The sequence below is a fragment of the Cnephaeus nilssonii genome, assembly GCF_951640355.1.
Source record: "Cnephaeus nilssonii genome assembly, chromosome: 5".
Classification (NCBI taxonomy): Eukaryota; Metazoa; Chordata; class Mammalia; order Chiroptera; family Vespertilionidae; genus Cnephaeus; species Cnephaeus nilssonii.
The window spans coordinates 105924128-106046023 of NC_137076.1; the positions used below are offsets into that span (position 1 = coordinate 105924128).

At 49.0% G+C, this 121896-nt stretch overlaps 2 protein-coding genes across 2 annotated transcripts; one reads left to right on the top strand and one right to left on the bottom strand.

Moving 5' to 3' along the window:
* Positions 1 to 31807: 31807 nt before the first annotated feature.
* Positions 31808 to 107085, top strand: BAIAP2L1 (BAR/IMD domain containing adaptor protein 2 like 1). The gene is made up of 14 exons (XM_079770779.1): positions 31808 to 32126; positions 57405 to 57480; positions 64880 to 64966; positions 82590 to 82651; positions 82759 to 82830; positions 84626 to 84763; positions 85395 to 85547; positions 88344 to 88511; positions 90032 to 90158; positions 91725 to 91926; positions 92538 to 92615; positions 93563 to 93749; positions 105951 to 105988; positions 106733 to 107085. Exons 1-14 carry the CDS (start codon positions 32076 to 32078, stop codon positions 106806 to 106808), a joined length of 1515 nt encoding a protein of 504 aa, XP_079626905.1. The 5' UTR covers positions 31808 to 32075; the 3' UTR covers positions 106809 to 107085.
* A 1513-nt stretch (positions 107086 to 108598) lies between these two features.
* On the bottom strand, positions 108599 to 115572 carry BRI3 (brain protein I3). Its single transcript, XM_079770781.1, has 3 exons — positions 115253 to 115572; positions 114593 to 114695; positions 108599 to 109006 (listed from the first exon to the last, which is right to left on the bottom strand). Exons 1-3 carry the CDS (start codon positions 115392 to 115394, stop codon positions 108874 to 108876), a joined length of 378 nt encoding a protein of 125 aa, XP_079626907.1. The 5' UTR covers positions 115395 to 115572; the 3' UTR covers positions 108599 to 108873.
* Positions 115573 to 121896: the final 6324 nt, after the last annotated feature.

The window sequence follows — 121896 nt, forward strand, 5'->3', positions numbered from 1 at the left end:
GAGCTAAAAACCACGATGCCAACTGAGTGATCTGCCCTGTGAGATGCAGCCACTGGGCGTGCAGGTCGGCAGGCCAGGACCCTCTGTCCTTCCGATGGGCCACATGACCATTGGCTGCTCACTTTGGGTGGACAAACCTTATGTGTGTGTGTGTGTGTGTGTGTGTGTGTGTGTGTGTGTGTGTGTGTTTATTGATTTCAGAATGAGAAGAAGGGAGAGGGATAGAAACGTCAATGATGAGAGAGAATCATTGATTGGCTGCCTCCTACACGCCCCCTACTGGGGATCGAGCCCGCAACCCAGGCGTGTGCTCTCCTGGTTCATGGGTCAATGCTCAACCACTGAGCAACACCAGCCGGGCTTTTTTTTTTTTCATGCGGACAGACATTCTTGCAGGCCAACTACACTTCCTTGTTCAGCCCGTAGGCCTCCTGGAAAAGGACTGGGATGCCCCAATTCGCCCAGAATCAAAACAAACCGAGTGGGGTAAAGTGGGGCAGGGGCTCTGGCCCTGGGGGACCCCAGGCTCCCTCTCCCATACCAGTGATCAGCCCTGGCAAGACAACCTCCATGTCTTAGCCAAGACGCCGCCAGCCTGGCCCCAGCTGGATGGCTCTGCCCACAACTGCCACCATGTCCTGGCTTGCCAGCTCCCTCCTGTCTGTGGGATCTATCTCTGAACAGGGTATGATGCAACTGGCCAGATTTCATCCACTCAGATTGCAAACCCCCATCAAGCTGCCTCCAGGCAACTGCCCCAAATCCCGGAGCACAGGAGTGCTGGGTCTTTCCAAATCCAGCCTCTCCCTCCCTCACAGGCCCTGGGTCCCACCAGAGGCAAATCGCAGGCCAGGCGGAGGTGGGACTTCTCTGGGCAGCCTCAATCCCTGAGGCAGATTTTTGGTAAAGCTAAGGAAGCCCCAACATCAGGACCCCTCCTTTGCTTGGGCTCCTGCGAGATCTGGGAGATGCTGGGAGCCAGAGAGCATCTCAGGAGGGGAGAGAAGCCAGGCTGGGCTCGGCAAACGTGTCTGGTAGACTGCCTGGAGGGGGAGGAAGAAAGGGACCTGAATTCCCAGGGCTCCATGCTGTGTGGTGATTTCCTTTCTCATTCTAAACACTCACTCACTTTCACACCTAAGTTTATATTGTCTTTGTGGATTCTTTTTCCCAAAGGGAATCCCTCAAATTGTCTGAGCTTACAAACCCCCTTGGTAGATCCCATCCTGCTAGTTTCCCTGGAACCTCACTCCTCCAGTAGGCGCTGGGGGTGGGGAGTGCCCCTCTAAGACGGGCGGCTCCGTGCCTTCCCGGCTCACAGGCTCTGTGGGGGCACTGCCCAGGAGGTGAGTTGACAGGAGCCAGAGAAAGAAGCTGGAAAGCCTGGCCAGCGTGGCTCAGTGGTTGAGCGTTGACCTATGAACCAGGAGGTCACGGTTCAATTCCCAGTCAGGGCACATGCCTGGGTTGTGGGCTCCATCCCCAGTGTGGGGTGTGCAGGAGGCAGCTGATCAATGATTTTTTTCTCATCATTGATGTTTCTATCTCCCTCACCCTCTCCCTTCCTCTCTGAAATCAAGAAGAACAACAACAAGAAGAACAACAAGAAGAAGAACAACAACAACAACAGGCTGGAAGTTTCCAGCACATGAACCTTCAGTGTAGTGGCCAGTGGCTCTAACCTCTGCCCCACAATGAAGAGCACCCCCTGTCCCCTCGGCCCGCCCACGGGGACCACCACTGACGGGAATATCCACTGGGCTGGTGCAGCCAAGTGTTTCCTTCATTTCATTGGAGGGAGAGGCTTTCCTTTTTAAATAACACATGTCTTCATGTTCCTTTCCAGGGACATTTTTAAGCTTAAAAACTTTGAAAATTGCATTAAAAGTTGAATCACGAATTTCTGTGCCTCCCCCGCAAAATCAAAATGTATTTTTGCAAACGACAGAAACATCGGACGTCTTCCCTTCCGTCGTCCGGCTGTCTGACTGGCACGTTTTTTAGGGACCGGCGGTTGCGGGGCTTCGTTTCCGTCTCCCCACGTTTTAACGAGCTTTGTGCGAGCCTCCGGCTCTGGGAGCTGCCATACGGCCCCCCATCTCTCATTAGTCCGTGTCTGTGGTCTCCTCACCTGCGAAGATCCGCCCCCCACCCCAGCTTTGTTTCCTATCTGTCCGCTTCCTCCCCAGCACACCCCCGTGTCCGCCGGGCTCCATATGGGACTGTTCTGCGTGCCAAATCCTGCAATCAGGATAGTCAGTCACGTGCGGACCACGTGCACAGGAGGGGCGGTAGCCAGAGACCCGTGGCCACGTGAACTGAGGCAGGGCTCTGGGCAGGCCAGCTTCCCCCACGAGCCCACATCCATCTCCCCACTCCAGGGTCGGCTTCCTCCCGCTCCCCGCCCCCACTCCCTGCTGGAGTCCCTGACCCTCTGCCTCCCACACTCACACGCCTACCCTCTCTCTATCTCAGCCAGGGCGGCCACCTCTGCGAGCAGCAGCCACAGGAACTGATGCATGATTCATCGGAGGCTCTGGGCCCGGGAGTGAGCGCTCAGGGAGCGGGGTCATGAGGCCCACAGAAGCACTTTGGTTCAGAGAACATCCTTTCACTGAGGCACATCTGCGCCGTCTGGGACGTGCATTAAAGAGAATCAGATGTGCTGCCGCTTCCAAAATAGCTTTTGAATGTGCAAAGTGCCGGGGGCGGGGGGCGGGGGGCAAAGGGAGTGGCCAGGGCTGACGAGGCTCTGGGCTGCTCAGCTCCACTCCGGCTTTGTCTTTGAAGCACACAGCGCCATGTGCCCCGTAGCGGCCCTCCTGGACTTGGAGAGCAGAGAGGCCAGCCTGGGCAAGGGCGGGGCCGGCACCACCACCGCTGAGCCTCCACGCCCACTGTCACCAGGAGAGCTCTTTCCGTTGCACAAACAGAAAAGGCTACCATCCTGGCCTAATGAGGAGACACACACACACACACACACACACATACATGCATGCGCCCAAATTCTGGCAGAGCCTCCAAAGGGCCCGACCACCTGGCCAGTCCCAGCCCCACCACCTATCACGTAGGGGCCCTGGGCAAGTTGTCAAAAGCCTGGGATGGGGAAAAGTACACCCTCCTGGCTCTAAAACCCCCAGATGGTATCCCACCAATTTCTCATCTGCTTGTCTCTGCACACACCACACGCTACAGAGGGACCACGCCTCCTGGGGACCAGACCTACGGAGCTGATCGCCAAGGAACATCCGGTCCAGAAGGCGTGCGAAGACTGGGACTGGGGCCCATGGCACGTGCATTAATTAGGACTCCCAGTGGCAAGTGGCTGAAATCCCAACACAACTGGGCCTTTCAACAAGAGGGGACTTCCACCCAGCTGGTGTGGCTCAATGGTTGAGCGTCAACCTATGAACCAGGAAGTCGAAGTTCAATTCCCACGCAGGGCACATGTTGGGGTTGCAGGCTCGATCCCTAGTAGGGGGCATGCAGGAGACAACTGAGACAACAGATCGATGATTCTGTCTCATTATTGATGTTTCTATCTCTCTCACCCTCTCCCTTCCTCTCTGAAATCAATAAAAGTGTGTGTGTGTGTGTGTGTGTGTGTGTGTGTGTGTGTGTGTGTGTACTAGAGGCCTGGTGCACAAAATTCATGCACAAGTAAGGTCCCTAGGTCTGGCCGGAGATCAGGGCCAATCGGGGCCTCCTGACTGCCGGCCCGGGCCTTCCTTCATTCCGCACTGCCCCCTGGTGGTCAGTGCATGTCATAGCAAGTGATGGGTCTCCCAGTCGAACTCCCACAGGGACAATTTGCATATTAGGCTTTTATAATAGGTTCTATATAATAAAAGGCTAATATGCAAATTGACTGAATGACGGAACAACTGGTTGCTATGATGCGCATTGACCACCAGGGGCAGATGCTCAACACAGGAACTGGCCCCTGGTGATCAGTCTGCACCTTTCACAGGGGGAGCGCCGCTCAGCCAGAAGCCGGACTCGTGATTGGCGAGTGCAGCGATGGTGGTGGGTGGTGATTTCCTCTCCTGTCTCCATGGCAGCACTAAGGAGCAGCAAGCTGAGTGGTAAGGAGCAGTGAGCAGGCAGGTGGTAAGGAGCGAGGGATCCCGAATTGCGAGAGGGATGTCTGACTGATGGCTTAGGCCCGCTCCTCGCAGACTAAGCCATCGGTCAGACATCCCCCGAGAGCTCCCAGACTGTGAGAGGGTGCAGGCCAGGCTAAGGGACGCCCCCGCCCCAGTGCATGAGTTTCATGCACCAGGCCTCTAGTATATATAGAGAGAGAGAACTTCTAGCACCTATGGGTGAGAAGGGGCTTCAGGCATAGCTGCATCCAGGCGTAGAAACAATGTTGTCAGCACTCTGCTGCTGTGGCCCATGGCTGTGCTTTCTTCTCTGTTGGCTTTGTTCTCAGGCAGGCCCGGTCCACATGGTGCCTTCACGGCCCTGCCAATCCAGTGGGAGATGGTCACTCTGGTCCCAGGACTCGGCTCAAGTCTCCGGCCAGTCACTGTGACCAGGAGGCTGGATTGCACCATGAGCTTGGGGCTGAGTGGTGTCAGTGCTACCCAACCCTCAAGAAACGGGAGAGAGCCCTACGGAAACTCGGGCATCGGAAGGATGAGGACAGGAAGCTGGAGGAGAAAACCCAGGCATCCACTGTGGCATGGAGACAGGGCCCCTCACGGTTCTGTGCTGTTTGGACAGATTGAGGTGCTCGTGTACTGGGCAGAGTCTTAGCTGTGCAAGATGGACAGGTTCCGGAGGTGGATGGTGGTGATGGAGGCACAACCAATGTGCATATACTTAACACTACTGAACTGTACACGTAAAATGTTTAAGGTGGTGCCCTGGCCGGTGCTGCTCAGTGGTTAGAGCTTTGGCATGCACACTGAAGGGTTTCGGGTTTGATTCTCGGTCAAGGGCATGTAGCTGGGTTGCAAGTTCAATCCCAGGTCCCAATCAGGAGCATGAAGGAGGCAGTCAATCGATGTATCTCACATCGATGTCTCTCTCTCTCTCTCTCTTTCTCTCTCTCTCTCTCTCTCTCTCTCTCTTCCCTTCCTTCCCTCCCTTCCACTCTCTAAAAATCAATGGAAAAAATATCCCCGGGTGAGGATGAACAACAGCAAAAATGTGTAAGGTGGTAAATTGTATGTGTATTTTATAATACATTCTTTTAAACCTGGGGGCAGGATGAAGGGAGCAGTCAGGGTCTGTCCCCACCTCTTTCTGGGTGGCGTCACCAACACGGCTCCGTCTCCTTCATGGCTCTGGTGCCCATCCCACTGTGCCTCCCTCCACGGTCACAGCCCCTACAGGATCCAAGGCCTTTGCCATGACTCCGCCTCCCCCCAAACGGCTGCAGATCCTGGGCTCCAGGAAAACCACTTCCTCCCTGGGTCTGGCCAATCCCAAGGGCTGCAGCTCATCACTGAGCCGCTTCACTTGACACTTGGGCTTCTCCACCCTCTAATCACCTGGGTAACCAACAAATCCACTGTCTTTCATACCCAGGTGGTGTCTCTTTTCCTAATGCACGCTGTCTGTTATTCGCCCTAATGAATGGCTCTCCCGTGGGCAAGGGCCTCCCAGCAGCGACCCCAGCGATCCCTGGCTGGCTGGGGCGCCTGGGGGGCCAAGCAGAAGTCTGCACCTTTCACTGCCTCCAGAGCAATCTGCTCAACCCTGAACCAAACCACACGCGGCCTGGAGGCTCGGCTTCCCCGGCAGGTGGGCACACCAGGCACACACCCCACAGGTGCAGAGGAGAAATCAAAGAGAATGCACGAGCGCCCTCCCCTCCGGCTGGTTCTTTAAGTAGCCACAGCATTGCATTATTCACACCTGCCTGCAGGAGGCGCTCTCCTCCTCCTCCGGACTGGGCTTCTCCTCCTTCTGTGCCCTGGGCGGGCCTTGGGGACTCCCTGGGAAGTTGTCCCAGAACCTCTGGGATCCTACTTTTCCTCAGATGGGGCCCTGGTTCAATATCTGCCATCCTGAGCACATCTCCCCCTGCGTCCAGGTTACCCACACCCTCCCTGGGGACAGCCTTCTGCAGAGCCAGGAGAGAGAAAGGAAAACATGCTCCCTTCCCCGGGGGGGTGGGGGGGGGAGGGGCATGGCCCCCCGAATCCTGAAGCTTCTTACTGATAGACGCCAGCCTGCCTCCTGGACACAGACAGAGCGTGGAGAGGCCACCTGCACGCTGGACCAAACTCAGGGACACAGAGAGCAAAGGAGAGAGGGGAGCCCCCCAGGGACCCCAGCGCCGCCCCCCTGTATAAAGAACTCTGCCCTGACCTGGGCCCCAGTGGCTCTCCACGTTTTCTCCCATCCCCCAGGAAGTGAGCTGAGCCACCAAAGACCGGGCCTCCCACCTCAGGGGTGAGAAGAAGACCCTTCCCAAGCGGTGAGGGTTCATTTCGGGTGGTCTTGTGCCCGGCTGTGAGTGCCAGAGGACGCATGGCTTCTGGGTTTGTCTGTGAGGGTACTGCCAGGCGGGATCAGCATTCGAATCCGTAGACTCGGTAACGTGGACGGCCCTCTCCCAGGTGGGCAGCTTCCTCCAAGCCATCGAGGCCTGAATCGAGCAACAGGTGGAGGGAGGAGGGATTCTCCCCTTGTTCCTTGCCTCGCTGCTTCTGCTGGAATATCTCCCCTCGTTTCACCTTCTGCATCTCCAGCCTTGCGGGGCCTCCGCGTGCCGATGGCCCACCGTGCCACTCCTCAGCCTCCCACCATCATTACATGAGCCGATTCCTCACAGGAAGTCCGTGTGACTTAGTGTGTTCTCCGGAGAGCCCTGACGAACGGACAAGCCTACGCTGGGCTTAGGGAGACATCGGTCCTGTCCTCTCGGACACCCTACCGCCGGTGGTTACGGCAGTCGGTGCTTGCACGGTGGTCTCAAAATCAAGGGGAGAACAGATCATCTCATTTAATGTGGAGAGCGGCTACCGTGTTTGGACAGGTTATGGTCCCAACCCGTGGTCCCACGTGGCTGAGTGATATAAGCTGCGGGAGGTGCAGCAAGGAAACAAAGCTTGGTCAGGTGCATGTAAGTGAGTTGATTCGAAACTCACGAGAATGTTGTAAACACCTTGACCACGCCCTTACTTTGCCTCCTTGGAATCCTATATAATATCCTATATAATAAAAGGCTAATATGCAAATCGATTGAACAGTGGAACAAACAGTCCTTATGACACGTACTGATGACTAGGGGGCAGTGCACTCCCACAGGGGGAGTGCTGCTCAGCCAGAATCTCTGAGCTGGGCTCACGGCTGGCGAGCGCAGCAGCGGTGGTGGGAGCCTCTCCTGCCTCCACTGCAGCACTAAGGATGTCCGACTGCTGGCTTAGGCCCGCTACCCGTCAGTTGGACATCCTCTGAGGGCTCCCGGACTGTGAGAGGGCGCAGGCCAGACTGAGGGACCCCCCTGAGTACACAAATTTTGTGCACCAGGCCTCTAGTCTGGCTGTAAAATAAAGACTCGGCTTGCAGGCCCATCAGAGAGGGCAGCGTCCCACCCAGCCCCAGCTTTCTTCTCTGGTCTGTCTTGTCTTAATCCTTTACCACCCCCTCTCAGGCTCACCGAACCTGGCTGTGCTGGCGCGGCACAATTTAATATGAGCCTGACGACGCCCTCGGATGATCCTGAAGTGGGGGCTAGTCCCGTCCACTGTTACAGAGGAAAGATTTGCAGATCAATGCAGCCGCGACCTGCCTGAAGCCACACAGCCCAAGGGGATGGGGCCCACCTCCCACCTGGATCTTCGGGTGCTGAGAGCTGGGCGTTCCCAGGACACCACGCTGAGACCGCACGTGTCCAACCCTGACCCAGAAACGCCACGAGATCCTCAATTATTCAAATAACGCCGCAGCCGAATGTATTCTACTCCATGCACCACAATGGACGTTCTAGGGAATATTTTTCCGTATGAATGTGAGAGTTGGAACCCAAGGGGCCTCTGATGAGCACTCAGTTAATAAGCACTAGACACCCCCTCCCGGCCCCCAGCGGCCCCTCTGGCTTTGCAGAGTAATTAGATTGCATTCCTGTCTCCAAACAGCCCTGCTTCCTGCATCTCTAAGCAGGCCAGGCGCCCGCTGCTGGGAAGCAAGAGGCGAGCCGACGCGTCTGCCTGGCTTGAGCATAAACTGAGTCCTCAGACGGCCCTCGGTCATCCCCCTCCACAGCTTATACCCCCTCCCCAACAGCAGACACGGTCCCGGGCACCCTCTCCCGCCAGGCGCCTCTCCGCTCAAGTTTCCAATATACTTTTGACAACACATTTTTTTTTGCCTTTGAAAGGGGTCGACACATAGCTCCTGCCCGGGGAGCCCTGGTGGACAGGCAGTATAGCAAGTTCAAATCCAATCTCCACAGCTCGGTGGGTAACCTTGGGCATGTGATTGGACTTGCCGAGCTGTTTCTCTGCCCACAGATTGGGGGCAAAGGGGACTCCCTTACTCAAGCCCACCCAGCACGGGGCTGGGATGAGAGAAGAAACACCATTGGTTGCTGAGCATAACAGTGCGGCTGCGAGGATCGCTGGACACCTGAGTGAGAGGGAGGCTTTGAGGATTCTCCCGGGCCACCGCAGAGAGGAGAGGAGATGAGAGAGGAGTAGCTTGTCTCTGCCGGCTTGGTCTGAGCTGGGGATGGAACAACGGCCACCGACCACATGGCCCGGGGAGGGCTGGCTGAGCAGAGGGTGACCCACAGCTTCTAGGGCTGTCGGGGGCACTGCAAACGGACACCCCGGGGGGTGGGGAGGTATGGGATCTGTCCGAGGGAGACTTCTTGAGGAAGAGCTTTCTGAGCAGAAACCAGACCCCTTCAGGTGGGATCAGTGGCAGAGCCACAAATACGACAAACCAATAATATCCATTCAGCCCTGACTCAGTGGATAGAGTGTCGGCCTGCGGACTGAAGGGTCCCAGGTTCGATTCCAGTCAGGGGCATGTACCTTGGTTGCGGGCACATCCCCAGTAGGAGTTGTGCAGGAGGCAGCTGATCGATGTTTCTCTCTCATCGATGTTTCTAACTCTCTATCCCTCTTCCTTCCTCTCTGTAAAATCAATAAAAAATTTTAAAAATTAAAAATAAAAATATCCATTCAACTTCAAATTTTGCATGACTGTGTCCAATCCCCACCCCCCCCCCCCCCCCCAAGAAATGTCACACTTTGGCACAAATGAGACTTTAAGGGAGAGGAATTTAATGTTAAGTAGCATGTCCAACATGGAGAGGGATGTGAAAATGTGCCTTCCTCCCTGGAGCCAGTGGCCCCCCGAGATACGGGAAAGGAAGCCCCCTCCCCCAAACAGGAGTCCCTCTCATGACAGTGAGCCCCAAAATCAGCTCATCAGACAAGGACTTCGGACATCGGATGGTCTCTTGAAGGTAGGTCAACGCGAAGGAGGCCTGCAGCTTCCATTTGGGTAGCATTGCCCGGCGGCGTTCAGGGGGTGCCCAATGGATGATGGATGATGGATGATGGGGAGGTGAGTGGGTCACTGAGTGGTCCCCTCCCACGCCAGCACTCATTACAGCCTTCCCAGGATGGTCCAGGCGCAGGAGAGCTGTTGGAGGAAAAGGCAGGAAATCTGCAAACCCTCCTGTTGGCCTCACACTAATAATTCATGCTCGTCTGCCTCTAATAAAATATGGAAGCGATTTTACAGGAACATTTTGTGCTTTAGCGATTCATTTAACTGTTTCCTCCAGGGGCAGGTCCTATATTCCCATCCAGATGTTCGGGAAGTTCCGTGAATAAATCTGCAAATATCAAGATGAGCCGCTCCCCCGCTCCGGCCCCCGGGAGCCGGCCTCGCTAATAAAGCGTGGAAGCGGGGACCCACACAAGTCGTTCTGGCCTCCTGGCCTCCTGCTGAAGTGACCCTGGAACTGCTAGAGGAGCCGAGTGCCCAAGGACTTTCCTCGGTCAAGTTCAACCCGTCCCTTGGCAGGGCCTTGAGAGAGGAGCGGTCCCCCCGCCGCCCAGCCCCACCTGGAGAGCACGGGGAAGGACACGCAGGAGCCACAGCTGCTGCCGCTGTCCCTCGGACGCCGGCACAGCCCCTTCCCCGGGCTGGGACCGCCTGTGCCAGCAGCCCCCAGGCGCCGTGCACATTCAGGAGCCGAGGAGCACGGGCGGGTCACGCCTTCCCGGAGCTGCCTATCATCCCACTCGCATCTCCATTTTGTGGGTCACCACGTTTTTTAATTAAAATTTTAATTTTGAGATCATTGTAGATTCACATGCAGTTATAAGCCGTTTTATGGAGCGGTCCCATAGACCCTCTGCTCACTTCTCCCCCTCCCTCACTGGTCGTGTCTTACAAAACTGTTGTACAATATCGAGTCTCCATTTTTTAAAAAATGTGACATCCTTGCCCGGCTGGTGTGGCTCAGGGGTTGAGCGTTGACCTATGAACCAGGAGGTCACAGTTCCATTCCCGGTCAGGGCACATGCCCAGGTTGTGGGCTCCATCCCTGATCCCCAGTAGGGGGCATGCAGGAGGCAGCCAATCATGATTCTCTCTCATCATTACTGTTTCTGTCTCTCTGCGCCTCTCCCTTCCTCTCTGAAATCAATAAAAATATTTTTTAAAAGAAACATCCCATGTCTATTTGCTAACATGCAATAGGAAGTACATGTTCACCAAACTGAGACCCTTGACCCCCCCCCCCCGCTCCCACTCTAAAACCTGCCCGACTCGACCACCCCGTGTTTCCCATTTTGATACACGCCCCCCACATACAGGTACACAAATTTTTGCACCAGGGGCTCCGTACATTCCCTCTCCATGGGGCCTGCAAATCCCAAATTCGGGACTTCTCTTTCACTTCCTTGAATTCTGCCAAATCCAAACTAGCAACCAGTCCTACACATCCTGGTCCACCCACTCTCCCGCTCTACCAGTGACCCTGGCATTGGCCACCGCCAGGCTCTTCAGAACTGGCTATGGGATTTGCAGGCCCCATGGAGAGGGAACGTACGGAGCCCCTTGTGCAAAAATTACTAAGAATTTCATGCCCTGACCGGTGTGGCTCAGTGGATAGAGCGTCGGCCTGCGGACTGAAAGGTCCCAGGTTTGATTCCGGTCAAGGGCATGTACCTGGGTTGCGGACACATCCCCAGTAGGAGGTGTGCAGAAGGCAGCTGATGGATGTTTCTCTCTCATCAATGTTTCTAACTCTCTATCCCTCTCCCTTTCTCTCTGTAAAAAATCAATAAAATATATTTTTTAAAAAGAATTTCACTATGGCGGCAGCACAGCGCACAACCTGGTGCAGGGTCCTTCCGAGTACAGTGGTGGCCTGCACACCGAAGCCCGCCTGCCCTTCAGCCAGAGACCACCAGGAGCACAGCTGACGACGATCAACCCGGAGAGAGAGACCACACCCAACGGGGAAACCGGTGCAGGCCTGGGCTTCTGCTGCATGATCTGGGGAGGGCTCGGGGAAGCACGGCTCTGCTCCGGGTTGGATGCCATCAGGAATCCGGGGAAATGCTATGATGGGGCATCCAACAGTTCTTCTCTAGAAGATGGAAAGGGCGGAGCTAGAGCTGTGATTGGATTTTTTAAAAAGAGGAGTCCCGTCAGCCAGGATGGAGGATGTTTGGCTCATGTTGTGGTTTGGACGACGTCCAGGTTTTGTCTGTGTGCAGACGTGATTTCAGAGGGGTCGCGTGGCCGTCTTGATCCATTGTGGTCGTGGAGTGGCCTTGTCCGAGGTTGGTGAGCCGTGAAATTGTTTGTGTCCACTAATCTGTTTGGCTCAGAGGATAGAGAATCGGCCTGCGACTCAAAGGTCCCAGGTTCGATTCCGGTCAAGGGCATGTACCTTGGTTGCGGGCACATCCCCAGTAGGAGGTGTGCAGGAGGCAGCTAATCGATGTTTCTCTCTCATCGATGTTTCTAACTCTCTATCCCTCTCCCTTCCTCTCTGTAAAAAAAGCAATAAAATATATATTTTTTTAAAGAAATTGTTTGTGTCCAACAGGAGAATGCCTTTTCTCTCCTCACCCATCATCCCCAGCCCAGCTGCTGGCAGCAGCGCGCCTACCTCGCCTCCCCACCTGAGGCCTGTTCTCCGTAGAGTCCCCAGCGGGGCCCTGCTCTGTGGACTCCGCCTGGGCCCGGAGCCGCCCTGGGCCCGGCCACCTGGTCCTCCTGGGCCCGGCCCTGCCTCCGGCCGCAGCTCCTGCGCAGCGGGTCCTCCTCTGCGCACCGGCGCCTCCCGGCAGGTTTGATACCGTGTTAGCATTTTGTGGCATCGGCAAACAATCCCAGAAAGCAGACTCGAAGTGGGCGGAGAGAGAAATACATTTTTTAAGAAGGAAAGGGAGGGCCCCTGGAGCCGGGTGAGCCCTGGGCCCCGGGTCGGGGCGAGGCCGCGGGCCCCTGGAGCTGGGTGAGCCCTGGGCCCCGGGTCGGGGCGAGGCCGCGGGCCCCTGGAGCCGGGTGAGCCCTGGGCCCCGGGTCGGGGCGAGGCCGCGGGCCCCTGGAGCCGGGTGAGCCCTGGGCCCCGGGTCCGGGCGAGGCCGCGGGCCCCTGGAGCCGGGTGAGCCCTGGGCCCCGGGTCGGGGCGAGGCCGCGGGCCCCTGGAGCCGGGTGAGCCCTGGGCCCCGGGTCGGGGCGAGGCCGCGGGCCCCTGGAGCCGGGTGAGCCCTGGGCCCCGGGTCCGGGCGAGGCCGCGGGCCCCTGGAGCCGGGTGAGCCCTGGGCCCCGGGTCCGGGCGAGGCCGCGGGCCCCTGGAGCCGGGTGAGCCCTGGGCCCCGGGTCCGGGCGAGGCCGCGGGCCCCTGGAGCCGGGTGAGCCCTGGGCCCCGGGTCCGGGCGAGGCCGCGGGCCCCTGGAGCCGGGTGAGCCCTGGGCCCCGGGTCCGGGCGAGGCCGCGGGCCCCTGGAGCCGGGTGAGCCCTGGGCCCCGGGTCCGGGCGAGGCCGCGGGCCCCTGGAGCCGGGTGAGCCCTGGGCCCCGGGTCCGGGCGAGGCCGCGGGCCCCTGGAGCCGGGTGAGCCCTGGGCCCCGGGTCCGGGCGAGGCCGCGGGCCCCTGGAGCCGGGTGAGCCCTGGGCCCCGGGTCCGGGCGAGGCCGCGGGCCCCTGGATCCGGGTGAGCCTGGCCCCGGGTCCGGGCGAGGCCGCGGGCCCCTGGATCCGGGTGAAGCAGTGCCCCTGGGTCCAGCCGAGACCAAACCAGAGGGAGTCGGACCTGCATTACCACCATTTGTCCACCATCCAGAGCTGAGGGGTCAGTGCCGACATGTACTCATAGGGAACCGGTGGACATTGATATTGGGTCTCAAAAGAACTGTTGGTCCAGAAAGAAACTCACTACAGACTGATTCATTTGCCTGTCAGCATAACTATTTTTGCTCGTCGCACATTCAATTCTTATAAGTATATCTATAGTGACACATGATTTCGCTCATCTAGGGGAAATGATGAACAACATAGACTGATGAACAAGAACAGAACCAGAAACAAGGAGGCATCGATCGGACTATCGGGCCTCAGAGGGAGGATAGGGGAGGGTGGGGGGAGGGGGGAGAGATCAACCAAAGGTCTTGTGTGCATGCATATGAGCCTAACCAATGCTTAAGTTCAACAGAGGGTTGGGGCATCCAAGGGGAGGGGTGTGGGATGGGAATGGGGGGATGAGGACAAATATGTGACACCTTAATCAATAAAGAAATTAAAAAAAAAAAAAAAAAAAAAAAAAAAAAAAGAAGGAAAGGGAGCGCTAAGAGTGAAGAATAATCCGAAGTGAGAATGTGAGTGACGCCCGGGAAGACATGGGAGGTGAGCGAGGCCGGAAATGTGCCGGAAAGGAAATCTGAGAAAGGAAAAGGAAGCTCTCACACCGAGCAGCCCAGCCCCGCCAGGCCCAGACACTGCCCCGCCCCCACGGCCTCACAGTCCCCTCGCCTGGAGGTCCGAGCCGGCGGTGATTCATCTGCCCTGGTGATTTTTTATTTCCAGGTTAAAAAAAAAATAGAATAACTCTTTGGTGCCTCTGGCAACCTCCATCCTCTCAGCCCTGGGTAAACAGAGGTTACGGCCACTCTGGGTTTCTTTTAAAAAAAGTCTCACCCCCACCCCCACCCCCACCATGCTCATCCCTAGTCAGGTGGCAACTAGAAAAATTCCTTTTTACGGAAAACTGAGTGGCATTTCGGTCTCCAAGCTTCCTGTTGACAAGAATACAGGGGTACACGTGAGAGTGACAAGCTCTAGTGAGCAAGAGGGGTGGGACCCAGAGCTGGCGGGGGGGGGGGGGGGGGCGGCAGCAGGCCTCAGAGAGAAGGCCGGATTCTCCCCTGGGGATGGGGATGGAGAGAGAGAGCTCACGCTGCCGGCTTCTCGTTTCTGGATGGAGGTAGCGATTCGGGCTTCCGAGGAGCAGATGGAGGCCCGCGGGGGCTGGAGGAGGGGGAGCACGAAGTCGTTGTCGCAGAAAGTGGGAGAGCTAGCCTACGGAAAGTGGGGGGCCCACTCCTCTGACGTCCCCGATGGTGAATTTAAAGCGAAGGGAGCCCGACTGATGGTGCGATTCCCCCCCCCCCCCCCCCGGGATGCTGGGCGGCCTGCGTGTGGGAAGAGAACAGCCAGTGTGTGTCATCCGTGCTGGGGTGTGCTCAGCGGGGGGCGCTGGTAGGAGAGGGGCGAGGGAGTTGGCTAAATAAGGAACCATGAGTAAGGAAGGGAGTAAGTGAGGAGATGATGGGCGCTCTGGGGAGGCCAGCGAGCGGGTGGGGGTGGTGTGGAGTGGGGTGGGGGTTGCTTGGATCTCTTTTCTAGAACATGGCAGGGCCCCGGGTGTGACCACGGGAAGGGTGGCTGGGTGGGAGTGTTGGGAAGATCACTGGAGGTGAGGACGTCAAGGTAGCGAGAGACCAGGGGGCGGGATGGCCACCCACATGGGTCATTGAAATGCACCCTCTCGCAATCCGGGACCCCTCGGGGGATGTCTGCGGGATCGGGCCTAAACTGGCAGTCGGACATCCCTCTCGCAATCCGGGACTGCTGGCTCCTAACCACTGGTCTGCCTGCCTGCCTGATCGCCCCTAACCACTCACCTGCCTGCCTGATCGCCCCACCCAGAGGGACAACAGGTGAGTGGCTGGCTTTTGAGTGAGAAAGCAAGGGAACTGTCTTAGCAGCAGCATGGAGGATACTGCCTCAGCTCAGATTCTGCAGGTTGGGGGGGGTGGGGGCGGTTTTAAGAGAAGAAAGGTCCCCACGGGAGAGCTCACGAGAGAGGCGATGAGCCAGGTAAGAGGGAGCAGAACCTTCCCAGAAGAGGCCACGCCTGGAGGGGGCTTGCTGGCCACAGATCTAGTGGGGCCATCAGTCCAGGCTGAGAAGGTGAGAAGGTGAGAAGGATGCGGGGGTGGGGAGGTGGGTTGTCAGATTACAGAGAAAAGAGGGTCCATGACTTGGAGGTTTGATCCTTTGGGGGTGGTGGAATTAAGAAGGCAAGCAAGGCATGATGGGAATAGTCCTGTATGGCCCCCAGAGGAAAACACCGTTTCAAGCTGTGGGGGTTGAACAGTGGGAGTTTCAGGCCAACTGCTAGGGTGACAGCTCCCCCTGGTGGCTGAGGCAAGTGGAAGTTCTGCAGCGGCCAGCCCCAAACTTGCACCAGGTGCCTGTCACTAAGGGGCGGCGCGGCCCTAGCAACAAACGCCATGACAACGAAGCCCAGGAGCCCAAAGCCCAGGTCTTTCCCATTATCGTTACCTGTGGGAAGATTCCAGCCCAATAAATTCATCGTCAGGAATAAAAACCAGCACTGGCCCCGATGCGTCATTTCTCCCCAGCATCTCTGTCCACGAGTGGCTTAACACCTGTTACCCTTGAGAAAGAAATGTATCTCCCTCCACGTGGTAGAATTTCTCATTCGGAAAAGACCCCGGTGTAATAAATATGGGCACACGGTACCAGCATCCGAATTTCCCTCCAACATTTCATTTTCAAAACTTCCAACCTCATTAAAAATGTGAAAGAATTTTATAGTCCATTCCCATTTACCCACCACCTGGATTCCCCAATTAACATTTGATTATACTCATCTGATCACATGTCTACCCAACTCTCCCTCCCTCTAACCCATCCAACAAGCCATGTTGTTGTTTGTTTGTTTGATGCATTTCAAAATGAGTTGTGACATCAGCGCCTCTCACCCCTAACCACTTCAGCACAGAGATTATTAACTAGAGTCCACTGTCTGGTTATAGTCTTTCTTTTCTTTTGAGGTCAGGATGCATACAATGAAAGGTACACACATCTCAAAGGTGCCATTCAATCGCTTTTGGCAAGTGCACACACCGGTGTACCCCATATTCCCATTAAGACAACAGCACCGTGGTCACCCCAGAAAGTTTCTTCCTGCCCCTTCCCGGTCGATCCACCCCCTCCTGTTCCCCAAGCAACCACTCTTCTGATTGTTCCCATCAGAGACGAGGGCTTGCCCGTTCTAGAACTTAAATTACCTGGAACTAAAAGTGTGGACTCTTGGATGCAGCAGCATCTGACCGCGGGAAGCTGCCCAGGTGGTTCTGATGGGCCGGCAGGGCTGGGAACCGCCTGGGCTGGCCTTCCTCCAGTGACAGACGAGGAAACTGAGGCTCGGAGCAAATTGGCCTTACACCATAGCTCACTGGCTACAGAATTGACTTGAAGAACCAAGACTGACAGACCAACGAGGCAGGAGCTGGAAGTGAATGGCAAAGGGAGGGCCCAGGAGGCCGGCTGGGGGCTGGGACACGCGGCGTCCATGGGTTCCAGGAAAGGCTGTGCCTCCGAGCCGCGCAGAGCCGCGTGGCCGGGAAGAAAGTCACATTCTTTTTCCTGCAACCTCGCAGTCATTGCCCCAAACGTCAGAACCACTGTGCTTGTTTCGCATTTGTACTTTGTGACTCATTTTGCACATTATCCTCAGTATCTTGTGACAGCTTCGTTCTTTAAAACGTGTGCATTTACATATCTGCTGCAATGTGAACGCGGGGTTTTGATACCGTTTTGGGAGTAGAATTCTGTGTCCTTGAGAGACACATTTTCAATAGCATAATGAAAGTCAGTGGGAAGAGAAGACTCTGCATATAGAAAATTACTTTAGAGACAAATGTTCAATATCTTTTTTACTTTAAAAAAATGGGTTGTTATTAAAAAGCAACTTTATTCAATTATGCTTATTTCCTTCTTTATTTTATACTCTTTCTCATTCCATATAGGTTTTAAATGACTCTAGAAAGAACATATGTGAGGAAGTAAAAATTAAAAACCAAAAACTGGGTATTCGAAGTAGGACATCAAGGTGAAGGAAAGTAAACACACAAATGCGCAGGCTGGACAGACCCAAGTGGTTAATGTATTTCAGCTGAGCTTTAAGTGTGGCTCTGAGCTCCCGGGCAGCGGAAGGGAAAAGAGGCCCAATCTTTTAGGGATGTTCATTTTGGGAAAGCAGAGCTGTTCCCAGGACTTCGTAAGAGATGAGATTTCTTACGACAGAGGGAGCGTTGTGTGACGTAAGGGACCATGTCCTTGACATTCCCCAAGCAGAGAGGACAGAATCACTTCCCTGAGCTGCATCGTTTTCCATGCCACTCACCCGAAGTCCAGTGTGCAAAGCTGCCCTTGAGTCTCTCTTCATAACCAACCGCTTTAAGACATTTAACTGTTGGCACCACCCTTCCATCAATGACTCCCAGATTTATATTCTCCCAACTCCAGACTAATACGTCCAATGCCTCACACACATCTCCTCTTGGGCTCTAACCCATTTTGTTTTTAATGGCTCTTTTCCTTTTTATTTTTAAATCCTCACCTGAAGATATGTGTTGTTGTTTTTATTGATTTTTAGAGAGAGAGGAAGGGAGAGGGAGAGGGAAAGGAAGCGGGGCGGGGAGGGAGGGAGAGAGAGAATTGGGCTGCCTGCGGGGATCAAATGAACAGGTGCTGTCCAGGCTGGCAAGTGACTCTCCAAAGCTGGAATCTCCAAGGGGAGGTGTGCCACATCCACCTGTGCAGCCAGTGCGCCATCTAGTGGCCACAGAGGTCAGCCTGGGGGGCCGGCACACGCCTTCAAGGCATTCCAAGTCTATGCAAACCAGGAAGCAAGACAGGACTTTCTGTCTTCCCTACAAGGCAGGGTGGAGCTCCAGGGCCCAGCTGCCTGGGGGGTTGTCTCCTCTCTCCAGCTATACCTCTCTGATCCTCAGACAGCAGCTGGGAACAAGACTGGACAAGTGAGGTGAGAGAGGCAGCTGACTCGGCACAACACTGAAGGGAGCTCCAAATGACTAAGCCATCGAGAGCGCTTAAGCCCGGCTGGTGTGGCCCAGTGGTTGAGCGTTGACCTATGAGCCAGGGGGTCACAGGTCTATTCCCGTCAGGGCACAAGCCCAGGTGTGGGCTCAATCCCCAGTAGAGTGTGTGCAGGAAGTAGCTGATCAATAATTCTCTCTCATTATTTTTTTAAATATATTTTATTGATTTTTTACAGAGAGGAAGGGACAGGGATAGAGAGCCAGAAACATCGATGAGAGAGAAACATCAACCAGCTGCCTCCTGCACACCCCACACCGGGTATGTGCCCGCAACCAAGGTACATGCCCTTGACCGGAATCAAACCTGGGACCCTTCAGTCCGCAGACCGACGCTCTATCCACTGAGCCAAACCGGTTTCGGCAATTCTCTCTCATTATTGATGTTTCTATCTCTCTCTCTTCCTCTCCCATCCTCTCTGAAATCAATTAAAAAAAAATTTTTTTTTAAAGATACCTTAAGATGCCTGACCGGTGTGGCTCAGTGGTTGAGCATCAACCTATGAACCAGGAGGTCAAAGTTCAATTCCCTGGGTTGTAGGCTCCATCCCCAGTAGGGGCGAGTACAGGAGGCAGATGATCAGAAGGATTCTCTCTCATCATTGATGTTTCTATCTCTCCCCTCCCTTCCGCTCTGAAATCAATAAAAATATTAACAAAAAAGGCAACATTTTGGAAAAAATCAAAAGTAGTGCAAAAAAAAAATAATGGTAAACAAAGATTCAGATCTTTCCATCTGCCTCGGGCCAGGGTAGGGCTCACAGGGCAGGTGACAGATCCTATGCCTCATCCCCTGCCCCCCACCCCGCCCTAGAGGATCCCTGGAGGGACCACACCCGCCAGGGGGCCCCTCGGGGCACAGCCCGGGGTCCTGAGCATACCACACAGAACCAAGGAGTGCATGACCCTGAAGAAACTCCAGCCCTGCAGGGACTTGCTTCCGGGGGAGGAGATTGGTGTGAGTTCTCTGAGTGATGAGGACGGGGACCCAGGGGCTGACCCTGCGTCCTTCCCCTTCCCCCAGGGCCCACCATCTTTTTGCTGAGACATATGTGGACCGGAGCAGAGAGTTGGGGCCTCTCTGGCTGGCCTTTGACAAACAGGGACCTGGGGGAGACAGCACCCAGCCTCAGGTAGCAAACCAGCCCACAGGGACAGCTGCCCCCGGGCATCCTTTCCCTGCGGCCGCCAAGGACCCGCCATCCCCCTCCTCAATGACTGGAGCAAAGTCCCTGAGACTCTCCGGCCCCGTCACAGGCGCCCGTCATCGTCCAGAGTTAACACCCACAGGCCTGGCGTCCTTTTCCCTCCTGGCAGAGGCTGGAGGGGCGGGGAGGGGTGTTTATCTCCCAGGCAAACAGAGCGGCCTCCATACCCGTGACTGGTCATGTTTCCTGGCCGTGGGGCTAGCTGGTCTGTGTGACTCAAGCTGCTGGTCAAGGTGAGTCACGCCTTGACCCACCCAAATGGGGGAGAACCTGCTCCCGGGAGGGACCCCGTCGCTGGAGGGCGAAGCTGGGGTGGAACCCTGGCAGCAGCCTCCTTCGATGCCACGTGTGGAAATCTCACGGCCTCTCACTACCATTTCTCAAGTGAGAAAACGGCAGCACCATCGGGCCCAGAGATCAGGCAGAGAGCAGAGAAGGCAGCGCCAGGTTGGAAAAAATCTAGCCGGTAACGGAGATCTCTTAAGTGTGGGCCCAAGTCCCAGCAGCATGTCCCTGGCTTCCTGCAAAGCCGGCTTCTCCCACTGGTGGCCTGGAACCCTTGGTGGCCCAGGAACGTGGCTTTCGGCCTGTCACTTGGCAATCTGTGACCACTCCCCTCTCTACCATCACAACTGCTAAAGGTCAGGGACTCAGATCGGGTGGGTCACCAGAAAAAGAATGAATCAGGACTCATTCTTATAGAGAACAAGCTCATGGTTTGCCAGAAGGGAGTGGGTGGTGGGGGTGGTGGGAGAGGGTGGGGGGGAGATTAGAGGAATGAGAAATAAATAAATACCTTAGTGGGAAAAGAATGGCTGCAGAAATGGCTAGATCCAGGTGAGTGAGGAAAAAAATAAAACCCACAAAAAAACAAGAAGTGTTAACTCTGCAAAATGTAGTGATGATGGTGGTGATCATAATAACTTGAAATGCATCTACACGGTAGTGGCACAACCTGTGAGGCGTGTGGAAATCCCACGTGACTTTACCGACCAGGCTGGAGCCTGAAGGTGGGGGTGAAGGAGCGGGCCAACCAATCTCGGCGTGAGCTGCAATCTCTGTTGACAGTGGAATGATCTGGCGATCAAAGGCAGACACGAAAGGGGAGAGGGGGGAGCAGGCTGCGGCCTCAGAACGGGGACCCATGGTCTCCCCTCAGCCTCCACGAAGGCAGCCCAGCCACCCAGGCCTCCTCCTGCCAGCAGCCCCAGGGGCAGGGTGACCGGCAGCCTGTGCAGCTGCTCCTCACTCCTTGTATTCCAAGGGGGAGCCTGGCTGGGTAGCGGCATCTCTAGACACCGTGCCACAAGGGAGAGCAGGCCCCTCGCTGTCCTCAGGGTCATCTGGAGTCTGGTCCACCCCCATTCCTATTGATCAGGACAGGGAGGCCCAGGGACAGGACGTGACTGGCTCCAAGTCACCCAGGCGGGGAGGGGTGTTTATCTCCCAGGGATCGTCATCACTGAGATAGAAACTAAATTCACAAGACCTTCGTCCTTCCCGCCATGTCAGGGTCCCTGTCCTCATGCCCTCTCTCATTTCAGTGGCAGAGGAGACTCCTGTCAGCAAGTCACAAAGGGGACAGACCCAGAGTGTGGGGCTACTCTGATATCAATGCCAGGCTTATGATGGCCTAGAAACATTCCAAGCTCCAAGTACTTTTAAATATATACTAGAGGCCCGGTGCACTAAATTCGTCCTTGGAGTGGGGAGGGTCCCTCAGCCCAGCCTGCACCCTCTCACAATCCGGGACCCCACAGGGGATGTCTTCGGGATCAGGCCTAAACCGGCAGTCAGACATCCCTCTCACAATCCAGGACCACTGGCTCCTAACCGCTGGCCTGACTGCCTGCCTGATCACCCCTAAACATTCTGTCTCCCTGCCTGATCACCCTTAACTGCTCACCTGCCTGCCTGATCACCCCTAACCACCTCTGCTTTGGCCCCCCGCTGCTGCGGCTTCGTCTGGAATGACGTCCGAAAGGTCGTTCAGCTGTCTTGTCTAATTAGCATATTACGCTTTTATTATTATAGATATACTAGAGGCCTGGCTCTCTGAAACTGGCTCTCTGTCATCCCCTGAGGGGTCCTAGATTGCAAGAGGGTGCAGGCCAGGCCGAGGGACCCGCCAGTGCAAGATCAGGGCCGGGGAGGGACCACAGGAGGGCTCCATGGCGTGTCTGGCCCATCTTGCCCAGTCCCGATTGGCTGGACCCCAGCAGCCAGCTAACCTACCAGTTGGAGCGTCTGCCCCCTGGTGGTAAGTGCGCATCACAGCGACTGGTCAAATGGTCGAATGAATGGTCAGACACTTAGCATATTAGGCTTTTATTATATAGAATATTTTTATTGATTTCAGAGAGGGAGGGAGAGATAGAAACATCAACGATAAGAGAGAATCATTGGGGGGAAAAAGAGAGAGAGAGAAGAGAGAGAGAGAGAGAGAGAGAGAGAGAGAGAGAGAGAGAGAGAGAGAGAGAATCATTGATTGGCTGACTCCTGCATGCCCCACACTGGAGATTGAGCCCACAACCCAGGCATGGGCCCTGACTAGGAATCGAACCATGACTTCCTGGTCCAAACATGTCAGACTTGCGGCTGGCAGGCCAAGAGTTTGACATGTTTGTCCTGGTCCATAGGTTGATACTCAACCACTGAGCCATGCCGGCTGGGCCCCAAATACTGCTTTCTCCCAGATGCTGATTCTACTCAGGAAGAATCCATGAGCCTGCACTCAAGTGTCTACTCAATAACCCGGCATCTAGCTCAATCAGAACGAGAGGAAATGCAGACACACAAATACCTTGTCTGTTGGTATCAAAGATCCAAACGTCTCACCAGCTAAGGAGCTCTGAATGACTGCGTGGTAAACTCTCCTCTCCTCTCGTGCTTAGAAGAAAACCACTGCACTGGGAGAAATTCTCCAGGAATTATGAACTCAATTACAGCCCCGAGATGGATCAGCATTTTAGCTAATAATAATGCAGAATGCTTTCCCATTCGGCGCCTCTGGGGATACGGTCGTTGTTGCTGCTGTTGTTTTGTGGGAACAATAACTGACTCAAAAGCAAAGTGGGTGATTAGTCTTTACAAGTTGAAAAACGATTCAGAAATCTTTTTCTTGGAAAAGTGGGTGTAAAATTATATTCTTTGATGAAAGTAAAAGTACTTTTACAAAGTAGCCCAAGGACATAAACTCACAGGTAATAGGGGATTTCCCCCAGAGAGTCCCAATTTTCATAATATTCCCCCCTTTGTCTCTATAATCCTACCCTTATTTGGCAGTCCATGGGTCTTTTTATTTTATCTCCAAAGTATGGCCACTCCCCAAATAAAGAAATGTAAACGTATTAAAATTTCAAAAAGCCCTTTCTCACTGTTTGGATTTTTCATTTGGAGATTCATTACATTTTTGTGTGTGGACTTCAAATTCCTCCCAATTTTAATAACCAAAGATGTCGCTTGGGAAGGCTTTCAGCTGCAAAGAACACAAAACCCAGCCCAGCCAGTGTGGCTCAGTGGTTGAGCATCGACCTATGAACCAGGAGGTCATGGTTCAATTCCCTGTCAGGGCACATGCCTGGGTTGTGGGCTCAGTCCCCTGTATGGGGTATGCAGAGAGCAACCAATCAATCATTCTCTTTTATCATTGATGTCTCTCTCCCTTCTTCTCTGAAATCCTATCTAATAAAGAGGGACTATGTTAATTGACTGTCACAACCTCACAAAGATGGTGGCACCCACAGCCAATAAGGAGGGAATATGCTAATTGACTGCCACACCCCCAAATATGGCAGCATCCACAGCCACAAGATGGCGGCACCCAGTCCCCTCAGCCCCGCCAGGGTGGCAGGCGTGCGGCATGGTCGGGCCTGCCCCCAGGTGGATCCGGCCACTCTGCGCGTCTGCCTCTGGAGTCCCCAGTCTCCTCAGCCCCCCAGCCACCCCAGGCCAACCCACGGTGCAGGTAACCAGGGCTGGCCAAGGCTTGTGCTGCCAGCAGTGGCAGCAGCAGAAGTGTGATGGGGGCGTTGCCTTCCCCTGATCGCCGGGTCACCTCCCTCCCCTGAGGGCTCCCAGACTGTGAGAGGGGGCAGGCTGGGCTGAGGGACCGCCCCTCCAGTGCATGAATTTTCATGTACCGGGCCTCTAGTTCTATCTAATAAAAGAATAATATGCAAATTGACCATCGCTCCAACACACAAGATGGCTGCCCCCATGTGGTCAAAGATGGCTGCCCCCATGTGGACACAAGATGGCCACCACAAGATGGCCAGCAGGGGAGGGCAGTTGGGAGGGACCAGGCCTGCAAGGGAGGGCAGTTGTGGGCGATCAGGCCAGGAGGGGAGAGAAGTTGGGGGGGATCAGGCCTGCAGGGGAGGGCAGTTAGGGGTGACCATGCCTGCAGGGGAGGGCAGTTAGGGGTGACCAGGCCTTCAGGGGAGGGCAGTTAGGGGCAATCAGACTGGCAGAGGAGCAGTTAGGCATCAGTCAGGCTGGCAGGGGAGTGGTTAGGGGGTTGGTTAGAGGGTGATCAGGCTGGCAGGCAGAAGTGGTTAGGGGCAATCAGGAAGGCAGGCAGGCGAGCAGTTGGGAGCCAGCAGTCTTGGATAGGATCGGGCCTAAACGGGCAGTCGGACATCCCTCAAGGTTTCCCAGATTGGAGAGCGTGCAGGCTGGGCTGAGGGACACACCCCTCCCTTCCATGCACGAATTTCGTGCACTGGGCCTCTAGTATTTAATAAAAATATATATGTTTTTAAAAGAACACAAAATTCAATGCTCTCGGTACTGTCCATTCTCTCCCTCTCCACTTGCTAACCTCAAAGTGTTGATTCCAGCCTCATTCGCTGCTTCGAGCTTGCAAGACGGTGGCTACTTCTTGCACAGACATCACATCTGCTTTCTAAGAAGTGATCAGGGGGCTGCCTGAACCCCAGCTGTTTCACCCTTTACCCCCTCAGCAGATCTTTGTTTACTTGCCCTCTTTGGCCAGAACTGCGTCTGTTCCGCCACTCCTCTGCAAGGGAACCCAGCAAAATCAAGATGTGTGCCCTCCCGCCCCTCTACAAGGAACGGGCATGGAGTATCCTATTCTGCTGGTCGCCTTCCCGAGGCCACAGCAACTACAGAATTTAAATGTCTCTCAACACAACAAAGAATGCACGAACCCGTGCTGTTCCTTGGTGAGGGCACGCTGTGGAAGACTTTTAAGGTGGTGAAGCACTTTCCACCAGGAATTTGTCATTCCTGCTGCGGGGCCCCGAGTACCGCCTGACTTCATAGCTAAATGCACGCTAAAACTTTTCCATATCTGCTGATCGCATACTAATGGCCATTATAACCGGCTTAAGTGGCGAGGGCTGCCTTCCGTACTCAGCAGAGTTTCCATTGATTCCTAAGCCTTCTCGTGCTTCTTGGTCAATGTCAATATATTGGGGACATTTTTAAAGAAACAAATTACCGCTCAAGGTTTTTGGCTTAATTATTTATCATGGCATGCATTTGCCTAATGAAAATGTTCGTTTTATGCTGAATTTCAAGATTCCCCGGGGCTAATACTTCCCCTTTTAGCGAAACGGTCGCATTCTCTCCTCGTGCATTGCTCCCATAGGCCCGTGGAAATTCCGAGCCAGTCAGAGCGGAGGCCCCCGTTACAGACACAGGGAAAGGTCACAGAAGGTCTGAGCTGTTCTGGAAAGAAATGCACTGGAAATGCCAGAGGCCAACGCTGAAGGGCCCACGTGGTGAGGTGGCACCTGGCAGGTGCATGGACGCAAACACGGGTGTGTGATAAGGTGGGCGGTGGGGCAGGGTCAGACAAAAAACACCGTTGGGAGACAGGCCGTGGCTCTCCCTGAAAGAGAAAGTGTTGAAAGTCAAATCCTAATGGGAAAAAATTCCATTCTATTCCATCCCTGAGCACCCCCTGCTGTTGACTTTGGGGAACTGCTTAACAATCCAGTTCACCTTTACTGCGGTGACAGCGGCAATAGGGAAGAACATGAGAATTGTTTATCTGGCTCGATAGATTTCTGTAAAAGCACTTCAGGCACCTTTTCCCAAGTCTTACCTGCCCAACGGGAGGTAAAAGTGTTCCAGAACTTACTGCAGGTAAATCAAGGAAAAGTACTGGGTATACCGTGCAAGGATTTCAGTCCTGTGCAGAGGGAATTTGCAGAGGTGATCGATGTTTGGAATTTGCTAAATACAGAAAACAAATCTGCTTAGGGAGAGAAAGTCTGGAACTTTCTCTGCTGATGTTTTCCCAGGGAGAAATCAAGACAAGGCCAGTGAACATTAGCCAGACCCACATCCACAAATCGGCCCGGGAAGCCGTATCTCTGAGGGGTTTTCAGGACAGCGGCCCAGCGCCTCTCCCTTTCTGCCTTTGGAAAAGGAAAGAATGTTCAGGTTATCTCGGCCTCTGGCAAACCGCCTCCCTTCCCAGAGGCCAACAGCACCCAGAGATAAGAGAGAGCATTCGGAATCAGTGCTGGGAATAGACGTCAAAAGAAATTATTTTTCAGACAATTTTAGAGCTGAAAGTAATTGGAAGATCAACCACCCTCCTTCAGAGGTGAGAAAACTGAGACCAGGACGTGAAAAATACCTTGTCCGGTCCTACATACCGAGCCAGGCTGGCAGGAACGTGATCCTGGCCTCCCAGCCCGGCCCTTATCGCCCCGGGGGCAGTCTCCCAGGCAAGTTACAAAGGCCCTTTCCGGCGTCTGGTAGACGGAAGACCCAGAATTCCTCCAGTTACAAATGGTTAACGTTATGGATGAGAGGTGACAAAACTATCCTAACGCATAGCTGAGCTGGCAAGAAAAAAGGAAACATCTCCTGTCTCAAAAGGAAACCAAGCCCTGGAACAGACGCGGTGGCGGCCTCGGCCTTGCGGGTGTGGATGGGAGGACTGGAGCTGGACATGGGCCCAAAGGGTCAGGCATCTCAAAGGTTGCGTGTTTCACCCGTGTGAGGACGTGAGCCCTGTGCGAGATGGGGGGCAGACACGAAGACCCATTCGTGCAGGGGGGGGGGGGGTCCTCAGACGCCTGCGAGCCAGTAAGAGGGGCGTGAGGGGGCAGACAGAGGAGTCTGACTTAATTGAGACCTTTAGTAGAAGAAGAAAATACCCTAAGAGAAATGAACCCCTCCAGCCTGTGTCCTGGGGCTCGATCTGAATTTTACACTCTTCCGTGGAATGCCTACCAGGAACAAATGCAAAACTTTTCTGGAGGAATACTTTACAACCCAGGCCCACAGGGTTCTTACAGACAAAATAGACCGCCACTAAAGAGGACTTCATCATGAAAAATAAAAATAATGAAAGGCTGTGATCCACCGTCGTAGAGAATCAGCAGGCACAACCGGGCCTGAATGACACCATAAACAACCAAACAAAATGAAACAAACGGAAACCACACAGAGATATCTGGTAGAGACCATAAACAAATAGTGTAAATAATTAAAGAGATAAAGGAATAGAAACCATAAGGAAGTAACATTCTCCAAAAGAACCCTCTAACAAGAGTGGATTAGCAATTTTAACACGTTCCGTAAAGCAGAGTTCAAACTTAGATGGGCTTCACTGGTGAATTCTACCAAACATTTTAAAGAAAAATAAATGCCAATTCTCCATAAACTCTTTCCAAAAATAGAGGATGAGGGGACACTTCCCAACCCCTTCCATAGGGCCAGTATCACCCTAATATCAAAACCAAAGACATCACAAGAGAACAATGAAGTAATATCCCTTATGAATATAGACACAAGTGTCATCAACAAAATATTAGCAAGCTGAATCCAGAGATAATATAAAGGCTTATACACCGTGACTAAGTGGAATTTAATCCAGAAATGCAAGGTTGATTCAACATACAAAAATCAATCATTGTAATACACCAAATCAACAGACTAAAGGACAAAAACCACAAGATCATCTCAATAGACACAGAAAAAGCATTTGGCAAAATCCAACACCCTTTGAATAAATTAAGAATTGAAGGGAATTTCCTCAGTCTGATAACTATTAGAACTAATAAACAAGTTTAGCAAGGTGGCAGGTTATAAGATCAATATACACAAATCAGTTCTATTTCTATACACTCATAATGAACCATCTGAAGATGAAAATAAGAAAACAATTCCATTTATAATAGCATGGAAAAAAAACCCACTTAGGAATAAATTGAACAAAAGAAGTATAAAACTTATACTCTAAAAACTACAAAACATGGCTTTAAAAATGTAAGGAGACCTAAAAATAATGGAAGGACATTTATACTCATGGATCAGAAGACTTCTGACGAGGATTTTTATTGAATCTGGGTGGTTACGGAAGGCCTCACCGAGGTTGCACTAGGCTGAAATCCAAATTATGGGAAAATGCTTTGGGGGCAAGGGGAGAATGTTCTAGACAGAGGCAACCGTTAAGTGGAAAACTATGCAGCAGAAATGAACTGGGCATGCTTGAAAAGTTCATGCTTCCTGGGTTGGAAGAAAGTTACAGGAAAGTAAATGAGTTTTCAATTCACATTTGCTATTTCAGAATAAAAACACGTACCATTGACTGATAATTTAGCTATGTATAGAAACCATACCTCTTTCACACCCTTTCTCTTGGTATTTTATATGGGAATTGGCCCAAAACTGCTGTTATCAGCAGGGACCTCGTTTGTCACAGAACAGTAGCTTTCACATGGACATCCCAGAGCACCCATCAAGGCAGCGAGCCCCTCACAGGCCCCACAGTTAGTTCAGAAAAAGACATCAACCTCAAAGGCAGAGCCTGTTTGGAGCATGGCTTTCAAAATGTCATCGACGTCATCACAGGCAATCGCATCTTACAACTTTTGTTAACATAAAGAGGATTTTCAATTATTTAAACTCAAGCAGGAGCTCAAAGAGGAAAACAACCTTGGTGGCCTGCCCCTTGTGGGCTATGGTACTATCGCCAGGGAGGCCAGGCCACCTCTTCTTCAGTCCTCTGCTCTGGGCAGTTGGAGAGTGGCTACTTGGCTTTCTCCACGCGAAGAGAACTGTTTTTTGTTGGCATGTCTGTGTCTTTGTTTTTCCCCCTAGTCCGGCCTGGCCTAAAAGAGTACTGTGATGTCACCACATCGATCTGGACTCTAGATGAGAACCATTAAAGCCAGCGGCTGCTGCTCAGCTTCTCTTGAGTCACTCATTCCTTTCTCTTGGTTCACTTCCATTCACTCGGAGCATCATGGAGTCTCGGGACAACTAAGACTGTGGATCTTCAAGTTTACGTGAAACTCACAAACATACTCGAAGCATCTACTACAAACAGCCTTTTGAGACCACACCCCACCCTTTGACACCGACAGCACTTAGGATTGTACCTCTGTTACAGCTTTCATGATCCTGCTCCTGAAATTCTACTGCCTGCACCCGTGTTAAAGGCCTGGGACACATATACTTATGTGAATAGGGGGTTAAGTTTCTTATGTGAGAACTAGAGGCCCGATGCACGAAATTCATGCAAGGGGCTCTGCCCTCGCAGCCCCGGCTTCATCCGGAAGGTCGTCCAGGCGGTCATTCTGCTGTCCAGTCTAATTAGCATATTAGCTCTTTATTATATAGGAGGATAGGGTGTTAACTTTTTCTAAAAGTTTCCTTTTCAAGGCCTGTATGAAGCAATTGAGGAGGTGACTCAGCTGTGAATCCAGCAAGCAGAACCAATAAGCATGGTCAGGACCCACCAGGAGTCAAAACATCATCTCATCAACCTCATCTCATCGCCTGATGACTAATTACAATAGCTGAGATCTGGGAGCCCCCAGGCCTGCACGTAGCTGCATTCCTCACCCCCGCCCCTTCCCCTTTATAACCCTGAGTCTTGCTGGGAGGCAGGATTTCATGCTTGTAAGTGCCCTTGGTTGGCTAGCCTTCTCAATAAATGCCTACTATAATTCAACCCTGCCTTCGTTATTGGACACAGCGACAGGCAGGCCGAGCCCAACGGGGGGGGGGGGGGGGGGGGGGGGGGTTCCTGGTAACAATATGCCAAGCTCTGAGCTGGGGGTTAAATGGCACTGCTCTTAATGTCTGTACCAACCAAAGAAGTGACCATTCTCAAAGACTTCTAAAAGGAGCAGAATGGTCCTACCTGGGAAATTATTTCTATACAGGAGAGTTACAATAGCCAAATAATCTGATTGAAGATTTGCATATGATTATGAACCTGGTCCTTCGGTCATATTCCAACTTTGGCAATCAAATTGGGCCATCGGAGCTACTTGCTGGTTCTAGGGTGGGTTGTTAACCTGTGTCTTCCAGCTCTAAATCACACTGCTGAACTGCAGGGTGTGAAAGGTTAAGCCTCTGCTCTCTTTCCAGCTCCTTGGTTGACTGCCTTGCGGCTGAGGTGAAATGACCCCATTCATCCGAGGGCACAGAGGGACGTGCTAAAAGGTGATCTTCAAAGTCCAGGCAGTGATTTTCAGATTTAAATAAAAACCAACAGACATTCTGGAGAAGCCTAATATGTAACAGTGGCGGTGATAAGGCCCCGAGTACATTTCAATATAAGGAAGCCCAATTGGCCAATCCTATGCGCCCCATGCTAGAAACTTGTTAAAAAGAGAGGCAGCTGCTTCCACTGCCTGAGACTTAGAACCGATGTGTGACTCCCCCCAACAAGTAAGAACACATAACCTTTTGGTTGCTAAGCATGCCATGTTTTATGGCTTGCAAATCCGATAACATTGTCCCAGAGTCCAAGTGCTGGTTTCTGTTCTAAGTCCAGCAGCATCTCACACACCTGGAGTTCCCCACTTGGGCCACAAAGTGCTTTCTTTGTGCGCATTTCCCAGTGAACTTTATCACAGGAGCCTCATATCCTAACAGCTCGTAAAAGATGCAATTGTGCCCAGACAGAAGTTTGTTGGGTTCTTAAAAAATATATTTTTATTGATTTCAGAGAGGAAGGGAAAGGGAGAGAGAGAGAGAGAGAGAGAGAAACATCAATGAGAGAGAATCGGCTGCCTCCTGCACAACCTCCACTGGGGATTGAGCCCGCAACCCAGGCATGTGCCCCGACGGGGAATCAAACCGTGACCCCCAGGTTCATAGGTCAACACTCAACCGCTGAGCCACCGTGGCCCAGCCAGTCAGAAGTTTTTAAAAATCAAAATATAACCTCCCGCCAAGCTTGTTGGGTGAATGTCTCAGCTGCTGAGTGGTGGTCCCAGGTGGGAGGAGCCTGTTCTGGGTCCTCAGAGTCTAGGCTGGTGCTGGTGCTAGTTGTGGGGTCAGAACAGGAAGCGCAGGAGCCACTGCACCTGCTCAGACTCTGAGTGCTGAAAGGAAGCGTCGCCTCCACACCTCAGCTCAGCATGGATTTCTAGATCTAGTAACGGTCTTGTGAATAGCATGGTGAAATTGCATTGAGTTAAAGGCCATTCTTAATGTAAAGTTTAAGCACGTACTGCCATTCCTGTCACCAGATCTTGGCATTTATTAATTTTTTATATACGTGGAGCTTCCCAAAGTGCAAGTGGGAAGCTTTCTTCATCTATGAGAGCCTGTGGGGGGTGGGGGGAGGGGGAGGCGGTATTCCTCAGATCTTTGGGGTCAGCGAGCGGGGTGCGCGGGAAGGAGTCAAGCAGGGAAATCAAATGCAACTGGGGACGTGGGCCCCCCTTCCGGCGGTCTACAAAAGGCAGGGCTGGGCGTGGGGAGACAGTGGGTCTTGGGGCTTAAGAGACCAGCTCCGTGTAGGACACGAGACGGCTCTAGGAGGCCTGACCACGTTCGATGCAGGTCCTGCCCAAGCAGAACAGAAACCTGAGCTGTCGACGCCCTGCGGGGTCTCTGAGTCATCAGGAGTTCCCCGCCGGAAGCTAAGGGTACAGGTTGGCTGTCCCCGCGGGTGCAACACAGGTGGGGACACCCCGCCCACTTGGCCCAACTCACCTCCTCCCCGCCCACTCCTGCCGCCAAGCCCCGCCCACCGGCCACGCTCCCTCTGGCCGCCCCGCCCACCCAGGCAGCTGGGCCCCGCCCACCAGATCCCCTGTGCACCGCCCACAAAGCTCGGCCCGCCCACCCCGGACGCCAAGCCCCGCCCACCTGCCACGCTCCCTCTGGCCGCCCCGCCCACCCAGGCCGCTGCGCCCCGCCCACAGGCTCGGCCCGCCCACCCCACCGCCTCAGGTAGGACAGCCTCGCCCCGCCCCTCGGCCCCGCCCCCGCCGCCTCAGGTGGGGCCGCCCGGCCGGGCCCGCTCGTCCAGCTGGCGTCGGGCCGCGTCTCCTCAGCTCCTCACGGTCTTCCCGCGGCGGAGGCGGCGGCGCTGCAAGTTTTGACACTTGGGCGCCTGGAGACGCGCGCGGGCTCTCGCGGGCCCCCGGCTGTGGCGGCGGCCGACTCTCGAGGGCCCCTCAGCCGCGCCCCCGAGCTCCCACCGCCCAGGGTCGGGCGGCCACGAGGCCCGGCCGCGCCCGCCCGCACGCCCGCCCGGCGGCTGCAGCCATGTCGAAGGGGCCGGAGGAGGTGAACCGGCTCACCGAGAGCACCTACCGGGTACGCGGGCCCGGGAAGGGGGCCGAGGGGCGGGGAGCCGGGGCCCGCCGTGGCTCGGGGTTCGAGGCTGAGGGGACGGGAGGCCGGGCCGGGCGGAGGTCGGGCTTCTTCACCTTGGGGTGAGGAGGGGACTCCCCGCGGGAACCGCCTCCCCTCCCCCGCCCCTCGCTCCGGGCGCTGGGAACGCCCGAGGAGCTCCTAGTTTGCACCCCGGCGTATTTTGGGGGGAGTTGGAGGAGGGGGGCAGGTCGGTGCCGTTTCGGGGGCCACGTCCTGCTCCCAGCGGCTCCTCGGAGGGAGGCCCGGAGCGGCGCCAGGTGCCGTGGCCGCTCCAGGTGAGCGGGGGGGGGGGGGGGGGGGGGAGGGGCGAGCAGGGGGGAGGGGGGCCCCGCTCCCTCCGACCCTCCGCTCCCCCAGCCTCTCGCCCCGCCGGGCTCCGACCCGCCGGCTGTGTCATGGGTCCCCGGCGTCCGGAACCGCCGGGGTTGCCGTGAAACGGACCGGACCTTCAGGAATGCTCTGAGGGTCATTCTCTTCGCTGGCGTTTGTTTGTGGTGCGAGGACTTTTCCAGAAACACACAGCCGGGGGATTAGCGGCCAGCTGGGTAGGTCTGAGCACTTGTAGGTGAATTCCAGGGGAAATAAGAGACGTGTTTAATCATCTGTTCTTAATAGGGTACAAAACAACTTCTGTTTTAAGTCGGCTGAGGCTCGTGGGACGCCCTGAGACTTTTTAGTTTTCCACATCCATTTGTAGTTCATTGTTAGGGCCCACAGTATGGTCATTTTTATCGACTTTTTTTTTTTTTTTTGACCCTAAAAGTTGGCTTCTAGATTTGCAAGGTCTGCGTGAATTCCTGAACCAAGAGTTGAGGGGCTGTTGGTTGGATAAGCATTTTAAAAGAGCGTGAAATATATATTCTTAATCGATCTTTGGACGTTCAAACACACTGTGTTTCCTTCATCTGAATGCAAACACGTGAATTGTCATTTGTAGATAGACACAGCATTGGGGGGCTCCCTCAGTCACTGTGACCAAAACCTGTTCCTTATTCATGTGTTTCCTTAATAGAGGGCATTTCGAAATTCCAGAAATGGGAATGTTAAAGATTAACATGTGTATATGGGGGTTAATATTTAAATATTCCTGGAGATGGTGGGTCAGGAAGTGTGGGGTCTTTTCAAAGGAAACAGTCTTCCTCTTAGACTTGGGGAGGAGTAGCTACTCTGACGACTGTCAGCGAAGGGGAAACTGGATGCGATTGAGGAACGCAGACGTTGCAAATTAGAGGCCGAGTCTAAGTTCCCACGGGGCCGCCAGAGCTTTGAAAAGGGAGCACATGCACTCCCCTCCCCCTGCCTCGGGGAGTCAGGCGCACGGATCTTCCCGGTCCGAGTGGAGATGACTGGAGACGGGCACCCAGGAGCCGGGAAGGAACTTCGCTTTGCTTCTTCCTCCCCTGACTCCTGACTTTCACTTTTAGCGCTGACTCCGTTGGAGGGGCTGTGTCCTCCAGTGAATTTCAGCGGCCTGGCACGCCAGCCACTTCGGCCTTACCCGGGGAGCTGGAGCAGGAGGGGGGACGTGTGGATTTCACAGTTTTGATTATACGTATTTGCAGATGGAAGGCGGGGTAGATCATTTTCATATTTTGAAAGAGTATAACACTGAAGATCAGAGGCCAGTACATGCCTCCTTGCTTTTCATTCCCAGGTTGTTTTCACACATACCAAAAGCTCACCCATGTCTGTTGATTTCTTTTCATCACCATCTCCTCGTTCATGTCTGAGGATCGTGGGTTTTTTACGTTGAGATGGTGGAATACGAATTCACAGCTCTAGACAACAGGTTTATGTGTCATCTTTGAAGTGAACGCTGCTGGCTCACGCTGTGGCTGTGATGGAAATGCACAGTAAAATCTTACATTCCCGGGTCTCATTGAAAGCCCGAAATCCTTTCACCTGCTCTTGGGTTCTTGCTCCAGGTGCCGCCTCCCTACTACCATCACTGAAAACAACTTAAGCCTAATATGGTAAAAAAATCTACTGGCAGTGTTGATGAGTCTAGCTAGTTCTTTTAAAAAAGAGACTTCCTTTTATGTTACCTAGCAATCTACAGTGTTTTACTAATAGAACCAACCATAACCTAAGCAGGTGCGTTTACAAAAGCGACCTGCAAATGAGATTTTAGGACTTGCTTGTATGGGTTTTAGGTGTTTCCTTTAACACTCAAATTTCTCCAACTTGGAAATAGAGGAATAAACTCTTTAGAGAAAATGGGGATTATAAAGTATGCCGTGTCAAATATCTTTAAATATTTACACATTGCAGGAGTTTTCTAAATATACACTTAGACAAATGGTTGCTGGAGATCCATGCTAAATCCCAGAAGGTTGTGTGTTTTACCACTTCACAAACAAATGGCATGATAATAAGCCCCAAGATGTCAAGTAATGCTGCTGTTGCTAATTAAGAATTAAACCAAAGGTCCCTCCCCTTCCCCACACTTCAGTCTATAGTATGCCCATAATTTGTAGTTTGCTAGTGACTTTGCATGGTTTTCTGATGAGTATATGCTTGAGTGGTACGAGGAAGAAGTAAAGTTTAAAAAAAGCAACCCTTAATTGAGAGTAACCACAGCCTTCCTAGAAGTTAGAACAGTTAAAGTCAGGAAGATGAGGAGGGATGGGTGTGACATCATTAGGGATTAATCTTGCTAAAGCAGCAGTGAAGGGGGAAATGACACTTAAAGAAAGAAAGGGGAGGAAAGGGGACACAGAAGTCTTTTTTTTTTTTTTTAAATATCACCTTCTCAGAGAGGCCTGCTCAAACAACTCTTTAAAATTGCAGAAAACAACATCCATCTTGAACCCTACCTAACTGCCTTTCCCCCATAGCTCTTACTGCCTTAGGGCCTATTTATTTACTGTATTTGTCTGTCTTCCCATGCCAATGTGAGCTCCCGAAGGAAAGGAGCTTTGTTTTGTTGTACATGGTGCAACAGATCCTGGCACATAGTAGGTGTGCATGTGTGTTGAATAAATGGACATTCAGTAAGCACCTATCTTATGCTAGGCTCCCACCCTGCCTTGACACTTTTTATAGAGTGCTTGTTTCATTCTAAATATATATCAGCCCTCAGGGTGGCTATAGATTTTATTTGTTTACCATTAAGAAACTGAGTCCCATGCCCTGGTTGGAGTGTCATCCAGTGCACCAAAAGGTGGTGGGTTCAATTCCCCGTCAGGGCCCATACCCAGGTTTCAGGTTTGATCCCCATCATTGTGCTTGCGGGAGGCAACTGATCACTATTTCTCACATCGATGTTTCTCTCCCTCCCTCCCTTCCTCCTTTCCTCCCTCTTTCCCTTCCTCTAAAACTAACTAAAAAAAAATTTTAATATAAGAAGCTGAGTCCCAAAGCTTATGCGTGACCAGTGTCCACATGCCAGCCTCCACCCCTCCCATTTTTGTATAATAATTTAGTTTTAGTGACTAACAAATGCACAAAACAAATATCTTCTATAATTTGGTGATCTAACATTTTCTGTCATTCTGGTAATTCATTGTCATCGGCATGTTTTTTGTATGTATGCTGTTGTTTTTTATGAGAAAAAGAGGTACTTTTGTTTCACTGAGTAAAGCAAGCAATCTAGGCATGTATACTAGATTTTGTTTGTTTGTTTGATGGATTTATTTTCTCCACTTGGATTTAATGGGGCAGGGGGGTGGGGGTGTAAGTGCAAGTCCCTGCCTGGGTGGTGTCCAGTGCAGACTGTAGACTGTGCTGTACAGGTGTAGCTTTTGAATCTCTAAATTGCCTTTTATGTTTCTTGCTGTAGCTTTACACCGTGCTTGATATCTTCATCTGTTCCCATCGCACTTTCTTCAGGTATGCTGAAGATAAAAATGGGGCTCGCCGAAGCCCAGACAGCTTGCTCTTGGCTCCATGGTGACTGAAAGAAGGGGGATAGCAATGACTCGTGTGCCAGATAGTGGCAGAAGGGCTGCCAGGTATCGATATCAAACTGAACAGCCCAGTATTGTAGCTTTTTGTTTGGGGAAAATGGAAATAAAAGCCAAACAATAGATGTCTTTTTCAGTCATAACATTTTTTCTTGATTGGAAGGAGGTTTTAGAACTAGGATAACACGAGTGCTCTGCAGACAGGGCAGCGACCTTTATTGTGAAGCTGGGAGACTGGGACCACTTGGACAGGTGACACCATTCACAAGTTTCAGGTTGCTTTTGAGTTTGTGACATTATGCCAGTATTGGGCATTAATTTTTGCCTTGCATTTCCGCTGTAACGAGCCACAGGCAGACTTGCAAGGGAATCCTGATGTGCATGGAATTGCAACAAATTGGATTTTTGTCCGTCCTCCCCGCCCCCACCTTCCACACAGCTGTTTCTTCTGCAGTTCCAAAGTAAAAATGGTTCTAAAAACAGTGCAAACATTAATTTAACTTCTGTTGTCATTTGCAAATATGTTTTTAATTTATTTCTAAAACTTTTTTATTGAGCTATAATATACACACGGAGCCCTGGGTGGGTGTGGCTCAGTCTGTAGGAGTGTTGTCCCCTGTACCTAAAGGACCCAGGTTTGAGTCCCGGCCCTGGTTGGGTTGCGTGTAGGAGGTAACCAATTAATATGTCTCTCTCACATTGATGTTTCTCCCTCCCTCCCTCCCTCCCTCCCTCCCTCCCTCCCTCCCTCCCTCCCTTCCTTCCTTCCTTCCTTCCTTCCTTCCTTCCTTCCTTCCTTCCTTCCCCATTCTCTAAAAATCAATGAACATGTCCTCGGGTGAGGATTTTAAAACACACATACACACACATACACAAAATGGTGTGCTTAGGTGTGAATAGTCACTAAATTGTCACAAACTGAACACAGCTGTATAACCAGCACCCAGATCAAGAAGCAGACCATGACCAGCCCCTCGAAGTCCTTCACATACCCTCTTCCAGTTGCTACACCCCCTCCAAGATAACTCTCTTAACTTCTCACAGCACTAAAATTAGTTCTGCCTATTTTGTCTGCCTTCTTTCACCCTACGTGTTTGTCGGATTCACCCATATTGTTGGAATAATTGTAGTTAGCTCATTCTTTTTGCTGTATAGTAGTCCACTGTGTGAATAGATCACACTTCTCGAGAGGCCTTTGGATAGTTTTCACAATACTCCAGGCTACTATGAATAGTGCTGCTGTGGACATTCTAGCACATGTCTGATGGGTATAGGTGTTCTTTCTCTTAGGTATATACTTAGGGTTGGATTTGCTGGGTTATAAGGTATTTGAATATTTAGTTTTGGTGGAAACTGCCAGGCAGTTTTCCAAAGCAATTGCATCCATTTACATTCCCACCAGCAGTGTATCCGAATTCCTGTTGTTTTACCTCCTCACCAAAGGTTGGTGTTTTCCTTCCTTTTTATTTTGGCCTCTCTGATGGGTGGAAGCAAGTAAACATTTTTAATTAAACGCAAAACAAACAAAACTGTTTGCCCCAGGCTTACTGGTTGGACATCTGCAACCTTGGCAGGAGCCTGATCTCCATAGGGATTACTTAATGTCCGGAGACAGAGCCAGGACCTGGGAACATGGGCCTGAGAGAGGCCTTATACTGGTAGTTGTATTCAGTAGAATAAAACGTACATTTAACTTTCTTAGATTCTAAAACTGTCATAACTGAACACATCAAAAGGTTTGTGTAAGAGATGTTGGGGGCATAGGTGTAAACAAACTGGAATGCTGGGAGCATGTGGAGTTATGATTAATTGAATTTTTAAAAATAGATTTTTATTGATTTTAGAGAGGAAGGGAGAGGGAGAGAGAGATAGAAACATCAGTGATGAGAGAGAATCATTGATCAGCTGCCTCCTGCATGCCCCCTACTGGGGATTGAGCCCACAACCAAGGCATGTGCCCTTGACTGGAATCGAACCCGGGACCCTTCAGTCCATAGGCCGATGCTCTATCCACCGAGCCAAACTGGCTAGGTCTGGTTAATTGTATTGTATTGTTAATTGAATATTAATGAAAGTACCTTTCACTTTTTTTATATAACTTTTCTTGCAAATGTATGGTTTTTTAAAAGAATTTCAGTGAGTTGCAGTTGAATCAAGAGGTTTTAAGGCTAGTACTTTCGGAAGGAAATGTTATTTGTGTGTGTGTGTGTGTTTTGTCACCCAAGGATATTTTTTTCCCATTGATTTTTTTTTTTTAAGAGAGAGTGGAAGGGAGGGAGGGGGAAGAAAGAGAGCGAAACATCAATGTGAGAGAGACACATTGATTGGTTACCTCCCACATGCACCCAGACCAGGGATAGGGATCGAACCTGCAACCTAGGTACATGCCCTTGACAGGAAATCGAACCTGAGACTCTTCAGTTCATGAGCTGACACTCTAACCACTGAACAACACCAGCCAGGGCGGAAATGTTACTTTTAATTGGCTCTTTTCCCCACTTAGGTTGTACATGCTTGAGAACAAGTCTGCCAAATTATACTTCTTAGCATTTCCAACAGTCATTAATATTTTTATGTATGTGTTTCGGTTTTATTTTTATTTTTTGTTTTTTAAATTACTTTATTGATTAAGGTATCACATATTTGTCATCAGCCCCCCCCCCATTCCCATCCCAAACCCCCCCACACGCATGCCCCCATCCCCCTGTTGTCCGTGATCACTGGTTAGGCTCATATGCAAGCACACAAGTCCTTTGGTTGATCTATCTCCCTTGTCCCCACCCTCCCCTACCTTCCCTCTGAGGTCTGACAGTCTGATCAATGCTGTTCTTGTTCTTCAGTCTATGTTGTTCATCTTTTCTCCTAGATGGGTGAGCTCATGTGATACTAGGAATACACTTGTAGGAACCGAAAATGAGACAAGCAATAATGGTTATGCTGAGAGGCAAATGAATCAGTCTATAGTGAGTTTCTTTCTGGGCCAACAGTTCTTTTGAGTCCCGATTTCTATGTCCAACAGTTGTTTATGTGTTCATAACAGCAATGATATTTCAGTTCTGGATGGTGGACAAATGGTGGTAATGAGGGTCCGGCCCTCTCTGGTTTTGTGTTTCGGTTTTAATCTCAGTTTTTTTAAACTATATTTTTCTCTGCAACCAGAAAATTCCTTTAAAAAATTTTTTTTTTAATTTATTGATTTGCAAGAGAGAGAAACATCAATTTGTTGTTCCACTTATTTATGCGTTCATTGGTTGCTTCTTGTGCCCTGATCGGGGCTCAAACCTGCAACCTTGGCATATCAGGTCACAAACCAAGTAAACTACCTGGCCAGAGCTGCTGTCAGAAAATTTCCAAAATTTCTATGAATATTTATACTGTAAGTGGAAACCCACAACCCAGAGATAACAGTATGAACTTGTCCCTCTTCCCAATATTTTCAGTACCTCTTTCCATGTCAGTCAGTATTCTGTGCCTCATTTTGGTGACCACAGAACTCCATTCTTCATCATAATTTATTGATCTAGTCTTCTGTTGTTTGACATAAGATCGTTGCCAGTGCTTTCTATTAAGGCACTGCAGTGAGCATCATTGCAGGTAAAGCTTTGCACAGATCGGTGGTGTTTTCCTTAAGCTAAATTCCCAGCAGGGGATGTGAGTCAGGGTAGGTGTGTTTTAAAGCATATTTGCTACACGTTACAAAAATCCCTACATAAAACATGTCCCAAATTATGCTGTAATCTGATTGAGTGCAAATGAACCTTTTCTAAACCAATGGACTTGATCTTTTCAAACCACTTCCTTTCCTGTAACCCATAGAGGACTTTATTTTTAAACAGTAATAAAACATGCATATTACAATATATATAGTGGCTTGTGGACATTGGCCAGGAGAACACCCTCTCGGTGTTCATGTCTACCACTATTGGATATCATTTCCTCCATAAACTTTGTAACTTGTAGATGTGTGCAGAGTAATTACAGCTCTGACCTTTCAGGCCTGTATACTTTCGTTATTTTCTTCAACCTTGGTTCTATACTTCTATTTATGTTTTCCCAGACCTTGAGTATCTTTCTAGTTTATCATTTTTTTAGGGACTGTGTTCTGATTGTAACAGCTGCCTCAAACCTTTGTGGATAAAGCTGAGACTGGTGTAAAATGAGATAAAGTGTTGCTGGTTTCTCTCTTATTCAAAACTAAATGAAAAATATTCCAGAATGTGTTTCCCAACCCAGGGAACAAAATAAATGAGCACCCCACGAGACCTAACCAAGGGTTCACTGGTGCCTTCTGTTCTAGAGCTACCTGTGCTTTAGAGAGAACAGCAGGCAGGTGAAGATGCCCCAGGTTTGCCTCTTATATTTCTATATTTATATGGTACTTTGGAGGTTTAAAAGTCCCTAAACAGTAGCAATTCCTTCACTAAAAATATCAAAACATCGTGGAGGTTTACTCTTGGGTAGGGTTGAAGGAGACTTTACTTCTCACTTACAGTCTACCTTTTGGAATGTTTACATTTTCTTTTGTGAGTGGATGACTTTTATAATGTTTATGTTTTTTTAAAAAGCAGAAATTGATATAGATATAGATATATTCCATTTTAGTGAGTAAAAAGTTTTAAACACTAAACTAAAAGGCGCCCTTTTCTTTCTCTGTTTGGCAAATTAACATTTCAAAGATAAACCAGGTTTAAAATCTTAACCATTTTCCCTTAATTACTACTTGTGGGGAGTACATTTACTCACCTGAGACTGAATGGAGCAGAAAAAGAATTCTAAGCTGAGAACATCCAAATTCCAGTTCTTACAGTTATCTTTTAAAGTCTTGTTCCTGACGTTACAAGCAGCTGCATCCTTGAAAGGTGCAAAAGTAGTAATAACAGCCTGTCAAAAGTAAGAAGGGGTAAAAGTTCAGGTGATTAGAACACGTGGCCTAGAATAAACATGAGAAAGATTGGGTTTGGGGGTCAGAGCAGATTTCAGATGATGAGTTGACTGCCAGGCACTGTAAGCGCTGCTCTTTGGCCTTCCCCTGTTCTGGGTTATGAGAAGGGAGGCCCCTGCTTGTAGGGGGAGGGGAGAGGAGTACAGGAGACAACCTTGGTCTCCTTCATGTGCCTATCAGGTGCAGATACCCGAGACCTAAGCTAACAGACAAGTTCATTTCTGGCCACAAAAACTCAAGTTGCAAGAGAAAATCAGGAAAATCACAATGATAATTCCTTATTTACATGCTGTGATTTTTTTAAAAATAAAACTTTAATGGGATTAATAGACTCAGTGGCATATTTTATCACAACATGGGCTTCATTGTACACTTAGAGCAGCTTAGGTGCTAGACACCAGCTATGTCTGACAGTACTGAGTATTTCAAGGTGTGAAAACCACATTAAACGTTGTTCCTGATACTCAGTCCAGTTGTGCCATTTGAGAAGACAACTTCTTCAGCTAACCAATCTGTCCTTTGTGTTAGCCCAGATTTTTTTTTTTTTATGTGCTTGGTAATGTCATATTCTTCCTCCATGTGACCCTGTGCTTCAGTTTTCTCACCTGTAAGTAAGATGATAACAGTACCCACTTCATGTGGTGGTTGTGAAGATTGAACATGATAAAACATGAAAGCACTTAGAACAGTGTGCTAGCCTTCAGCGTTGTGGCCTATGTTTGCAACACTGTAACCACCACAAGAGCATTGATTTTCATCTGTTTACTGCTTATCCCTGGTATCTTATCCCCAGGGTGACTGACACAGAGGTGGAGCTGAGTAGATATTAAAGAACAGTGTTGAACAGTTATTGGCACACATTTTTCTCTCTTGTCAGTGAGTTCTCCACTCCTTGGGTGTGTGGGTGTGTGTGTGTGTGTGTGTGTGTGTGTGTGTGTGTGTGTGTGTATTTATTTATTTATTATTTTTATATATACATATTTTATTGATTTTTTTACAGAGAGGAAGGGAGAGGGATAGAGAGTGAGAAACATCGATGAGAGAGAAACATCGACCAGCTGCCTCCTGCACACCTCCTACTGGGGGTGTGCCCGCAACCAAGGTACATGCCCTTGACTGGAATTGAACCTGGGACCTTTCAGTCCACAGGCCGACGCTCTATCCACTGAGCCAAACCGGTTAGGGCATGTGTGTGTGTGTGTGTGTGTGTGTGTGTATTTAATCTTCATTGTGCTGTTGCATAGTAAAGAACTCAGAAATACTTGTTGAGTAAATACTGAAGAGCTATGTGTATCACACAGTTGTAACTAAAATCCCCACCTACTCCATTGCTGGTGAGACTAGGATAGCACTCACAATAATAGCTTCCATGTTTTGGGCACCTGTTATGTATGTGCCTAGCTTACCACCTACACGCATTCTTTCTGCATCTGTTCTCTTTTGTGTCACAGCTGAGCCAAGTGCTGGGGTCACCACTGGGACCCACGCTGGAAGAAAGACAGTCTGTCCTTATCTACCGTTTATAGCTTATGACGGGACAACAATGCCAGATTTTAGTGTCTCCAGCCTTTCCCATCCACTGTGGCCTGCCCAGCATCATCCTTCCCCACCCTCTCTCCCAGAGTTCTTTGGACTTTATTTCATCTTGTAATGGAAGTATAGGAAGAAAGAAGGGAAATTATAATATATGTGCGGGTTAAGTTCATGAGAAGTGTCTTAGGCAATTTGTAAGAAGTCTTTGGAAAGTTGGATGTATGAGAGAAGTAGATGAGAGGCAACAACAGAAAAGAATGTTGGAAATTTTGATTCCCCTGACTGGTATTTGAGACATATAAGTAATGAAATTGAACTATTTTTAAATTATTATTGCAGTTTTTAACAGACTGTAAGGGCTGTGATTTTAATATAAAGCAGAATGACCCATCTCCTGGGATCTGGTTGAGGGAAGTGTTCTAGAATTTCTGGATTACTCCAGATACTATTATTTAAAAGAACTAGTGAACTAAAAAAGAAGAAAAAAGAATGTCACTTGCTATATGAAATCAGCAATTTACTTTGATCTAGAAAGTTCCTCTTACCTCATAAGTACTTTGGGGCGTTCTAAACAAACGGTGGAGCACATGAGACGTTCTGTCCCGTAAATTCATTGCTCTATTCCGGGGCACACCTTTTAAAAGCAGCTGGGCAGGCAGGAACACTCAGCCAGACAGTCTGGTGTGCTCCATAGCCTTCAGCGTGTGTACCCTTCGACAGCTATTTAAAACCCAGGAACTAAACAGTTACTGTGTCCTTAGCATAAGACATTTGTCTGTGATAAAGTTATATATTTCTAAATTATATTCAAGTAACAGTAAAGGTGTTTGCATGTCTTATTTTCGCTACGTCTATCCGGATCGCCTTGGGCTTTTTTCATGCCTGTGTCCCTATTAGACTGCGTTTTTCAAGGGCTGGAACCCTTTCCTCATTTATCTTTGTGTTCTCTCCCTCCCGCATAGGGCTGGGCTTGGGCTCGCTGTAGGTATGCAGTAAAGATTGAACAAGTGTATGTTGTTTCAAAGGCCCAAATGTGAGAAGGGTTTTACGGACTTAGTGGAGTGAAACGTAAGTGCACATAATATCTAGTACTTGCTGTAATCTCATCCATTCATCTCTCCCCTTCCCCCCGCCCCCCTCGCTCCCTCTCACACACACAAAACACGCACACCACACAGGAAAATACCAGAAAAGAGGCACATTTTCAGATTGTGATTGAAAGTTTATAGCAGTCGTCCTGGTCTGTAGCTAGCTATAGGAAGTTCTGTGCTCCCACTCTTTCAAATAAGAACATCTGCCTCTACACACCAAGCAAAAATGGATACTTGTATGATCATAGTTGGAATTTCAAGAAGTGGTTTTTACTTCAATCTTACTTCTCCCTCTTTCTGAAGTTCAAAGTCCAAAAATTGCTTGAATTCTGAGACGGGGTCCCCAAATCCCCTGGCCAGTGAAAGCCAGTGTGGCCTGGACGTTGGTATAGTATCTGATAGCCTCCTAATTGCCAAGGCTAGGAGCACCTGCTTTCAGCCCCAAAAGCTTTCTTGGCACTTCCAAGATATAACTACATGGCGTTAGAGAACATGCTGGACCCTGGCCCCAGTGTGACTGTCTGTATTTAAACTACGAGGAAAAGTGGTTTCAAATGGTCCCACCCTCAGACAACTATAAAACTTTTGTCTAGAATGAAACATTCTAGTGTTAAACTAGGTTCAGACCATTATTTTTTCTTCAGGTTACTTTATCAGATGGTCATGAATTCAGATTGCCCATAATTTGGTTCTCCCTCCACATTTAAAAAAAAAAAAGGAAAACCTATATTCTTACACTAATTTACTGGGTGGGACAGCTCTGGGACTTAATTTTTCTAGATTCACTTGATAATTCCATCCAAAAGGTTTGAACCATCATAAGACACACCCTTACTTTTCCCACCAGTATGCTGGTACCTTTTTATTTTGCTTCATTATGCTTTTGCTTCAGAATAGTTCTTGCTCCCTCAATGAGTAGGGAATAGGGAAAGCGGAGTTTGTCGCAGAAATCTTTTTCTTTAAACAATGAAATAAAAGGTCATGGAGCTGTGCTTTTAGTAACATATCTTAACAGGTAGCAACACATGCCTTTCCAGACAATCACACTGGTTCTCATCACTTGGTTCTTAAGGAACGCAGGATCCAGCAGGTGCTTTCAGAATTCTCTGAGAATATTCTAGGAGAGGAGAAGCCCGAAGAGGTGGCCCTGTGCTTGCTGACCACTAGCCCAGTGGCTTCTCAGGCTCGAGTCACATGCGAGGGATGGAGCTCAGGGCTTCCTCTCCAGCATGCTCTCTGCACTCTGAAGGACCACTTTGGCAGAAGTCATTTTTTATAAACCCAAGCCTGGGTTATGGATAAAGAAAGGAAAGGAAGAATGAAGGCAGAACAGTGTTTAAGCCGCAGTGGAAGTTTCACGGAGCATTATCTCTGGGGCTGAAGATTTCCTATGAAACTGCCTTAGAAGGACACAGTAATTACCCAATTTTTTATTTATTGCCTGGAGACACATTTGCCAGGCTCTTTCCCCAATCACAGCTGGAAAGACAACTGCTAATCCAGCAGAGATTTGTCTCAAAATAGCTGGGTTATCTTTTTCTACTAATGGGTCCAATTGATTTTCACAGAAGGAGGGGACGTTGCTGCAAACAGCTACGTGGACATAAATGCTTTGCAGGCCAGTAGCACTTTTCAGGCAGGTCCTGGACCAGTCAGTGTTCACAAAGGACATTGGGTGACCTGCATCTCAATGTGTCTGGCTCTTCTGGGGGCAGTCTAGTTAGAGGCAACCCAGGAATGAGCACACAGAATGCTCTGTGGCATTCCATAGCAGTAAGGATGTACAGCAGGGGTGGGGAACCTTCTTTCTGCCAAGGGCCATTTGGATATTTATAATGTCTTTTGGGGGCCATACAAAATTATCAGCTTAAAAATTAGTCTTCTATATTTGGTCAAACATTTCATTAACTCACCCCTAATGCCTTGGTAGGGCCAAACCAAATGACTTCAGGGGCCTTATACGGCCCATGGGCCGGACATTCCCCAACCCTGATGTAGAGCCTTAATCCTCAGCAGCCTGGAACATTCAACAGAGTCAAGGCTCTTTGTTATTGCTGTGTGTGTTTTTTTTCCTTTTTAAAATAAAAGTAATAGCTATATTGAGATGTAATTTATAAACTGTAAAATTCATTGGTTTTAAATGTACAAGTCAGTCATTTTGAGTAAATTTGCAGAATTGTATAACCATCACCACCATCCAGTTTTATAACATTTCCTTCATCCCAAAATGGTCCTTTGTGCCTATTAGCTGCCATTTCTCATTCTCACCCCCAGGCAATCAATAATACATTTTTGGTCTCTATAGATTTGGCTTTTCTAGACATTTTGTAAAAATGGAGCCATGCATGGTCTTTTGTGGCTGGCTTCTTTCACTTAGCATAATGGAGTTCATCTGTGTTGTAGTGTGTTAGTACTGTATTCTTTTTCATGGCTGAATAATATTTTCTTTATGGATGTACCACATCTGTTCACCTTTTCACCAGTTGATAGACATTTGTTTCCAACAAAGTATTTTTTAAGGGCCATATTACTGCCCAATACCTAAATAATCTAAAAGTCAACTTGGGAAAACGTAGCATTAGGAAGCAAAATTCACAAGGAAAGCCTTAGCATTTCCTGATTTTTTAAGGCCATTATGCCTTCATAGGTAGAAGGCAGAGCCTTGCAGCTTTTGTGACCCTTGGTTGGAGCTGTTACTTTGAACTAAGGACGTTGAAAGCAGTGGCCCCATTACCTCATCCCCGATTTTCTAGGCTAATTGGCCTGCTGGGTCTTGTGTCTGTAGCAGTGTGTTCAGATGAGAGGAAGGAACATCATGTGGCCGGTTCATCTGTGAGCACGTACATTCCATTTCTTAGAGTACTGCTGCTGATGGGGCACTTTGGGGTCAGATGGTCCAGGCACTGTTCTTGGTGCTGGAGGTGCATTGGTCCTTGGCCTTGGTTTACATATGGTTCCTACTAAAGAGACAGAGTGGACAGCAACATCATGTGAGTAGCCTTTTGAAAAAAGAGAAGCAAGGAACCGCTGGAGAGGGGGAGGCTGGAGCTGCTACCATCCGAGGGAGGAGGATGGAGGGAGGTCTTTGAGAGCTGAGACCCAGGTGGGTGGGGATCCAGAAGAGCCTTCTGGCAAAAGGAGAGTGAGTAAAAAAATCCCTGTAGGAATGGGTTTGGCCTGGTCTGACAACAGCCCGGAAGCCATTGTGCCTGGAGCACAGTGATGGGCATGGAGGAGTGGGCACAGCCCAAACCTGCTTGATTGCAGGTAATATCCAAGCTTTTGGTGCCTCTTTCACCCTGTTGTTACCATGACAAAAGTTTCTGGTAACATTAATCTGTGATAGACATGAGAGCTGAGGGTAACTTACACAGCCATGCGTTGCTTAGTGAAGAAACATTGTGAGAAAGGCATCACGAGGCAGTTTAGTCCCCGTGTGAACATCAGTCACACAGGCCTAGATGGTACAGCCTACTACACGCCTAGGCTAAAGGAGTAGCCCACTGCTCCTAGGCTACAAACCTGTGCAGCATGTTAACTGTACTGAATACCATAGGCATTTGTAACGCAATGGCAAGTATTTGCATATCTAAACATAGAAAAGGTAGAGTAAAAACACAGTATGAAAGATAAAAAGGTACACCAGTATAGGGCACTTGCCAGGAATGGAGTCTGCAGGACTGGGCATTGCTCTGGGTGAGTGGCGAGTGAGTGAGTGTGAAGGCTAGGACAGTACTGCACATGAGTGTAGGCTTTATAACACTGTGCACTTAGGCTACACTAAATTTATTAAAAATAGGGTTTTCAGTAATAAATGAACGTTAGCTTCATGTAACTTTTTTACCTTATAAACTTTTAAATGTCTTTAATTTTTTTACTCCTATAACACTTAGCTTAAAACACAAACACATTGTACAGCTGCACAAAAACATTTTTTTCTTTATATCTTTATTCTGTAAGCCTTATTTTCATTTAAATTTTTTTTAACTTTTTTGTTAAAAACCAAGACAGACACACACACAGTAGCCTAGGCCTACCCGGGGTCAGGATCGCCATTGTTACTGTCCCCCACCTCCACATCTCTTCCCAGTGGGAGGGCTTCAGGGGCAATAACTGGCATGGAGCTGTGACCTCCCATGATAACCATGCCTCCCCTGGAACACCTGAAGGACCTGCCTGAGGCTCTTCTTGAGGAGGTATCACTCTTTTCAGAAGTACAGGATGTCCCCAAAATGTATACACACTTTGAATAATTACTGATTCTTATGAGTTAAATCTAAAAAGAAGGAAACATCAATTGAGCTATCAGCTGTTAAATGTGTACACATTTTGGGGGAACACCCTACATGTCCATGGTGGTTTGATTTGTTTCATTTTTCACCACATTTGCTTATAAGCAGAAAATCCACCGTGTACATTTCTATTAATGAAAACCTTTTCGAGTTGGGATCCATGGTTGAACTAATATATATATATTATTGATTTCAGGGAGGAAGGGAGAGAGAGAGATAGAAGCATCAATGATGAAAGAGAATCATTGATTGGCTGCCTCCCACGTGTCCCCTACCAGGGATCAAGCCCACAACTCAGACATGTGTCCTGACTGGGAATCAAACCGTGACCTCCTGGTTCATAGGTCAACTCTCAACCACTGACCCACACCAGCTGGGCCCATGTTGGAAACTTTTGGGTTTGGCCTGGTCTGCAAAAGCTTCTGCTAAACCCTTCACTGTGAAATCTCTAGGGGGTTCTTCTTTTTCTTCTGCAGTTTCTGCGATACCATAGAGAAGTTAAATAGGAATAAACTCAGTCAATATATACCAAGGTGGACAGTTCTCAGAGGTATAATGTTAAAAAAGTAAGGTGTGAAAGTGAACTGTTATACGATACCATTTATTTATTAAATGCACAAAACAAAATTATTAATCATAATTAAATACATGTGTATATAAAAGTATAAAATACTTTTTAGTAAGTTAGGAAGTTAGCAGTCTTAATTAACAGTTTCCTCTGGGGAGGAAAAAAACGAGATATGAGACTTGGATGAGGTGATTAAGCATCCTGTGGTTTTGTAATGTAGTTCTGTAATGTTTTACTTTTAATTCCTTTTCAGCAAAGGAAATCAATATGAAAGTGTTAATCATTATTAATTCTTGTGAGGTAGTGGTGGAATCTTCTTTCTCTTTTTTTTTTTTTTTTTTTTTTAAGGAAAGAAAAGGAGGTCAGAAATATTTGTTTGCCTGGGCAGAATTGGTCCACCATATTGGGATGCTATTAGATTCATTATATCTATAAAAAATCAGGAGTAAGATTATAAGAAAACTTCTAAAAACAAAATATTGTAGAGATTGTTATAATTCCTCACACTAAAAGGGTTCTATGTCATAAAAAGCATTTTCATCTCACTTTTATTGCACAATTTGCTTCAAGGAACTTGTTTCAAGGCCAGAGGGGTGAGTGCAAAGGTTAGTAGGGCGGTTGCCCAGGCCTGACCCCTTCTTGCTGCCTGTGGGACCTTCAGTAAGATGTTTTGTCTCACCTGTAAAATGGGCGTAATAATCATCATGTTGTTAGGATCTAATGAGACAATCCATGTGAAATAGCAGGCATAGAGCCTGATGCAACATAGCAGCACTCCAAAAATGTCAAAAGGTATCTTAGATGGAAAAAGAAATAAAATGTTCTCAACGCGATAAAGCAGATACGTAATAACACTTTTGATTTCCTTTGTACTGCACACTCTCTCGAGGTTTTTGTATTCATGGTCTCTCTCCTCCTAACGTGACACTTTGAGCCAGAGAGCCAGTATCATTTATTTGCATGTTACAGGGTGGAAGTGAGGTACCTGGAGACACCTGTGGAAATATAGGAATGTTCCTCCATTTGAAGAGTTGACTGATATTTGAAAGCCTCTGTCTTGCAATGTTAATTGCCACAACTGATTGGGTGTGCACTAAGTAAAGAGTGCTTGGAAGAGCACAGAGTAAGTGCTCTGTAAATATTAATTATTGCTCATTGACTCTTCATACACCTCATGAAGTGGAAATGATCGTTCTTTCCATTTTATAGAGGAGGAGGCTGAGGCTCCACAGCGTGGTGCTTTGCCCAAGGACTCCAGGCCCAAGATGTTTTTTAATTATGTTTTAGAGAGAGAGGAAAGGATAAGGAGAGGTAAGGAGAGAGAGGGACGGGGCAGTGGGGAGAGAAAGAAACATCAGTGTGGAGAGAGAAACATAGATCAGCTGCCTCCTGCATGCCTCCTACTGGGGATTGAGCCTGCAACCCGGGCATGCGCCCTGATGGGGAATCAAACCGGCGACCTTTTGGTGCATGGGATGATGTTCAACCAACTGAGCCACACTGGCCAGGACAGGTTAAAGTTTTTTTTTCAGGCTCATTGCTATGGGGATGGCATGTTACAAATTATATCAAATTGATTTATAATCCTTGTTTCAAATTGGTTTATAGTGCACACTAATAGCTAGTAGCATAAATATACAATACAGACTAAAAGGGAACTTTGTTCCCATTTAAGTGATGGGAAACATTTTTTGTGTGTTTATATATTTGAGTCTGAATTTTTCTGCCCTAGTTTAATACTTCTTCAAACAAAAAGCATCTCAGTTGTCTAATTTTCCTTTACTTGGCTTGTGCCCCCATTCAAGATGGGTATGAAAAACATGACTCTTCTGGCCATCTGTTAGCCACAAACAGCTGCCTTTTTACCACATTTACTCACTAATATTTTCCCTGAAGGCAGGGACATAATCAAGTATTGACAATGTTAATCCAGAACAGCAGCTTCCAAGAACATGAGGAAGGAGGAAGTGAGATTTTCTACGAATGACGTCTATCTAGAAGTATTCTCAAATATTTAATCCTTATTAACAGATGTTCTTATCACATGACACTAAATTAGTTTAAGCATTTGCAACATTGCTAAGCTAATTTGTATGAGATTGTATAGAACAAAATAGTCTGGATACACTACCTGAATCAAGTTCTAAAACTCACCATTTACTTGGAGATTCTTTTTTTTTTTTAATATATTTTATTGATTTTTTACAGAGAGAAAGGGAGAGGGATAGAGAGTTAGAAACATCAACGAGAAACATCGATCAGCTGCCTTCTGCACACCCCCCACTGGGGATGTGCCTGCAACCAAAGTACATGCCCTTGACCGGAATCGAACCTGGGACCCTTCAGTCCGCAGGCCAACGCTCTATCCACTGAGCCAAACCGGCCATGGCTACTTGGAGATTTTTAAATCACTTTTAGAGCTTAGTCCAAGGTGAATAGTACCCACATTTTTCAACTGAGAAAAATAAAGCCCTCAAATATCAAGTAATTTGTCTTTAGTCGTGGGGAGAACTGGAAAAACAAACAGAAAGAGAAACCAATTCTTAAAAAATTTAATGTCAGCTCAGTTTAACCATCTAGCTAGTCATAATTGTATTAATTTATGCTTCATGGTCTGTAGTTCTAAGTTGGCAAAGGGAATCATTTTTCAAAACTTAAAGAAAAATCTAAATGGTGCGGAAGTTAAAACCATCATAAGATTGTATAATTCATTTTGAACTCATGATCTGTAACTGCGAGGAGTAGAGGAAATGCATGCAATGAAGGACCAGCTAGAAAGCCGGTGAAAAGTGCCTGGGGGTTCCAAGTGGCCTGTCCTCGGCATTCTCCGTGGCGTAGCTACCCGCTGGTTCTCCACCCCCGTGAGCTCGTGCAGAAGAACAGCCCTCTTCACAGGAGGCCCGGCCAGGGGAACGGTGATAGTGCGGTCGTTTTATTTCAGACGAGGCTACCGTGTTCTTCCCTGAATGGAAATGAAACTCATTCTGGTTGGAACTAGTTTGGCAAATTATTCTCCTTGCCAGGCAGTAACTGGTGGAATATGTACTAAGATTTTGTTATTGACTACAACAAAATAGTGGTTCTCAGCTGGTTAATACCTTTTATAATTTATCTTTTTTATACTTGGTATCTTAAACCTTTTATTCTTAGTTTAAATTAAAATGGATATGTTTGTTACTACTGGTGATTCTTGATAAATTTTAAGCTCTGTACACAATTCAGGTCTTAACAAGCCTTGACACAACATGACCTTTGACCCAACTGCTGTCCTCCCCCCAAAATATGGGACACCCACTGCTACTGTAAAACTTTATAGCTCGTGGGACACAAAGGAAGCACTGCCTTTTTTGTTTCTGGGTTTAAAAATACACGTACTTCAGTTAAAATAGCTAAACTTTAATGGCCAAGAGCCAGTGTAGAAATGGATTTTCCACTGTTCAAAGAGGCCAAAATTTACAGGCGGGAGATTTCTGTAGCTGAGCCTAAATAAAAAGAATTGAAGTATGTGTTGAACTTTCCAGCTTAAAAACTCTTGTGTTTTCTGTGAAGTTGATTGTACTCTCAAGTCTTAAACTTTTTTTTTTCTTCCAGTAGCATCATTTGGATAGTGATTTATGCTTGATGCTAACTTTGGAAGTTCTCATTAATTCATTGTTTTTGACAGTTTAAGATAGGAGTTATATGTACACATTTTAAGAATTATATAAAGAAATCAAGTTACATTTTCCCCTTCTTTTGATACGCTGAACGAAGAATAGTCTTGAGAAAGAACAAAGGTCCGGGCTTCTTTTTGTGACTTCTTGTTTGCCAGAGGACAGGCTTGGCTCTGTTTCAGTTTCCCTATATTCTCAGCCTCATAAGATTATTATAAGCATTTTAAGAGAGATCTTTGAAAAACCATTTTTTCTTTTCATTAGAAAGTAACCATTTTCTAATGAAGTTATTCGATTTTTAAATTATTGAAAATTTCATGCATTGCTGATGGGAATGTAAAGTGGTATGGCCACTCTTATAAAGTTAAACATACACCTATCATAAGACACAGCAATTGAATGCCCAAGTGTTTATCTGAAGAGATATGGACATTTACATTCACACAAAAACCTGTATGTGATGGTCTGTATCAGGTTTATTTGAAATTGCCCAAAACTGGAAACCAACCCATATGATCAGTGGAATGAGCAAACTGTGATACTTCCATACTACTGGCAAAAAAAAAAAAAAAGGAGTAAACTACTGATACACCCAACAACTTGGATGGTACTTAAGGGCTTTGTGCCGAGTGAGAAAGCCAGTCTCAAAGGGTCACATGGTTCCATTTATATAACATTTTCACAATGACAAAACTGTAGTGATTGAGATCCGTGGTTGCCAGGTGTTAGGACTGGGGAAGGGTGCGGCTCTGAAGTGGGTAGCATGAGCGAGATCTTTGTGTTGATGGAACAGTTCTGTATTATCATTGTGGTGATGATTTATACAAATCTGTACATGTGATACAATTTCATAGAATCAGTTCACCCCTTCAAAAAAAATGAGTGATATAAAAACTAGTCAAGCCAAATAATGTCTACAGTTCAGTTTATCGTGTTGTGCCCACGTCAGTTTCCTGGTTTTGATAATGTGCTAGATAAGGCGCTATGGTTATATAAGTTGTTTTGGGGGGAAGCATACATAAGAATTCCATGTACAGTTTTTACAACTTCTTGTGAATCTTAAGCTTTTTCAAAATAAAAAGCTTAAAAACAAACCAAGGGAATTGGGGAAAGAGACAGAAGTAGCGGTTGTGGCTACAGGTCCCATGTTCAGGTAGAAGGTTTACCATCTTGCAGACAGACTGGTGAGGGAGTCAGCACTGGCTGGGGCCCTCATGGCTGCTGGTTGTGAACGAGGCTTAAACAGCCAGCTGGCTTAAATAAAGTAGGACAAGTGGACTTCCGGTGAAGCATGGTGGAGAGACCACCTGTGTTTTTCTACTTTTTTTTTTTTTTTTTTTGAGGATATGTTAAAATGAGGGCAAAAGAACTTTTAAAAAACACCTGTAAATCCATAGTGTAGCCCAGCTGGTGTGGTTCAGTGGTTGAACACCAACCTATGAGCCAGGAGGTCACGGTTCAATTCCTGGTCAGGGCACATGCCCAGGTTGCAGGCTCGATCCCCAATAAGGGGCATGTAGGAGGCAGCTGATCATTGATGTTTCTATCTCTCTCTCTCCCTCTCTCTTCCTCTCTGAAATCAATAAAAATATATTATTTTTTTAAAAATCCATAGTGTAAAGACCTGGAAAAGGAAATATCAGTTGACAAAAAGCCTAAAGAAATTTGGGTTGATAGAAAATGGGCAGAGGAGTAGTAACTGCCTTACAAGAACCTCAATAACCTGCAGGGGGAGTGTTGATGAGAGCTGAGCCATTCACTGGAGCACCCCAAGGCTGAGGAGCAGACCCCACAGAAGGGAGGGGACACACGGGGATGTAGCAGGCATTCTACAAGATGGTTAAACTACCAGGTTCCCTTCCCCACCCCAACCACCACTCCAACCAGTAGTGTCCTCTGCCTGCCGGACTGGAGATTTAATCTCAAAATATAGTGACTTGGAAATACCCACTGAGGTGGGGAGAGTAAAACTCAGAGCTGAAAACAGAGGAATTCAGTAAAAACCAGCTCAGTAAACTGTGGGATTCCCACCCCCCTTCCTGACTGGGAAAGCAGACCCCCTAGTGATGCCCTTCCCCCACCCAAGGGCAGGGAATTAGAAACATGTCTGGAATGACCCTGTGGCCTCTGGCTACTGCTGCGTGGCCCGTTTGTCTACAGCCGACCTGTCAGTCATCCCACAGGAAGCCTGCTGGTCCACAGCCGCCCTGCATGCATCCCCACACTCACAGCTTCCAGCCGGCACGTTAGGATTTACTCCCGAAGAACTGATCAGGGGTCACCAGACAGCTGAGGAAACCCTCCAACACAAAAGACAGATGGATGCCAAGCAATGAGAAGAAATAAACAGGATATAACATGGGGAACTGAAGGAAATACCCCAAAACTACAGTTTATTGAAATAAGAGACAATATTGCCTCCATAAAACAAGAACAGGATGCTTTTTAAAAGGATAATAAAAAATAAATAGGAATTATTAAAAAATAAATACATAAAGAGGAATAATAAAAAACTTGACAGAGCCCAAATTGAAAATATATCAAAAAATTTTAAAATCTAGTAGGAGAGTTGGAAGGAATGTAAAGTTGAGGATATCTGTCAGAACAAAAAGCGGAAAATCAGATAAAAAAGGACAAATTCTTAGAGTATAACTCCAGGATGTTTTTCAGACCTGAAGGATATAATTTCCTATATAGATTAGATAGGGCCTTCTGAGTGCTCAGTTAAATAAATGAAAACAGTACTGAGAAAAACCATTATGTAGTGTCAGGACACAGGGAGGGAGGGATGAGGCAAAGGCTTCCAGAAATAAGCGCCCCTTCCCCCGCCCCTCCCCCCCAAAAGTTATATACTAGTAGAAAGGAAGAAGAAATGATAGCCAACTTCTCTATTGCAAAACTGGATATTAAAGATAGTGGAGCATTATCTTACAAGTTCTAAGGGGAAATCACTTTTGATCTATAATACTCTAGCTAGCAAAATATCAATCAGATGTCAAGATAAAGATAGTTTCAGACACATGGGTACTCAAATTTACCTTTCACACATCCATTCTTAGGTCATTCTTGGAGAATGATCTTCAGTCAGTAGGAATAAATGAAGGAAGAGGAAGATGTGTGATCCAGTTCGTGAGAGGTCTAACACGAAGGACCAGGAAGGACATGCAAGGGCAACAGCGTAGCAGGGACACTCAGGCCAGACTGGGCAAGAGGACGGAGAGTCCTTGGAGGAAGTTCTGGGGTGGGGGTGGGGGAGTGGGTGAAGGGAAGATTAGCTGACAACTTTGCGTATTTGAAAAATACTATTGATAGGCTTCTGCTAGATCCTACGGAGCATGTGAAAAAATTTAAGGTAGATACATAGAAGCATGGGAGTGGGGAGGTGAGACAATTGTTAATCCCACAAGAAACAAAAAGTCCATACCAGGAAAGGACTTTTGAAATGTAATCCTTGGTACATTTTTTGCTTTGTAGTGACCAATATTTACAAAGTAACAAAAAACCCTGACTATTGACTTAACAGGAAATTGAATTGAACTATGTAGGAAAGATTGGGGGAAGGAGAGCCACGTCCTCATCTACTCTAGCAGAGAGCCTATAGTTATGGCCCAAAATTGAGAAATCAAGACTATTACTCAAAACTACGGCAGTAAATATAAGAATAGCAGCTCTTGGGAGTAAGTAAGGCCAGGCAGGGGTGGGGATAGATGAAGCAGGGGTGGGGATAGGTGAGGCAGGTGTGGTTTTTCATAAACCTTTATCACTGTTTGATAAAATAAAAGTTGTGTTCTCCTAGCCCTGGCCAGGTAGCTCAGTTGGTTAGAGTGTTCCAGTACACCAAGGTTGTGGGTGTGATCTCCGGTCAGGGCACATACAAGAAGCAACCAATGAAAGCATAAATAAGTGGAGCAACAAATCGATATCTCTCTCTCAAATCAATCAATCAATAAAAGTTTTAAATATTTAAAAATAAAAGTTATGTTCCAGCCGGTGTGGTTCAGTGGTTGAATGTTGACCCATGAACCAAGAGGTTCCCGGTTCAATTCCTGGTCACGGCACATGCCCAGGTTGTGGCTGTCCTCAGTGGGGGGCGGGTGTGTGTGTGTGTGTGTGTGTGTGTGTGTGTGTATAGGAGGCAGCTGATCAGTGTCTCTCATCAATGTTTCTATCCCTCTCCCTTTCTCTCTCAAAATCAATAAACATTAAAAAAATAAATAAAAATAAAAGTTATGTTCTCTCTCTTCTAACCCGTAATGGAGAACCTTTATATCTGAAATAGCATGTGTCAAGTATCTGCCCCTTTGACCGTTGCTTAGTTTTTCATTCTTTGTATTGCCTGGGCCTCTCCAAGTGTTACACATTTCGGGAAAGGGGCTGAAGAGACTTGAGTCATGTGTCATATGGTGAAGCTCAGTGTTTGCAGGTGGAACAAATGTATTCAGTCGCTGTATGTTCTGAGTCGAGTCGGAGTCCCCTACGTATGATTTCTTATCTGCACTTCAGATTTAGGGTATTTTACATTTAGACTAACATCTAATAATTGCCTGTCTTACACCTGACATAGCATTTGTCTCCAAGTTTATGAAAAGTGTGGCATCTGCAGAGATACAGCATCATGAAATCCATGAGAGGGAACCATGTCTCCCATCCACAGCTCTGCACAAGACCTAGCGCACAGGAGTTACTCCAGAAGCACTTAGTAAATACCCTGATTACTGGGAGGTGGGGGCAGTGACCACCTAGAAAGAAACTGTCCTAGAGCTATCAGCAACGCTCACCCCACACCCTCCCCTGTACTTAGGCAGAGTAAAAACACAGTCTCTTGGACATTTCTATCCAATTGATAGCCAAAACATTGCCCATATAATTAAATTCTGATCAGGAGAATGACAACCATTGACCTACTTAAAACCAGGCGGCATCAGCTTCTGGGCTCCCAGCCCCTGCAGGGTTCGCTGTGGAGAGACAGCCTGTCCACTACTTGCTCCATTTACAAGTAGGTCCTAGGCAGCCCTTGGGCACCTGGAGAACTGGCCTGGCTACAGCCACCTGACCAGGGTGAGCGCCCTGTTCATCAGTGCCCTTCACTGTCTTCAAGTCAGCATTCCCGACTGGTAGACTGTCCTGTCCAGCATACATAGGTGTCCCAGGCTCTGTGTAACAGCATCTAAAGATGACTGGGCCTGCTGCTGTTCGCTTATTTTATTAATTTGTTTGTTCTGTTTGTTTTCCAGAATGTTATGGAACAGTTCAATCCGCGGCTACGAAATTTAATAAACCTAGGAAAAAATTATGAAAAAGCTGTTAATGGTAAGTCTGTCTGTTTTCTAAATTTATAAATATAGAGCACATATAAAAGCCATTCAGGCCTGGCCAGTATGGCTCAGTGGTTGAGCATAGACCTATGAAACAGGAGGTCACAGTTCGATTCCTGGAACATGCCTGGGTGGTGGGCTTGATCCCCAGTGTGTGGGGTGCAGGAGGCAGCCAATCAATGATTCTCTCTCATCATTGATGTTTCTCTCTCTCCCTCTCCCTTCCTCTCTGAAATAAAAAAAAACAAAACTTTTTTTTAAAAGAGCCATTCAGTAAATATTTTACTTAATTATTATTAGATGCTTGATATTAAATTTTTAAAATATCTTTATTGGTAGAAATTATTTACAAATAATTTAATCTATAGAACTTTGCAATAATAGGATATTAGTATATTTGAAATGAGTACATTGAATAATAAGCTACTATGAGTTATGTATTTTCTTTTTTTTGTTGTTGTTGTTAATCCTCACCAAAGACATTTTTTCCATTGATTTCCTTCCTTCCTTCCTTCCTTCCTTCCTTCCTTCCTTCCTTTCTTTTTTTTTTTTTTTAGAGAGAGAGAGTGGAAGGGAGGGAGGGGGTAGAGAGAGAGAAACTTCAATGTGAGAAAGACACATAGATTGGTTGCCTCCTGCACGAGCCCCACCTGGGGCCGGGGATCCAACCTGCAACCCAGGTATTCGCCTTTGACCAGGAATCAAACCCACAACCCTCGGTGCTCTGGCCATGCTCTAACCACTTAGTCACACTGGCCAGAGCTGTTATGTAGTTTAATGATTAAATCATACTTTTTGACATGGTTCAGTCTTTGTCAATGCCAAAACCATGTTTTCTACTTTTTAAACCAAATTATTTATGATCTAATAACATTTAAAATGTATACTTAAAATATTGATGTTAGTATCCTGCAGCAAAGGAATTATTCTCCTTTTATTTATATAGAAGAATTTCTTGCCTTTGGGTATATCCCTTTTGATGATTATGTGAGAAGTTAAACGTTTAGCCTAAATGGAAAAACACCTAAATTAAAAATTGAACTTAGATTCTCAATTTATAATGAGTGCTTTCTTCAAAAATAATGTGAGCACTCTCTCTGAGAACCAGTTTGTCTGCTAGTTTGAAGAGATTTCATTTGAGGAAACTGGCATGCATCTACACATGCATTTTCCTGCTAAAAGGTGAATGTTGTCAGTGATCACCTTAAAAACTGGAGGTGCTAACAAACACCCAATTCTAACCTGGTCAGAACAGTTTTCCCTTGGTAGCAATCATCACCCCCAAGACTCAGACCCCGGTTTCACCCTCTAGCATGGTTCATTAAGACCCCCAAGGAGCATAAATAGAACACTCAGTTTCTAATGGTTAGATTCGAAAGACTTCAGATATAGCTCTTATTTTTCTCTTTCACCATGCCCCACCTTTGGGTGCTTCCTGCTGGTATTTTGAAAATAAACCTGTGGCCTCACACACTTTCCACATGAGCATGCTCCAGGTAATGGGGTGTGCTGACTAGACTTTTGGTGATGGGTGTCCCATTGTTGTAGTCTCTGGAGAAGTAGACTGCTTATTTACTTCTGCATCTCTGTGCTGTTTGCCGGATGTTTCCAGCGTCAGGAAGTGCACAGGCCTGGGACTTGTTCCCTCCCCTCCAGCAGTATCGGTGACTCCAGTGACTTCTGCGGGGTCCGCCTCCCTCCTTCAAAGAGCAGGACCTTGCACAGCTGTCTCTCCCTTGGTGACTGCGTAGTCACAAGGCTACAAAGTCATTGCTGGAGAGGCCCTTGTGAAAGAGATCACCAGGATCTGCAGTGATTTTCCTTCCAGCATTTGCTGCCTCAGATAGTTACAAGGTGACTCAGTGAATAACCTGCAGCTTAGCCTCCTGCTAAAGAGGCTTCTCCCCAAAGGGCTCATCACTTTAACACCTTCTGGGGACTATTCCACACTTCCGAAGGTGTTTCCAGAATTTATTCAGGCCATCTGGGCTTTGCTGAAGTCCTTGAGATATTTAGATAAATTTGTAGTCTTTGGTAAGAATTTTTACTATATTGAAGAGGCCAGATGTGCAGTCAGCAGGTCAGTTATAACTCAGGATAACATGCACCGCTAACGACAAGCACAGGATGAGCAGGCAGGAGGCCTTGTAGGAGCTGAGCTAGCAGATAGATGTTAGGCTTTAGTAGGCAGATGGCTGCATAAAGCACTTCAGGCGGAAAAGACAGTATCCAAACCAAACCTGGGGTCCACACTGGCATGGGTAAGACGACAATAGTTCATTATTTCTCATGGTCCTATAAAGGCAGTGCAGTTCTCTGGGCCCCTCAGTCTCACTCCTGCAGCTACAGTCACCTGGACTAGGCTGTGGGCTCACTCCCTCCTGCAAGAGTGCAGGCCCCTGTGGGAGTTACACTATCTGGTCCCCCACTGGCCAAAGCAAGTCACCCATCAGTGTGTAGAGGACTACACAGGCTGGGAATTCTGGGCGGTGTGATTTTTTGAAGGCCATTATTTAAAAATCTATGATGAACTCTGGACTGTGGGCTTAACTCTTGAGCAGTGGGAGGCCCATAAAGGTTTTTGAGTGAAGCTGTAACCTAATGAAATTATATTTTAAGGGAAAATCATCTGGTAGAAGTAGGTAGATTAGATTGATGAAGTAGTTGGCCAACCACTAAAATAGCACTAATATGAGAGTGATGTCAGTATCATGGCAGAGGAAGAAGACTCCATTGTTTCTCCCCTTCAATTTATAAGTCAGACAACTATAACTCCACAAAGAATCCCCTGTTCAGACACACCTGAAAGAGCCACATATTGGGACATCTCCAGGTGGGTATACTGGAGGCATGACAGGAGGGAGGATAGGGACGGTATCCTCAGACCAAGTTCAACACCCACCGCTGCTTAGGCTAGTGTGGTAGCGGCGGGGAGGAGCTGAGCTGCAGTTTAAGAAGAACAGAAGCAGTTTTCCTCCCTGAAAAGGCATCTCCTTTCCCTGTTCCCCATCATAGCAGACCCAGGTAGAGGTGTCTGGGAAGTGGGGGGCCAGCAGCCGTAACTGGACCGGTGGAGCAGAACTGCTAGATCACAGACTTGCCTCCTCTCCCCCACATACCCTGGTGAAGCCCAGTAAAAAAAACAGCAGAAAAAGGAAGTAGCTCTGAGAGTTCACAAAACCATTCCCCTATCACAGTGGAGGTGCTTCATAACCAAGATGAGCTGGTCACAGAGAGGACACCCACGATCCCAGAGGTGCAAACAGTGCAAGAGAAAACATAAACTTGCAATGTAGCACCACCTACTGGAAAACAAAGAAAGCACCCTACCTATCAACTGGCTGAATTGTTGAGAGCAAAACAGTATCTAACGAGAGCATTACACCAAAGAAATAGTCCACAAAGAAATGTCTCCAGTCCACTCCCCTTCATGAAGCAGTATGAATTCTTGCACACTGCTTGATGGGCAGAGAAATAGTCCCTCAAGCGTCATGAACAACCAAGGTACATGGAAGCATAGAAAGAAAATGAAAAGTGAAATCAAATCAAAGTCATAGAAGACAGTGATGTAAATAACAGAGAATTCAAGATTACAGTTATGGGTCTAGCTGGTTTGGATCCATGGATAGAGCACTGGCCTGTGGACTGAAGGGTCCTAAGTTCAATTACAGTCAAAGGCATGTACCTTGGTTGCAGGCTCAATTCCTGCCCCTGATCAGGGCATGTGCAGGAGGTAACCAATCGATGTCTCTCTCTCACATTGATGTTTCTCTCTCTGTCTCTCCCCCTCCCTTCTACTCTCTCTAAAAATCAATGGAAAAATTTCCTTGGGTGAGGATTAACAAAACAAAAAAAAGAAGATTGTAGTTATGAAGAAACTCAAGGATATACAAGAAAACTCAGAAAGGTAGTTTACTGAACTCAGGAATAAAGTTAATGAACAAAAGGAGTACTTGACCAGAGAGACTGAAATTATAAAAAAGAACCACACAGAAATTCTGGAGCTGAATAAATGAAATGAAGACTATATTAGAGAGCATTGGAAATAGAGCAGTACGGATGGAAGAGAGAATTAGCAAACTCAAAGATAGAAACCTAAAAGTGACCCAGGAGAAAGAAGAGAGAACTAAGCTTAAGAAAAGGAAAGAACTCTAGGAGAACTATCTGACTTCACTGGACAGAGCAACCTAAGGATAATAGGTGTATCAGAAGGAGGAGAGAGAGAGAAGAGAACAGTCCGCTCAAGTTGCAAGATCAAAATCAATATACAGAAATCTGTTGTATTCCTATATACTCACAACAGAATACGAGAAAGAGAAATAAAGAAGACTATCCCATTTACAACTGCAACAGAAGGATAAAATACCTAGGAATAAACTTAACAGAGAAGGTGAAGGATCTGTACAATACATTGTTAAAAGAAATTGAAGAAAACACAAAGAAATGGAAAGATGATCCGTGTTCATTGGTTAGAAGGATTAACATTGTTGAAGTGGCCTTATTACCTAGTCCAATATACAGACTTAATGCAATCCCCATCAAAACCCCAATGACATTTTTTGCAGAAATAGGACAAAAAATACTCAGATTACCCTAGCCGGATTTGGCTCAGTGGATAGAGTGTCGGACTGCAGACTGAAGGGTCCCGGGTTCGATTCCGGTCAAGGGTACATGCCCGGCTTGCGGGCTTGATCACCAGTAGGGAGCGTGCAGGAGGCAGCCAACCAATGATTCTCATCATTGATGTTTCTGTCTGTCTCTCCTTCTCTCTTCCTTTCTGAAATCACTAAAAATATATTTAAAACAACAACTCAGATTTGTCTGTAGCCACGAATAGTGAAAGCAATACTGAGAAAAAAGAACAAAGCTGGAGGCATCCAACCTCCCTAACTTCAAACTATACTACAAAGCTAAAATGATCAAAACACTCTGGTATTGGCAAAAAAAAAAAAAAAGACCCACAGACCAATGGAACAGACTTGAGAGCCCAGAAATAAACCCAGGCATATATAAGCAACTAATTTTCAACCAAGGAGCCAAAAACATACCATGGAAAAAAGGAAAGTCTCTTCAATAAATGGTGTTAGGAAAACTGGAAGGCCACATGCAAACGAATGAAATTATGCTGTTATCTGACACTATATGAAAATTTTTAAACTAAAAATAATTTAAAGGACCCGAGACAATAAAATACATAGAAGAAAACTTAGGCACTAAATTTATGGAACTTGATCTCAGAGGGGGTTTGTGTGTGTGTGAACTTGACTCCAAAGACAAGGGAAGTAAAAGAAAAATATTAATGAGTGGAACTACATCAAACTAAAAAGCTTCTGCACAGCAAAAGAAACAGTCAACAAAACTAGAAGGCAGCCAGGCGTTTGGGAGATCTTTTCAAACGATATCCAAAATATATAAAGAACTGCAATTCAACAACAATAAAAAATGATGTAATTTAAAAGTGGGCAGAGGATCTGAATAGACACTTTTCCAAGGAAGACAACAGATATAGGAAGAGACACTCAACATTACTAGTTATAAGAGAAATGTAAATCAAAATACAATGAGATACCATCTCACATCTTTTAGAATGGTGATTATCAATAAAATAAGAAACAAGTGTTGGGGAGGATATGGAAAAAAGGGAACCCTTGTATACTGCTGGTGGGAATGTAAATTGGTGCAGCTACTATGGAAAATAGAAGTTCCCCCGAAAATTAAGACTAGAACTGCCATATGACCCAGCAACCCCTCTTCTAGGTATCTACTCCCCAAAATTTGAAAATACTTATTTGTAAAGTTGTGTGTACCTCTATATTTATTGTAGCATTATTCATAATAGCTAAGACACGGAATCAACCTAAGTATCTTTTGAAGATGATTGAATAAAGAAGATGTGGTACATACATACAATGGAATACTACTCAGCCATAAAAAATGAAATATTGCCTTTTGCAAAAACATGGATGGGTCTTAAGAATATTATGCTAAGTGAAATAAGTCAGATGGAAAAGGGGAAGAACCATATGATGTTACTCACATGTGGTATATAAATAAAAACAATAACAAACAAACTCATAGATACAACAGAATGGTGGTTACAGAGGGGAGTAGGATAGGGGAGGTCGCAGAGGGCAAAGGGGTTCAAAAACACATGGTGACTAGGAGGCTAGTCACTTCAGGTAGTGAGACACAATATTAAAAAGTTGTAGACCTGCAATTTATATAATGTTATTAACCAATGTTAACCCCCAAAGTTTAAATACATAAAATAGAACTAATATTCTTCACTCCTTAAAACAATAAGTGGTAGAAAATCTCTTATAGTGTTCACAGAGGAAACCAAAATTATGAAAATGTTTTCTTCCTTATTCTGGATAAATTATATAATTTTTAAAGTTAATTCAACTTTATCATAAAATCAAGGATATTTTACTAGAATAAGAAGGGTAAGTAGTTTTAAGCATAAGTGAACAGATGATGAAAATTTTCATTTCCATGTGTGGGTTCAGACCAAAATTTTTGTTTTAAGTGTTGTATAATCCTGTATACCATTCTCCCACAAATTTGCGTTACAGCTTATCAGTACCTTGCCATTTAAAATCTTTGTGCTAAAATATTGCGTATATTAACTTGACAGTTTGCTGGCTACGAGCTTGTTTTTAGGTGGAGTCATCCCTTTTTCAGTTCTGAGGCCAAAGAATCAAAAAACACCGTAATTCAGAGCTGAGGAAGTGAAGTACCTTAGCTGGCATTGTGTGCACGCCCTCTGCCTTGCCATTGACCTTGGGAAGGACCCAGAATGTCTCCAGTCCACTCCCCTTCATGAAACAGGGCGATAACATCACCAACCCATGTGTTAACGTTGTCAGCTAGAACAGCGCAAGCAATAACTTGGAAAGTCTACACAAATGCGACTTATTATTGTTCTTCCTTATGATTCTACTTTAAGGTCATCCTCAGTCTTGTGAAATAGCTGTATGGTAGAACATTATGTTTTCTAAACTTGTAGCTGCAACTTCTTTTTTTAATTTATCTTTATTGTTGAAAGTATTACAGATGTCCCCTTTCCCTCCTGAACTCCAGCCCTCCTCCCCGCCCCAGGCCTGTCTGTGTCCGTGGGTCATGCATATATGCACATGATGTTTATGTTAGGAATACGTCGTTCCTAGAACTGGCATCAGGAGGAGGCAGGGCCTCCTCTAGCCTTCAGTGCCTGTGTGGATGTTCCCTGGGGCTGCTTGTAGGCAAGGGTCCCGTGGTGCGGCACAGCTATCGGGCACACGCCCTGCCTTCCCAGAGCCAAAGGGATGCGAGATGCTTGGAAGAAAACCTGTGTGTCGCTTCCTCCTTTTCTCGTCTAAATGATGATTTTGTGTGTCACCTTCCCTGTCTAGCTATGATCCTGGCGGGGAAAGCCTACTACGATGGAGTGGCCAAGATTGGTGAGATTGCCACCGGGTCCCCTGTGTCGACAGAGCTGGGTGAGCTGATCGTCATTATACGTAAACCTGGCTTGAGCATCGGTTTCGGGGCCCTTCATTCTGCGAGTGCTGATCAGAATGCATGAATGGTGCAAATCCGGGACTAGAAAGGAGAGCTAGCCCAGCACACCAGTGTGGCCACTGCTGGGATGATCAAGTTCACTGTGGTGTGTCGAAGGTGGAGGCTTAGTTAGAGGGCAGGCCAAAGCCGGTGCCCTGCCTCCCTGCTCCTTAGGAATTGGGCTTCTGCCCCTGGGGCTTGGGCTCAGCCCTTCCCCCTGAAGCCCAAAGCCCAGGGAGCTTTGACCTACATTCTCCACTGCAGGAGCTGGGCGGGTTCTGGTCTGGCGGGAGGGTTTCCTGTGACTCACCTAGCAGAGAGGCAGCCCTTTGCGTTCTGTTCTTGGCTCTCGCTGCTTCCACAGTTGCTCTCAGTTGTGATTTTTCCGGTCTTGCTGGTATGAATCGGTCTCCTGTGCACACGGGGAGGGCAGCCACACCCTCGGTGGTGCCAGCTGCCAAGGGAATCTATCTGGGTTTCTATTTACAGAGCCAGTTCTCCCTGGGCCATCTACTAAGGGGGGAAGGTCCATTTTTTATTTATTTATTTATTTTTTTGTCACTAGCCCCACACATAACCATCAGTTTTAAAACTTGTCGAATATGTTTTATTTTATAAAGGGTAAAATTTTTGGCTTAATGCTCTAATTTGGAAGGTTGAGAAAGCCAGAGGGAACGATTGGTAAAGTGTGTGCCTGATGAAAGAAAAGGGGGTCTGCCTCCCGTTAAAGGTGGGAAGGGAAGCAGAGAGCATACACTTTAAAGTTCACGTAACTCACACCATTTCTACGTCAGGTGTCTCAGGGTTTGCAGCATTGCTTGGAAAACACCATAAAAGTGGAGGAACAAATCTGAGGTGTGGTGACAGGGCTGCTGGCTGTGAAGTGGGTCTGGGTACTCGTTAACATTCTCTGACTTAAAAATTAGGTTTTGTACTTGTAGCATTTATTGTCTTAGAACCTGGAGATGAAGCTTAAGCCTGAAGGGATGCTGTGTGATGAATAAGTCAGTACTGTATTTAGCAGAATCAATTACACAGAAAATTTTCAAAACCCTCCCTGACTTGGGTTCTGTTGGCTTTGTAGGTTCTGGCGAGGTCTGAACTAGAGTAACTCTGTCTTGAGCAGGGTCAGTGTAATAAACTAGACACTGGGACCTGGAGGGGTGCCTGCGATGTTTATAGGGTTCCAAAATATAGGACTAAATGAAAAAGAAACATCCTATATGGGGGAAAACATGCATGACCCTCACATTAAAACTCAGGATGCTCTGACTCACCGTCGCTCAGTTTGCCGATTTTGTTTTATGGTTCTGGCCACTGTTTAAATAAGACTTCTGTTCCACACCTTGTTTTATTCAGCTGTGAGTTCATAATGTTGAATCAGCTATTTCCATAGCAACCGTGTTGTTATGAACACAGGCTTACATAAAACTTCCATTCCAGTAAGGAAAGTATGTTGCATGTGTGGAGTTTCATGTGGATATGTGTTTTATTCAGAGGGAATGGAAGTAACTTTTGTTGTGTTATTTTGTTTTAAGTTGTCCTTCTGCTTATATTTACCATGTGGTTATTAATTCCCTATTCATTTATATCAACTCCATGGTAAAGTTTTGTCCTAGTAAGAGTTGCTTTTGGAGGCCTAATATTTTTTATTTGCTTAGTTTATTTTGTTGTTAGTTTAGACTAAAATACTACCCTATATCTGTTTAAATTCCCTGTATGGAAGTGTAGTGGACAGTTCATAGGAAAAAGAAAGACCTAAGTTAGATTGTATTTTTCTCACTTTTCAAGAAGATTTTACTGATACCTTTTCTACAAAGAAAAAGCAGTTCCTTATCACCTGCTGTCTAAGTGCTTGGGTTTAGTAGGCATGAGCATCGTGATCCTAGCAACCACAGCCGTGTAAGAAGCTTGAGAGCTTAGCCATCTTGCCTTGTTGGGAGCAATGAGCAAACAACAAAAAGCCAGAAACCAGAGGTCTGTAGTCAGGATTTGGCAGGTAAAATATTTTAATCCCCTGTGTTTAATTGGTATGTAACAAGTCATGTGACTCGGGTTGTCAGGGTGTGTGCCTGGGTCACATACAAAAGTCAAAGAACTGGACTCATTTAAAAGAGAAAACCGAGCCCTAGCCTTTTTGGCTCAGTGGATAGAGTGTTAGCCCTCAGACTGAAGGGTCCCGTGTTCGATTCTGGTCAAGGGGCACGTACCTCGGTTACAGGCTTGATCCCTGGCCCAGGTCAGGGCTCATACGGGAGGCAACCAAATGATGTGTCTCTCTCACGTCAATGTTTCTCTCTATCTCCCCCTCTCCACTCTCTCTAAAAATTAATGGAAAAATATCCTCGGGTGAGGATTAACAAAAAAATAAAATAAAATAATAATAAAAGAGGAAACTGAAATGCATGCAAAACTTCCAGTTTTGTCCCTAGATCAAACAACACTTATTTTTAAAAATTTAGAAAATATTGAAAAGGTAGAGAGGAAAAACACATGGTCAGTGGGAAATGTTTTGGCAAAATATTTAAAAGAAACTTTGAACCTGTTTTAGCATCTTTAAAGCATACAAAAATAAAACTTGTTCTCGTTTATTTCTCAAGGAATAACAGGAGACTTTCTTTGGGGAGTTGGGGAGTTTGCTTTGAGGTCCTTAGAGCTCACCATTACATAAATTTAGACTGTCATTTTGTTCCCATTTAGCCAGCTATTACATTATTTTGAATTTGAATCGCTTATTAAATTGTTTGGACCAGTTTCTTAAATTGGGCACAAAACAGAAGATTTTTGTCCCCTCCCCACCAGGGAACATAAAAAAAAAATCATAGGTTTTCTTTTGTTATTGATAGAATGTTTATAGGTCATGCAGTTTAAATATATAATTTATTACAGTTTTGCCTTGTTGATAGTCAAAATTCAACTTGATGATCTTAGGTCTTAAAAATAAGAGCAGGGAAAAATCTGAAATATTTTAAAAGAAGTGTTATGAATTCACAAAAATATTAATATATTCCTACGGTTTAGATGCAGGAATTTATTTTTTTAAATATATTTTATTGATTTTCTACAGAGAGGAAGGGAGAAGGATAGAGAGAAACATTGATGAGAGAAACATCATTCAGCTGCCTCCTGCACACCTCCTACTGGGGATGTGCCCGCAACCAAGGTACATGCCCTTGACCGGAATTGAACCTGGGACCTTTCAGTCCGCAGGCCGACACACTGTCCACTGAGCCAAATCGGTTAGGGCTAGATATAGGAATTTATACCGGAGTTGATGAGAGAGCTAAGTTGAGCCAGAGCAGTTATTATTGACCCAAACCACTTATCTTTTCATTGCAAGTTTGACTCACTTTAAAGAGATTAAAATCCATCCCACAAAAATAGAAAACAATTAACAGGGGATTTATTTTATTTGGTGAACATGGCATCTGCTAAGTGCCAGGCACTCTACTGAGCACCTTGCAGATACTGACTCCTGTCCTCATCACACAGCCCTCCGAAGTACCTACTGTTGTTTCCCTTTTACAGGTGAGGAAACGGGGGCTCGAAGGGAGTAACTGCTGAGGTCACCCAGCTGGTTAATGGCCAGTTAATTAGATGCAGGCATTCTGCCAGCTGTGTGGCCTAGCACGTCGACTTATAAGTCCAAAGTTGTGCCTTTTCTGACTGCTTTACTTTGAGGCAGTGAGGCTGACCCTGCCCAGTGTGGCTCAGCAGGTAAAAGGCTGTGTTACATAGCCCGCCACCACATGTCTGAAACTGACCCGACACGTGTAAGTCTGTGTTTTGTGTTTCCTTAAGACATAGTCAGGAGTGCTAAGAAAAGCATGCCTTCTCAGCGTTGAAGTAACTAAATGTGGAAATGATGCTGTACACTTAGTAAAAGGAACTACAGATGTAAAAGCTAAGCTGTCGAACCAAGGTGCCTCAGTTTCACAGCTAGTGCCTCCTGAGTGTGACTTGCTGCATCGCTGCTCGTGTTCCATTACGCTTGATTGTACCTGCCCATTCTCGTAACGCTTTGAATTTTGAAGTGTGTGCAGAGCAAATTGTCTTATTTAAACCCAATTTTCACAATGATTCAAATTGGTCTTTTTCTTCTTGAAGGGTCTCGTGTGTCCTATCAACTCAGGATGGGGAGAATGTAGCGGCCCTTGTTCTCAGGCTCTCAGCCATAGCCAGGAACAGCCGCTCAGGGGTCCAAGCAGCCACCCAGGCCGCAGGGAGGGGTGGTGGCCCAGGGGACCCGGGGGTGCCGCCTCACCACCGCCACCGCCAGTGTTCACGAGAGCCACTCACTCGCATCCTCTTACAGACGGTGGTTCCTCCTCTGGCCCGGTGCTGGGCCTCAACGTGTGTGTCGGAGCAAAACCACCGAGTTCTGCCACACAGACCAGGGAAGGCCAGGAAGGTGACTCAGGTCTGATGCACAGGAAACCGCAAAGGGAGGCGGCCCCTGTGACAAGCTGAGGAAGGAGGACAAGGGCGAGGGACCCGGAAGACGGGTGTGGATAGCATCATGACCTGAGTGAGGCCTGGCCTGGTGCACGTGCTCAAGCCCGTGGTGATATCCCAGTGGAGAGTGACAGCCGTGGCTGGGTGACATTCTGAAAGTTTGGGGGTGACTGCACTTCCTCTGGTGCTCTTTCCTGTAAAAGTGTTAAAAAGTAAGGGTGCCAACAAGCCCGTGAAAAGGTGCTCAACATCATCAGGCACTAGGGAAGTGCACATCGCAACCACAATGAGATACCAGTTCACATCCAGCACAGCGACTGTCATAAAGAGGCAGATGGGAACAGTGTGGGCAGAGATAAGTCGAGTCCTCACACATCGCTGGCAGGCACGTAAAATGGAGCAGCTGCCTCAGAAAAGAGCCAGTTCCTCCGTTTAAACAGTTCACGGGACCCAGCAATGCCATTTCTTAGACACTATTCCAGAGCTACGACGCCTGTGCCCACACAGCACCTAGGCAGCACTATTCACAGCGGCCAGAGGTGGACACACCCACCCGCCCAGCAGCTGGTGGACAAACAACACACAGCCCAGCCACACGTGGGCTGTATTCAGTAATAAGAAAATGACGCACAGACCCGCACGCCGGCATGCTCAGTGCAAGCAGGCAGGCTGAAAGGCCACACCGTGTATGATTCCATGTATGTGAAATGCCCCGTCAGCAGATCCTAAGAGATGGGCAGCGGGGCGGCGGCTGCCAGGGCTGGGGGCGGAGAGGTGGGAATGGCTTAGCGGCTGCAGGCTTTTCTCAGGCAGTGAAATGGCTTTGAACTGGATGATGGTGATGGTTGTACAATATTGTGAATGTGCTGAATGTCACTATGGGTAAATTGTGTGTATTCTGTCACCAAAAATAAGAGAAGAAACAACCAAAAAGCATAACTGTGCCGCTTCTGAGACGTTCCCAGTGTGGGGCGTCTTAGCTAAGTCACACCAAATGTAATAGACGGTCATGACCAAGAGGCGGTGGCACCCACTTCCCAGCCCTCTGGAACATGCAGGCAGCCCGGCCGCACTGTTACTGGCATCCAGTCATGGCCTCATTCTCCTCAGCTTTTCCCCAGAGGAGAAACTAAAAACCTGAAGAAGAACCCAGGTCGGTCAGAAATCTTTCCGACAGGTCAGTTCGCTCTGTGCTTTGCAGCACGTCCCGTGTGCTGCCTCGTAGCCACTGCGTAACCCCGCGAGAGTTGTCGTTGGCCCCGGCACAGTGTGAATAGCACAGCAGGTGGGTTTTGTTGGCGTGACTGGAGTCTGACTAATTCCCACAGCAGTCCTCGGGGTGGGGGTATGGTCCCTTAGCAGTGTCTGTTGTAGGGACGTTCTGGAGAGCAGGTGGCAGTTATATGAATGTGCCAGCCCTTGCCCCGCTCAGCAAAACTTGGTGAGGCAAGGCTGTGAGAGCTAGCTATACTCTAGGACAGCCGTCGCCAACCTTCGGACCTCACGGACCACCACTGGTCCGCAGACCACCGGTTGGAGACCCCTGCTCTAGGATGAGCTTAAAATGTTTGTTGATCAACTAAATGAGTGTATCAGACCCGGAGGTTGGGCTCTTCCATTCTGACTCTGTGAACCAGGTTTCTCTGGGCTTTCTTGAAACCATGGCTATCATTTACAGCATGAATAAACTTGGTCCGGCCCTGACCAGGTGTATCAGTTGGATGGACATTGTCCCGATAGAACAAGGTTGCAGGTTCAATTCCAGGTCAGGGCATATGCCCGAGTTGCAGGCTCAATCCCTAGTGTGGGGCATACAGGAGGCAGCCAATCAGTAATTCTCTCTCATCATTGATGTTTCTCTCTCTCACTCCCTCTCCCTTCCTCTATGAAATCAATAAAAATATATTTAAAATATTTTAGGAGCATGGGTTCACAGATAAAATAAAAATTACAAGGTGACCACAGAGGCAAATTACGTGGCAAGCTCTTAACAACTAAGACCTGGATTCCGTCCAGAATGAGCCTCTTCCTATTTCTCGAAGGCAGGGAAGCTGATGTATATGTGAGGCGGGTGCTCATGACTCAGGCCACAGCTGGCAGCAGCAGCTTCCATTGTTGCAACGAAAGAAATGTGTGACTGACTGAGGTCTCTTCTCTGCATAGATATTGAATATTTTAATCTCATCTCACTTGTATTCTCTACCTAATCTTCACCCGAGGATATGTTTTCCATTGATTTTTAGAGAGAGTAGGAGGGAGGGAGGGGAGAGAGAAAGAAATATCGATGTGAGAGAGAGACATCAATTGGTGTAAGGCAACCCAGGTGCGTGCCCTTGACCAGGAATTGAACTCAAGACCCTTTGGTGCGTGGGCTAACACTCTAACCACTGGGTAACACCAGCCAGGGCAACATATAAATCTATTAAACTAGCTTATGAGTCCTTTAAGAAGTTTAGAACTACTCTTTGATTTTATAATGAGTATAAAAATGTACTTCATTTTTTTAAAATTACCTTACTAAAAATAAAACTAACAAAGAGTTTCTATCTTTATTACTTTAAAATATCTGGGTTTTTACGTAATTAAAACCTGTGGCTATATAAAAACTTTTGTGCACTGCTTTTTAAAATTTAGCGTCCCACACATATTTCTCTGAATTCATACGTCATTCATTTACTCGTCATGTTTAATCGCTGCCTACATTTCCCTTCTTTACATTTTTCTCTGTTGGTGCTGCGGTGGAGTCCCTGTTCTGTGAAGAGGGTGGCACTATGGTACCAGGACCAACACGGGGTTTGTTTCTGATTCGCTTTTTTGAAAAATTGTCCCTTAAGGGGGCGGGGGGGAGGCATTCTATGGTATTCTGAAAAGCACATAAAACCAAATATTCGTGATCGAGGGATTACAGTCGTTTTTCTTTCCTCGTTTAGATGACCCTGTGCGCATTCCAATGAGCATCTCTACCTGAGAGGCATTGATCTAGTCCCTGAGGATAAAGCGGGGAGGGCTGGTTAGGTAGAGTGCTCAGGGACATGCAGTGGGAGGGAGCGATGTCTGGGGAGACCATTCCAATGGGTGCTGGCAGTGCAAAGGCCCTGAGGCTGCCTCAGTTTGGGCCTCAGTGTGGAAGCCAGTCTGGGTGAGGTGCAGTTAATTAAGGATGGAGGAGTAGGAGGGGAGGGGGTCTTGAGGTGGAGCAGGCTCGAGGGTGGGGCCAGTCAGGTAGGGCCTTGTGGGTCATGGTAAGAATGTTGCCTGAGGTGGGGGTGGATGCCTCAGAAGCTTTTGAACTCAGGAGGGTTGTGGTCTGACTTATATTTTTAAAGGTTCAGATGTGTGAGGTTTGGGATGCTTGTCAGACGAAGTGGAACTGTCGCCGGGGCAGCTGGGAACGTGAGCCCGGAGTTCATTGTGTGAGTGTGTCGTTCTAGATCCCTGTGAACAAGACGGGCCCTGTTTTGCTTGCCCAGCGGCAGTGATACTTAACCCTCCTGCCCTGTGGCTTCCCTCAGTCCCAAACTAACCATTACTGAGGCTCACAGCTGTCAGATGCTCCACTTCTGTGTTCTCAGTTGATTCTCACCTGCTCCTGGGGGGCTGATGGTTTACAGGACGTCTTACAGATGCCTGAGGGGCGGGTGGGAATGGCACCGCAGGCCTCCCGCTCCAGCCCTTTTCCCCGCGCCCCTTTTCCAGCGTGAGCTGTGTGTGTGGCAGCAGTGAGGTTCCCTGCCATTTGTCATGGATGACCATGTTTTTATGCCTCCTTAGTTCCCTTAAGGGTTCCACATTTCTGGTTCATCCGGCCTTCGGCTACTGTTTGTCTTGGAGTTGGTTCCTCTCTCCGTGTGTCATGGGGTGGTGACAGGTGGGCCAGGGGGGCTGGTCTTCATGGGTCTGGTGCTGTGGGGAGTCAGTCCCACCACTTTGGGTCTACTTCCTTCCTGACCCAAACATCTAAGCTGAACTGGCTTGGTGACCCGGCCAGCCCTCAGCCAGTGCGTTCATACCTCCGTGAGGCTGCCCCGCCCCCCACAGGTAGCCTGGTCCATTTTCAAACAGCAAACAGCACTAATAACCCAAGTGTTCCGACCCACGTTAAGCAGACGTTCCTTTTCCTGTAACTCCCAGGTGATGGGCGTTGTTCCCCCCTTAGGTCCACAGTAGAGAACAGCCAGTTCCTCTTCGACAGGGTTTCTCCACACATTGGAGGAGGGCGCAGAGTACTTAAAGTGAGGCCCAGGATCAGACGTGTTCGGATTCTGGCGCCTCCACCTTGACTCGTGTGGCCTTGGGGCAGTCGCCTAAGAGCCTGTCCGTTGCCGCCTGTGTGATGAGGGTGATACAGTCCTCCAGTGAGGCCATCGCTGTAGGGCTTGTTAGCACCACGCGTGGCACAGGGAAGGACGGTTCCCTGAAGCCATGGCTGTCTTGGAGGGTCCTACAGTGGTGTGCCCTGTCTGTCACCTTCCCCTAAGGTGGAGGAGGGGGAGGGGGACGTTGGAACTGCGATGGCACAGGGTCATGTTTGCTCTCCTGTGGTTCAGTGGTCAGTGTGGAGGAAGAGGTAATAAAACGGATACTAAGTTTTGTGGAATCTCCCTTAAATCCAGCCATAGTAGGACCACCCAAAATCCCCGAGGGGTGTGTGGGTATAGGTCATAGAAAAATAGCTTTCTGACTGAAAGTTGGGGTCTGTAGCCTGTTTTATTTTGTTTCTAAACTTATTGAGAAATTCTTCACTTAAAATGTGTAAGATGGTTTTACTCAGTAATACTGAACTGAAAACTGTCCCTTAGCACCTTTTTTACCTCGGCATCGCCCACATCTTTGTGATTCAGGGTCCGGTTTGCTTTCCATTGATTTTTAGAGTGGAAGGGAGGGAGGAGGTGGAGGAGAGAGAGAAAAAAAATCAGTGTGAGAGAGACATCGTTTGGTTGCCTCCCACACACACCCCTACTGGGGGCTGGGGATCAACTGCAACCCAGGTGTGTGCCCTTGACTGGAAAGTGAACCCAAGACCCTTTGGTCTGAAGGCCGACGCTTTAACCACAGAGCAAAACCAGGCAGGGCCAGGGTCCTGTTTTAACATTTTTTAAAAACTTTTAAAGATTTCGGCATTTTTTAAGCTTGAATGGAAATGCCTACAGTTAATTAGTGATACCATAAGGAGTAACTAGTTGTGAGCGTCATTTATTATTGATAATACTCCTGCTTTCATTTTCACTAGTAATCAAAATGGTTGCATTTTAGCCTTAATCTACTAATCAATGAAAAAGGAAGATGAATAATTAATGTTAAACTTACCTCACCAGATATAATAGCTTGTAGAAAACGTTTAATCTTTTAATGCTGTATTTTACATTTGGGTGTAAATAAAACAATCACCTGTGATCTGTATATGGATGTGAAATTGATCAGTTACCTCTGTGTGATATATAATTGAGAACCTTGAATAAACGGCCGTTGCCCTTTAGCTAAATAAGAGCAGCACATTAAAATCCGGCTTGGGAAGCAGAGGCTTTTCATCCAAATCCTGCTCTTTGTTTAACTTGATGTTCCTAGTGCGCAGCAAGCAGGGTAGCTTAGTTTAATCGCTAATCAAAATGAAAATGAAACGGTAAGAAACATCCCATTTGCTCTCCGAGTGGATTAATCAGTCTGCAGGCAGAGTTACCGCCTGCACCCTGCCATGACGTTTAGCTATTTAGTTAGCATTTTCGGAGAACACCTCTACTCCGCATCGCCCTGCGCACTGAGCACTAGGTCGCTGATACCCTCTGCTTGCTTTACCTCTCTGCCTCGCTGAAGACTCGAGTTTAAAATAGCCAGGACAGTTTATTTGTAAAGCATTTCTTACATGCAAATTAGGAATTAATTCACGTGTCTGTCATACAGGGTGTATTGGTTTCCATGCATTCTTCCCTCAAACCTTAAGTCATCCCTTTCTTAAAAAAGAAAAAGGAAGAGTGTTTCGTGTTGCCATCTCTAGCTGCCTTATGTCACTTTTCTCTCATTGCCAAACTTCCTCAATAAGTGGTCCGTACCGACTTTATCCTCTCTGCACCATCCCTCCCTTCCGGCCCACTGTCCACCAGAAACCGGGAAGCTGGAAGGAATCTAACACTGAGTCTGTGTGTGCCTTGCTCTTGGCGCCTTGCCCGTGTTAGGACACTTAATCCTCTCACCTTGGGTTGCCAAGTGTCCAGCACTGAGCCCACATAGTCCGGTATTGTAGCTTCTTGTTTGGCAAAATGAAAATTTTGTAAACAAAAATGTCCCTTGTTTAAAAAAAAAAATCTTGTTTGTGGTTCAGGATCCTCTGAGACCGGACCTCTGTGTTAGTAAACCTTGGTTAACTGAAAGCTGCCAGGAATTTGCTCCTGAAAACTCTGAGTTGGAAACAGCTCCGTGTGGGTGCCAGTCCTGCCTGAGGGGCTCGCTCTGCGGGCTGCCGGGCGCCCACACTCCAGGGGCTGCCTCACCAAAGCCTCTCTCTTCATCTGAAAGTGGTCGTTTCAGTGGAGGAGGAAAGGATGGCAAGTGACGGCCAGGCATTCAGCTTCGACAAAAATAATTTTCCCATAGGAATTTCCACAACCAATATCGTATTTATTATAGAGATAGTAAAAGTACGATATTTATTATGAAATAAAATCCAGTACGACAGACGCCACCTTCGGATGGGTCAGGCTTTTGCTGGAGTCTCTTGTCCTGCTCTCTGTCACTGTTCTTTACGTCCCTTTTCACTGCAATGACCCTTTCATTCATTTGTTCAATACACTTGCTTATTGACTGGACTTTTAAGGCCTGTTGTAGGCCAGACGGGCACACGATCGCTAAGAGTCAGATGGAGTTCTTATCCATTGCAGCTTCCAGAAGCGTTCAGACACCCGTGTGCTGTCCCCACGCGGGTGCTGGTTCCTACTCACTCTAGTTGCAGATGGCTGCTGCGATGTTTCTTTTGTTATTGTTGTTAATTAATAGACTTTTTTTTTTAGGGCAGTCATAGATTTATAGAAAATTGAACAGATCTTACCCAGAGTTTCCACACACTCTGCTCTCTCCCCACTCAGTTTCCCCTGTTTGTAACGTCTTACATTGCTGTGTTACATTTGTTACAAATAAGAACCAATCTTGATACATCAGCAACTAAAATCATAGTTTACATTAGGGTTTACTCTTTGTGTTCTATGAGTTGTTGGGGTTTTTTAATTTTAATTTTTTTTTGTTTTTTAAAGAATAGTTTATTGATTTTGAGAGAGAGAGAAACATCGATGTGAGAGCAAAACATGGATCGGCTGCCTCCTGCATGTTCCCCTCCAGGGATCAAGCCCACAGCTTTTGGTACATGGGACGACGCTCAGCCAGCTGAGCCACCCAGCCAGGGCTGTGTTCTGTGAATTTTGACAAATGTTTAATGACATATCTACCATTACAATATCTACTCCTCACCTCCCCCCACCCTTGGCAACTACTGATCTTTTTACTGTCTCTAGTTTTGCCTTTTCCAGAATAATGTCATTTAGTTTGAATTATATAATATGTAGCCTTTTCAGACTGGCTTCTTTCACTAAGCAATGCGCACTTCAGTTTCCTCCATGTCTTTTTGTGACGTAATAGTTTCTTTTTCACTCCTGAATAATATTCAATTGTACGGATGTACCACGGTTTGGTTATCCATTCATCTTGGTTGCTTTCAGTTTTTGGCAATATGAATAAAGATGCTATAAACATTCATATACAGGTTTTTCTGTGGACGTAAGATTTCAGGTGACTTAGATCATGGTAAGACTATTTACCTTCCTAAGAACCTGCCCGTCTGCTTTGCCAAGTGGCTGCCCTGTTTTGCATTCCTGCTAGCAACGAACGTCAGTTCTATTACTCCACGTCCTCACCAGCATTTGGTGTTGCCTGTTTTCTGGATTTTAGCCCTTCTGGTAGGTGAGTGGGGGCATTTCATTGTTGTTTTCATTTCCAGTTTCCATCGGCGTTTGATGCGAAGTATCTTTTTTAAAAAAATATATATATATTTTATTGACTTTTTACAGAGAGGAAGGGAGAGGGAGAGAGCCAGAAACACCGATGAGAGAGAAACATCGATCAGCTGCCTCCAGCACACCCCCTACTGGGGATGTGCCCGCAACTAAGGTACATGCCCTTGACCGGAATCGAACCCGGGACCCTTGAGTCCGCAGGCCGACGCTCTATCCACTGAGCCAAACCGGCTAGGGTTGAAGTATCTTTTCAAATGTTTATTTGCCATCTGTATATCTTGTTTTGGTGAGATATCTGTTCAGATCTTTTGCTCTTTTTTAACTGAGTTGCCTCCTTCCTTATTGTTGAGTTTAAGGGTTCTTTATATATTTTGGATTCAAGCCCTTTATTAGTTGTATACTCTATTTTCCCCCAATCTGTGACTTGCCTGCCATACTATCTTATTCTTTCTCTTTCAGCCTTTCTGGGTCCCTATATTTAAGGCCTCGTCTAAGCAGGATAGAGTTGGGTGTTGTTGCTTTTTTTAATCCTAATAATCATTGTCTTTTAATCGGTCTGTATTGTCTATTTACTTACATTTTTTGCCTTCTACTCTCTGTCCTGTTCATTTCTTCTCATCTTTTTTAAGGGCAGGAAGAAACTGGCTTGGTAATTAGGCACTTGGTTCTTTCAGGTGTACCCTGGAGCTTATTAGCATGTGTCCTTTCTTGTCAAAGTCAGATGTTAGTGGCACTGTACTTTCACCTCAGACAGTGAGGGAACTTTGGGACACGTAACCCTATTGTGTGGCTCCTGTGTGTCCCATTTGTCTTCCTAAGATGGATACACGGTGATCAATGGCAGAATAAGTATAGTCTCTGTGCAAGGCGTCAGTGAGAACTGTGTTGGGTAAGTCAGATGCCCGACTTCTGGAGGAACGTTCAGTGATGCTCCCCTATTCTTGGCATTCTCCCTCCATGCACACTGTTCACTGGGCCGGACCAGAGGAGAGCGCCTCTGGTTTAAATAGCCCCTGGGAGCTATTCTTAGGTGCTGGCAAAGCCTTTCAAGTGAGGTCACAGGTTCATGACATAATCTGCCTCTCAGCCTGGGTGGGTGACTAATCCTTGATCTACTTACTTGTGTAGTTTACTTTTACTTCCGTTGTATTTTCTCATCGTCACATTTGAGATTTGGAAAATAGTCAGGAAAAGTATATCCTTTCTCCACTAACATTTTTGGTCAGTCTGCGTTAATCCATGCAGTGTAACTTCAGGCCAGGCTGGCTGCTACCCTGTCATTTCATTGTCTGATTCCACTTGAAGTAACATGGAGCCGTAGTGTGTGAGTCGGTCATTGCTCTGTGCTTTCTTGAAATAATAAATGTGCTCTGATTACCCGTGATCAAATGTAAATGGAAAATAACATGTATAGCTATATATTCACGTGTTCTGTGCTACTCGGGTCCATTAGCGTCCCCATTCCGTTCCTCTAAATTTCTACTGTGACTTGATGAAGAATTATCTAGTTGAAGATATATTAATAGTCCAATGACTAATCTGTATTTCAGATGAAAACTATGTGTTTATACCAATACTCTTTTTATTATTATTATTATTACATGAGAGACTTCGATTTGTTGTTTCACTTATTTATGCATTCATTGGTTGATTCTTATATGTGCCCTGACTGGGGATCGAACCTGCAACCTTGGTGCATTGGGACGATGCTCTAACCAACTGAGTACCCGGCCAGGGCCTATACCAATGCTTTTTTAAATTTTTATGTAACTTTATTTTAAGCTCATACTGCCTGTTGTCTAAATATATAACTTTAGACAAGATTGTCCCCAAAATGTTGGACATATTTGTTCATAGTTCCTAAAATTTGCTATTATATGAATTTTAGGGAAAAATGAGTGGTAGACATTGACTTTTAATTATGTCAAGTTCATGATTTTAAAAGAGCTATATAACTTAAATTCCTTTAATAATTGCCATTTAAGAACATAATATATTCAGACTTAGTCACATGACTGTACTTACTATGAGTTTCTTCCCAAAATGTTGACTCAAAACCTAAAAGGGGAAAAAGTAAATGGTTGATTTGTTACACGCTGTGCTGTGATTTCTGGGATCAACACGTTAATTCCTGTTTGGGTGTGTGTGTTTAGTTCTGTTCCATTAGAATCTGGGCTGTGCTTTCTCAACTCCACCCTCTCTTTTCAAAAAATATTTTTCTTAAATGTAATTTATGAAAAAGTAGGTTACAGGGCTAAGAGTAAACAAATGTGTGTGATACCACGTTTCAGACATAAAGCAACACGTGGTACCTAAGAATAAACTTCTGTAGATGAAACATAAAGGCCGTTTTCATGTTCTGTTTCAAGATACACTGTTGGCAGCTTGCATGGTCACAATAAAGATGTTTTCTGATCCTTTTTATGACCGAGGACTCGGTGGCTGCTGCTGTGAGGCTGGCATTGAAATTCCAGGAGCTGCAAGGGACAGGAATAACAAGGGCAGGGGCAGGTGTTCGGTTCCTGCCCGCAGCGTGAATGGGCTTTTCACTAAACCTTTTGAGCCTTCCCCACCCCCGCTGCCTGCTGGGAGGAACTGTGGGCAGGAGGCCGAGAATGCCGAGGTGGGTGCGGGGAGCGGGGCCTCCGCCAGAGCGCAGTGCAGCAGTGCCCACACTGGCACAGACTTCGGTTTTGGCAGCTCGCTTCTCAGAGATCTACATTGTAGAAATGAGGTTGTAGAAATAAAGTTCCTGACAGGACGAACAAATGCGAATGCCTGGATTCTAGCTTAAATCGCTCTGACTGATTTAAGCAAAGTTGTTTTTAGACTTTTTTTTTAAAGTAGATCTGATTTGCCAAGAGTAGAGTGTTTGATTGTCAAGTAATGGAGTGAGCTTTTGCTGTTGTTGTTTTTTTTATCTCCCGCCAGCAGTTACTTATGTGTTTAACATGTGAAAGTTACGTGGGTTGTTTCACCATCTGAAATGACCAAATGATATAAAGTGACATGGATGTAATTATATTCTTGGTCACGTGAGGGCTTCCTTTGTGAAGAACTCTGTTCCGTGTTGAGCCTCAGGAGAACGTAATTAGGGGGTGAATGAGGGGTGTAGAGCGGGCACTTTGATTACTTGGCGGGGTGGACCCGTGGGCGCTGGGGATGAGTCTGGCCTCACTCTCCAGCAGGCTGTTCTGTTAGAGGCTCCTTAGGGACCACAGGTTCTGCACCTGTAACCTCATCAGGTCCTGTCTTACACGAGACCCTCTGCCCCATGGTCGGACCACTGTCATTGTCAGTGCTGGGCAGGTGGGCTTCCTGCTGAGGAGTTGGTTCATCTGGGACGCCATGGGGAGGACCTGTGACCTTTGCATTTGGAAAGTCCCCTGGCACCTGTGAGGAAGAAGATCGAAGAGAACAAGCTGGGAGGCCAGAGAAATGATAGGAGCTTGAGGGAGGGGGGGGACCCTTGGAGGGCCACCTGGCAGGTTGGACTGGGGGACTCCTCTTCCTCCTCTGGTGGAACATAGAGAACGAATGTAGACTCCACGTGCTATTCCCACGTGCCTTCTCTCCTGGGCAGGGAAGGGCTGGCACACTTGTTACCCGAAGAAGCAGGACGAGTAAGGGGCATGGTTTCACCCTAGAAGTGGCCCAAGTGATGGCATCCCATGCACAAGGGAATGCATCTTTGTCACTGGGTATCACACACTCTGCCTGGCTGGCTGGCAGCCAAGACCCGGGGTTAGAGAACGGGGTGAGTTCACTTTTAGACATGTCGAATGTGAGGTGCCTAACAGGACATCCAGTGGACGTGTTCAGGAAGGGGTTGAATTTCTGGTCTGAAGATGAAGGAAAGGCTGGGCTAGCCCTTTGAAAGTCGCTGTGTTAAAACGTTTTGCGAGCAGGGCCTGGTGGAGTCCTTGTGTGGAGGTGTGGCCGACGTCCTGGTCCAGTCGGTGTCCTTTTCTCTTTCCCCACATACTCCCTCACCCATAGCCTGTCATCTCCCCCAAAGGATCCCTTTATCTGCCCACAGAACTGTGGGTGACCTGCCAGCACATTTAATCGCTTGGTCTAGTCTGGTGGTTGTCCTGTGTGGTTTTTGGTTTTCCCAGCTCTTAGCTATCAGACTGGTTCCTGTAGATAAGTTGGCAGAGAGAGGCTCTCGTTCACCGTCATCAGAGTCAGGAGCAGAGAGTGCACGCGGCCGTGGCCGGCGGGAGCTGTGCTGTGCGAGCAGGGCTGTCCTGCTGCTCTTTGGAGTAAGGGCCCCTTGTCCTGGAACATGCTCTCTGTCACGCGCGACGGTCCTTAGAATTGACAGCGTCCCAGGAGAGCGAGGCAGAGCACCGTCCCGGCCGTGGGTCTCCCCAGCATTAATATCTTCCAGAATGATACGAGAACTAATGTGAGAAACAAAAAAAAAGCTTTTATCTTTTCTGACTGACAGAAACTCAGACTGCGCTAGGGATTAGATAAAAATAAGGCCTTTGTTCCTATAGTTAGTTCCTATAATGACCAAGAGGCTCTTTTGTAAGAGAATTTAACAATTAAACCAGATAAATTCAGCACAGGGGATGAACAAATATAGACCCCAAAACTCCAACAAGGTGAGTTTTAAGACAAAGTTGGCATTCTTTTTTTTTTTTAATTAATTAATTTATTTTTTTTAAATATATTTTTATTGATTTCAGAGAGGAAGGGAGAGGGAGAGAGAGATAGAAACATCAATGATGAGAGAGAATCATTGATCGGCTGCCTCCTGCACAATCCCATACTGGGGATCAAGCCCACAACCCAGGCATGTGCCCTTGACCGGAATCGAACCTGGGACCCTTTAGTCTGCAGGCTGATGCTCTATCCACTAAGCCAAACCAGCTAGGGCGAGTTGGCATTCTTTTGAGGAAGGGTATTGTAGAGTGAGTTTGTGACCAGCTGTGTTCCCTGGCGCCCACCCCATTGTGGGGCGCGGTCAGCTAAGTGTCTGGGACTGACGCCCGAGGGTTCTGGGGGCAGCGATGGACTGTGAGGCACTATTTTACTTCCCTTCCCCTCTTTACAACACCACACAATGGCTTCCCCCTAACTTGTCTGGTTTTGTTCTCAGGCCACGTTCTCATAGAGATTTCAAGTACCCACCAGAAACTTGATGAGAGTTTTAGAGAAAATGTATGTGAACTCTTTTTCTATTTTTACAACATGTATTTCTTTTTAAATTTTATTTTGCTTAACATCTCAAATCTGGTATGAATATTTTTATTTCCTTTTGTTAACAGTTCAAAACATTCCACAAAGAGATTATACATGAGCTGGAGAAGAAGACAGAACTTGACATAAAATACATGACCGTGAGTACTCGGCGTTGCTCTGCCTCCGTGGTGGAGGCAGGCATGGGCACGGGGCCTGGCTGTCCAGGAGGCTGCACTCACCTGGCTCTGAGCCTGACTCAGCAGCAGATATGGATGGAGCTTGTGTTGAGGGTGTGCACGATGCACGGCTGGACAGGTCCCTTGGGACTGAAGGGGCTCGTTTCTGCTCACTCTCAGGACCCTATTGAAAAGCATAGAAAAAACGCTGCGAGGAACCCTGTTGCTTCTGAAAGCCTTGCCCCCAGCCCACACACGTGTTGGTGACAGCTGCATGTGTTCCAGCAGCTGTGGCTCTCACAGCTGGCTCCATGGGATGGGAGGTGAGGGAGAGCACCGTCTGGGCGCCCGGTCTGATGTCAGAGACCGCTCCTGCATGGACCTCCTGCTGTCACCTGGTATTGTCAGTTCCAGCAGTTTCCTCCTGCCTGGTCCTGCCCGGCACACAGGGCTCTTTCTATTTCCCCCGACTGCCACCCAGAGTCCCCTTTCTTCTCACCAAGACCCGTGCGGCAGTAAGCGGTGCTCAGAGGAAGGCGCAGGACCAGCTGGGACTGCGGAGGCGGGTGTGATGCCACGCACTTTGCGTCCCTACAGAAACTCCGAAATGTGGGAACAAACTCATATTATCCTCACTGTACAGATTAGAGGGCAGAAGTGGACCTGAGAGAAATTAAGTAATTGCTGAAGTCGCACGGGAAAGGAGGGAGGAACCCAGAATTCTAACCCAGGTCTGTCAGGCTCCAAGAAAAAACTGTTGCATGGCTCCCAAATAACCGGAGCTGATAGTTCTTCTTCAGTTTCTTTCTTGAAATCATCCTATCTAATAATCCTATCTAATAAAGAGGCAATATGCTAATTGACCCTCACGCCGTTGCAAAGATGGCGGCGCCCACAGCCAATAAGGAGGGAAGATGCTGACTGTCATGCCCTCAAAGATGGCAGCGCCCACAGCCACAAGAGGGCAGTGCCCAGTCCCTCCAGCCCCGCTGGGGCGGCAGGCGCGCGGCAAGGCTGGGTCCGCCCCCAGGCGGGCCCGGCCGCTCAGCGCACCTGCCTCCAGAGTCCCCCAGGCCCCTCAGTCCCCCCAGCCGCCCAGGGCCAGCCGAGGCTTGCACTGCCGGCAGTGGCAGCAGCAGAGGTGTGATGGGGCGTTGCCTTCCACTGATCGCCAGGTCGCCTCCCGCTCCTGAGGGCTCCCAGACTGTGAGAGGGGGCAGGCCGGGCTGAGGGACCTCCCCCACCACCACTCCAGTGCATGAATTTTCATGCACCGGGCCTCTAGTAAGTCATAAAACAGGAACCTGGGATCTAATATTGTTGACTTATTCTCACCAAATTACTGACCACCCAGTGTCCAAACACCTTGGAGGAAAGAAGGAACAAGAGAAAGAAAAGACATTGTCCTCTGAGAGCTGCCCTCTGGTCAGGAGCCTCTCATATAAACAGAACTTTAGGACAAATAAAGCATCAAACCTTAAAGTTGAAGGGAGGGTGTTGTGAAGTGGGGGTGTGCAGGACCATGGCCCGGGGATGGTGGTGTGAAGTGAGGGTGTATAGGAGCATGGCCAGGGGAGGGTGGTGTGAAGTGAGAGTGTATAGGAGCATGGCCCAGGGAGGGTGGTGTGAAGTGAGAGTGTATAGGACCATGGCCCGGGGAGGGTGGTGTGAAGTGAGAGGCAGGCCGGCCATGCCCAGTGAAAATGCTGGCAAAATAGCTGCCTTCAGGTTTGTAGGGAGCTGCTGCTGTGAAATAAGTGCAACGTTTAACTTGCAGGCCACTCTCAAAAGATACCAAACAGAACACAGGAATAAATTAGATTCTTTGGAGAAATCTCAAGCTGAATTGAAGAAGATCAGAAGGAAAAGTCAAGGAGGACGAAATGCACTCAAATACGAACACAAAGAAATTGAGGTAAACTCTTCAGCATGACTTTGTTTTGTTGGTGATAATTTATAGTTTGCGTGAAGTGTGTTTACCGCAGTTAGCCCTTCATCCGCTTACGGCTGAGCTGCTGTTGAAGTTAGAAGTGAGCATCTGACATAGCATTGTGAGCTGCTGCAGACTTTTCCAGGGTGAAGCATGCTTAGTCAGTGGCCTCCTAAAAACATGGGCATTTCCTGCCCACTGGGGGAGGGTAAGCATTGTTATCCCCATTTCACAGATGGGGAGGGAGCTTAAGTCAAATCATATGGTTGACACTTGGAACTGTGGTTTGAACTCAGACTTTCTGATTCTAAAGCCCATGATTTTCCAATGGAACAGGCGCTTCTCCCTGGAGTACAAAGCGATACTTTGTGCCAACGGCCCCCTGGAATGTAAGGCCTTTGGCAGCTTCTGCAGAGGAGTCAGGGATCTTGATAAGAATGATGCTATCTGCTTGGGCCAGGTTACAACTCTGTTATTTTGTGTAATGTTTATCTGTGTTTAGTAGTTACTCCATTATCCAAATAAACCGAGTGTAAAGATGGCAGAAGATAAATGCTGGGCTGAGCAGCTGCTCGATTCCTCCCGTCACACTGCGTAACTGTCCTTGCTTTCCTAGTACATAGAAACCGTCACCTCTCGCCAGAGCGAGATCCAGAGGTTCATCGCGGAGGGCTGCAGGGAGGCGCTCCTGGAGGAGAAGAGGCGCTTCTGCTTCCTGGTGGACAAGCACTGCAGCTTCGCCAGCCTCACGCAGCACTACCACCTGCAGGTGCGGCGGCCGCCACGGCCCGTGTGTCCGTTTTATGTCGTCTTTAAATGCCCTGGAGATGCTTTTAAAGGCAGTTCCACACAAGGCCCGCACCCAGCAGCGGACCTATTTGCCAATGAGAAGATTTCAAACAAATAGTTTTTGGCCAACTTGAATATTTAACTTTTAGACATCTATAATAGTTTTCATTAGTGTAGTAATTGGTCCATATTTAAAACCATTGATGAAGTAATGTTCAGTAATTGAGAAATAGCACGTTTTTCCTTTTCTCGCCTGTGAGTCAGCTCTTGTCCAACTCCCAGGGCTGCATCTTCGGCCTCAGAGCCTTCATCAGAGCCACAGAGTGAGGCCCAGGCCTACTCCGCACATGGTTTGAGATGCTCACCTCGAGGGTCCATGTGTGTGTGTCCCTGGAAATTGTACCCAGGCCGCAGACCCATTGCTGTAGGGCCCTGGGTCAGAGCTCCTTTTCATTCCTCTTCAAGGTGTTGGCGATCTCGTCTGCTTTCCTGCCCTCCTTCACAGTAGCTGTGAGCTTATAGCCCCAGAAATCATGACAAAACATGCACTCAATGGCCTTTCCTCCTTTTTAAATGATGAATTGTGTTGGGTTTATGTAAGCATCCAAAAGTAGCATTGATTGACATCAGTTATTCATTATTATTCATAATAAAGTAATTTGGAGAGTGCTGCATGATACGAGGCACTAAGAGAATGGTTATAAGGCAACTTCCCCTTTTTTTCAGGTGAAAAACAAAACCAAACTTGGCCTTGTGTGTATGCATATATCATGTTACATATTCTATAAAGTCTTTAAGGAATATTCAGCCACCAAATCTAAATAGCAAAGATCTGCCCGGCCGGCATGGCTCAGTGGTTGAGCGTTGACCTATGAACCAGGAGGTCAGGATTTGATTCCCAGTCTGGTCAGGGCACATACCTGGGTTGTGGGCTCGATTTCCAGGGTGGGGCGTGCAGGAGGCAGCTGATTAATGATTCTCTCTCATCACTGATGTTTTTTTTTCTCTCTCTCCATCCTCTCTGAAATAAATAAAATATATTTGAAAAATACATAAATAAATAAGTAAATAGTAAAGATCTAAACTTGTTACAAGAATGAACTGCTACCTTAGGTGATCACTTGTGTCACCAGTGCATCTACTAGTTCCACATGGGAGGGTGTCCTACTGGGGCAGGGTCGTGGGCTGGGAGGACAGAAGCAACTGTGAAGCTCTTCTTTGGCGATGTCCTGTGGACGCTGGGGCACTCAGTGTCGTGAGAGCTCTAGTTGTTAGCAGTCTTTCTTACACTTAACTTTGGGTCCCAGTTAGGCTTTTTGTTATTTTTTAAAATATATTTTTGCCGAAACCGGTTTGGCTCAGTGGATAGAGCGTCGGCCTGCGGACTCAAGGGTCCCGGGTTCGATTCCGGTCAAGGCATGTACCTTGGTTGCGGGCACATCCCCAGTAGGGGGTGTGCAAGAGGCAGCTGATCGTTGTTTCTCTCTCATCGATGTTTCTGGCTCTCTATCCCTCTCTCTTCCTCTCTGTAAAAAATCAATAAAATATATTTGAAAAAAATATATATATATATATATATTTTTTTTTTAATGATTTCAGAGAGGAAGGGAGAGAGAGAGAGAAACATCAACAATGAGAGAGAATCATTGATCGGTTGCCTCCTACACAACCCCCACTGGGGATCAAGCCCGCAACCCAAGCATATGCCCTGACTGGGAATCGAACTGTGACCTCCTACTTCACAGGTCAAAGCTCAACCACTGTGCCACTCCAGCCGGGCCCAGTTAGGCTTTTTAGAGGGACACAGACCAAATCTGCTGCTTTCTATAAGCATCTCTTCAACTTTCTGAACATCCCTCTGTGCCGTCTCATACCCCAGCTAAGGCGCCCCAGTCCTGTCAGTGGCTCCTGGCTGAAGCAGGCCACGCAGTTGGTGTGTTGGGGTTACAGTCAGCACAGAGGTGGTTTGGGGGACAGGCTTTGCCCTCTTAGGATTCCCACCAACATCCCCAGCCCACCCCTGATGAGCAGAGACTCGGTAAAAGCAGCGTGTCTGCTTGAAAACAGCTTCAAGGCAGGGCCTGCTTCCCTTTCCAAGCAGATTGCTGCCCTGGAAAAGAGGGTTCTGAAAAGGCCTTCAGGGACCTCCAGCTGCAAGAAGCAGAGCCAGGTTGTGGGAGCCTCTGGGGCTGTGGGACTTCTCTCTGTCCACCCGCGACTCTGCTCCACAGTCCAGCCCCATGGTCTGCCAGCCCGAGGCCAGAGCGCCCCTCAGCGCTGGCGCCGACTGCAGGGCCCACCGCACTTTGCCTGTAGCCCCTCCGTCCGTGCACAGATCTGACTCCTCCGACATGTAAATCCAGTTTCCCTAAGCTGAGTCCACTGGATCCCCCGCCTGTCTTGGAGGTGTTTTCCATAGGATTGGGAGGAGAAAGCAGTGGTTGGCATTTCTTGGTGATTAATACGGATTGCTCAATCCTTCCCTTTTCGTTTTTGAACTTGTTCTTAATCATTTACAATCCTATATTGTAGTCTTAATTATTCACATGGAGGGAGAGGATAAATTCTTTTAGAACAGAAGCCTACATCCTTCTCAGCAAATAAGACAGCAGATACTCACAGAAACTCAAACTACTCCCTGAATTTCACTCTGAGCTTCCGTACTTCTGGTGATAAGCCGGCAATGTGTTGTCAGTGATAATCGTTTGATGTAATTTTTGTCAGCTCTTCCGACAATACACATTTGTCTGCGGTTTTGTTTCCTTTGGATTTACAGTCGGCAGAATTACTGAATTCCAAACTGCCCAGGTGGCAGAAAACCTGCGGTGATGCCACCAAAGTGCCAGAGGAAATCATCAACATGATAGAAGAAATAAAGACCCCTATCTCCACCCCAACGTCCTGGACGCCTCAGCCTTCGCCAATGGTCGAGAGAAGCAGCGTGGTAGGAACTGGTTACCTCTGAGATCTCAATTGTGTATTTGCTTTTTTAAAAGATATGTTTTTATTGATTTTAGAGAGAGAGGAAGAGAGAGGGAGCGATAGAAACATCAATGATGAAAGAGAATCATTGATCAGCTGCCTTCTGCACTCCCCCTAATGGGGACTGAGCCCAAAACCCAGGCATGTGCTGTGACCAGGAATCGAACCAGAGACCTCTTGGTGCAAGGGATGACGCCAGCCAACTGAGCCACACCGGCCAGGGCCAGACAATCCACCTTTCTGTGCAGGGAGTGATAAGTATTGAAGCTAGGTGTTGGGTACATGGAGATGTATGGTGCTATTCTCTCACCCGTTTGAAATCTTTCTAAAATAATTTTTTTTTTCCATTTCTCTCTCTGCCCTCAAAACACAATAACAACTGATGGGCTCATTAGAATACTGGAAATGCTTGGAAAATGAAACCGAAACACTTCCAAAACACAGTGCAAACACAGAAAGAGGACTTTTTTTTAATGGGAAACATGTTAGGCCAGCAGAGACTTGGGAGGTACACTCCTCTGCCTGCCCAGCATCACCACTGAATGTCTAATGGGGATCTCAAATTCAGCTTGTCCAGAACCAGTGACTGACATTCTCATTCCAAAGCTGCCTCTCCACAGCCTTCCCCACCCAGTGAATGGCAGTGTCGTCCTTCCAGTAGCTCAGGCCCAAAGCGGCGACGCCTTCCTCTTGTTCGCTTATGCCACTGTCAGTCCATAGGCCAATCCTAACGCCTCCATCTTCAGAGCATGTCCCAGTCCAGCCCCTCAGCCCTGCGCAGCTCTGACCGCAGCAGCCTCCCGCCTGGTCTCTCACGTGGCAGCTAGGCCGATCCTGGATGCGCAGAAATGACCAAAACCTCGATAAAATTGCAGAATGTTAGGGATAAAGAGAAAATTCGGAAAACCTCTCGGGAGGGGAAAAACAGGTTATTTACAAAGTAAAGAGAAACCTATGTAGACCAGATTTCCCCATCAGGGCACATGCCCGGGTTTGGGGCTTGATTCCCAGTAGGGGGTGTGCAGGAGACAGCTAGTCCATGATGTTTCTCTCTCAATGTTTCTCTCTTCCTCTCTCTCAAAAATCAATAAAAACATTTTTTTTTAAAAAAAGAAATGAATGGAGCAAAGCACTCAAAAGTTCTGTGGGAAATTGTTTCAGATGTAGACTCCTCTGGCCAAGTAGCACTTACGAGGGAGCCTGAAATCCACAGAAGGAAAGTAGATTAGTGGTCACCAGGGGGCGAGAGTATGGGCAGTGCCTGCTTTGTTTTTGTTTTGTTTTTAAAGATAATGGTTTTGTTTTTTTAAAGACAAAAAATGAAAAAAATATTTAAATAATTCAAAATGGGGTATTGCCCTACAACTAAGGGAACTTTGGGGAAATTTGGAATTTAGAGCATGTAATATGAAACAGCCCTGGAAAACTGTAATTCCATTGCTATGTTAAACTACTATTAAGCTAATGAAGACTTTTCCACAGGCTGGGAAAGACTATGACACCCTTTCTAAGTATCCACCCAAGGTGCCCCCAGCTCCTTCAGGCAGAGTGATCACCAGCCCTTTGATTGATATGTTCAATAACCCAGCGACAGCTGCACAGAATTCAGGTAAGGTATTTCTTTAAAATACCTGTCTAAAATTTTAAAATAAATATTTTGGATAAATGCATCTTGAGGTAGTGGTGAATAAGCATGTATATGGCACATGTCCAACACTGAGGAACTTACACCTCAGAGCAAACACAGGTCTGGGTTTATGGAAAAACCAGGAGACATGTTATACGTGACACCTTTTCTGACACATACTAATTCTGTGTACCGACTGATGTTTACAGGAGTAAATATGCTATTGAAAGGTTATTTTTGAAATAAGATGATGTACAGAGGTGGCAATTGTATTGGGTGGCAATTGTAATAAAATTTCTTTTTTTCAATAAGACTATAAAGGTTCACGTAACAAAATTATGGTTGTTGATCTTACCCGTAGGCTCAGTTTGAATTATCAGTGATTTCCATCATCAAACATCACCCCAGGCCTTCTGGATATGTGGTTCTACTGCTGAAAGTTCAGAGCTCTGTTGACTGTATTGCAGTAAATTGGGACCAGTTGTTTGCAGACATTTCGGAAGGCTTTGGTCAGACTCGGCTCTGCCTGCAGCAGGCTGGCACCCAGGACCCTGGAGACTTGCAGCAGCTAGCCCGTCTCTGGGTCTCATGGGCCGCTGGGTGTGAAAGTCGTGGCAGTCGAGCTGTGTGCTAGAGAGACCCTGGGTTAGCGCACATGTGGCTGTTGGGGAAGAGATGAGATTTTCCGAACGGCATCTGGGGACATAGTGGTCTGCAACCATTTGCCTTTGAAGGAAGGACTATAAGTTATATACCATGTAAAGTTAAAATAGATAATGCTGTGTGCATCCCAGTCATTCAAATGATTCTTTGATTCTTTTTGGTAAAAGGAAATAACATTGCTAGTGGGTTTAGCACCACTGGGGTAACTGGAGAGCGCGTGTGAGAAGCTAGCAGAGTTTACAGAGTAATTAGTAAGACTAAAGAATAAAGCAGAGAGAGATCTTACATTGTTTTAAATAATGGGCTAGCAAAATTTGACTGGAAAAAATACCTAAAAAGAAAAAAATCTCCATTCCAATTTTTGTTTTGAGTGTAAATATCAGGCGGTATTTGAATTGAGACACAAATTGCACAGCATGCTGCTCCACGGAGTGCGGTTTGGGCTGTGGAGCCAGGCCGCCCGCAGCTGGTTCCTGGCTCTGCCCGGGCCAACCCCAGAGGCTGTGAAGGGCTCAGTGAAGGTGCTCGTCCTCACGGCAGCAGTTCCAGTCTCTCCTTGTCTCTGGCCCAGGTCGTGGGCAGTTGGGTGAGAGTTGAGGCCTCCCACGGCCTGTGGTTCGTATTGAGAACAGGGAAGGGAAGCAACGGCACGTTTGGTGGTGGGCGGCCTGCCTCTGAGAGCCGGCCTGATTGAGGCGGGAGTGCGGGAAGCTCGGCAGGCCCTGCTTTAGCCTCTCCGTCTGCATGAGGGGCCTCCTTGCAGTCCCCTGTAGCCCGTCCCTCCGGCAAAGGGAAGGGTGTGGCGGTAGAACACGCCTGGGCTTTGTGCTGGAAGTGGCCCGATTGTCGTTCTTGGAAAAGCCATCACCACTGTGTCCTCTTCAGCTTCTTCGGAGGATCCCAGTTTACAGCGATCGGTGTCTGTTGCAACGGGACTGAACATGATGAAAAGGCAGAAAGTGAAAACCATCTTCCCGCACACCGCTGGCACCAACCAGCTTGGCTTCGCGCAGGGAGACGTCATCACGCTGCTCGTTGCTGAGGAGAAAGATGGCTGGCTTTACGGAGAGCACGACACCTCCAAAGCGTAAGTCTCGGGTGGGAGCGTCCGCTCAGGAGCCAGAGCCCAGCGCCGCAGAGAGCTGCCATCTCTCCTGTGAGCGCACATGGTCCTTGTAGACATACTAGCATTTTAGCCAACGTTATGGTCCTAGTTTAGCTGTGGTTGTGGTTTAGTTCAGCAGTCGCCAGCCTTTCGGACCTCACAGCCAGTGGTCCGTGGGTCGCCAGTTGGCGACTGCTGGTTTAGTTATTAACCAGAGCTGTTCTGTCCCAGGCTGTTTTCTGCATGTGTGCATGGATAGATCAGTTTGACACAATAATAATCATTAGATCATAGGCGTCGCCTCTGAAAATAGGTTTAAGTATTCTCTTGTTTTTTCAGAACAAAACACGTGACTTTGGATTTCTCAAGGATAATCTGCATATCAGATGTACTTTGAGACTCAGCACACAAATGGTTTTCTGTGTAGATTACTCATCTATTAAACAAAACCAGGAAGGGGCAGGGGGATTAAAAGGGAATCCAAATAAAAGGAACACTGTATGTGAAGCACACATTGTGTGATGGGTGAGAGGTCCTCAGTGTGTTCACACGTCCGCTGCCAACCCACAGCGTCTCTCTCTCCGCCCGTGCAGGAGGGGCTGGTTCCCGTCGTCGTACACGAGGCTGCTGGAAGAGAACGCGCAGGAGGCAGTGAGTGTGCCCTCGCCGAGGTAAGACTGGCCGGGCTCACATGGCCCAGTGACAGGGCACTCAACCTGCTGTTTCCAGGCGGATCAGAATTCTGTCTGGATTTGTGGGAAACCAGGTCGTGGGGACTGAGCAGCAGACGGCTGCTCACACTCTTCCCTAGTGACTTCTGTGTCCGCGGGCTTTACTGACTGTCCGCCGTGAAGTTTCCCCGCCCAGGCCTACCCCATCAGCCCTCTAGGACCACTCCCAATACCCCACCCACACTGGCTGCATCCCTCTTTTCCCTCTTTGTTTTTGTTAATCCTTATCCAAGGGTATTTTTCCATTGATTTGTAGAGGTGAAAGGGAGGGGGAGAGACAGAGAGAACCATCGATTGGTTGCCTCCCACACAAGCCTTGACTAGGAACCAGGGATCAAGGGCCTGCAACTGAGGTATGCGCCCTTGGCTGGAATCGAACCCGGGACCCTTCAGTCTGAGGGTGGATACTTTACCCACTGAGCCAAACCAACTAGGACCACCTTTCCCTCTTGACCTTCCTGAGCAGCCTGCAACACTGGGGGACACCTTTTCTGTAACGCTCCCTGCCCGGGTTTCCGGACCTGGCCCTCCATTGTCCTTGCACCTCACCATCCTTCTCCCTCTCCTCACAGGCCACTCCCCCATCCATTGGTTAAACATAGGCGTTCCTCAGGGGCCGTCCTCCGTCCTTTTTCCTTCTCTCCTTCCTGGGCCGTGTCTACTGCCATGGTTTCTGTTACACCAATGGGCTTCCCTTGGCACCTCTATCCCAGTAACCCGTAAATCTGCACTCCGATCCAGATAATAACTATGATACTGTGTGTGTGTGACCTCCTCCTACCGAGGCCTTTATGACGATTCTGTTGTCGTTCTGATCACGGCGATTTTGAGTGTTGGGATCTGGTGGGAGGACCTAATCTAACTGGTTCTCTAACTCCGGCCGTTAGCCCTGCACCCGTGAGGAGCATGAGCACCGTGGACTTGTCGGAGAAGAGCTGTGCTGCCGTCCCCATCCCCCCTCCCGATTACCTGGAGTGCTTGTCCACGCGAGCGGCCGCGGACAAGAGAGCAGATGTTCCCAAGCCCACGTCCACCTTTAAAGCCCCGGCGTCCGGACCAGAGACCACGCCTCTCGTGAGTAGAGCTGTACATAACGTCTCGTGTGCCCAAGTCCTAAGTGGCAGTTTCTGGGGGGTGGGGGTCAGGTTCTGGGGTGTGGGGGACAGTCTCTGGGGTGTGGGGGCAGGACCTTCTCCTCGCTCCTCTCGGTCCCCTTCTCTGTCACCCAGCCTTTCCACCTGCTGACTCCAGTCTCTTCATTTTTATGTACCTGTAAGTGACCTGTAAGTCCCTAGTTTGCCAGACTGTCTCAGGTTTTAGTCTCTCCTTCCTTTTGGTCGTGGCTGCAGTCCGTGCATCTCTTAATCGCTGTTTTCTGCATTTTCTTCCATTTCCACATTGTTTTCTGAAGGAAGGTTAAGGTTAAAAGTGGCAACCTACTCCCTACGTCCTCAGGAAGTGCTGTGCAGAAATGGTGTGTGCGTTACTTTCATGCTGAGCCGCCCGTAAGAAAGTCAGCAGACAGCTGTCATTCCTTTGGCAACGGTGTCTTCTGAGTGACGGGCCGGGGTGGGCTCTGGAGGTCATGAGCAGAGGACCATGTGCCAGCAGCATCCCTGCAGCCCAGGGTCTGTCCCTCAGTCCTGAAGGGGGGATCTGGGTGGCACGTGAATAGCAACAGCAGAGGACTTCTGAGGGGTGACATCTAAGCCGACACCTGAACAGCAAGGAGCCCGCCCTACAGGGATCAAGAGGAGCTTCCCGGCAGGAGTAGAAAGTTTACAACCCCGAGGAGGGCACATCCTCAGCATCTTCGAGGAGCAGAGCAGGAAGGCGGAGTCCAGGGTGCCGGAGAATCGAGGGGCTTCTTGTTCCCCTTACTTTTTTCAGTGTAGATTAGACAGCAGAGGAGGAGGAGGAGGAGGAGGGATGGAGAACAGGAGGTGGCTGAGCAGGTGCAGCTGGGCGGGCAGGCTGGGAGCGCCCGGTGACGGTGTCCGTGCGCTCAGTGGTGAAGTACCATCATCGCGGGTCGGGGTGGGCAAGTTTGGAAAAAGAAAACCTGTTTTGAAGAGTAAGCACGGGAACATGCTTTAGAAGAGCAGTAGGCATGCAGGGCCAGTGCTAACGGCTCAGTGACAGTCTGGGGTCAAGATTTAACTTGAAAGCAGTCAGTGTGGCTGTTTCTCCAGCAACATGCAGCTGCTCTGCTGAAGCCCAGGGAAGCGGGAGGAGCCCGGGGAGGGCGTGTGGAGGTCAGTGGGCTGAGCTTGTGCCCAAGGTTGCAGGTGGCCTGGCACCCAGCCTTCCTCCCAGAAACACCCCCAGGGCGCTGCCGATAACCCACATAGTGGGTGCTTTTTAGTTCTCGTCCAGTTAGTGTGTGGTCCTTTCTGTGGTGCGTGTGAAGCCATCTCCCTGCTTCTCATGGCCGGGGCCGGGGAGAGGGGGTCTCAGCTCTGTCCCCATCTCCACCACTAATGGTGGTCTGTTCACCTGTGAATGGGGCATAGGTGGGCCCTCTGAACTGGGATCCCTCCTAAAAATGGCCATGTTTTGTGTGAGCCTTCAGGTGTCTGGAACATGCTTGCCACTTCCCAGGCTGCAGTGACCTGTTCTGGTCCAGGAAATGCAAGGCTTTGAAAGCTCATTCATCTACATCTTTGTCCAGCTTCTCTTCTTTGATAAGCTCACTGCACTGTATATTGTTTGCAGCTTTTTCATTCCAAATTACCCCAAATAGCTAACTCCAAAAACTATTCAAAAGGAGGACATGTGGCTGTTGAAAATGGAGCTATTCCATTCTGTCGGCATGGAGGGAGCTATTGCTTGAAATGAAAGGGCAAAGATATCAAATGCTATTTTATTAAAGGCCCTAGTACGTTTTAAAACAATATCCAAACTATTTGGAAATGACCTTAAAGCATTCCTAAAAATATAAAAATTCCTTTTGCTTAAAGGGAAAAAAACTTTTACAGCTGCACGTCCCAAAACTCAGGGTCCAGGTTGGTCTGGTGTGACCGGTGGGTCTCTAGCGCCTTCCGGTTGTGTTTGGTTTTCAACTTTTCCTTAAAGGAAAATTCAAGCACACATGAAAGTGAAAAGAATAACCCAGTGACCTAACAACCTAATCCAATAGCCAATCCATCTACCTAGCTTGTATTCATCTCTCCCCCACTCCCAGATCAATTTGAAGCTAATGCCAAACCCCCTATCATTTCACCTATAAGTATCTTAAAGGTCCTTTTTTAAAAAAAAAATGACCACAGCACCAATGGTCATATCTTTAAAAACTGACAGTAATTCCCGAGTATCATCAACCAGTCACTTCAAGTTTCTGATTGTCTCATGAAAAATTTGACAATATATTTGTTTGAATCTGGATCCAGGTCAGCTCCATGTGTTACAGTTGGTCACTGAGTCTCATGACAAGTGTTTGTCTATCTACAAATCCCCCGTCTGTTCTTCCTGGAACTTACGGGTAGAAGCAAGTTGTAGTCCTGCAGGTGTCTGTCCCAATCTGGGTTTTCCCGATTGTCGCCACATGGTGTCCTTGCCCACGTTCCCCTTCCTCCTCTCTTTCCAGCCTTGATTAGAGCCTGCTGTTGTTTTGTTAGCTTATTTTATTTTGCTAGAGCATTTCATTGGCCGTGGCTAGTCCGTCCGGAGGCACGTGTCCGAATGTCCCTCTTCTTATGCTATTAGCAGCCATTGATAATGACCACCTACTCCGTTACTTTATTAAGGTTGTATGATGCCTTTTAAGGTAAAAAGAATCTTGCCCCAAAATCATAGTGCTGGAATTACAAATAAAAACACTGGCATTTTAGCCAATGCAGACAGCTGCCAATTTTAGAAAATGATAGCATGTTTTACTTCTCAGCATATTTACCATGTGGATAAAGGTGGATGAAGAAAGCATTGATGTAGTTCTTACTACATTGAATTGGATAAATTGAAAGATCACATTTTTAAATACCAATAGAGTCAATAATGACAGTCATTATTTAGCATTTGGACTTCAAATGAGGTCTAACTTATTTTTAAACCTCTTTGTTGGCTCATCCGTACAGACTGTCCATAAGGAATGCTGCCTTGGAAGGGCGAGACTGCCCAGTAAGCTGAGGCGGGTGAACAGTGCCCACCCTGTGGTGCCTGCCCCCCCTTGAGCTGCAGAGCTGGAGGCTCACAGCTTCCTCCTGAGGGCCGGGTGGGGCTCTGCGGTGACCTCGCCTCCTCTGGGTCAGTTCCACAGGGAAGCCTCTGCCCTTCCCCCCGGGACCATGCAGGGTCCTCAGTTCACCCTCCCTGCCTGCTCCCAGCCTCTGTCTCCCGACACGCCCTCTCCCTTCCACACGCCATCAGTGATCTGACGTCTCTCACCAAAGCCCTGCCCCTGATGGCGTGGCGGCAGGTCTACCCACATTCGAGGAAGAACTAGCAGCCGTCCTTCACTTTCCCCGGGAATCGAAGAGGAGGCACTGCCCCCACCTGGTGCTGTGAGGCCAGCGCTCCCTGGTCCCTCGGGCAGGCTGACTGTCTTGCAGGCTAGAGGCTTTTTCCGACTTTCATTTCGCAGCCTGTAGTCTTTGGTTTCATTTAAAAAGAACATTTTAAAGCCCCAGCTCTCTCATGAGAAAGCCCTGCTTGTGTGGGTTCCAATGGGGACCTCAGTTGTCACCGACTTTACAGCTGTTAGAACAATGAATGTTGTTGGGCTCTTAATGATTACGGAAACCTTCCACAAAAAGGCGAGTTTATCACGCAAGCCGGTATAGTCGATACCTACAGTGAGGTCATATTTACAACTTTGGCAACAAAAATTACTACAGCATCTGACTACTGTGCCCAAACAGACTTCTTTCTAAACATCATCAAGACCGTTGGTGAAGGAAGGCGCCCTGCAGGGAGGGCTCTGGGTCGCGTGCGGGGACCTTTGCCCTAGAGCTCCTCCACTGGGCACCACTGGTGGCTTACAGTGGTCCAGGCCCTGGGCCGGGCCCTGGGGAGGCGAACAGGAGTGAGACCAGCCCAGCAGTTGAGTCCAGTGAACAGGTGTTTATTGTGTGTGTGAAGGTGGAGAGGTGACAGGTGTTTATTGTGTGTGTGAAGGTGGAGAGGTGACAGGTGTTTATTGTGTGTGTGAAGGTGGAGAGGTGACAGGTGTTTATTGTGTGTGTGAAGGTGGAGAGGTGACAGGTGTTTATTGTGTGTGTGAAGGTGGAGAGGTGACAGGTATTTATTGTGTGTGTGAAGGTGGAGAGGTGACAGGTGTTTATTGTGTGTGTGAAGGTGGAGAGGTGACAGGTGTTTATTGTGTGTATGAAGGTGGAGAGGTGACAGGTGTTTATTGTGTGTATGAAGGTGGAGAGGTGACAGGTGTTTATTGTGTGTGTGAAGGTGGAGAGGTGACAGGTGTTTATTGTGTGTATGAAGGTGGAGAGGTGACAGGTATTTATTGTGTGTGTGAAGGTGGAGAGGTGACAGGTGTTTATTGTGTGTATAAAGGTGGAGAGGTGACAGGTGTTTATTGTGTGTGTGAAGGTGGAGAGGTGACAGGTGTTTATTGTGTGTGAAGGTGGAGAGGTGACAGGTGTTTATTGTGTGTGTGAAGGTGGAGAGGTGACAGGTGTTTATTGTGTGTGAAGGTGGAGAGGTGACAGGTGTTTATTGTGTGTATAAAGGTGGAGAGGTGACAGGTGTTTATTGTGTGTGTGAAGGTGGAGAGGTGACAGGTGTTTATTGTGTGTGAAGGTGGAGAGGTGACAGGTGTTTATTGTGTGTGTGAAGGTGGAGAGGTGACAGGTGTTTATTGTGTGTGAAGGTGGAGAGGTGACAGGTGTTTATTGTGTGTGTGAAGGTGGAGAGGTGACAGGTGTTTATTGTGTGTGTGAAGGTGGAGAGGTGACAGGTGTTTATTGTGTGTGTGAAGGTGGAGAGGTGACAGGTGTTTATTGTGTGTGTGAAGGTGGAGAGGTGACAGGTGTTTATTGTGTGTGAAGGTGGAGAGGTGACAGGTGTTTATTGTGTGTGTGAAGGTGGAGAGGTGACAGGTGTTTATTGTGTGTGTGAAGGTGGAGAGGTGACAGGTGTTTATTGTGTGTGTGAAGGTGGAGAGGTGACAGGTGTTTATTGTGTGTGTGAAGGTGGAGAGGTGACAGGTGTTTATTGTGTGTATGAAGGTGGAGAGGTGACAGGTGTTTATTGTGTGTATGAAGGGGGAGAGGTGACAGGTGTTTATTGTGTGTGTGAAGGTGGAGAGGTGACAGGTGTTTATTGTGTGTGAAGGTGGAGAGGTGACAGGTGTTTATTGTGTGTGTGAAGGTGGAGAGGTGACAGGTGTTTATTGTGTGTGAAGGTGGAGAGGTGACAGGTGTTTATTGTGTGTGTGAAGGTGGAGAGGTGACAGGTGTTTATTGTGTGTGTGAAGGTGGAGAGGTGACAGGTGTTTATTGTGTGTGTGAAGGTGGAGAGGTGACAGGTGTTTATTGTGTGTGTGAAGGTGGAGAGGTGACAGGTGTTTATTGTGTGTGTGAAGGTGGAGAGGTGACAGGTGTTTATTGTGTGTGTGAAGGTGGAGAGGTGACAGGTGTTTATTGTGTGTATAAAGGTGGAGAGGTGACAGGTGTTTATTGTGTGTATGAAGGGGGAGAGGTGACAGGTGTTTATTGTGTGTATGAAGGGGGAGAGGTGACAGGTGGTGGCAGGACTCCGGCTCCTGGGAAGCATCAGAGGCAGCATCTTGGGGGCAGGCATTTGAGCTACATTCAAAGGACGAGGTCTGACCAAACACAAGGCCTTCAGGCGTGCGTTCTGGGAACTTGGGTGGCTGGGTGCTGTGTGGGGCGGTGGACCGAGAGGCGGTAGGAGACAGGCCAGGAATGGAGCACCGAGCCAGGAGCGTGGGCTGCACGCTGTCCTCCCTCCATCCGAGGGTGCTCTGGAGCCGGAGGTGGGCCGGAGGCGGGCGGTCATGGGGAGAGGAGGCTCCGTGCAGACGGGAGGGGGACAAGAGGTAGTGACAGGTGAGAACTGGCAGGCCCGGTGACTAACTGGTGTAGCCTACACAGAGAAACCAGTTTTGTCGGAACTCTGGGAGCAGGTCTGGTTTACTCACATTTACATATTTTGGAGGCTTTTTTAAAAAAAAAATAATTTATGTAATTTAGAGCTCCAGATCTTTAACATGCTGACGTTATAAAGGAAAAACATTCTTATCTGAAATTAAGGTACTCATTTAACTACTAGAAAAAAATTGTTTTGGACCAAGGTTCTGAATAATTAAAAATAGTCAGGGCCCTGCAAGCATGACTGTATTCAGGAAAAACAAAGCTATCTGTGGTTTTCCAAGTGCCTGCAATTTGAGAGACCCTCTTCCCACATTTGCTAAGCAGATGAAAAGTTCTCTTTCATGGGGTATTTGTATAGTTTATGATGTCAAACTGTTCAACATAGAAATGGCTTTGCGGTGCAGTTTGTGTGAAGTCTGCAGATAAACTGACGGGTGATGCCACTCTTGAGACAGATAAGGATGAACTCCTGAGTTAACCTTTATCCATCCCCTGCTACTCTAAGTCAGCAAACCCGTGCTGAATATTTTTTACACCTGCCTGGCAGTCACAGCTGCCGGTTGTGGCTGAAGAGCCAAGTCCAAGTTTGCAAAAATTAAAATGTCTAATCATTATACCGTATTTAAAATACTTTTGAAAGTAACACTTTTTCTGCTTATAAAAATAACCCATAGAATTTCTGTTTGGGTAGAAATTTTGGGAAACATACACTAAGTATTGAAAATTTTAGTTATCTATAATTAGATAACTACTGTTAACTTTTCATTTTATTTCCTGTGAGATGGACATAGGTAAGCATATTCAGAGATGGAGGAGATGTTTCTCCCTCCCCAGCACCCACACACGGTGGGATCCCAGCACTGCCCGGGCTCCAGCGAGCTGCTGGCCTGGGACCACAGGGTGCCCTGGTGCCAGCCTGTGGATAGCGCCTCCACACCCTCCGCCCTCAGCGCCTCCTGGGCGTGGGCCCACTTACTGACATCCCGGGAGGTATTGCGGGGCCTTGTTAAGGCCCAGAAAAGTGACAGCAGCTTTCTGAGGTCCCAGAGCAGACTGGGAAACGCAGTTCTGACCAGTGTCTCCCATCAGAACACTGTCGGTGAGACAAGTACTGTGGACTGTTTATGAGGTGCTGACAAGCTGCTGTATTATTTTTCTGATCTGGGGGTATTGGAAACTCCATTTTATCGGTCACAAGAAAAGAGGAGTCGACTTTAGAGAAAGTCAGCCAAGGCCGTAGGGCTTGAGGCGCTGCTGGCCGTGACTCCAGGACGGTCACTGTTCCTAATGTCAGACGGAGTGCGTCTGACCTCGGAATGGAGAGGGCACTGATCCAGAGCAAGCAGAGGGCGTGTCACAAGTGCACAGGGAAGTTCAAGGACTGGCTCATGTTTCTGTCACTAGCATCTCTGAAGTGATACTTCATGATCCTGTGCAAACTGCAGAAGAATAAAAACGAAACTCTGTCTCCAACACACCCTCACATTGCCTCTGCTGATCCCTTCAGCCAGTCAGACAGCCTCCCCAGGTGGTGGCAGTTCCAGGAATCAGCTGGGGGCGGGCAGGAACCGGTTCTGCTCCCACATGACCTCAGGGGAGGTGGGAACACCTGGCTTTAACAGCCTCTTAGCAACAGCAGGAGGCACAGGCTCCAATCTTCCGTGTGTCCGAGCAGAAAAGACGAGACGTGCTTCTTCAGTACATTATAGTGGAGAATTACGGAGCAGACGAACATTCCAGAACTGCACTGCCCAGAATAGTAGCCATGGGGCCCGGGGCAGCCGAGCACCCGGAAAGTGGGTGGTGCAGCTAAGGAATGGGGTTTCCTATTTTAAATTTGTTTACTTTTAATCTGGTCACATATGACTAGGGGCCCCCATGCTGAGCAGTCAGGTATAGATCGCACAGAACAGACGGTGTCCGGTTAAAGTCCTAAGAGCATGGTGCTCGAGAAGCACATACCACGGCTGACCCCTGCCCAGGCCCTTGAGGGCGGGGACATGGTCCTGGAATTTTGTATCAAAACTTCTTCCGCCAGCTGGACTGGTAGTTTCTTTCCTAAACCAGAATGCTTATCCAGCTGATGATGTTGGGGAGAGTATGTTCTTCTCTGTCAGCCAAGGCTGGGTCCATGGGAGCGGGCAAAACACGGTTCTTCGTAGTTTCTATCCAGGCAGCTGCCAGTTACTGTCAGTTACTGTAGTTTTAACACCAGGACATTTAGGCTGAGTCCACTTCACGCCCGATACCGGGGGTGGAACGTTCCTGCACCCCTGACCTAGACAGCCGCGAGGCTGCCCTGTGATCGGGGGGGCAGGGCTGGGCTGTAGTGGCCGCCGCTTTAATCAGATAATGAGGCTTTAAAAGGCTGTTGAACTTGGCCGGCCTGCGTTTCCAAGTGCACGTCTGCTGACCCGAAGGAGCCTGCGCGGCCCTGCGAGCCGCCTTGTTGGCATCCGCCCTCCACTCCAGGGAGCGGCCCCTGGTTTCAGAGCCTGTGACCCCAGGAGCGGTCTTTCCCTGGCCAGGCTTCCGTGTCCCCCGTTTGAGTGGAGGGGTTGAACTAGATTGGAGGTTGTGAACTGGGAAGGAAGTCCGGCCGCAGCTGAGCACTGGCATCCGCTGTGACATTTAACACCAGGGTCAGGTGTGCTTGTGTGCAGGTGACAGCTCACCTCCGTGGCCTCAGATGAGGGGAGGCTGTTTCCAGGGAGCAGCAGGACAGAGAGGGCAGGCACCAAAGATGCCCTCAGGCTGTCTCTCGCCACCAGCCCTGCCTTCTGCGGTGAGGGGCCTGCCTCACCCTGCCTGGGGGCCACACAGATCCCTTGCCCGAGTGTCTGCCTCCCATCTGGGAAACGGGCTGTGCTGGTGGCCGGAGGTGACCAGGATCACTTGTAAGCTGGGACCACCTGGTCCCCTTCAAGGCAGGTGGGCCTGTGAGGGACATTCCAGCAGAAATTGGGTGGAATGGATGCCATGTGCGTCAGCAAGAGCCCACTCAAGGTGGACTTGGGTTTGGGTTCTTTTGTGGGGAAATCACGATGTGCCCCACTTGGCCGATTCCTGCTTGGCCGTGGTCAGCTGGTATGGGTTGTCTTGCTGTGCAGTCACAAGGCCTTCCCTGTCCTTGTGTCCCCTGGACAGCCACTCCTCTCCCCTCAGGACATGCCTGACCTGTCGGCATCTGGTTTCGTGCCTTGGTAATCTCCTGTCGAGTGCACTCTGGACCGGCACTGTGCTGGCTGCCAAGAGGGGACACAGACACGCAACAGGCTGCACCTACAAGGTCAGGGGTGGCGGCCCAGCCCAACAGACTGGTCGGTGCTCAGAGCCTTGCTTTGGAGGTCCGAGGGAAAGCATGAGATAGGGCGCACACCACTGCCTCAGAGGACATGCCCTGCACAGGAGCAGTTCTGCCCGTTGACTGCGGGACCTCGAACGCTTTAGGTCCACAGACCTGGTCTGAGCTCACGCCGTGTGTCCGCACTGTGCGTGTCCTGAGGGGACAGGGACAAGGAGGCAGCACCTAGGCTTGCAGGAGCCATGCAGGACCGGTCAGGTCCAGGGACACAGGGCACAGGAGAGGCCAGCAGAGACCTTGGTGTTCCTGCAGGACAAGGCAGCATTTGCCGGGTGACTGGGGGGTGGGGGTAGGGGGTGCAGAGGCCAGGAGACCCCAAACCCCACTGCTCGGCCTCAGGGAGCCAGTGGAGGGTCACGCTCGGATGGGAGCTTTGGGGCAGCAGGCAGGACAGACACCCCTCACGGGGCTCCAGCGTCAACCAGTAAGGGGAATGGGGCTGTGCTCAGGTGTGAGGTGGGGAGGCGGTTCTGCAGACAGCGGGATCTAGCGTGAGCTCTCCTCACTGGAGGAAGGAGGGCGGTGCCGGCCGGCCGGCCTGGATGTGCCTTCCCACTGCAGGGGGAAGGGAGGAGGCAGGTTTGGGGACAGTGCAGACTTGGCAGATGTGAAAGGGGAAACCTTTGAAACTGTCCTCTTGAAGGCAGACATTGAGGAATACCATAGGAAGAAAAGTGCACAGTGACTTTTCACAAGCAGCAGGTGTAGGTAGCACCAGAACCAGACCATGGCCCGGCACTGGATGGTTTCAGGCTGTCGTCTTAGGGCAGTGGTCGGCAAACTCATTAGTCACCAGAGCCAAATATCAACAGTAAAATTGAAATTTCTTTTGAGCCGAAACCGGTTTGGCTCAGTGGATAGAGCGTCGGCCTGCGGACTCAAGGGTCCCAGGTTCGATTCCGGTCAAGGGCATGTACCTTGGTTGCGGGCACATCCCCAGTAGGGGGTGTGCAAGAGGCAGCTGATCGATGTTTCTCTCTCATCGATGTTTCTAACTCTCTATCCCTCTCTCTTCCTCTCTGTAAAAAAATCAATAAAATATATTTTAAAAAAAAATTTCTTTTGAGAGCCAAATTTTTTAAACTTAAACTATATTACAGGTAGGTACATTGTTATTAATTAGGGTACTCTTAAGCTGGCCTTTGCTAAAAACTCAAGGGGCCAAAGAGCTGCATGTAGCTCGCGAGCCGCAGTTTGCCGACCACTGCCTTAGGTCATTGCGCCCTCCTTAGCACACGTTGTCACTTTTCTTCCCGGGATGGACTGTGCTGTTCCTCTCCAATGCTGTGGCTAAGCACCCAGGTGACACAGGTGGCTGAACTCGTTCTGAAGCTCCCTGGGGGTGAGGCCCTCTGGGAACAAGCCCGCAGGGTGTGCCTTGAGGACAGTTGGGCTGCTCCCCGGTGTTGTTTCCGGTTCAGGGCAGAACCCTCCTCAGACGTGACACACACGGAGAGCCACACTGTCCCACCCTGAGGAAAGGCGGGAGGATGTGGTTTCCAGTGTGTCACGTGGAGGCCGAGCCTGGGGACTCTGGTTTGGCAGGAAGTGCACTTCCCAGGCCAAGAGGACTCAGCTGCCCTTCCTCCTGACCCCAGGGACCTTTTCACGTGGGACCCTATACCTCCGTTCTGGCTTTCTTTCTGTTCGGCAGTATGTTTGAGCACTCCGTGACACGCGTCCTGGTGTAGTTTTATCCCTAAATCACAGAATGTGAGCGCTGCCCCAGGAGGGCTTGCTCTGGGGCTGCATGCCCTGAGGGAAGAGTCCATTTAAAGCCCTGCTAGGATGTGCTTCAGTGAGGAGAGAGCCAGGACTCTGCCTCCTGGTGCTGGGGCCGCCATCAGGATGAGCTGGCTGGTCCCGAGGTTCAAGGTCAAGATGTGGGTCCTCAGAGGCCCATTGACAGCAGGTGCAGGTCTGAATCCCAGTGTCCCTAACCCTCTGCCTTGGGAGTCAGTAGGTCCAAAACCCAGTAGAGGCCTCCGAAGGAGCCCTGGCATGGGCTTTGGCGAGGCATGGCCTTCAAACCCCAGCTGGCTGGCAGCGGGGAGTGCGAGGAGCTGTAGTCAGTGTTCAGAGGTCTGTGCCCTGACCACGGGGAGTCCTGGGAGCTTTCAGTCAGGTCTGGTCTGGCAGCCCCTTGGTCAGACAGTGGCACACTGCCCTCTCCTGGGCGGCATCTGAGTAACCTCACAGCAGTGCTTTCCTAGAACAGCCAGAGCAGGTTCAAAGCTGATTCTTGGCCTGTAAGCTTTATGGAATGAAGGAAAGGAGGCCCCTGGTCCCTGGCCACACTGGGAGACCCCAAGTCCCTGGGAGGTGAGGCCTGCCAGGCACCTGCAGGCTCTGGTGGTTCCTGAAGACAAAGCCAGTGTTTACACGTCCTTCTCTTCTCTTCCCTTTGTGCAACTTCCTGCAAGATCTCTGGGGGGCACTGGGCACCAGTCTGTGGCACCAAAACCCACCGACGTTTCATTTTCACGCAGTTTTCCCATGGCTCCATTCAGGACCGAGCTCCCAAAGAGCCGCCTGCACTCACAAGTTTTGCACCTGCAACAGGCTGTGGGCAAGGAGCCGCAGGCCTATTCTCCCTCTGAGTGTGAGATGGCCCAACGCGGGGCAGGCCCCTCACTGTCTTTTAAAATGTCTGTCCTTCCTGTTAATCTTTTAAGTGAATTTACATAGCTAGACAGTCTCTAATGAATGGAGACTCCAGGGCACCTTTAAATATTCTTAGCTTTCAACAGTCCCTTGTGTTTTAGATGCCTTTACCTTCAGGTCTTGTTTAAAAGTCTTAATTTCATGAGCCTTAATTCCATAAACTTCATCTTTCCACAGAATAACACAAACGGGACTGCAAAGCATCCTTTCCTCAGGTACGTGAACTCTCCCCATAAGCCCTCTGAGCTGCACATGGCCCTCCCTGTTGGCGAGTGGCCTGCAGTGTCCCTGGGACGGCCTTGCCTGATCCTGAAAACAGCCTCAGGCCTGTGGGGTCAAGAGAATGCAGCCCCCTTGCTCTCATCACAGTCCAGGGAGGCATCTGCCCAGATCCAGAGGGTGGATCCTGATCACAGGCTGTGCTTGGCAACACAGTAATCCAGGCCGTCTCAGATGGCTGTCCCACCTGACCCCCTTCCACAGAGGACTGCAGAGAGCTGGGCTCTCCTGGGTCCAAAGCGCTCCAACTTCGGGTAGTTCTGTAAGAGGCGGACTGGAGAACTGCCGCAGTGAAACTTCACATCAGAAAAATGCTGCTCAGAATGTACACACGGTATCTAACTACAGAGCAAGAACAACAGTTTGTATTTAGTTCATTTAAAATCACGTTCCCTGCCCGGTGTTGCCGAGTGCTTACAGCATCGGTCAATGCACCGAAGGGTTTCGGGTTCTATTTCTGGTTAAGGGCACGTACCTGGGTTGCAGGCTCAATCCTGGCCCGTTCAGGGTGTGTGCAGAGGCAACTAATCAATGTCTCTCTCTCACATCGACATTTCTCTCTCCCTTCCACATCAAGGCGGGGCGGGGGTGGGTGGGAATCATCAGGTGAGCATTAACCAAAAAAATACAATTCCCATCTTAAGGTATTTCTGCCGACTTTGTTTTTCCTTCCCCCACAGTGGAGAAAACCCCTTTGCTACTGTGAAACTCCGACCAACAGTGACAAACGATCGATCAGCACCAATCATCGGATGAAAAGATGGCCAAAGGCTTCTCCTGGATCTTTTTATGTTCTCACGTGTGAAGTCATAGGTGTGGTGCAGCCTGTAACTGTCATGACGCTTCACCGGAGGGTGCCTGATTTTAAACGTATTCTACTTTAGCAAATCAATGCATTTTCTCAATTTCACATAGTTGGTTTTGCACATTTCTGTCTTTAAGAAGATAAATTGAGTGACCAACTCAATCATTTAAAGTATTTTCTTCCTATTTTGTCCAAAGAGCAGTAAACTTGGTTCTAATCCTTACTGTATCATTTTTTAAATATTCTGATTATTTTTGAAATAGCCAGAATAAGGGGTAGTCTGTGCTTTCAGGACTGGCTTTCTGTACCTGCATGTAGCTGAGACCACATTTGTATTTTATAAAGTACCTGCTCTTAAGTAGCATGTAATGCTTATCCAAAGGAGAATCTTAAGCAATATAAATTATGAAAATATTATATAAATTTCAACTTTTAACTTAAAATTTTTAAATTTTTGTTTAGTCAAATGCAGAGCTACCCAAGATGGAGAAACCCCAGCCTTCCCGTGATTAGGCCCAGCTGTAGTGCTGGGGCGTTTTGCCTGTCCCCATCACAGCCATGGTACTTAGTACTTGAATGCCCCAGAACTTCTGGATTTGGTAGCTCTGAGGCACCAATGAAAACCCGCCAGGCCAGGCTGCATGTGGGCCTGGCCAGAGGGGCACCACATTCGCCAACCAGGGGACTTGCTAATAAGCTAGTTGACCAAAGCAGATCTGTCACTCATTTCCTCTGACACTTTCCCATCAGGTCCTGATGCACAAACAGTGCTCACGGAGCCAGGAGGACCTCTGGGAGTGGTGGCGGTAGGAGCTGCCCTCTAGCTGAGACCCAGTCATGCGCTAGGAATCTGGGCTGCTCCGGGAGGGAGTTCGTCGCTGGCTGTCAGGGGTTAGGTCCTGTTGGAGTGGAGAATCGTGGTTAAATGTCACAGCCAGGCCATTCACTGTGTGGGCAGGGAAGGGGGCTTGTTGTTCATACAGCTCCTTTGGTCTTACCATTATTATCGTTTTTCTGTAAGCTTGAAATTGGCCAAAGTCAACTGCAGGTAAAACCAGTGTGAGTGCGTGACACTTCAGGTTCATGGTCCTAGCCGCCTCCTCCGGGGTCAGCCAGTGGGGAGCTAATGACGGGAACGTGAGGGCTCCCAGGACGGAGTCAGGCAAAGTGCAGGCGTCAGCAGCACCTGTCCTGGAAGAAGACGCGCAGCCAAGAAACCAGTCAGCGAGGTGGCCACTCTCCTCACCACTTGGGTCAGAGTAGGTCCACAGCAGCCCCTTATTTTTCAACAGTGGTTTTAGGGGTGTGTTGAGGAGTGGGGGCATCACCCTCCACTCTGGGGTCCTCTGGCTTTGTTTTAGCGACACGTAGGCCTGGGGTTATCGGGTGTAATTCGCAGGCCCACTGGGCTCACCCAGCCCGTCTCCACCTTCATCGAGTGGACGACAGTGTCACTCACCTGCCTCACACAGGATGGGAGGGCTTGCCTTGTCCTTGGCACTGAGGGGCATGCTCTGAAAATGCCAAGGTATTATGTTTCATTATAAAATAAAAGAACGTGAAAACAAGAACATTTTCTTGAGCTGTAAATGCCTATCGAGAAAAATAACAGAATTGAACAGTGTTGAAGCTGGGTGGTGGGTACGTAATTCTAGTCTCTACTTCACGTTTGAAATTTTCCAAACAAAAGTTACTTTCTGCAAGTGGCAGTGTGCGAACCCTGAATAAGCAGAACCAGGTAAACAATGGTATGAATCTCATTTATTTAAAACCATTTCTCACCTTTCTCAAATTGAAGACTGCAAAAAATAAAAGTGCTGTTCTGAGTTGTCGTTAACCCTGGGAGCAGTGCTGCCGCGTGTCCACACTCCGTGCCCTGTGCGCTGAACCCAGCTCACACATGCCCAATCTGTCCCACCTCCCTTACAAAACAGTCCTGAAGCTTAATCAGACAAAGCTGCTGTACACATTTACATTAGAAGGACAGCTGGAGGGAAGCCGGGCGTGCGGTTCCCTTTAGGTAAAGTTTGCTCCACAGTTGGGACATCTTCGCTTCCTCAAGGCAAAACAGCAGATGAACCCAAAGGGGAAAAAGACGATGGCCAGTAAGATGCCCAGGAAGGTGAAGGAGTCCTCCAGAACCCCGACTCTGTGGAGAGAGAGAGGGGGGCTCAGGTTAGGGCCCTCGGCCTGATGTCCCACCAGACCTTCGGCGTGTTAGCGCAACCAGCCATATCGGCCTGGAGATCCCCCACACCGTCTGCCGTGTTTGGAGGGAAGGCAAACTGCTGCCGTCAGCCATTCCCAGACCGTGTGAAGAAAGGGGAAACTGCTTGAAAGCTATCCTCGCTTACTTATAAAGGCAGCGTTCAGCGGCCATGTAATCTGCCATGTTTCCTTTTACAGAAGAACAAGAAACAAATGCTAGTTTATAAAATTTTTTACATCTCTGAAAACACAAGACCAAGAAAACCCAATCATTTGAGTATTTTTTCCCAGTATTGAAAAGTTTTTTTGTTTTTTTTATCCCTAGAGGGAAATACTACAAACAGGGATAGAGTTCAGAATTTTGTTTGGTTTTTCTATTTTCGGGGGGAGGACAGGCAGCAGATTTTTAGTGAAAGACTAAAATCAGCCATGTTCACACAATGTCTAAAAGGTCACTTGAGAAATTTCATCTCAAAGCTTCAGGGAAAAAAGTCACGTTTACCTTTTAGTGCACAATCTATAATACCTAAGACACCTGGGGACATCGCCGAGATCAGGTGCCAGTGAGTATAGGTCAGAGACCTGGACTCACCACCCAGATTCAAGGGTCCTCTTCAAAGGCCCCCAAACTGGGAAGCAAGAGCTGTGTGTTCAGCTCCACCTTTAGTCTTTAGGCTACTTCTGGAAAGTTCTGGACACAGCTGAAATTAAAATGAGAACACAACAGCCAGCTCAGCCCAAATGAGAAATGGTCCACTCCCACCAGACGGACCTGGGAGCCAGAGAAAGCAACAGGGACCAGCTGCTCCCTGGGGGCCGGGGCACCTGCAGCCCTGACCACCTCGCTGTGGGCACCTGCGGGCGGGGAGGGCCTGGCACTCCTTCCCACTGCTTTAGTACCTTTGCACCCATTCTCCCACGCCCCTGCATGTCCGTCCCAGCTTCCTTGGTCTTTCTGAAGCCACTGTCTCTCCACTTCTCAGCCCCATCGTCAGCAAATACTGCTAAGGATCCCTGTGCCCACAACGTTCCGCTCCTCATTTTGCCACCTTTTGCATGAAGGAGGAGGGAGGTTCCGCTTAATAAAAGAGTAAACAAGGGTCAACGTGAAATGCGCCAAAACAGAGGGCTTCCTCCTCAAAATGCCAGAGCTGCTGCTACTGCTGCAGCCCCTTCTCAGGAAGTCACGAGCCCATGTGACGGCTGCTACCCATCAGCTGCAGGAGGACCCGGTGCAGAATCCCCCCGCCCCCCCAGCCCAGCAGAGCAGGCTCCCTGCTCCACGGGGAGTCATGAAAAATATACCAGGCTAAGAGGAAGTCTGGTTTTCAACAGCTTAAAGAAAAAGTCACAATGTCCACCCCCCGCCACCCACTCAGGAGGGAAGTGCCTAAAACATCTACAAGGGACACAATACATTCTAGAAATATTTCCCAAACGTGCTCATCCTGAAACACTAGTCCCCCCGTAAGCTCTGCAGAAAAGGAAGGGGGGTGGGTGTTGGGTCAAACTATGTGCACTGGAGTCACCATGTGCATTAGTTGAGGAAAGGAGCTCCTGCAGGAAAGATAGCCGTTTCCCTTTGTTTCACCCCGTTTCCCAGGCTCATGGGTGCCACCCTTTCTGTGTGTGAGTGACCAGGTGGACTAGAGGACAGGCAAGGCCAGGTCTGAGGGACAGCGATCAGCAGGCCTGAGCTTGTGTGGCAGGTACCACTTCCTGTATTCTAAGTACTACAGAGGTCAGGTCCTCTCAGACCACAGGTCAGGACAGGTGGCGTCAGATCCAGCTGAAAAAGCACCTGAGGCCCTGCTGCCCAAGTAGGGGGTGGGGCTCAGGAAGGCCCTGGCCACCAGCTGTTTCCCTACACGTAGGCGGATGTAACAGGCTGCCCTCGGCTGGAGCACACCTGCTCTGTCCACAGTCATGGTTGATGCTGATCAAGCCACTTCCGGAGCAGCAGAGGTGGCCTCGGACCACTCGGAGCTCTGGCACCAAACCAGCGCCACCCGTCCGGGGCCTCCCCACGTCTGTGCCCCGGCAGTTAGTGCCCGGCCCCGGCAGCCCTTCCTCCTCATCCCCGCTCACTGCACAGCACAGGTGGCTCAGAGAGCATCCAGCCCTCACAGGACAGCCTCAGGGAGGACTTCCTCCAGGGCATCCAAGGCCTGGAGCCTGAGGGGCGGGGGGGGGGGGGGCAGATGCCCCAAAGCACCCAGCCAGCTCCCTTCAGAGACCAGGTCCCATCTCTGCCCTCAGCAGCGGGAGGCACATCTGCCTCAGGGGCACAGATACCGGCCACTCCAGGGCAGTTGTGAACAAGCCTGACGACCAGGCCTCTGAGCAAAGTGTAGGCCCGAGCAGGGGCCTGGGAGTCTTCCACCATCCCCAACCCCCAGCCTGAGGGTGTCCAGGCAGTCAACTCCCCAAGGTTGTCACAGGCTCCGTCCTCTCATGAGCTGTCCACACTCCACCTTGTCACCCGTGCTGTGTCACGCGCTCGAGCCCTGCCTCTACCTCCCAGAACTCTCCCAGGGTCACCAGAGTGCCCATGCTGACCACCCATGCCACATCCTGGACCGCCACTATTCCTGGAGCCTCTGTCTTGGCTTCCGTGACCCCACTCATTCCTGGATTTCCTCCTACCCCCGCCCCCGTCACCCTAAAAGCTAAACACCCAACGATACCTATCCAGTGTCAGCGGGGGCCCAGTGCGAGGCAGGCCCTGTGCCTACTGCCTGTGCCTCCTACTCGCGTCACATTCCAGGCTTTGACCCCTGCTGCTCAGGGCCTTCTCACCACAGCCAAGGTGAACTCAGCCAGGCCCAGATCCCAGACCACAGTGCTACCGCCTCGTCCTGCATCGAGGGGCAGCTGTATCCCCCCTGGAGGACTAGTTCAGAGACCACAGCGGGTCTGAGATGAGTATGTGCTGGAGTCAAAAGAAATATTCACGCAGTCGGCTAAAAAGGGAGGGTGGAGTCAGGCTGCTTAAGGGAAGGCTGGACGATGACAAAATGACAAGTGACAGACCTCTTACACCAGACCTCACTCAGAGGGAATCGCAGCCGTGTGACTTCAGCGAATTCCTGCCAAGCTGCCCGGGAGGGGCAGGGACGGCGCTTGGCGGGCTGGATGGAAAGGGAGGCAGCAGTGCGGTCACCGAGAAGCGGCCTGTCTCCCAACCCCATGACTCCAGACACAGTGGCTGCCCTGGACTGCGCCCGGGGGAAACCCCTCCTCTCCCCGGAGGACCCGCCCCAGGGCCCCTACACCCACCCCAAACCACAGTGGTGCTTCCCCGGAAAGTGCCCGGCCTCTCCCTCCTCAGTGCTGCCCCGCTCTCTTGCCCAGCTCAGCCCACTGGCCAGCCACGCCCACACCACGCACCACTGCAAAGGCACAGGGCTAAGGGGCCTCCCGCTCTCTAGCAGGAAGGGCAGGGACACTCCCGTGTGAGGAACCCAAGTTCAGGGAAGAACCCTTACTGCTGGCATCTGTTCTTCTCACACCACAGACGAGAGGACATGCCTCGGGGGGAGTCAAGAGAGTTTGGTCCCAACTCGATCCCCCAAACTTGTTCTCAGAGCACCCATTCCTCCTCACTGCCTGCCACCCACCAGCCAGAGGCGGGAAGATAGTGATCCCAAGGAAGAAGCCTGGTTCCAAATGCAGGCACCCTTGCCCTCAGCCCCACGGAAGACTCTCCCGAGAGCAGAGAACACAGCCCGACCTTAGTCCAGATTCCGAAGGACTGGGGGCCACGGGGCAGAAGCCACAGGCCTCCGAAATGACACAGCTCCCAATCTGGGGAAAGGTGGTATCGGGAAATGCTCCCCCACCTGGCAGCAGCCCAGCCAGTGGCCGGAAGCTTCACAGCCCTGGAGACATCTCAGCCTTGGCTCCCAGCCTCCACTAGCCACAGGGGGCTGGGTGCTGGTGTCCACTCCTCTGAGCTCAGGGACTTGGGCCTACAAAGAGCCTCACAGACTATCCATCCCATCAGATGTCCCCATTTCCCAGATGGGGAAATAGGCCCAGCTGGGAGCTGCCAGGGCCAGGATCTGAACCCAGCTCCTGTGGCAGGCTGGGCACTCCTAGGCAGTGGCAGACATGGCAAGGAGACACGGAAATCCCAGCCAGACTCCTCTGCTTCAGGCGCCTTCCTGAGCCTCCTTGAATTTGCCAGCCTAACACCCCTCCTTAAAATGGGAGATGACCTGAAGACCCCACTTCGAAAAGCAGGCCCTGGGAACCCTCCAGCTGGGCTGAGTGGGCAGAGGGCTATGCACACACCGCGGCTGAGCACCCAGGGCAGCCTCAGCTAAGCACGGTGGTTCCCGTCCCTCACCTCTTCCTGTAACTTCCCAGAGTCCAGGGGGCTCTCTCCACATGGGACCAAGCCTTGAGCCTTGCCCTGCCCAGAAGCATGGGACCAGCCCCCAAGTCCATGCGGCGGCTGATCCAAACCCACCCCTGTCAGTACCTTCAACCCCCAACAGCTCTGACGCCCTAGAGCCGCATGGAGAGGGGCACTCAGGAGGAGGCCCTTGTCTGCCCTCCTCTCCCTCCCCCTTCACATTCTCCAAAGGCCTGACTTTCACCAGCTGTCAGAAGACACCCTTTCTGGATTTGCAAATGGGGTACCCTGGCGCACAGCTCCAGGGGCTCTCCCCTGCCCACAGCCCCCTTTATTGGGCACATGGTTGGCTCTGGTAGGCCAGTCTTTTGTGTTCCCCCCCCCACCCTCCCTCTTCCTGAGCCCTAGCTGCCCCCTGTGACTCTGAAATCATTAACTTCCCTTTGACTCCACTCTGGGCCTTCTAGATGCACTTTTGAAATTAAGTCTAAGTGTAAACCAGGGTTTCTCAATCCCATCTCAGAAATTTGAACTTCCTCCTCCCCGGCAGGAAACATGGTCCGTGCCAAGTCCATGCTTTCTAAACTGTCCAAGCACTTGAATCCACCAAGGGCAGGGACCAAGTCTTTATCTGAGTGTGAATCCTCAGGACCCACACAGAACAAGCATCTCGGGCCCTATATCAACAGTCATAGAAGATTGTGGAGGCTCCAGTTCAAGGAGACGAAAAACCGCTCCTGCTGGGAGGACCATGGGTTTCCACTAACAGCGCTCACAGCTGTAGCTCTCCTGGCTCCTAGGACCTCCTTCTTCTTGAACACATGGGCCACCTGAGTCAGGGCTCCCCTGCCCCACACCTCACACAGCCCCTCCCTGGAAAGGCAGCCTGCCACCACCTCCGGGAGAACCGGGGATGGGAGACTGTCGGTCCAACTGCCTCCCGTTCCCTGGGGGCTAAGGGGTCCAAAGCACTCAGCTCTCCAGGAAACAGAGCCACCCCCGCTGCCCTATGACACATGTCCAACCCGGGACAACTGAACCCATGCTTGCCCACTACAGCTTGTCCCACATCCAGACCCACCCACCTCAACGCCCCTGCCTTTATGAGGTTCTGGGTATGTGTGTCCCCAGAGGCTTCTGGGGGCCAGCCCCAGACCTGTGACATACCTGCAGACTGGGCAGCCGCCAACGACAACGATGGAATTGGCAGGGTACCGGGTGACATTTCGACTGTGGATGTTGTAGACCCTGGGGTGGTGGGTAGGTATCCCTGTGGACAGGAAGGCACATCAGAGGGGGCAGGGGGCACTGCTGCTCCTGCCCTTCCTCCCCCACCACAAAAACTCTCCTTCCTAAACCAAGACAACAGCTGCCTCACCAAGTGCCTCCTGGGGGCTTTACTAGGTGCTGAAGTGCAGACAGGGCCTCGTTAATAAAGTTAATTTCAAACCGGGTTGTGATGCTTCCTGAGGAGGGCGGGCCTCGGGCGCGCAGCCCCCCAGGTGTGCTGAGGGCGCTCGGACGGCGCCCAGACGCAAGGGCCCGACAGCAGCTTCCCGGAGCGGGAGATTCCCCCAGCCCTTCCTCGCGGGCTGCCTGCCTGACACTAGGGCCCCGCGTTCCCGAAAAGCGCGCCGGCCCCGGGCAGCGCCCGGAGGAAAGTTGGTTTGGGGGGTTAAAGGTCGCCGGAGGACTCGGTCTCAAGTTTGCTCCCGGGGCGCCCCGCCCGCTTGGCCCGCCCCCAGCCCCGCCCCCGAAGCCCGTTCCCCCAGCTCCCTTCCCCAGCCCCGCAGACCCCACACCCCAGCCCCCGCCCGCCGGGCCCACCTGTGACGAGGTAGGGGTAGGGCGGCGGCGGGGGCGCGGCGGGGATGGCGCCGTAGCCATGCGGGCCGCACGCGAAGTCGCCCTGGCCGGCCTCCAGGTTGTAGGTGGGCGGCCGGTCCTGCAGCAGGGGCTTGTGGTCCATGGCGGGCGGCGCCCACCGCGCCCGGCTCGGCTCCCTCTCCGGCTCCGGCTCGGGCTCAGACGCTGACTCGTGGGGACACCCGGACGGCGTAGAGGCGAGTCCCGCTCCCGGCGGGCGGCGGGCGGGCTTCCCCTCCGCGCCCCCCCTCCCGCCAGTCACAAGACTCGGGTCACGTGGCACGGCTCCCGGCGGGGGTGCGGCGCGGGGCGGGGCTGAACGGCGTCTTAAAGGAGCCACCCCGCTAGCCACCTGTTGGCGGTAACCCTAGGCGCCTTTCTGCCTGGTCTCCCTGCCTGGCATCCGTTGCTCCAGATCTCCCATCTCGAGGAGAGCGCGCGCGCACACACACACCCCCACCCCCAGCCGCAGACGCTACACCAGAGTCGTGGCCCTTGGACCCCCAGCCCAGCGTTAGGGCCGGTCACCCATCTCCAAGGACGCGGAGACTCCTTGCCGGCGGGGAATCCTAGGGCCCAAGACCACCCACCACGGGGCTGGGATGGCCTGGAGGAGGGCCTGGCAGTGCGAGTTCCCGGGCCACCCCCTGGATGTCACCGCCCCTGGGCAGAAGGACGGGGCTCCGCATTCTGAGCGGCTCTGGATCCCCGTCAGGATGTAGCCAGGGTCCGTGGAAGCGTCAACTCCTACAGGAAAAAGCAGGGAGTGTGTCTGAGCCCGGCCTGCTGGCGCTCAGCTGGGGTTCTCTTGACAAATCAAATTAGGTGATTTATAGTACTGATTACCAATAACTCCCCCAGAGGGACAAAAATACTGGGCACCTACTGTGTGACAGGCACTGCCCAATCATTGTTCCTCCGTTCTGCTGACTTTCACAGTAACTCGGGAGGTATTTATTCCCAATTTACAGACCAGAGACTGAGGCTCAGTAGAGAGGACGGGGCCTACACCTGACCGAGATCACTCTGTCAGGCTCCATCACTGAAGCATTTCTGTTGTCAAGCCTAATGCTTAATGGGTTTGTAACCACACTTCAAAAAGAAAGATCTGCAGCCCTGACCGGTGGTGCTCAGTGGTTAGATTGTCCCCCACAAAGGAAGGGTCTCAGTTCCATCCCCAGCCCTGGTCTGTGCAGGAGGCAACCAACCCATGTGCCTCTCTCACATCTCTCTCCCCCTCCCCCTTCCTTCCCTCCCTCCCTCCCTCACCTCCACTCTCTTTAAAAATCAATGGGGGGGAAATATCCTCGGGTGAGGATTAACACACAAAAAGAAAAGAAAGCTCGGCAAGCCTGAGGCCCCTCAGGTTTGTAGCTCCTCGGAACCCCCCATCCTTTTTCATGTGGCCTGAATTTTGACTTAGGTCAGGGACAACTGCAGCTCCCTGCCTGATCTTCAATTGCTCATAACACACCAATGTCAACTGAAGGTCGCTTGCTGTAGCCAGTTCAACTCAACAGTAAGCAACCCTAATGGATGTTACAGCTGCACTGTTGCAGTGATTCCAGCCACCCAAGTATGTCTGTGGTGTAAACTGAAAGTGTGCGCCTCAAAGCAGACTTATATAGAAAGAAGTACCCACCCCTGATCCATGATTGGCCCACTTTCATGCAAATAAGGACTCCAAGTTCTCACCGGTTGGTCTAAACACCACTGTCCTGATTGGTTGGAATGGAGTTGCTCTAATGGTTCAGTGAAAATGCTAATGAGGATACAGTTGTGCAGCCTGATTGGATGGGGAAAGTCTCAGTCCCATTGGTCCAATTCTGATCCTTGGAGCTCTCATAAGAGTCAGCTCAGCTGGGCTAGAAGACACCGCAGAAAGCCTGGAAGTTTCCCTGAAATGTAGTGTATGTGAGGGGCTATGTAAACAATGGCCCCTAGACTCTGGTTATTAATGTGAGCCTAATTAACCATGAGGAGTCCTTTTTGGCAGGTATATTCTTCTCAGGATCAACATCATCATATTTCTTTATCACAGGTATAGCTCCTCAAAGCTCATTCCCATCATCCTGCCTATCCTGTGGGGAGGAATGAGGGGCCGGCCAGGTAAGGGCCTGGGCTAGCATCAGGGGGAGAGCCAGGTCAAGAACGGAGACTGGCTGAGTGGGTCAGGCAAGGTCCTGTCCTGGAGTGGCATGGCCCTGGGCTCCTCAGAGCAGCTGTGAGAAATGAACCATAGGACTAGAACAGCTGAAAGTGAAAGCCCCTGCTGGCAAAAACAGGGGTGCAACCCCATGCCATACCTCATCCACCAGTGAGGAGAAGCGGGCTCAAGTCAGACCTCCTAACACCTGGACAGCTGTGGACACCCAATAGGGTCCTGTCCATCCCTGCCTTGCAAACTGCTAATGGGCAGCGTCAGCTAGCTCAGTGATGTCCTTCCCTGTTGGACTAAATGTAAGTTGGCAGCTGTCCCTTCAATTTCATGGTTAATTTTCCCTTCTTCACAGGCCTATGTTTGCTAATCAAACTCCACGAAACATGTAGCCTCTGGCTCCCTTCTCTTCCAAAACCTGACTTCCTCCCAGAAGTGCCCCGACTTGGAAATCCTGGGGGCGCCGCATTAGTGAATGACATGGTGTGGCTTGGGGATTTCCCAACATCATTTTGACGAAGGCTGCCCACTGACTCAAAGCAGGTCCCTCTCCTTCATTCATCCAACAAACTGAGTGTGGCACGCTATCCCAGGTTCCACCTGCAAGGTGGACTGACCGGGAACACAAAAGAGGAACAGCCTGGTAGGGAGCCAGACAATAAATTCACAACAGCAGTGCGGTGAGAGGGTTACCGGTGCCGGGGAGCCCTGGGCGCCTGAGAGCCAGGAGGAAGCCCCACCAGAAGGCCAGCGGTGATTTGGCCTGCAGGACCAGGGGACAAGCATTCGGGCAGAGTGAACTCCAGTCCCAAAGAGCAAGCCACAGCCCACGACCTGCCAAGACTGAGTCACTTGGTGTGGCTGGAGTCCAGGGAGGATCTCCAGGAGGCAAGGGTGGGGCTGGGGGAAGGGGGGGCGGGCCCAGATATTGGAGGTGGGATGGCACCCTGTAAGAGCTTATAGCGGAACTGCACAGAGTTTAAACGGAGAAGGAGCATCAGATCTGCATATTGGAACAATGACTTTGGCAGCAGTGTGAAGCGTAAGGCGCAGGGGGGTCCAGGAGGAAGGGGCAGCTGTGGAGACAGGAGAAGGAAGGTGTGAAAGAGATTAAGAGCCTATTAAGACTGGATGACCTCCTGGGTGGATGTGGAAGACAGGGTGGTCAGGTTTCCAGCTCAGGTGACAGTGGTGCTAGAATCTGGATGTGGATCAGAAGAAGCGGGCTGCACAGGGAGTGGGGGGGAGGCAGCTCACACTGGCCCCTGCTTACTTGGTGCATGCAAATCCCAAGGTGATCCCTAACCAGAGGGCACATGCAGGAAGGGGTCTGTGAAGCATTATCCTATGATAAAAGGTCTGAGACTATCTCAGTGGCTAACAGCTATCTACCCACTTGACAAAGATTTTGGAGCACATACTTTGCCCAGGACGCAACAAAACAGGTGATAGTCTACCTGGTGGAGTCCACACTCTAATGGGTAGGGGTGTTGGAAAGTGGTAGGCGCTGTGGTGGGGTGTGGGGGGTGTAAAATGAGCAGAGTCATGGGCAAACAGTGAGGTGGACAAGGAGATGCAGTGGCCTGTGATTTTACATGGGTATCAGAGTGGGTAAGTCGAGGTGGGCAGAGCCGTGAGGAGGCCAGGAGGACCAGCTTTTGTGTGTTTGCTAGTTTGTTTTAATGGGAGGGAAAGTAATAGTGTGTTGATAAGCCAGTGGAACAATCTGATCTGGAAGAAGGAAGGAGGTGGCATAAGGGGATGGAGTCTGGTCCCGGGGGCAGTCACCACAGGACTGGGGAGAAGGTGCAGCACGTGGGCGCTGGCGCAGGTGGGCAGCTGGAAGGAGGGGCTGCTTTCATCTGATGGCTCGTTTTCTATATGAAACAGGAAGCAGTCGGCAGCTGAAACCTAAGACAGAGAGGGAGTGCTGGGGTTGGAGGAGAGAGGAGAAAGGTGTGAAGTCACCGTGGAGGATGGGTGCTTGACCAGGCTAAAGAGCCATGATCTGCAGTGGAAGAGCTGACGAGGTCAGTGACACTGCAGAGACCAGGAGCAACCTTCCCTGCAACATACTTTCTATCTCAGTTTACCATCCGGCCATCCCATGAAGTAGGTAGGCATCAACAGCCCCCAATGGCTTGATGAGGAACCCGAGGCACAGAGAGGCTTCCTAACCTTTTTGAGGACCCTGAGCCAGGAAAGATGGCTCTTCAGATCCCAGAACCAGCACCCGGGACCCTAAGGACCACAGCGCACTGCCTCCATCCAAAGCGCACAAGAAAGGCCAGTCACTGTTTGCCGATTTTAACAGAAATCCGTTCCTGTGGAAGATTTGGAACATACCTTCCTCTGTGCATACTTTTCAGTTAGCTGAAACTCTGCTCTGAATCTACGTTTATACCGTGCCTACGTTAAAACAAATGTTAGTATTGCCATTTCCATGAAAGTGAGGACGTATGATCTTAACTGCTGTGTGTGCATGTTTCTGCTGGGAGCACTCAGCAGGGGAACTGAGGAGCCAGAGGAAACCAAACAGTAAGTGCGACCTTCCCGGCAAACTTCGGGAAGTGCTGATAGCCCATCACATGAGCCTCTTGCACATTTAAGCTAGGACCTCACATGGTTGGGATTGTGGCAAGAAACGAACAAAAAAAAAAAGGAAGCAAATTCATTTCAAAATCCAAGGCTGTAACCAATTACAAGTGCCCAGCTCACAGAAGGTCCTGGCCAAATATTTGCTGAATGTTTGCTAAATGTTTATCTTAGATAAACACTGAGTTTTAAGTTTTATGGTAAGCCTTACTACAATTCTACCAGGCAAGTATTTCTAAATATTCTAAATTAAGTGCAAAATTTTTACATGACATACAACTTCATGCCAAGTCACGTGGTAAAATCTTATCACAAGTAATATACATATTATGGTATTAAAATCCATAGTACACCCTCCATTCTCTAAGACGTGGGTGGGGAACCTTTTTTCTGCCAAGGGCCATTTGGATATTTATAACATCATTCTCAGGTCATACAAAATTATCAACTTAAAATTAGGCTGCTATATTTGGTCAAACATTTAATTAACTCACTCCTAATGCCTTTGCAGAATCAGACCAAATGATTTCACGGGCCTCTATGATCCACGGGCCGGACGTTCCTCACCCCTCGTCTAAGAGGTATTCCTCACTATAATTCTGCCCCATAGACCACACTTACTTGTGCAATGAAACCTAGAAAGCCTCTCTGTAAGTCAACATTTTCTAGCAGTTCTTACAAGAACAGAGTAAATTCAGAACGGTCAAGTTTCTAGCTGAATAAGTTTCCAAGCAGCTGTACTGAAAAGCCTTGCTGTATTCACAGACGTACTAACGTGCAGACTAGTAAGAGGCTCAAACATGGTCATCACACATTTGTGGCCACCACACACAAATTTAGGTTACACCTTTTATCTGTCATATTCAGAGTAACAGTAGGGGCTCTTCTGAGATTGGAGGCAGGGGGAATGCAAGAAGACTTCAGCCAAATTTGGATGTTGAGGGAGGCACGAGGAAGTGGGTTGTGGTTAGAACGACCTGGTTCCCATCTGGGTTGTTCTACAAACACCCTGTGTGACTTGAGCTTCACCTCTATGAGCCTGCTTTCTTACACCAGGATTTCCATACCCTTTCAAAATTGTAACAATGTCTCCTCTGTGGAGGCATTTTTACTTCATTGCCTTCCAGGAATGATAGAATCCCATTTCTAAATGGGACTTCAAGGAAGAAGCTAGTAAGTGAGGATTCCAACCTAGGTCTCCCACCTCCAGAATTGAGCTCTGGCCCATAGACCATGAAGTACATCCCCACTCAGGCTAGCAATAGGTCTGAATCATTCCATAAGGCCATTCCTGGTTTTGAAAAATCTCGAGTGCCCAGCTCATAGGGAAGATGCCCATGGAGATGACTGATACTCTTTGGGATTTCCCTCAGTGGCTTCCTGAGATTAGAGTATCACTCAGGGGAAACGATGTAACTGAAACTTTTCTACCCTCTGTCAAGTGGAGTTACTCAGATTTACAGAAGGTATTTCCCTATGAAATCTGTCATCAGTGTTTATGATGACAGAGAGAAACCAAGGTAAACTTGAACTTGTTACCATTCACGGGGTACTGAATTTGGTGACAACTGGGCATCTTCTTTGGTTGGGGCAAGCAAATGACCACTGCCACGTTGAGACGGAGAGGTCACTTCCTAGGGTAAGGGACTTGTGTGAACCACCCTAAAGCCTTTGCAGGACCAGACCAAATGACTTCACGGGCCTCTACGATCCACAGGCCGGACGTTCCCCACCCCTGCTCTAAGAGGTATTCCTCACTATCATTCTGCCCCATACACCACACTTACTTGTGCAATGAAACCTAGAAAGCCTCTCTGTAAGTCAACGTTTTCTAGCAATGGTGATTCTTACA

What these genes read in the sequence shown, in the direction of transcription:
- BAIAP2L1 (XM_079770779.1), top strand. Translation starts at nt 32,076, where the DNA reads ATGTCGAAGGGGCCGGAGGAGGTGAACCGGCTCACCGAGAGCACCTAC. An exon ending in ACGAACACAAAGAAATTGAG is followed by an intron (nt 84,764 to 85,394) that starts GTAAACTCTTCA and finishes TTGCTTTCCTAG; the next exon opens with TACATAGAAACCGTCACCTC. An exon ending in GTGAGTGTGCCCTCGCCGAG is followed by an intron (nt 92,616 to 93,562) that starts GTAAGACTGGCC and finishes TCCGGCCGTTAG; the next exon opens with CCCTGCACCCGTGAGGAGCA.
- BRI3 (XM_079770781.1), bottom strand. Translation starts at nt 115,394, where the DNA reads ATGGACCACAAGCCCCTGCTGCAGGACCGGCCGCCCACCTACAACCTG. An exon ending in CTACCCCTACCTCGTCACAG is followed by an intron (nt 114,696 to 115,252) that starts GTGGGCCCGGCG and finishes TCCTGTCCACAG; the next exon opens with GGATACCTACCCACCACCCC. An exon ending in GGCGGCTGCCCAGTCTGCAG is followed by an intron (nt 109,007 to 114,592) that starts GTATGTCACAGG and finishes CTCTCTCCACAG; the next exon opens with AGTCGGGGTTCTGGAGGACT.